The 118,142-nt window shown below is 39.2% G+C and overlaps 4 protein-coding genes and 3 long non-coding RNA genes across 10 annotated transcripts; 4 read left to right on the forward strand and 3 right to left on the reverse strand.

Moving 5' to 3' along the window:
* Positions 1-3,643: 3,643 nt before the first annotated feature.
* LOC138239406 (uncharacterized) lies at positions 3,644-7,079 on the forward strand. Its single transcript, XR_011189879.1, has 3 exons — positions 3,644-3,745; positions 4,725-4,844; positions 7,030-7,079. It is a non-coding gene; the product is annotated as an uncharacterized lncRNA (long non-coding RNA).
* Positions 7,080-24,178: 17,099 nt separating this feature from the next.
* Positions 24,179-37,834, forward strand: LOC138239377 (carnosine synthase 1-like). Its single transcript, XM_069190828.1, has 8 exons — positions 24,179-24,401; positions 24,992-25,081; positions 25,882-26,378; positions 26,877-27,081; positions 30,920-31,005; positions 31,369-31,600; positions 34,213-34,475; positions 35,215-37,834. The coding sequence occupies exons 1-8, from the start codon at positions 24,179-24,181 to the stop codon at positions 36,439-36,441; spliced, it is 2,823 nt and encodes a 940-aa protein (XP_069046929.1). The 3' UTR covers positions 36,442-37,834.
* A 1,117-nt stretch (positions 37,835-38,951) lies between these two features.
* On the reverse strand, positions 38,952-50,742 carry LOC138239378 (neurexin-4-like). Its single transcript, XM_069190829.1, has 7 exons — positions 50,662-50,742; positions 49,961-50,123; positions 46,987-47,136; positions 45,087-45,241; positions 44,486-44,612; positions 41,156-41,341; positions 38,952-39,948 (listed from the first exon to the last, which is right to left on the reverse strand). The coding sequence occupies exons 1-7, from the start codon at positions 50,740-50,742 to the stop codon at positions 39,911-39,913; spliced, it is 900 nt and encodes a 299-aa protein (XP_069046930.1). The 3' UTR covers positions 38,952-39,910.
* Positions 50,743-58,066: 7,324 nt separating this feature from the next.
* On the forward strand, positions 58,067-61,484 carry LOC138239349 (uncharacterized). Its single transcript, XR_011189804.1, has 3 exons — positions 58,067-58,166; positions 59,136-59,255; positions 61,457-61,484. It is a non-coding gene; the product is annotated as an uncharacterized lncRNA (long non-coding RNA).
* Positions 61,485-69,518: 8,034 nt separating this feature from the next.
* LOC138239350 (uncharacterized) lies at positions 69,519-71,578 on the reverse strand. Its single transcript, XR_011189805.1, has 2 exons — positions 70,286-71,578; positions 69,519-69,994 (listed from the first exon to the last, which is right to left on the reverse strand). It is a non-coding gene; the product is annotated as an uncharacterized lncRNA (long non-coding RNA).
* Positions 71,579-74,995: 3,417 nt separating this feature from the next.
* Positions 74,996-91,458, forward strand: LOC138239407 (carnosine synthase 1-like). Its single transcript, XM_069191069.1, has 10 exons — positions 74,996-75,276; positions 75,946-76,038; positions 77,928-78,176; positions 78,767-78,856; positions 79,638-80,134; positions 80,633-80,837; positions 83,822-83,907; positions 84,271-84,502; positions 87,097-87,359; positions 88,099-91,458. The coding sequence occupies exons 3-10, from the start codon at positions 77,954-77,956 to the stop codon at positions 89,323-89,325; spliced, it is 2,823 nt and encodes a 940-aa protein (XP_069047170.1). The 5' UTR covers positions 74,996-75,276; positions 75,946-76,038; positions 77,928-77,953; the 3' UTR covers positions 89,326-91,458.
* A 78-nt stretch (positions 91,459-91,536) lies between these two features.
* LOC107078240 (uncharacterized) lies at positions 91,537-116,120 on the reverse strand. Of its 4 annotated transcripts, XM_069191073.1 has the most exons (16): positions 115,868-116,120; positions 113,594-114,871; positions 112,340-112,543; positions 111,502-111,727; positions 110,146-110,276; positions 108,795-108,963; positions 107,691-107,830; positions 106,589-106,723; positions 105,523-105,680; positions 104,817-104,943; positions 104,168-104,353; positions 100,198-100,347; positions 98,265-98,419; positions 97,664-97,790; positions 93,782-93,972; positions 91,537-92,582 (listed from the first exon to the last, which is right to left on the reverse strand). In XM_069191073.1, exons 1-16 carry the CDS (start codon positions 116,085-116,087, stop codon positions 92,472-92,474), a joined length of 3,708 nt encoding a protein of 1,235 aa, XP_069047174.1. In that variant the 5' UTR covers positions 116,088-116,120; the 3' UTR covers positions 91,537-92,471. The 4 variants fall into 4 exon arrangements, with proteins under 4 accessions (XP_069047174.1, XP_069047171.1, XP_069047172.1 ...); XM_069191070.1 differs by having other exon boundaries at positions 112,340-114,871; XM_069191071.1 differs by having other exon boundaries at positions 92,466-92,582; positions 93,787-93,972; positions 112,340-114,871.
* Positions 116,121-118,142: the final 2,022 nt, after the last annotated feature.

Consider the following 118,142-nt stretch of genomic DNA (forward strand, 5'->3'; position numbering starts at 1 on the left):
GGTGTCAATCTCATTTACGCACTAAAAGATGGAAACTCGTTTCACCTGAAAATGTGAACGACCTTGTTATGACAGCCTTGGAAACCTACTGTACATGGAATTCTGGCTCAGATCTCAGCATTTTTTTTAGCCCTGGAGATCTACATAATTATGTTGTCTGCTTTTTTGTTCAAATAATGAGCCGTGTGATACATGGATCAAAATGGTAGTTCTTTGCATGTTATGAAATGAATGATTATGAAATGATAATTCACTGCTTTGTAAAATATTTAGTAAGCTAGGGCTCTTGCATTGATTTTGTTACTTTATATATCTAATTTATTTTGGAGCTTAAAATAAGCAGATATTCATCCATTAAAATTAACCATCACCCTCAAAACAAACAGCATCAGTATAAGATGTATTTAAGTATAATAACACTTTAAAAATTTAAGAAATGATGAAGAATTGAAGAAGAAAACTAATCACCTAACATATTATCTGTTTTAACTTTATAAATCCTTACCAGTCAGTGATACCTCTGAGTCATTCTTCAATGATCATCACTTATCATCGACTGGCCTGTGCAGTCACAGTAGTACCTGCATCTCTCTCTAAGTCACGTTGCTTAGTTCTCTGTCTTCTGCAACTATCATAGAGTAAACTTAATCATACATTAGATTTTTTTGTCAAAATGAGTATCAGTTTCTCATACGAGCAGGATAAGAACTTTGGTTATAATGAAATCAAACACAAAAGAGGTGCTTTATCTCTTCACTCTGTGGAGCCTTTAACATGTTTAACTATTAAATACTATAATATAGATATCATGTTTTCTAAGTGACACAGTGGTGTGGTATTTATCTCCGCTGCTTCTCAGTTCTTGGTTACTGGATTTGATTCTAGCCTGGGTCTCTGTGTGTGGAGCCTGGACGTCTCCATGTGTTTGTATAAGTCCTCACTTGCTTCTTCAGTTTCCCACCTTCCAAAGGCATAGACTAGATTAATGGGGAACTGCAATGCTATTTTTTTATATTTTGGGGTTAGAAAGAGCATTGATGAGTGCATTTCAAACCACATTAAAAGTAAGATGTACACAGTAACTTATAAAACCTACAAATTACATCATAAATTGACGAGATTTCCAAGTATTTACAGCACCATGTTCTGTGATTCTGAACAAGGCAACAAAAGTCCGGTGACATGATGTGGCCTTATTACATTGTAAAGAAGCACTTACTCTTGTGAGTAAATCTCTTTTAATCCAATAGAAATATTGATCTCAGCTTTGTGATGGTTTTGTGAACAAATACTACTTTCTTGTTAACTCTGCATGCGGATCACGTTGGAAGATTACTGCAGTGAAATATCTGCTACTGTACTTATTTGCTCGTACATCACATTAGTCATTTCGGTGACTAGTGAGCAGGAAGGGTTGCATCACGTCGCAATTTGTAGGAACTCCTATGTGTGTTCGTGACTTTCACAAAGCTCACACTTTTGTACTTAATTCGAATTTTGTTAAATTGTTCTATAACATCAATAAATGTATTGTTTTTAAGGAGATTTAATAACCAGTCTGAGAAAGTGAGATCACAGTTCCCTTTAACTGGTGCGTATAGATTGTACCTCTGTGTATGTGTCTTGTGATGGGCTGGCTTCCTATCTAAGTGTGCCTTGTGCTTAGAAGAGTGTATTTGTATTGCTGCAACCCTTAGCAGCTTTATTAGAATAGGAAGGTGGTTGAATCGTTTTTCTGTATTTTGAAGGTCTTCTGATTGCTTTACATTACTGTAAGTGATTACCCAGACACCACTCATCTCTCATTGCAGGTGAGTTTGTGTTTACTTGTGAGAAGCGGTGCAACAAAAAGCGTTCTTGTGGCCGACACAATTGTAATGAACTTTGCTGTATGGTGAGTGTGAAAGCATGATTGTATCATTGCAATGTCATGTTTTAAATCCCAGATCTTGAACTGCAATGAACATAAAACACAGAGATAATCTCCTCAACGTACGCGCTGTACTCTTACTGGAATGGTTTCAGTTAACTGCCCTGCAGATTTACTGATTACATTGTGTGCCAAGGTACAATGTGTAACCTCTTCTGTTTTTAGCTCAGATAGAGATCTGAGAGTTTGTAATAAATGAGAAACCCGTGTTATTGCCAGTGTTTGATTAAAATGGTTGTGTTGTAGAAACTTGGAAGCACTGGGAAAAGGGAGTGCTAAAATACACAGGCTTCCCCCTCTTCTTTTCAAAGATAGTTAATCATCACCATCTAAGACACCATCGTTACATCTGCCTTTCACAGAAAATCTTGAATAGCCAAACTCTGAACAATGCAGCCAACTATCACTGCTCATTGTCCATCTGTACATCTTTGGTTTTCTTGACAGTAATAGTTCCTTTTTAGTCATAAAAGACATAGACATAAGGTCCTAGTGGTAATAAGCTTTTTGGTTTTGTTGAGACAGCTCTCCTCTACTTGAACTTGAACTTGAACTTTATTGCCATATGTAACCGGTACTGGTACAATGGAATTCTTACTTACAGAAAGTCTCTCGATTGTAAAACAAGTGTAAAAAAACAAAACAAAGTGCAAACAGTGCATCAAGACAATGTACAAACAATAGACAATGTGCAAGTAAACATGCAGGCAGTTTGAATGTAAACAATACAGACGTGTAAACAATGACTGGAGACGTACAATAAATACATTACAATGAGGTAGATGGTGATGGTGTGGGTGTGGTCCGAGGGGGATGGCTAAATGTGTTCGCCAGTCTCACTGCTTGTGGATAGAAGCTATTGAAGAATCTAGTGGTAAGTGTCCATATGCTCTTATATCTCTTGCCTGAGGGCAGTGGGGTGAAGAGCTCATGCCCTGGGTGGTGACTGTCCTCTGTGATGGCCAGAATTCTACCACGGCATCGGTCCTCATAGAGCTGTTTAATCTCGATGAGACCGCAGCCGATGATCTTCTGGGCCATATTGACCATTCTCTGCAGTGCCTTTCTTTCTCGCGAAGAGGTGTTGCCATACCACACGGTGATCCCGTTGGTGAGGACGCTCTCGATAGTGCAGCGGTAGAAGTTCACCAACACATGTATTGGCATCCCCCATCGCTTGAGGCACCTCAAGAAATGAAGGCGCTGCTGTGCCTTCTTCATGATAGAGTCAGTGTTCACAGTCCAGGTTAGATCTTTAGAGATGTGAATTCCCAAAAACCTAAAGCTGGTGACTGTTTCCACTTCCGTTCCATCAATACTGAGTGGGCTGTGAGTGTGTGGCCTGTGTCTCCGAAAGTCCACTATTAGCTCTTTCGTTTTCTTTCTGTTCAAGTCCAGGTTATTGTTTTGACACCACCTAAGCAGCTGTACAACCTTATGAAGTTACTTTTTACCTTATGAAGCTTGTGAAGCTGTGATGACATAAACTACATTGTGTTTACAATTAACTGTAGCTTCATTATTTGATATAAGCACTTGAAAATACAATTGGAATAATTAAGAGACCGTTTTTTCTGTGACGTCTTTTATGGGAATGGAATTAAGGTTGTTTTTATTTTATTTTTTCTTCCTGACATTGACAAGATTGGGGGATCAGTGGTTAAGTTTTGCTAAACACCTCTAACACCATTGTTTTCCCCTGACAGGACAGGGAGCACAAGTGCTCTCTGATCTGTGGGTATAAACTGAACTGTGGTCTGCACCGGTGCCAGGAGCCTTGCCACCGGGGAAACTGCCAGCCCTGCTGGCAAACCAGTAAGTACTCGGCCCTCTTCTCTGCTGTCCAGTTGCCAAGCTTAAACAGTGGCACAGTGCAAAACCGGGACCGCAAAGACACGTATTTCCCGATACAGGTATCAACATTTCTCTACTGCTGTGCCCCGAGATGAATCAAGAGACAGGTGTAGTGATATGATTGGTGGAGGAAGCTTACTGTATTTTCACAATTCGAAATTGTAATGGTAAATAGTGAGCATACACTAAGCTTCCTCTACCAATGCAGTTCCCCCCAGCGAAGTTTTGAATAAAACATAAAAACAATGTGCTGAAAAATTCCTGAAGCACTGACATTTCACTACAACATGGACGATCCCTGAAATATATGAATAAAATCTAGTAGTATTTCTGATATCTATTTTCCCTCGACACTGATCCTGGGGGCATTTTGATGCTTAGTGCATCCCAGTCCATGCATGCACTACTCTTATGTTGTGCTCAAGTTTTTTTTTGTGTGATTTGTTGTGTGTTTTCTCTGTGTTATGTTTAACCATAATGACAGGTTACCACTTTTTGTTTAGCAGAGTAAAATTTCAGGTGAAATTTTACTTTGCTAAACAGTGATGACTTCAATGAAGAAAATTACAGTTTTAGGTTGTATTGAAATATGGCAACTGTTTACCAAAGATACCTTCAATGCACCAATTTCTGTGCACACCATATTGAGGTTAGCCAAAACACAACTCTTATTACCTTAAATAATGCTTTGAAATGAAATGACTTGTGACAGATGCAATCCAAGGAACTTGATCTTGCTAAAACTTCTTGTTTTTATGTGCAGAATGTAAATTAAGCCATCAGATCTGGCAAATCCTTGAGCTTCTTGAATGACATGCTGTCCTACTCATTCAGTTCAGTGCCTCTCTAATGGGTTGGGGGCCTGTGGTGTGCTCAAAATCAACCCCTGCTTCTGTTGCAACAAATGCCATCTCTAAGAAAAATGTTATTTCACTCTCAGGCTTTGATGAACTGACATGCTATTGTGGAGAAACGGTAATCTACCCACCAATCTCCTGTGGTACAAAACCACCTGAATGCAAAAACCTTTGCACCAGAAAGCATGAATGTGATCATCCAGGTAAGACCAATCAATCTTATTCATTATTTCTATATTATATTGTTACTATGTAGGAATGGGAAATAAAGTTGAGGGGTAAGAAAACAATTCGGGCCTGTGAGGTTTTTATACTCTCTACTATAGCTCTGCTGGAAGAGCAATAAATCAAGTCAAAACTGATGTCAAACAAATATGTATAGTAACAATAAGATAACACAACCAGACAACAGAAAACATTATACAACATGCAAAACTATGTGCTTCAGAGGCCTATCCTCCTGGAATCCTCCCCCTGTTACCTGAAACACTGCAACAGGCACCTTAACAGGCCAACAAGAGAAGAACCCTATGCCCTAAATGAAAAATATAACCCTAAAACACCCTTTCTACAACATACAGTAGATGCCTTAAAGTGAATGGGAATCTGTCTGAGGATCCTACAATATGGCAGATTTGCTACATAAAAGGGGGAGTAAGGTCTGAATAATAAGGTTGAGATTACCTAGAAAGAATGCATGCCACAAGCTTAGAGAAAGAGGAGAGTGATAGTGTTCCTCTTCCTCCCTGTGCCCTTAATTTCACTGTCTTCTTTCTGTTTCCTCCTTGCTGTCTCTTTCCTGTCTTTTATGCTACACTCTATAGCTCTTGAAGGGTCAGGTGGTTTGCCAAGAAGTTAATTAACCAGAGTATATTACTAGAAGATCCTTTTTGATCATATTTTTTACTATGCTTATCCACAGCTAGGTAAATACCTCAAACAACATTTATCATTCCAAGACTCAAGTTCAAAAAGGTTTATTGGCATGACCAGTGAATTACAGTTGTTCCAAAGCAGATACAATTAAGAAAACATTAACAAATGTTTATAGTACAAGCATATTATCAGAAATTTACTTACAACATATCCCTCTCCGTTTAGCGCAATACCATCTGAACCAATTTTATACTTTCCCTAATGGTTATATTTATATTGTAATTATTTTATAATAGATTTAAGCGTATCTTTTTTTCCAACCTTAGGTAGAGTTGAGTGTATTGAATGTTTGCAAAGCAAGAATACTAAGATTACTGAGGTATTTTAATGATCTAGCAAATTCAAAGATATACTGATGCTTTTGCATTTGTCACGCCCTCTGCAGCCAGAGGGCGCTCCTTCTCTGTCCTGTCCCTAGTTTCCGGTCTGCTGTCCTTCCTGTCCCTCTCTTCCTTGGGCTATATATTTCTGGGTCTTGCACTCTGTCCTCGCTCAGCATTGACGTTCGGATGTCCTGAGACCCGCCTAGCACCAGGGCGCCCCATGTCCGCTCCCTGAGGGCATAGGTTTCTATACGGCATTCCTGAACTCTTTGCACTAATGAGCCCGGGCCTTTTTCCCATCTCGCCGCTACGCATATGGGTCTTTTTCTGCTCTCCTGCTCCCCACGGTTAGTCCCTTCGGACGTCCGTGACAGCATTGTTTTTTACTTAACTAAAACATGCTTTATGCTTTGTACTATTGAGATTGTATTACGATGGTATCATGGCACTATATCAGAAGTTATTAGTAGTTAAGCTAATGACTTGTTGCAACCCAGAGGAAGTTACGTGATTATGCGAACAGTGAATAAGTACTTGTGCCGTCTTCTCTGGTTTGTGTTTAAATAGGTAACCATACAGTTCAATGTTCCCTAGAACACTTAAGTTGGGATTTAAAAATGTCCCTAAACAGATAGGTGCTAACTTTAAAATATTAGGCATATAATTAATATATATATAGAAATCTGTTCTGCTGGAGCATGCTGATGAATTTCTAGCCTTTCTGTTTGTAACAAAACAAAACGAATTAAAGGTTAATTTCACTTAATTAGGAAGATTGAAACAAACACCATACTTCAGGCATCCTGTTCCTTGACAGCTCATGGCATAGCGATAGTCCATGTTCAGAAGAGTGACTTCAGGCCAGCAGGGCCCAGTCAGATCACCAGATGGGTATTTCTGGTGGTTGATGATTCTGGAGTTTATTCATTTTCTTATGTGAAGACTTGTAATATCCAGCACCTCTTACTTTGTATAAGAGCCTGTAGGTATTTTAAGTTTGAACTGTATTGTGCTGTTACATAATAGAACCTTAACTGTGTCCATGTAACTGTCCTTCATCAGTTGGGTCTAAGATTGTTTCAGATGTACTTTAAAAAGATATGACTGTTCTTTTTTGTTCTTCCATTAGTGTTTCATAACTGTCACAGCGAGGAGACATGCCCTCCTTGTACCTACCTCAACTAGAAATGGTGTATGGGAAACCATGAAGTGAGTAGATGAATGCAGTTTACAGTAGTGCTTTGTTTTTTAGAAACCTGTTTTATCTCAGCACATTTTGGGTAATACAACACAAACTGTAATGACACAAAGCTGACTTCCTTTTAGCAGACTCTTACGAATATAACCCCCTTCTCACCTATAGAAAAATGCACTGATGAATATTTTTGAATTGTGCATATATTTATAGCCAGTGATCCTTATAAAATAGACTTTATCCTTGAAAATAGGATTTATTAATAGACTAATATACAATAAACTAAAACATACCAAAAATGAAACATAATCCCTTGAATAGTGCTTTGATGCAGCAATACCATCAAAGATGATTGATGCAGCAATATCAGTGCTGTGTCCTGAGAGAGCTAGAACTGTTAAGATAAGATAGGATCACTTTATTGGCCATATACATTTTCTTGCATTAGGAATTTGTGTTTTCGCATACCCCAACTTGCTCTCCATGAGACACGCAGAAAGGGAGAGAAGCTTGGGGTCAGAGCACAGGGTCAGCAATTTATACTGCCCTTGAGCAGTTGGGGTGAAGGGCCTTTGCTCAGGAGCCCAACGGAGTAGGAGTCCTCTGCTGGCCACAGCTGGTTACTTTTTTCTTATTGTAGAATAACTTTCTGACCTGCAGCCTGGAGACTCTGTAGAAATTGGACAGCTGGTTACAAAGAAGGAAATGAAAAAAGCCAGGTATTGCATTATATTTCTGCCAGTGAATGTTTCTTGTGAGACTTGTAATCTGAAATAATTGAATTGCCAACACAAAATAAAAATGATGCTGATCCTTATGGTCCTTTAAGTTAGTAGCCAGTTGCTGGCCCTGAGATTTAGGATTGTCCATCCTAAGCAGGGCCTCTGTGTTTTTCAGGTTTAGATTTCCATCCAAGCCCATTAAATGTATTTTGATGTGTGCCTGAAGTTCAACCAATTTACTGAGAGGCGTTTAAGGCATAAGAAATAGAAAAATGCATCAAATGAATACTGGGCATTCGTCATGAATAGCGTGATCCAGTGTTATATTAATGCCTCTTGGTATATGTTATATGTATCGTATCATGCAAAATCTATTATAATTGAAATATTACAGCATCTTCCTAATTTTGCATGTAATTCATCTTTCATTTGTTTTGTTATTGACCTTTTTTAAAGGTCACATAAGAGCACATGCATCTGAAACCTGTAAATGTGTCTCCTGTTCTATGTTGTAGGTTGGAATGTGAAATACCTCTTTGACATACAGGATCTTCGCACTTTTTAGCTGGTTGAATAGGTTGTTAATGGAGATACCTGGCTGTGCAGTTCTGTCATGTTCACATGTCTGGGCTAGATTTCTAAATTTTAAGTCCTCCTAGTACAGAAACATGCTCTCACCAAGGGGCAGAGCTAGAAGTGACCCTATTCTAGCACATGGCAAGCTGTGCTTTAAATGTAAAGTTTTATGTTCAACTGTGGTGTGACTTCCTGACTTTCTCCCTCCGCCTGTAAGGCGCTTTGCTGAGGCTCTGCAGATAGACCAGAGTGCAGATCCTTTCAACATCCGCAACTCTTCCACCAAGTGTAGCAACAGCCTGAAGGATGATGCAAGGTGAGAAGTGACTGTAAATACTGTACCATTATTGTAAAACAATAAAAAATAAACTCCATATTTTTTAACATACCAGTGCTCATGGAAAAAAAATCCACACTTCATGCCAGTAAACACATTGTTATTTTGTTTAGGAACATTTCCTTCTTACTCATGTTTATGAGCTGTCGTACTTTTCCTTGAAGCCAATGAGAAAAGACTCTAAAGTGCAGAAAAGCCAGAACGTCAGACAGCAGATTAAATTAAAATGCATTGTTCGCCAGTGAAATGTATAACGGTTCTGGTGAAGAGCTGCTTTGAATTGTGATCCTGGTGTTGCGACTACCTGCCATTTCTTTATCTCTCTCCCCATGCTAATACAGATATTGATATTATTCCGTTTTATCTGCGCACAGAACCTTAACCCTTAACCTGTTCTTTAACACACAAGGATTTGCTGTTAAATGAGTTCAACCCTGATGTTGAGTTACTTATGTGGGCTAGTGCCAATTTATATTTGGCGCTAGCCTATTTGCTTTGTAGAAAAGTCCTGCTCTTCAGATGGTAGAGACAGGTTAGCAGTTTTTCACAAATCCTGTTTTCATCTGTGACTTCTGCCTACACCTTACTTTGAGAATTGGAATCCCTGTCTGGTCTGCTTTTTGCTGTGATGAGTATGCAGTATATCAAACCACTGTTTTTTAATATAATCTTTAGACTTGCAAAAGTGTTCAAAATAGTCATTTCTAGTCTTCTGCTTTTAAGGAATTTCAACATTTCCGCACTCCAATTTTGTAGCAGTTTTTCTCGTTCTGCTGGATTGTTTTGGTCTCACAGAGCATGTCATCTAATGTATGCTGGGTCTGTATATTATTGCATCAATGGTGGCCTGCAGATCTAACCGTGTCAGATTTCCAGACCGTTCAATCCAAACGTAATTGCCCTTCTCTTCCTTCCAATATTTCCCAATTTCAAATCCCAGTTTACAGATACAGGGTGTGACTTGCTTGCTTGATGCCCATTTCAAAACTGTAGATTTTGGTTGAACAATACAGTAACACCCTAATATTCTTACTTCTGTTCTTCAATTCATTGCTCTCCTTGTTATACCAGCAGCTATGATAAAGCAGTTTCTAATATCATGCATTAACAGGCCTGGAAGCAGCATCAAAATTTAAGTAGGATGGTTCTAACTTCAACAAGCTTAGTTTTCTTTAACATCATAGAGAATGGTCAAGGTAATACTTCAGACCTTTTCTCAACCATGTACAACATGTGATAAATCTACAAACAGATCTTTTCATTTTGATAACTTTGTGCTGAACAAATTAATATACAAAATAATATATTCATTATAATTAATTATATTATTGTGGACTGCTGACCTTATATATTATGTATAACTGTTAATCACGGTCAATCTTGGCAGATGCATACGTAAGACTAATATACATTTTATATGATTTCCACAGTTTATTCACTGAGCTCTCCATATTGTGATATTTTTTTGCTTTGTCAATACAGGAAGGACTTAAAGTTTGTAAGTGAAGTGGAGGAGGAAATGAAAAATGTAGTAGAATTGGCAAGTAAAGTAACAACAAAACTTTTGATACCTTTGCCTAAGTGGTCTAATATATTTATAAAGCTTTCTTTTCTACAGTAGAATTTTTATTGTTACCATCCACAACTTAAATGTGCTGTCAGTAAAAAAATCAATAATTTATTGAATCTGGGTAAATGTTTAAAAGGTAACATACACTTGTGTAGGAATCAGTCACAGTTTTCTATTCGCTTTTCTCAGTCAAAAGAAAACTTACTTTTTCATGTGACTCCCACTTTGCAGTAGAAACATAAAATATGCAGGTGTTGGAATTCCTCATTACAAAGGATAATTGTAGTTCCTTAACCAGAAATGTTAAATTGTGGACTAAAATCTTCAGGTGACAGATAAAGCCAGAAATGTCAGAAGGCATCTTCATTTTTTAGATATTTAAATTAGAGATATGCTTCTGATCAAGTAATCATTTTAACCCTTCTTACAGGTCATCCTGATGGTTTTATAATACCTTTTCAAATTAATTTTTCTATCTGCTCATAAGATTTAATCTCTCAGATTTTAATAACTCCTTTTTGTACTTGAGATTTCTAAGACGTTTGCACGTCTTGACCATTCAGCAATCATTACTTGACTTCAAAGGCTATAATTAAATGAAAATTGTAAGGTTTTAATATTAATGTTATATGTTTAATATTAATGTAATTCATATGTTTTAGGGAAAGCAAACAAAAAGGAGCCATTGCTTCCCTCCAATGAACAGAGAGCATCGCAAGATCATCCATGAATTGGCAGAAGTCTATGGGATTGAGAGTGTGAGCTATGACAGTGAACCAAAGCGCAATGTGGTTATTACAGCATTGAGGTGAGACTTCAGTGCATCAGTCCGTTTAACTTTTTCAAGAAAATAGTGATCCCTTCCTGCTCTAGGGAGTCCAATATTCCTTCGCCATTCTTATTCTCTGAGCGGAGAGGTGGCTCTGTGATTAAGGATCTGCGCCTGTGGCAGGAAGGTTGCCGGTACAAATCCCATGGCCGGCAGAGGAATCCTACTCCGTTGGGCTCCTGAACAAGGTCCTTAATCCCAGCTGCTCCAGGGATGCTGTACAATAGCTGACCCTGCACTCTGACCCCAAGCTTCTCTCCCTGTCTGTGTGTCTCATGGAGAGCAACTTGGGGTATGCTAAAAAGATGAATTCCTAATGCACAAAATTGTATATGACCAATAAAATGATCTTATCCATAGTGTATGGATATCGGCAAAAGAAACCCAAATTTATAGTAGCAGAGCAGTGTTTTTCATAATATCTGTGTTTCATCCTTTATCTGAACTTCAGTATAGTATGTAGGAATGAAATGGTTAAGCACAGTTTGTCCCAAAGAATGCCTTGATGTAATCTTTTATTCAGCGCTCTGTCAGGATAAGACTGAGTAAGTGGGTTGCCCCCAAATTTACATGTCCCATGGGCTTACCTGAAATGACAACTTTCAAGCACAATAATACTCATGTTGAGTCTTCATGCTGCTTGCTTAACAGTTGATTAATTGCATAATGGGAAGAGAGAGATATACCACGGATGCCCTTATCACCAGATAAGGAGTCCAGCTGAATGTCTATGGGAATTGTTGTGACCATATACATCCTCTAGAGCTCAGAAACCAGTGAAAAGGCATATATTTTGTCCAGTCTTATGAGAGAAATAGGGCAGAATCCCAGAAGACAAGCATCAGCAATCTGTTGCAAACATGTCGCAGATGTACAGCTTGTATGGCTTCCAGCAGTGGCCACATTTACTGCTAGCCTGTGACTTTCAGAGGAGATGCTTTTGATAACAAATTTTAATTGGCATAATTGAATCTATTCAATTGTAGTGTACCTGCTAGAAAATAGATTGTCATTTTTCTGACATGAATCTGTTGCAATAATAAGTCAGACTGCCAGCAGCCATGTCACCCTGCAGCTCTCAACTGGCTACCCACTGAAGCTAAGCAGGGTTGAGCCTGCTCCGTACCAGTACCTTCTGGGAAGCTATGGTTGCTGCTGGAAGTGATGTTAGTGGACCAGCAGGGGGCACCCACCCTGCAGTCTGTGTGGGTCCTAATGCCCCGGTATAGTAGCGGGGACACCATACTGTAGTGGGCGCCGTCTTTCGGATGAGACATTAAACCGAGGTCCTGACTCTCAGTGGTCATTAAAGATTCCCGGGCATTTCTTGATAAGAGTTGGGAGTTATCCCGGTGTCCGGGCCAAATTTCCCAACTTGGCCTTTATCGTGGCCTCTAAATTATCCCCATGTTTGATTGCTTGCACTTGCCCTGTGATGGACTGGCACCCCATCCAGGGTGTACCCTGCCTTGTGCTCGTTGCATGCCGGGTAGCCTCTGGATTCCCTCAACACCATTTTGGTAAAGTGGTTTGGCAAATGACACGACGTGGCAATAAGTCAGCCTTTTTAAATGCTCTATATAGACCACTGTGCTTTTGAAAACATTTCACAGGCAAAAAGTAAACACTGATTCCTTTTGGAAGGTCAATAAATGGTTCATTGGGGGCTGTTGTATTGCTTTTATCATAATTTGAGTAAACTTAAAGGTCATATAAGGCGTCTAATACAGTATATTCCGATTAGACAGGATTTATGAAAGGGCGCATTGACTTCTGATAACATAATGCTACTTTTCTATATTGAAGAGCAAACCTCTCACCAGTCAGTTTTTTATGTGGCTTTGCTAAAATTCAGAAGTGGCATTTGATCATTTAGAATGAAGCTGTTTCACTTGTCCTTGAACAATCCGGGTTTGGTGACTCATTTAGTAATTTCGGCCATAATCTAGGCTTTACCTCTGTAGCATGTGTCCAGACTAGGAACGTACAGTAATATCCCTTCAGTTTGTATCTGATTGGGCACTCAACAGGGATGTCCACTTTCACCTGGCTGTCTATTAGAGAGCATAGCAACTTTGTTCCCAGTGATACAGTATACAGGTATTGAAACATTGTGGTGCTCGTGACAGTCCTTTGTTTCCTCATACAGACCATGTCTTGCAGTTGTGTGCCTCATTACAATCAAAACATATATCTGGAAGGACTCGCATGGTTGGATTAATTTGTAGGATTTATACAGAGAACTACAGCTAAATTACATGGTTCAGTTCCACAAACTGTAATCTTGTATAGATGGTTATTAATTTGCAAGCTTTATTTAAATACACCCATTCAGTAGGCTTCATTTTAGTTCTGTTGCGAGTTCCCTCTTTTCCCCGTTTTGATCTCTGTTGTATTGCAATGATATCATTTAATCTAGATTTTTTGTTCTCAAATAATAATTCAGCTTGATTTGTAGCTGTAAAATATCAGTTGTAGGAGAGTTTTCTTCAAACATTTCCTTTTCAGTACTGTAAAACCTCCTATCTGAAGGTGTTGTTCTTCAAGCTAGACGTGACTTTTAACCATCTGATGCGATTGTGTCTTTCCAGGGGAAAGTCAGTCTGTCCTAACACTACGCTAAAGGCACTGATAGAGCGAGAAGCTGCAGTGAGACCTCCACCCCCAATCCCTCACATTATACAGCAGAGTAATAAGTAAATCATTGTATTTGTCTGTATCTAAAATAACAGAAATGACCAGTTATTGCTATTTTGGTTTTGTTTTTTTACAAAATCTTTGGTGGAAGAAATACATTTTCATTTTAGCCATGCAATGGAAACATATTTGCACCCAAAAGTTATATGGCTAACGTTCTAATTTATAGTGCCTATTGATATTGGAGACGTAAATGAGTTTGGCAAGTGCTGTGTTGAGTAGTGCTCACTAATTGTGCAGTGCTTTTCAGACCATACTTCCCCTTTATTTTGTGAAATTACAAAATAGTCCATTCAAATTGTTTTAAACATAATGTTTTACTAAAAACCTGAATGTTCAAGCTGTTGATTTTTATGGGAAGGATCAGTTACTAAATGTCTATAAAGACTAAAACTGAAATATGTCTATTGTATTAGTATAAAGTTTTCAAGTCTCTGGAGATTTTCAGAAATATTCAAGTCAAAATATTGACTGGGCCATTCAAGGACAATTTTCTATTTTCTATTAAAAGTCTCATTTAGATTTGGCCTTGTGCTTTGGGTTGTTGTCTTGCTGAATGGTGAATTTTCATTCCATTTTTAACTGTAGCAGACTGAAACTGTTCTTCCCTGAGTGTTTGCCTGGACTTTGCTTCCCAGTTTTTCCTTCAGTCCTTACAATCTTTCCAGTCTATTAAAGATTGAGTAGACTGTGCTCATGGGTATACTCAGAGACTGATAATATTTTTGTTTCCTTCTCTTGATCTTTGCTTTTCAATGACTTTATTATCCTAAACTTGCTTTGAAAGCTCCTTTTTGTCTTCATGGTTGAATCTGTGGCTTGACATGCTCTACCTGACCAAGGAACCTGACCGAGATAGGTGTTATTTTGAAATAATGCACACAGACACTCAGATAATTCTGTGGCTTGTTAAGGTAATACTGTGCACCTATTCTGTGACTTTTCCATTTTTCTTTAAGGTAGAAATAATATTTGTAAATGCCAATGTGATCCATGAAAATGCCATGACAAGTTTTTAGGCAAAATGTAAAAACTGCATAAGGGTCTGTATACCTTTGCAAGACACAGCAATTTTCATTATTTTGTTCATCACTAGTAATACTGGAAAAGCTTAAATAGGATCATATTAAAACAAAATGTTTTGGATAATTTGGTCATGTCTTCTGATAGTGATGTACACTATCATTGTACAACTTAACAGATCACAATCTTTTTAGTTCTTCAGGCTTAATCCTCCTCATAGAATTGTAACATTTGTCTCTGATTATCTACACCATTTGGTAACCTACAGCTCTTACATATACTGTATAGAAAGATATAAGAAAACGAATATTCAATGCACTCTGGCCTAGTTCATTTTATTGATCTTTTCTCTGTTGGCCTAATATATATTTTAATGTAAATACAACAGTGTGAAAAGTCATAGGTCCTGCATTCTTTAGTCTTTATACAGCTTTTTGGCCTTTAACACTTTGGGCACATAAACATTGATATCAGCTCATTAAATCTCATGAGCACAGACATCCTTATGACTGTCAGTTTGTCTTCAGGCACCTATGGTCTTTTTTGAAATTCCAATATGCTGTACCTTTGATCTTCAAGCAAAATGTGTAAAATATGTTCTGATAGACTCATTTGATCTCTCTGTTAATCTGATAAGGAACATCTTTAAGGCTAAAGGTGTCTTTTTAACAGCAAGCAGTTGCTGTGAATTTTGAGAATTAACATTTTGCATTTGCAATGGACTGGCGTCCCATCCAGGAAGTACTCTTCCTTGCACCCATTGCTTGCCAGGATAGACTCCAGCTCCCCACCACCCTGAATTGGAAGAAGCGGTTAGAAAATGTGTGAATGGATTATTTTGCATGATCAAAATCCCAGATCAGGCATCCCTCATTTTATGCGAGGGCTACGTTCTGCAAAAACCTTGCAAAAAGGGAAATCGCTTAAAGCAGTACCTTAAACCTGCAGGAAAAGGGGGCTGTGTGGAACGGTGTTCCAATTGTGTTTTTAATCCTATAAATTCATGCTAACATACAGTAAGAATTAAAACTAAACTTGATATTTTATTTGGGATTTTATTTTAACTAAAAATAAATCAACAGTCACCAAAATGGGCAGACAGTAAGGCTCAAGGGAACGAGATGTTAGTGCTGATGGTTGATGATTACATAGTAGAGTAAGTTCCGGATTCTTCTGTCAGCATAGGGTCCTGAATGACGCATTGTGACACACAGCAGCCCAGAGCCTATTCTGGATCCACAGTGTGCAAGGTGGGACTATACAGTAGAACAGTCCACTGTAAGGCAAAAACTGGCACACAACCGCTCAGGGACAATTTAGAGACTCCTGTTAGACACCTGGCAGCCTGTTTTTGGAAGGTGGGTAGAAAACTGAGCATTTGGTGAAAGCCTGGTGATGATCTTGGAGAGAATGAGTAAACTTTACACAGAAAGCATCTGTCTGGAAGTCAGGAAATGAGCCCTGTGAAGCAGAAGTCTTAACAAAAAGAGATGTAAAAAATGTATCGTGTTACTTCTTAAGAGGTTTCTGGCTGAGCAAGCAGAAATCTCTTTCCATCACTCTCTGTACCTCATAACATAATATTCTGCCACAAAATACTGTGGGTTCAGTTCCAGGAAGTATTGGGCAGCGCAATTGTTTATTTGTTGATTGAAATCGGAGGTTTGTGTTTTCACTGTTGTCTGTAAATAATGATGCATTTGTTTACAGTCATGACACTTGTTGATGAGGCAACAGTCAAGACCTGCTGAGTAGAAGCAGAGCAGAGTTGTTTTTTTATTTATTTCCTGAAGTGTTTTAACTATAAACACTGGAACCACCCTGGATTCTTAGGATTTCACCTGTGCGAGGAATGTGCAAAGGTCTCCAACTGGCTAGCGTGACCTGCGGATCTTCACACAAGGCTTAGTTCCTGACTGAGCAAATAGCAAATCGGTCACACTCCTAACATTTCTAAACTACAAACTGATTTTTGAATTTTCCGTTGGATACCAACTTTTTAAAAAGGCATTTGACACCTTTCATTCAATATCTTTATTCGTCAGCTCTATTTTTTGTTAGATTTTCCTGTAGTGTAAATGCTTTACTTTTTGTACCCTTTTTGTCAACCTCATCAACCCTTGACAGAACCCGACTTTTTTAATGACCAGCAGTTTATGGATGCTGTTTTCTATAAGACATTCATGCTATTAGTATTTTTGTTGTTGTATTACAGCTGAATTTAAAACATTAATTTAATATTATTCTAGAAGTTAAAATTCACTCTCCCACCCCAAGCACAGAGATCTTATACAAATACAGCTATCCTTCACACAATTACACATATATCTATTCCCATTTATACAGCACAGTGAGATTTGAATTAAATATAAACACCGGGTTTTCACATCGTCAGACTACTCGTTTAAGAAGGAAGTCACCGAAATTACACCAATAATACATCTGAAATGTAAGCTGTAATGTTTTGCATGAAAACCCCCCAAACATAAATAATAAGCTCATCAAAGCAATATATAACAAAATTCACAAGAATGCATAGATATCTAGTGATTAAATGATCTTCGCATTTAACTAATCTATTTTTTGACAACTTGATTTTTTGCACTAGCAAAATAAAAGGCTGAGGTAACTTCTCTGGTCTACTAAATAAAAAAAATATATAAAAATAACATAATGCAACATTGTGCATAATGTTTTTTAAGCAGTGAAGAATATTTTATTGCAGGTATCATGTAAAGAATGATAATTAGGTGGTCTTCACAGTCTGGGACTAGACCAGGAGTTACTGTACAAAGCATTTTGCTGTCAAGTGTCAAAATCATACTCACTGTCGAGTGCTGGTGATGTCTTGTTTTCACTACTGGGACTGCTTCCTTTATCACACGGTTTTAAATGAATCGATGAAAACACAAATTATGCATAACCAAATGAGTTAAGGAGAGCTGCGTCCAGTAGCTTCAGTTGTTTTAATGACATAGGCAGGGCATTCCAAACTTACAGTAATTCCAGCTTGTACATGAAGATTCTAACAGAGTCTCGTGGAATTTTATCAAAGAAGAGCCAGGAGAGGTATTCTCATTCACTCAGTAAGGTCTTTATTCATATTGCAATATGGGAGCCCTGCTGTCACTCTGGATAGTGCGTCAGAGACTCAATTTGTTACAAGCAGTACAGGGTTTTTATAAGACGTTGCGCTGTAAAAAAGCTCAGCGCTTTGCCCTTCTAACAGTTCCCCTTTCCCTAAGACAAAACAAGGTTTGTTTCGTTTTGTTTTTTACACTTGTTTTACAATCGAGAGACTTTCTGTGAGTAAGAATTTCATTGTACCAGTACCGGTTACATATGGCAATAAAGTTCAAGTTCAAGTTCAAGTTCAACAGATTACATCATAAAACAAAAGAAGAAGCACCACTAGATTTGTTTTTCAAAGCTTATCAGTTACTTTCAGCTAACCTAATGACCTAAACAGCATATATTATTTTGGTACACTGTCTTCTAAAGTAACCTAAACAGTGTACTTTGTTGACGCACTGTTTTCTAAAATTCTGCACGTACTGTAGCACAGCAGTTACATCCTTGAAATATATTTTCTAAAAGCACCAATATATTTTTTGCAAAGCTCTCTACATTTTAAGAATCAATTTACTTATTAGATTTCCATTTCAGTACCTAAATATGTTTCATTCACTCAGGGATTACAAAGATCAGAGTTAATATCTTAAAAGTTAAAAAACGCTTTGACTATATTGTGTCACATTCTACGTTCTATCACTCTCATATAGTTAAATCACTTTTATATTCTCAGACACTAGTAAATATGCATTTACTATTGTGAACTAAACATCAAATGCGTTTGGGGTAACAGTTCAGATCTTGAGAATTAGGATGTTAATAATGAAATAATACTCAAAAATCTGTTGGCCAAATGTCCCTTGATGAGTTTAAACTTTGATCTGGTAAATAAAGCTGGCTGGGTTTCCGTATCAGGTTTTCTGTGCTGGGAGGGTCCTGATGCAGACAGAGAAGAGAGAGAAAGTTTTGCCTGGCGTTGTCTAGCAGCTTGCATTGGTTAGGCTGCTACTGTACCTCTGCCAAAGTAGCATCTTGCAGTTTGTCTTCTTGAGATACAAGTTAGTCAAAATGGGAACTCAGCTCACCTTGGATATACAGTAGCTTTGCTAAAAATATTCTAGGATATTCTGGATGTTGACAAAAAGGAGTCCAACTGTCTAATTTCGGTGATCAGGCACAAATAACAGTGGGTTCATAAGCACAAGATTCATTTGTTTCAAGAAGAATATCTTGGACAGAATTCTGCACTTTACTGACTCACTCTCCTGGCATGGCTTCTTGAAGAAAAGTTTAAGTCAGACAGCTTGCAGTTGGAAAATTCAGATTGCCAGTTAGATTGAAAGTTAGATTTAAAGATTATTGTCCACTGCTGTGGAAATTTGTCTTTGGCTTCTCCCTTAGAAATACAAAACACACAAGCAAAACATAAGTGTCACATAAAATCACATTAAATCACAACAGCAATATGTGATACCTAAATAAATAGATAAATAAATAGGTAGTTGTGGGACTACATGTATAGTTAATACATTCATTGAGTAGTTGATCAAGTTGAGTAGTTGAATAGTTGGGGCTGCTATTTCCCAATTATTTTTTCTGCCACAATACTGGACAGTTTGGTTTTGTTTTATAACCCCATGTTTCCATACCAAACTGTCATGTTAAATGCCAGGATGCTCTCAGCAAGGCTTTTATATGCCTTCTATAGGACATTTTGACTAACATTAAAGTTCTTGAGACTTTGAATTAAAAACAGCCTTCGATTTGCTTTCTGTATTATCAGTGTAACTCAGCCTCTGATCAATATGTGTTCCCAGATATTTTAAACTCTCCACAACCTTTACAGACTGACCATTGAGTACTATCGTCTGCAAAGATTGCTCTCCACCGAAGCTCTTGCCAGAATGATTTGGGTTCTAGTTTATGGATGACATCACAAGTTGGTGACTGGCTGAAATGCCATCTGGTTTGGTTCTGATATCCACCCTGTTGATCACTTATTGGTGCATCTTCCTTTAGGTGATGAATAGCAACCTTTGACCTGTGATTTCAAGAAGAAATCAGCCTGGAGACTGGCTGGAGTCCGTCTGTTCTATACAGTATGTCATAACATTGTTCAGTTTAATACAGCTTTATGATCTCTTTTATCAGAGGGGCCTCTTTAGCCACAATCCTGTGCCATCCACAGACAGCAAATGACTGCTTGATCAAGGCATGCCAAGATTATTAGAAATCTTTAATAACACTTAATTCTAAGTGAATTAATAGTTGCTACAGTGCATTTAAATGTATGCCCCAGGTTCATTAAATAAAAAAAGTACATGAAAATGAAAGCTGGGATTGCATGATCTTGAAATGCAACTAAGTTTCAGGAAAAAGTGTCTTGGACAACTGTCCAAGTGGCTTGAAAAGTCTGTTTATCAAAACATACATTATGTGCACTAGCTCTTGAAATGGAAATCTAATAAGTAAATTGATTCTTAAACTGTAGAGAGCTTTGCAAAAAATATATTGGTGCTTTTAGAAAATATATTTCAAAGATGTAACTGCTGTGCTACAGGCAGATTTTTAGAAAACAGTATGTCAACAAAGTACATACTGTTTAGGTTACTTTAGAAGACAATGTACCAAAACAATATATGCTGTCTGGGTCATTAGATTAGCTGATAACTGATAAGTAACTGATAAGCTTTGAAAAACAGATCTCGTGGTGCTTCTTCTTTCATTTTTATGATGTAATCTGTTGAACTTGAACTTTATTGCCATATGTAACCGGTACTGGTAAAATGGAATTCTTACTCACAGAAAGTCTTTTGATTGTAAAACAAGTGTAAAAAACAAAACAAAACAAACCTTGTTTTGTCTTAGGGAAAGGGGAACTGTTAGAAGGGACAAAGCGCTGAGCTTTTTTACAGCGCAACGTCTTATAAAAACCCTGTACTGCTTGTAACAAATTGAGTCTCTGACGCACTATCCAGAGTGACAGCAGGGCTCCCATATTGCAATATGAATAAAGACCTTACTGAGTGAATGAGAATACCTCTCCGGGCTCTTCTTTGATAAAATTCCACGAGACTCTGTTAGAATCTTCATGTACAAGCTGGAATTACTGTAAGTTTGGAATGCCCTGCCTATGTCATTTAAACAACTGAAGCTACAGGACGCAGCCCTCCATAACTCATTTGGTTATGCATAATTTGTGTTTTCATCGATTCATTTAAAACCGTGTGATAAAGGAAGCAGTCCCAGTAGTGAAAACAAGACATCACCAGCACTCGACAGTGAGTATGATTTTGACACTTGACAGCAAAATGCTTTGTACAGTAACTCCTGGTCTAGTCCCAGACTGTGAAGACCACCTAATTATCATTCTTTACATGATACCTGCAATAAAATATTCTTCACTGCTTAAAAAACATTATGCACAATGTTGCATTATGTTATTTTTATATTTTTTTTTTATTTAGTAGACCAGAGAAGTTACCTTAGCCTTTTATTTTGCTAGTGCAAAAAATCAAGTTGTCAAAAAATAGATTCGTTAAATGCGAATATCATTTAATCACTAGATATCTATGCATTCTTGTGAATTTTGTTATATATTGCTGTGATGAGCTTATTATTTATATTTGGGGGTTTTTCATGCAAAACATTGCCCAACTTACAGCTTACATTTCAGATGTATTATTGGTGTAATTTTGGTGACTTCTTTCTTAAACAAGTAGTCTGACGATGTGAAAGCCCAGTGTTTATATTGAATACAAATCTCACTGTGCTGTATAAATGGGAATAGTTATATGTGTAATTGTGTGAAGGGTAGCTGTATCTGTATAACGTCTCTGTGCTGGGGGTGGGAGAGTGAATTTTAACTTCTAGAATAATATTAAATTAATGTTTTAAATTCAGCTGTAATACAACAACAAAAATACTAATACCATGAATGTCTTATAGAAAACAGCATCCATAAACTGCTGGTCATTGAAAAAGCCTTGTTCTGTCAAGGGTTGATGAGGTCGACAAAAAGGGTACAAAAAGTAAAGCATTTACACTACAGGAAAATCTAACAAAAAATTGAGCTGACGAATAAAGATATTGAATGAAAGGTGTCAAATGCCTTTTTAAAAAGTTGGTATCCAACGGAAAATTCAAAAATCAGTTTGTAGTTTAGAAATGTTAGGAGTGTGACCGATTTGCTATTTGCTCAGTCGGGAACTAAGCCTTGTGTGAAGATCTGCAGGTCACGCTGGCCAGCTGGAGACCTTTGCACATTCCTCGTACAGGTGAAATCCTAAGAACCCAGGGTGGTTCCAGGGTTTGTAGTTGAAACACTTCAGGAAATAAATAAAAAAACAACTCTGCTCTGCTTTTACTCAGCAGGTCTTGACCGTTGCCTCATCAACTGTTATGACTGTAAACAAATACATAATTATTTACAGACAACAGTGAAAACACAAACCTCCGATTTCAATCAACAAATAAACAATTGCGCTGCCCAATGCTTCCTGGAACTGAACCCAAAGTATTTTGTGGCAGAATATTATGTTATGAGGTACAGAGAGTGATGGAAAGAGATTTCTGCTTGCTCAGCCAGAAACCTCTTAAGAAGTAACACGATACATTTTTTACATCTCTTTTTGTTAAGACTTCTGCTTCACAGGGCTCATTTCCCGACTTCCAGACAGATGCTTTCTGTGTAAAGTTTACTCATTCTCTCCAAGATCATCACCAGGTTTTTCTGGTGGGTGAAAAGGTGGGTGAAAAATGCTAATTTTTCACCCACCTTCCAAAAACAGGCTGCCAGGTGTCTAACAGGAGTCTCTAAATTGTCCCTGAGTGGTTGTGTGCCAGTTTTTGCCTTACAGTGGACTGTTCTACTGTATAGTCCCACCTTGAGCACTGTGGAGCCAGAATAGGCTCTGGGCTGCTGTGTGTCACGATGCATCATTCAGGACCCTATGCAGACAGCAGAATCTGGAAGGGAGTGAAACAAACACAGGGGGAAGTAGCCTAGGGTCAGGGCTGGTAGAAGAACAGGGGGGTGTGTTGACCTGTGCGCTGGTGCTCGGGGGGGGGGGTCCATGCGACAATCCAGAGGGAGTCTGTAAGGAGATCCAGAGTAAGCAAAAGTCCAAAACCGGGTAATCCAGTACAAGATGTAGAGGACAAAAGTTAAAAACCGGAGCAGAATCTGTTGAAGGGTTGGGGAGATAAAAAAGGGGTAACGGGGCCAGGCATTCCAAGCCCCAGAGTCGGCTGGTTCAGGATGCCGATAGGAGGCCAATGCCCAAAAGACACAGGCGTAGGGCAACTTGGTGGTAGGCGGGCCTCCGGGCGTTCATCTTTCAATGCAGAGCCAGAAATGGTGGGAGCATCTAGCTTTTGTAGGGAAGGGCTGGAACAGGGGGCAGGTGCACAAAATCAACTAAAATGTGAAAGAGCCGGAGCACCCTTAAGGGGGAGGGATTACAATCATGATACTGTGTCCCTTACCAGGAACAAGCATATTTCTGATAATAAATGAGCTGTGTCAGCATGCATTGACTGCAAAGGAACTTAAAGGTTCATTCATGTAGAAAGAACAACCATAAAGTTTCAGCTGTTGAGCTTTCTTCTGATTCGTCATATTCTATTTCTTCTTTCTACTTTTCAGCATGAAGTGTTAAATAAATTGACCTTTGTATTTCTGATAATGAATGCCATTCCTGTAAGAGATTAAGGACTCAGAGATATGGGGATGAATTAAGACAAATGCATTTAAGTTGATGGAAACAGACTGTTAAAAATGGTTTCTTTTGTTCTGTCTTTTAAGACTTAATGGGTAGTTTCTCAAGGAAATAAGACTGACTTCTTGGAAATCTGAACTCTAATTGTGAGCTAGTTGTCCTGCCCGTACATATGCTGACTTCTGTCGCTGCACAGACCTGCCTTTACAAATGTTCCCTGTGATATATTGTATTAAAAGTACATTGGTAAAATACAGCCAAACGTAGCGAACTGGTGGCGAATTTTAGATATGTATCATCAAGCTTCTTCCATTACCCACTGTGGGGAATCTAAGAGAATAGATAGTGCAACCATTAGAAGATCAGGCAATGCAGGAATTTAAGAGCCTTAAATATATATCAATCTTGAGCCATTTAAGAAAAGCATTGCTTCTTAAAAAATAAAGTGAGTAATCTGCAGCTCACAGCACTGGTGATGCTAAAATTGTGTTTTGTACAACTTGTGCTGCAGGCCTCACTTGACAAGGTCCATCAGAGATGCAGAGGAATAAGGACATGCTGAAGGCACCTGTAGCAGTATGTGAGAATGAGGTGGGCTGCCAGAGCTATAATGAAGGAGACGGTCCGCATGGTCACTGGGAGGAGAGTGACCCAGCCCTGCAGGAGGAAGGGCTGTCAGAGTATTACAGCTCTCTACAGCAGATACTACTGGAACTGGGGCTTCCTGAAACCAGAGACCGCACAGCTACACCAAGAGCAGGTGGGTCCGAACCACTGCTCTTTGGCAAAGTGGTTCTGAAGGTGTCTAGAAATAGTCAAACTTTTCTATTTCTAATAGGTACTCCTTGTGATATCAGTGCTCATCCAGGGACTCACTACCCTGTGATTCTGCTTTTAATTTATTAATAATAATTTATTTGGCTGATACTTCCATCCAAGCCGCCTTAATTTGTATACCGGTTATTTTGCTGGAGCAATCTGAGTGAAGTACGGCAAAGAGCAAGCAGTGCTATTACTTAAATTTAATGCGGTATTGCTATGCATTGTTACAGAAGAAGCATTCAAAAAGCATTCAAAAAGTGGACCTTTTGTTTATTTCTCTCTCAACAACAGCAAAGATAAGATTTATGGAAACCTATTAGCAATGCCATTAGATTGGGTCGAAGCACACTCTGGACAACTTTCAAAACTTAAACTTTTTCCTCCAGTGAAGCTTTATGGAAGCAAAGACATTTCAGTGGAGCCAAAGGTTAATTTGATGTTTTTCCACCCCTGTTTCATCTCTAAATAAGGTTATTAAATCATTTATGCTTCTTGGTACATTACTAATAGAACTGTTTCTTTCTGCAGATTTGACTGATCCTAACATGACTATCTGTGTTCTGGCCTCACCTGACAAATATCTTCCTATTCTGTTGGAGGGAGGCAGGCGATGTCCCGGTATGTTTTATTGATGTCTTTGAATTCCTTCAGCATCACTGCCCATTGTTTACTCTGGTGTTTAGAAATAAAGCTTGTCACTGATTCAGCCACAATCCAGCCATCAGTTTCACCAAGACATCTGTTAAAGCTAAGTTTAGCTTTTCATCACAACCTTTTTTAATAAAGGTAACATTTTAATATATGCATGAGTTATTACTAACTTGGGTTGTACATTTATAGTGCACAGAAATGAATGCTTAGGTTGAGAGGCAGGTTTTTCATATGGGAAGAGACAAGAGTAACGAGGAAACGAGAATACAATCTGAGTGTTATCTGCACAGAAGTCGTATGAAAATTGTGAGTGGTCCTGGGAGTAGCACAGAGCCTTGTGGGACACGAGTGGAGAGAAGCAGCAGTACAGGGGATATCCCATGCCATAATAAAATTGTCAAGTTAAGAGAAGAACCAAGTGTATGCAAATGTAATATTAATGGACATTATTGAAGAGACTGTTTTACCTTCTGCAAAAGCAAATTAGTGTCACACATTTGGGGCCAGTTTGAAAAATGCTTCACATCAATCTCTTTTTTATCTGAAAGGATGAATTCTTGGTTAATGGGAATTCTCTGATTGAAAGCGAACCTCATTTCAAGTAGACTTAGTAAAACTTACACGTTAAACATTAGACTTAGACTTGGTTAAGCCCTATAGTGTTCTCATTATGATGAGTAATGTTTCATGGGTTGGTCCTAGGAGTAACGTTGCTGACAAGAATCAATGCTGATAATTTCCGTGTTGCTGCTCTGCTGTCACCCCAGGTCATGTGATGCTCTGCTTGTCCTCCTCTTGGCTCTCCAAGGCTCCTTCCCAAAAGCACCCAGGGCTTTTCTCTCTCCTCATCCACAAAGCCGTCACCTTTGGGTCAGGGGGCTGCACTAACCTGGACACCTTCCAGCCTCCCCGACGTGCCAGCTATTTCCTGAGCTCCCTGGGTGACCACAGCATGCCACACAAGGCTGAAAATGGGCAAGTTCTGGGCACCATAACGGAAGAGGATCTGGACTGTCCAACCTGCGGTTCTCCCGAGCTCACCAGAGTGGTTGAGGATGTACTTCTGACTAGACAGCTGGTGGCTCAGAGAGGCATTAAAGTACCACCAACCCTGGCCTTTGCCTTTCGCCCCAACCTTAAATCCTTGCCCCCGAACACCCAGGTGACCGTGGTTTCTGCTCAGGAGAAAGAAGAGCTGCAGAAGGCCATGCTTGGGGCTGTTGAAGAATTTCTGCACCATCCTGACCTTGGGAGCTGCCACAAAGCAAGTGTCTGAGTAAACAGGGTTTGCAATAAAACTTAGTCTTGGTATAAGATTCAGAGATAAACTGGCAGATTTTCTTTAGTCCGATTAAATACAAGTTTGCATTTCTAATCAGTTTTTAATATGAAGCTGACAGACAACTATGTGTTTTCCAAAAAAGAACAAATATAGAAAAGGTAGTTTATGATGTATGTTACAAAAATGACCAGTTTACTGTAACGTGATTGCATTTCTTTTTAAACAGATTGACTTTTTCCTGAGTTTTACCCTTTACATGACAAACACTTCCTTTTCTGTTTCAGAAAAGAAAAATTCGACATTTAATTTTAGGATTTGCATTTTTACACTTCAGATTCCTATTTTTGTAAAACAATGTCTCTAATAAGCTGTAGAGCTTTATGATGCTAAAAATTGGAAAGAGGAGCTACACTGTAGGATTGAAGAGTAAAGGAAGCCCAGAATTTTGAGAAACCCTAATTCTGTTTCTTGACTCCACAGGTGATGGTCCAACATTCTGGGGCAAAATGGTGTTTCCGTGACAACGTGACAGTTCACCAAAAGAGCGCAGGAGAAGAAATCCTTCAAGCAGCACTAGGTCTCCTGCCCAAAATCCAGCAAGGAGAGTCCATTCTCATCACGGCGTCTTACGACTCAGTCCAGCCGCTGAAGCCCTGGAAGCTGCAGCAAAGTGTCATCTTCAAAGGTAAAAGCTCGGCTCTCCAACATAATTAAGAGAACGATACATATTAGTAGGAGCAGTGCAAATATAAAGAGGAAAGACCAATATACAGGTGAAAAACTGTTAACATAAAGTTCAAGGAAGAGTACAACCATATGGCCAATAAAATAATTTTAACAACTACTTTTGGTAGTGTGGGTCCTGGGTTTATTTATTTAAAGGTTTTGCACAAAACACACAAATAAAATACTCTTGAAGAAATAAAAACTCGTTATTCAGAAATAACAGTCTAACCACAAAATTAAACATCTGCTGTACCACCATCGTTTCCTAGTTCACACCCTGATTTCTTCCAAACGGCAGCTGTTGCAGTTGGACACCCTTCTATACTAAAGTCAACCCCCTAATTACAGACAGATGAGAATGTTCATTCCAACCCATTACTGAATAATATACTGAAAATAGTGACTAATACACACTCATGGAGGCTAAGGATCTGCGCCTGTGGCTGTAAGGTTGCCGGTTCAAATCCTGAAGCCGGCAAAGGAATCCTACTCCATTGGGCCCCTGGGTAAGGCCCTTAACCCCAACTGCTCCAGGGGCGCCATATGGCTGACCCTGCTCTCTGACTCCGAGTTTCTCTCCCTGTCTGTGTGTCTCATGGAGAGCAAGCTGGGATAAGCGAAAAGACAAATTCCTAATACAAGAAATTGTATATGACCAATGAAGTGACCTTATCTCATATGAGGCTACCTTGCAAGTGGTCCTTTGTGATGACCTTTCTAGTGGCAGGTCTGTGGTTTCAAGGGGCAACCTGCCACACTACATTGCAAAAGCATTTTATAATACAAATCCCTTCAGCTGCATAGCTTATATATTATATACAGTATTTTATAAACTGCTATATGATATATGGAGTTTATATAACAAAAGTTTGGGAGGGATGACAACAACCACGTTCAAACGTTCCCAGCCGTCATTAATCAGCAATCACTCCCTTCATCCTTCCTCCACAAAACACTATAAATACCAACGTGATATCCCTCTCCCTCGCGTGCAACTTTTGCATTCGCTGCTACTGCGGCCATCTCCTGGGCCCCAGGTCTGTCTGGTGTCCTACTTCCAGCCCAGCCAGCAGTTGTCCTGTCTCGTGTCCCTGGACCGGTGTTCAATTTAGCCCCGGGTTCCTGTCTCTGGTGCTACGGCGGCCAACTCCTTGGCGCTGGGCCTATCCAGTGTCCTACCTCTGGCCCACTCAGCAGTTGTCCTGCATCTTGCGTCCCTGTCTTATTCGTGTTTCCGTCCAATCCAGCCCTTATGTCTCACGTCCTTGTCTCGTTGTGTCTTGATCCCCTGGTGTTCCGTTTTATAAAAAAAAACACATTCCAGGCTGCCGCGTGACTGCATATCTCCCAGGCTCAGACAGCACTGCTCACAGAGTCGGGTCTTTGTCTTGGAAGCGCGCGTTTTCAAAATTCATGTCTCATTTTCCCTATCCCCGGAGTTCAATTTGGCCCTGGATCTATTCGTTTTGTCTCTACTGCTACTGCGGCCATCTCCCCAGCCCCGGGTCTTTCCAGCGTCCTACTTCCGGTCCAGTCTGTAGCTCTCACGTGTCAGCCCTGCTACTATTGGCTTCACCTCTTTAATGTCCATACAGGTAAGTCCCATGTCTTGCATCTCTGTCCCGACTTTGTTTTTTTTCTATCGCCCTTTCTGCCACTGGTACCACCTCATTAAGGTAAATCCTTTAAGTCCAGCTCATTAAGGTAAGTCCTTCATCCCATGTCCCCATTACATCCCTGTCCTTTATCTCTCCCCCATGTCCACATTGCTCCTGCTTCGTTCGCTTCCCCATCCCCACGTATCCAGTTCATTTCTCTTGCCAACCGCTCTATGTTTCGCATCCCCTTCTCGTCGCCTCTTTATCCCCCTTCCCCAATTCAGCCTCAGTCTCATCCCTTCTGTCCTCTGTAGCTACCAAAGCCACCCCCCTCTACATCCATACAGGTAAGTCCCTCACCTCATTCCCCTGTCCTATGCATGTTTTTATCCCCGGCATCCGATCCGGCCCCGGGCCCATTTTTCTCCCTCTCATCCTCCGCATGCTCCTCCTCCTCTCTTCCTCTTGCTGTCGCCACCTCTCGTTTCTGGGTCCACCCAGCCTCCTACCTCTGCCTACTCAACGATCACCCCTTGACACAAGTCCCTATCCCCAACATCCAATTGAGCACCGTGGTCATTCAACCCACTCTGCACCGCTACTCCAATACTGGATCCAATACTGCTCTCACTTTTCGTAATATAATGTAAATTCCATGAGTTACAGTACTACAGCCAGAGTCTGGAGCTATCCAAAATATGCCTAGCTGCCCTGAGGGGGGGGCATCCATTGGGCCGGGACCCCCAGAGGTTGATTTTCTCCCAACGGGAGTTTTTGTTTTCCTCTCCACAGTGCCCACATGGATCTGTCATTAGCCCATCAGTGTTCACTATCCAGTTCCAGAGTCCACAACAGCTGCAGCAGTTAGTTCCTTACACTTAATTTATCGTCAGATAGCAAAGGTGTTACTTGCCATAAGGTCTACAAGCCTCCGCATTTCCTTCGAGCCGGCTACTCCGTCCGTCAAGGAAACCCTCATCAAACTTATAACAGCTATAAAAGGCCAAGTCGCTACTGTCTACCTCCATCTCTCCTCCTGATCACTGTGCGAATCAAGCGCAGGAGTCTCCAATTTCCATTGCTGCTTTTGGGGGACACAATCGTAAACATGGGCCCGTATCCATCCAGATAACATCACCACCACTAACCCAATCTAATAACAGCAGCAATTTCCTTCCCCATCTACAAAGAGCCTACATGGTTTCTCATCATTTACACCCCGTGTTCATTTGAATTCCCTTCTGTCAACAACTCAACGCGTACCTATAATAAGCAACTCGCCTATGCCAACAGAAGCCGACTCTCTACAGTAAACTTATACAGAACGCAGACAGGCACTCCGACCACCCTACTGCTGCAAAAATCCGTGCGTCACAGACCACACCTTCTTCAGGCTCCTCCAAATTCTGCATTGGTGGCTTGGGGTCCCGCTTGGTTCTTTTTGGGAGTTCTGGCCTCCTCGTCCTATGGCCAGGAGGTCAGCCCTCAGCCAAGCAGGTTAAGCCAAATATCAGCTCCATAATAGTTCATTACGCTTCGATCTTGGGCATTGTCATTCCTATGAAATATTACTTTGTCTTTTACTGCATAATGTTAGTGACACCAGTTTACATATAAAATGCGCGTCAAGAGAATTCTAGTACGACAGTGCATACACAGGGAATACACAGGGTATTGTGTTCACAAGAATGTTTTGTGCCATTGTATGAAAACGATATAATGAGGAAGGACAGACAATGGAATGCTTATTAGCACATTAATAATGCAATAAATAAATAAATGACTGAATGTATTTAAGACTTACACCATTTCCTGCTACTATTTAAAGTTAATGTATGGGGACTAACATGAAACATAGGTATATACACAATTTCACTGAAAATCAAGATATTGTTTCCACTATTTAGAACTGAAACATGTGAACTCACATTTTGTTTGATGACCCACATGGTTAAGGGTCACACGGTTAAGGGAAATAATGATAATTATTTCCTATTCAGTCAAAATTTTCGTTTTAAAAAATGAAGGTTGACATTCTTCTTACACCTCGGGCTTGGTTTTCTGGTGTTGATAATGAAATCAGACATTCTCTGATTAAGTTATGATGAACAGTAAAGCACAGGGTAGTGAAACTACATGGATATGAATTAATGTTTTAAACATTTATTATAGCTGCCTGTATACTGTATATTTATTCAGAGCCAGAGGTTTCAAGAAGAAAGCTTGATCTCCACATCAGAGCCACAGTTTGCCGTTCTGCTGATGATCAGCCTCAGTTGATGCAGGTACAGTGCAAATAAAATATATTGTAGTCAGGTGGTTGTCAGTAGATGTTGAACCCAAGTAGAATAATATTAGATAATTATCAAATTATGGGGTCTGTTTTTTTAACAAATAAGTTCCCCATATGTGTGTAAAGAGAACTGTATATTTTCACCCCATGAAAAACTGTTCAGATGATCTGTATCAAAGTACATCTGGAAAGAAACACCAGCATCCAGTTTCCTACCTTATCTAAAGAGAAGTAATAATGTTTCCATGCCATTATCTTTTGAAGATATTTATCTTAAAATTTAAATCCTGCAGGATCTCTGGGGAAGTATCACTGCTCTGGACATCAGTGCTAATGTTGCTTGTCTGCATTTCAGGTAGTGTGCTGGGTGAACAGGACAGAAGCTCCGATTAGAAGCAGCCCCACAGTGTTGCAGTCTCTGGAAGTGACACTTCCGGACTGGGGCTTCACAAAGCAGGACTACCTCACAGAACTTCAGCAGCTCCTGAAGCAGTGGGCCGAGGCAGCCATGCAAGGCATCATGGACTACCAGTCCCAGCTCTCCAGTGAAGAGAGGGGAGGGGCTACTGCTCAGATTGATTTCATAGGTACTGCTCTTTAGTGACCTTATACGCTAAGGATAGGCAGAACACAGGAACATAAGAAATGATGCATGCCAGATTTACTCATTTAGTAATTTATGAGCTAATGAGACTAAAACGTTTCCAGCCATTTCTTACAAGAGTTCAGATCCTGGGCCTCAAGTATTTGGCTGGAAAGCCTGAGGTTTGCAGATATCTTCAGTTCCTGTAAAGAATTATTTCCTAGTATTCTTCTGAAATAAATCCCCTTTTAGTTTCCAGTTTGACACCAAATCCTTGTTTCTCAACTTGATGCTATCAAAACCTCATACTGTAGGATCTTATATCCTTGAATCAAATCTCCTTTCAATCTCCTTTGTTCTTAATTGAAGAGATTTAGTTCTTTCCCTGACTGAAACATTAACCCCCCTTTATCCTAAACTGTCTGATAATCTCCTGAGACAAAGATATAAAACATACTTTTTATAATGTGATATAGTGAAGAAAACAGAACATGAGTTTTAAGCGAGGTCTTACTAGCGCATTGTAAATCTTAAGCATAACTTCCCCAGCTAATTATTCCATGTTTTTCACTGAGATCAGAAAAAGTAAAGGACCCAATAAAATACTCTAACTATCCCCTGTATCTCTTCTAAACACAGATAAAATTGTATGTAACGTATCTAGTCCGTTTGCTTGATGTGTGTATTCTCTCCTTAATTCACCCTCAGAGAGGGTTGATGAAAGAAAGATAATTTATCAATTTCATCTGTACTCTGTAAAGTGCATCCAGCCTTATGCCAGCTGTGTGGTGGAATACTTCAATTTTACTGATTAACATTTATGGAACAACGCATCACATCTCACTGTATGCTGCCAATATTTTCTACCTTTGGCTGGTCTATCTTGTTACCTCTCTAGTATTTTAGAGTTGGTTGAATTTCTTACTCTTTTTTACAAATACAATATTAAATGGGGTGAATTTGTTTATGCCACTTGGCAGTTCAACTCTTTCTTTTTTAACTTTAACCTTACAGGTGCAAAGCAGTTTTACATTATTTTTTAGCCTAAAAATTCACAAAACATCTCAATCTACCTACAGTACTTTTAAGACCTTAGAATTGTTTTATTGTCCAGTAGATTAACTTCAGTTCTGTAGTTTGTAGGATATTATTGATATATACAGTACTGTAGTCCAGAATCACCAGTTCATCTGTGATTATCTAGCTACCTATCTTTCTGAAAAATTCTCAGTTTTATCTCAGGAGTCTTCTCTTAGCTGGGCAGCTTGGTGATGGTTAACATAGGCTAACTGCAGTAGTCCCAGTACCATCATTTATAATTTTCCAGTATCAGATTCATGCTGACCAACTGGACAAATTGTAAGATTAATTCCTTTAGTGGTACTGGTTCAAAATCGAACCAACAATATTTGGATACATTTTATTATGATGCATATAAATAAATAAAAACATAGGCTATTGTGTCTAGCAAAGTACTGAAAACTTTGTGTTTTCTATCTTTTGGTAAGTACTGGAAGATTACACTTATTTTCTTTAATTGTCATAAAATCAGTTAAGTACTTTAAAAGGCCTAAAATATATCTCTCATTAACTCAATTACATATTGAATACAAAAATATACTTTTGTATTTTTCGGCCAATTAAGTAATTGCTTTTCACAGATTTCACCCAGACCTCAATATCAGAAAATAGTTTAATTTAGGTGGGTACTGTAGCTGCGTCAGCATGCGTAGGCTGCAAAGGAACAAGTAATAGGTTTATTCCATGCTGAAAAAAAGAAGAAAGAGAACACAACGTTTCGGCCGTGGAGCCTTCTTCCAATAGTTTATTTAGTTTAAATGAGATATTGTATGAATATTCCAGTAGTAAATTTAGAAAATACACATTCAGCTAACTTTTAAACATGGTTTAAAAATTCAGTCCATAGATAACATTCCAGCAGGTTCCACAGTTCTGTTGTATATTTAATACATATTCATACAATATCTTATTTAAGCTAAATAAACTATTTTCTGATATTGAGGTCTGGGTAACAGGGGAAATCTGTGAAAAGCAAGTACTTAATTGGCCAAAAAATACAAAAATAGATTTTTTTTATTCAATATGTAATCAATAAGGGGTGTAACACGGGCGACCTGGCCAAATTTCCCATTGGTCCTTACCAATCATGGCCTCCTAATAATCCCCATCTATAAATTGGCTTCATCACCCTGTTCTCCTCCCCACTGATAGCTGATGTGTGGTGAGCGTTCTGGCTGCCATCGCATCATCCAGGTGGATGCTGCACATTGGTGGTGGTGGAGGGGAGTCCCCATTACCTGTAAAGTGCTTTGAGTGGAGTGTCCAGAAAAGCGCTATATAAATGTAAGAAATATTATTATTATTATTATTATTATTATTATTATTATTATTATTATTATTATTATTATTATTATTTCTTTTTATATTTAAGAACCAGAAAGCATTAAAAACTAATCAAACAGTTCAGTTAGAATCAATACTAGTAAATGAGTAAATGACCATCGCAAAACATATCCTTTTTCATGGTCTATAGTTCATTATAAGTTTTTGTGTGAAGATATTTTAACTTTTCTGTGTAAATATGCCTCTCTTCAGGTGTGGAGTTTGCTCTGACACAGCACAATGACAGACTGCACCCTTTCCTCCTGAGCCTGACTTCTCACCACAGAGGAATTCAGAGCACTGCCACTCAGCTCCTGCAGCCCCACCAACGGGGCAGCACTGTCGGGCCTCTCGTACAGGCCATGTGCCACAGAGCCCACTGCTCTTTCATCGCTGACAAGACCATCCTGTACATCGGAGCAGGAAATGTAAATAAGCTGAGAGTGTTTCAGTCAGCCAAGAAATATCACATCAAGGTAAGGTTTCTCGCCTCAGTTAAAAAATCCAAATTCTGATGCATAAAATGTTGACGTCATAAAGATACTTATTGCTGTATCCAGGGCATACATAAGTGATATTTAGGCTGGTGTTTCTTATTTTTAAGAAAATCACATGTGCACTGTTTTGATTAAAAGTCTCAGTTTCTAGTTTCATTCGATGAGATCAGAGGTGCAAATAATAAGCAGACCATGTTAATTTTCCTACCTGAAGACACATAATTTCAAAATGCTAGTGAACAGCCTGAGCTGTTCTTCAATATGAGATAAATCAGTTATGTTAACTTCCATGTTTAAAAAAAATAGAAAATAACAATTCTTTATATGTGAAATGTTCTACAATCTTACTTTACCCCATCAGTATTGACAAAACTGAATTCAAATGGTTTAGTATCCTTCTTCATCTGTTTACCAGTCAATCCCTGCTGGTATTTATTTGAACATTTAATAATAAATATGTCACATTTTGGCATTTTTCCCCTTTAAGGATCTTAAAAGGTTTCAGATATGTCCTAGTTGACGGGTTTCTGCTCCCAAATCCATCCACTGCCACCCCAAAACTATGATTTCAGAGTATGACAGGATTATTCAAATACAGAACAATATCCTACAGCATCTGAATGTAAATAGACATCAACACATGCTGTTCTTCCCAGTTTGAAACCCATGGCCAAACAAGAATGGTAAGATTCCACTGTGTTTATTTCTGTTTTTTTAGATAATCTTGGTGGATTGCAATTCATCCCATCCTGCTTTTGCGCTGGTGTGGAAAACTCTTCATCACGACTTCAGCGATCACACGCAAGATGAGTCTCATGCCCATATCATATCCAAGATGGTCCGGGATTTGAACGTGATTGTCGATGGCTGCACAACTTTTAATTGCGATACAGTTATACTGACGTCCCTCGTGTGCAAAGAACTAGGTCTTCCCAGTGATGGCTTTGAAGCGCTCGTTACTGCCAAAAAGAAGAGTCATTCTCATCGGCACTTGGGGGGAATTCGCCACGGCCTGCAGCATCTCCCCAATCCCTCACTCTACGCAGTGCCCTGCCTACCCGTGGACAGTGAACAGGAGCTCGAAGAGGCCATGGCACAGGTGGGCTTCCCTGCAGCAGTAAAGCTGGAGAAAGGCAGTGGTGGAATGGGTGTCAAAATAGTGGAGAACTCCCTGCAGTGCCAGCAGCACTTCAAGAGCCTAAAGTGGGACTTAAAAGGAACAACTTATCACATGATAAACAAGGGATTCAAAAATGAACCACTTCTGATGGAGTTCATTAGTGGCCCAAGGTATGTCGTAGACCTGATAATCTTTCAGGGGAAGCTCTTGGCAGCATTTGTCTCTGATTGTGGGCCTCCCGGACTCTCTTACTTTTTCAACACATCACACGTCATGCCCACCTGCCTCTGCCCTGAAAAAGAGACCCAGTTAGCCATTGCTGCATACCAGTGTTGCCTCCACTGTGGCCTGAAGAATGGGGTCTACAATCTTGATATGAAATTGACTGAAACAGGCCCCAAGCTCATCGAGATCAACCCACGACCGGGTGGAAGTTATCTGCCTAGCTGGATCAAGACGGTCTATGGCACGGACATTATTCTGTGCACCTTTCTGATAGCCTGTGATGTCCATCCACACATCTGGACCCCTGAACCCAGAGGCTATGTTGTAGGTATATCTAGCCCTGTTTTTCAGCATGTTCAGGCCCTGGAAAACCCTTCTTTTCCTGTAATATTAAAGGCTTTGGAGGAAAATGGGATTATCAATTCTATCAAGGTTGGAGACATGAAAAATAAAATTGACTTTGACTTTTCTTCCTTCAACATTACCAGCTTCAGTCCCAACAAAGACGAGGCCTTTCACAGGCTCATTGCTGCTTCCAAAATTCTTGATTTGGATTCAGAAAAACATCCCGTCAAGTACTTTCTGGACTTCATAAAATAATACAAGCAATTGAAGAGGTTTCACAAAGCAATTTTACTGAATGAAGAATTGGATCTGACACACTTTTTGTCATTGGTAATTTTAGTATTTGGGATATTTTTCGAATTTGAGCATTGTTAAAATAAATTTGTATAAAATGTGCATTTAAAATTTCATATTAATTTCATATTCATGTTTGTTGTAATGTGCATTTTTTCAAATATCTTGAAAAACTCACGAATTCAAATCAGTGTATTATAACCAAAATACCAAACAGGAAATAAGCAAACATTTAGCAGCACATGGTCATTTATTGGATGGCAGACCAAAACCAATTTCCCCTTTCTAACAATGTATCATTAAAATAGGAGAGGACATTTTTAGCCAGAGGATTCCATAATTTAGTGGAGCAGTGGCACTGTGGCTAAGGATCTGTACCTGGGGCTGGAAGGTTGCTGGTTCAAAGCCTGCGGCTGGTAGAGGAATCCTACTCTGTTGGGCCCCTGAGTAAGGCTCTTAACCCCAATGGCTCCAGGGGTGCCATATAAATGACTGACCCTGCACTCTGACCCCAAGCTTCTCTCTCCCTGCCTGTGTGTCTCATGGAGAGCAATTTTAAGAAACATTCCTAATGCAAGGAATTGTATATGGCCAATAAAGTGATCTTATCTTATCTTATATAAGATGTCAACATTTCTTCAAATAGATAAGACATCAAGTTGTTTCATAATAATGCTCATACTGTAGTTCAATATACTATTCAGCTTTCAGACGACCTGTCTGGTAACCCAGCCTGGTTAAAACAGAGCTCTCCCATCATTCAACCACTTGTTTTCTCCCTTCTTTTGTCTTTTCTCTCTTACTCCCTCTCTGTTCCTGTATGCACTGTATGTTGTGATCCATTCCAATGGAGATTGTCTTAATGACCTCCTTAGGAATGGCCCTGGCACTGTTCAATGTTTATTCTTTAAGATGGTGGTCCTAATGATATACACTGGAGTTAATTAACCTGAGTAAATTCCTCACACTGAGTTTATCAGTGTCTTCCTCCATGTTTACTCTCCCCCTTAAGGACTGCTAGGTAAATACCGCCATTTCTACATACTTGTACATCATTTCAGACCTTCTGAGGAAGGTAAGGGGAATTGCAAACACTGCTAACATTGATAAGTGTCAGATTCACCTCACAGTATTATAGTCATTGTTTTATGTTTAGAAGCTGAATTTGGGTAAATTTACAGTTTGTGTGATGCTAATATTTGAATTATTTGGGTCATGTAATCAGTAGTTTGCTACAGTATTGGGTGGTGTTGATAAACGGCTAGCTGAACTGAATAAACTAATGTTGTAATGGAAAGAACTGTTCTTAGTTTTTTAAATTGTTTTCTTTTTAGAAACGTATTTTAATAGCTTTCTGTGCACAATAACTCAAGTTAGTCTCTTATGCTGTAAAAGGAACATGATTTGTGAAGTACTGTAGAGATGGGGGAGGGTCAAAGATCAGGTTTGGTTGTATTCCTGTAAGACTGCAGTGTTAACTCTCTCAGTGGCAACTGCATGAGTCATGTAATCAGTAGTTTGCTACAGTATTGGGTGGTGTTGATAAACGGCTAGCTGAACTGAATAAACTAATGTTGTAATGGAAAGAACTGTTCTTAGTTTTTTAAATTGTTTTCTTTTTAGAAACGTATTTTAATAGCTTTCTGTGCACAATAACTCAAGTTAGTCTCTTATGCTGTAAAAGGAACATGATTTGTGAAGTACTGTAGAGATGGGGGAGGGTCAAAGATCAGGTTTGGTTGTATTCCTGTAAGACTGCAGTGTTAACTCTCTCAGTGGCAACTGCATGAGTCCACTGTCTAAGTTCTTACGTTCTGCTGTTCCTAACTGAAGAAAAATAGCTGGACATTATAAAGAAAAAGAAATATACCTCAATGATAACTTGCGTAACCAAAAAACCCGAAGACAACCATAATGCCAAAGTTACTACATGCTAAAAGTCCTTTCTCATCATATAAGAATTTCTAGTAACAGTGAAGGTTGTTGGATTAGATTCTGAACATTTACCTACTTAATTTTCATTAGCCTCCTAGGATAATAAAATATGAAAACCCTGGGAACATCAGAAATATCAAACTTTTTACAATGAAAAGTAGCTCATAAAGGCAAGGCGATATACTGTATAATGGTCAAACATATGTAGTTGGTGCTGGGTTTTGTTAGGAGATAAATGAACTATGTTGGGATTGTTACAAGCCGATGGAAGTCATGGAGAGATGATGTGTACTGTTTATTTGTGTATTGTATAACAGAGTTAAAGTTATAATGATGTGAACTGTTTTAAAAATGTAAAGGAAAGTGGGTGAAATAGCTCTGCATTAAATACAACAAACAGTACAATCCTCGTTCGGGTATTATTTCATACATATTATTTCCACTGTGCCAGAAATAACAACACACAAGCATTCTTCAGTTTTTTATTCTTAATTTTTCCTTAAGAAATACATAACATTGATAATTTTATTCTGGACAATACCTCTTCTAACCTATCTTATTTCTGCAGCAAGTTCACCTTCAGTGGCACTAACAGCTTCTCATAAGATTACGCATTGTATCTTCTCTGGGTAGGAATGAAACACTACTGAAATGAGCTTGTATAAATGTCACCTCAGCTACTTGTGACTTTTATCTGACATTTCACATTGTGTAAAGGACACAGGACTACCAAGTGTTGAAAGTGACCATAACTACTTTGTGTTTTGGTATAACTCAATGTTACAATACTAATAACTGTATGCATCAATATTTCATATGATGATATCATTTGCCACCTTACATAGAAATGAGTGAAAAATCAGAAATATTTTCAATACATTTTTTACAATTTTTACCAAATTGATTAACCTTTTTATAAAATAATGTATGCATGAGAACACAAAATATTATATATGTGCCCTAACTTTTGACAAACCAAAAGTGCATTGGTTTTTAAACTTTAGGAATTTTGCACACATACTCTCCAATGTGTATTGTGCTGCAGTACCGGTTCAGTAGTTCCCCAATGCTATTCTTAAACATTTCTTGCATCCACAACTCACTGATAATCATTGTCTGTGACTCATCACATTTAAAAAATCCTTCTGTCTTTTCTACCCAGAGCTCCTGAAGGTGGAAGCTGAATAGTTCTTAGTGATGCCTGTTAACTGGTGCAGAGATGCAGCTTGCCAGGTCTAAATACCAGAGCAGCTCCTCCTACTGTATGCCTGTAGTCAGTGCAGCAGTATCCTTATGTGAATCTTTCCTCTCATCTAAAAATTAAAATGGGTCATCTTTGAATTTCTTGTCTCAGGAGTAATCCTTTGCATGTCAGCAGGTCTTGCCTAAAAGCTCTATAACAAACCACAATCAACTGGTTTCTCAGGCAAGTCGGGATACAATTTCCAATAATCTTCGGTATGCCCTCTCTCCAATAACTGTATCTGTTGTCCTTTTATGCCTGGGTTAAGATGCTCGGTGATGTGCTTGAGACTGAAACGAAATCAGAAAAGAAAATCATCAAAGCAACATGATTCAGTCTTAATCTTAGGTTTTGGCTGCCTTTTCTGATCCTCAGTAGAAAAAAGGTACTGTAGGTCAAATAGGATGACTGTGCAACTTATTTTGTTCACATTATCAATATTAGACATTCCTGCATCAGTAAATTAAAACCAATTAACTTGTCATTTCCTTATATTGATGTATTATTATGCATGATCCTAAATGTGCAAATTATCACATTTTCCAGATATTTGCAGATGTTTCGAATACACATACTGTATACAAGCAGAGATTAAGCACCATGATGAAGGATGCCACATTGTATAGAACTCAAGCTCATCCAGCCCAAAGTGGTAGAGGGATATGTTATCCATTCATTTTTTAACGGGTTAATCCGATGTAGAATCGTGGAGAAGCCAGAGCCTATCCCAGCAAGCACTGAAATACACCCCAGATGGGATGCCAGTACACTGCAGTGCAAACACAGACACTCACATACTCACACCAAAGCTAGTTTAACCAAAAGCCAATTAACCTACCAGTACGTCTTTGGACTGTGGGAGAAAACCAGTTCACCCAGAGGCACCCCAGGTCCAAAATTGAACTCCCCCAGTACTAACCAGTGTGCTACCATGGTGACCGAGAGTAGAATTCTACTAATCCACACCTCTAGTTCATATGCAAAAGCAGAACTCAGTAAAGAGAAGCCCTGGCTCTGTTATCGCTGAGATGGATATTGCTGAAAATAATTCAGTATTTAAAGCTGCTGATGTTCCCAAAAAAATTATGTTTAATATGACATGAACATCAATCCATTTTCTTACCGTTTTATCCAATACAGGGTCACAAGAGAGCTGCAGCCTATCCCAGCAAGCAACAGGCGCAAAACAGGGTACACCCTGGACACGATACCAGTCGATCACAGCGCAGACAGACACAGACATGCACACAATCACACCAGGGCCAATTTTCCCAAAAGCCAATTAACTTACCAGTATGTCTTTGGACTGTGAGAGGACACTGGACCCAGAGGAAACCAATGGAGACATAAAAGCTCCTGGTACATAGCACCTCAGGAATTGAACCCAAGCCCCCAGTGCTGTGAAGTTACGATGCTATCCACTGCACCACCGTGCCACTAGCATGACATAAACATAACACTAGAAAAAATATGAAAAAATAGGAAAATAAACCTTACTTTTCCCTTTGCAGGTCAGTTTTCCTACAGTGTGGAAGGCCATTTCTAGAGGGGCATCCTTAGTGTCCCCAAAGTGCACGGCCTTCACAGGCAGCGAGTTTTTGTCTCTGAGAAAACCCTCATCCATCCTCCAGACGTGATCATTGCTGTCACAGTTACACAGGCGCCCCATTCCAAAGCATGTACCTGTGGACAATACCAAGGCAGTTAGATTGCAATTCTTATTAGGACATTATAAAAAATGAAAAACAAAAGATCTACCATGACGTGAAACCGGAGTATGCTATCTTGTTGCAAAATCTACACATTTACATTAGTCTAATTCTTAGGTTTTGCAATGCAAATACGGTAAGACAAATTTGGATGTCAAACAATTTTCAGTAGCTAATAATAAAAGGATTATTAACACTGAACCTGAAAAAAATGCTACAGCATTAAAAGAATGTTATCCTAAGGCACTCTAATTTTGTAGAGGCTCAGAAGCCATATTCCTGTTAAGCTACGTTTGAATATTGAAGGTATTTCCTTTTAAAAGAATCTGATCTCTAATGCCTGCTAAACCTTATGCAGGTATAATGTGCTTTGCAAAAGTATTCAGACTCCTATGGTGGATCACTTTGTGAAATAACACTGATTCATACATCAATCCAGCTATTTTCTAACCACTTTATCTGATACAGGGGTGCAGGGGAGCCAGAGCCTAGTCCCAGCATGCAACAGATACAAGGCCTGGACAGGATGCCGGTCCATCACAGGGCACACACTGACTTAAACATACACACGCTCACACCAGGGCCAAAGTTCCCAGAATCCAATTAACCTACCAGTAAGTCTTTGGAATGTGGGAGGGAATCAGAGCAACAAGAGAAAACCCATGCGAACACGCAGATAACACTGAAACCATGCATACGCATGGTAAAATTAATACTTTACTCAAAACCTGGGAGTTCAAACGGAAAACTTTTAAGGGTTAGATAACATAGTAAAAAAAGACCTGATAAAATGTTGATTGCAGAAGCATTCAGACCTGTCAGCTCTGTATTTGGTGTACATACTTTTGGTAGCAATTACACAAGTCTTAGGTAAGTTTGCCCACCAGTTTTTGCAATTTTTACTCACTCTTCCTTGTAGATTTGCTTACAATGTCCCATTTTATTGAGTATCGCTTATAGACAGGAGTTTACAAGTCCTTCCACAGATTCTCTGACTGGGCCACCCAAGCACAATGCTTTTTTATTTTTAAGTCACTCCTGTGTAGCTTTGGCTTTGTAATTGGGCCCATTGTCCTGCTGAAAAGTGAAGTTTTGTCCTTCTTTTGGTCTTTAGCAAACTGAGGCAGGTTTTCTTTTGAAACTGTATTTGACTCCCCATCCAAGTACTGGCTCTTTCAAGAAACAGTTTGATGAGATCGTTGGATCAATTAGCTACTAATTACCACATGGACTACATAAGCTTGTTTGCTCTTGTTTCTTATGGCATTCATGACTAGATAATACACTGTGCTGAGTTTGTTATAGTTATAACTCTTTGCATTTAGACCAAAAAGGTTCAGTTTTATTCCACCTCACCACATAATCTGTTGACACATCTGCAGTATCAATTAAATGCTTTGTGAAACTCCATGCAGACTTTTAGATGGGTTTTCCACTCTGCAATTTAGGCCAGCTTTGTGGAGTAGACATTATATTCTTGACTCAGGGCTCCCGCCTATACTTTGGGAGCCAATTCACCCTGGCCACAATCTGTTTTCACCCCTGGGTTCTGGTACCAGGTATCGCAGTATCAGAACACTGACAAATAGATTCAAAAGCAGTTTCTTCCCCCAAGCAGTTCGCATCATTAACAGCTCAAATTAGCACCTGCACAAGTTAACACCTGCACTTTAAGGTACTGTCTTGCCTGTATTATAACGTATGTTGTCTAAATTTATTGTGCATGTCTTTTTGTCATTTGTGCCTATTTTTTTCTCTTATGTTACTGGGTACAGCTGAATGAGTAAGCATTTTAATACACTTGTTGTATATGGGAAATAAATCTTGAGTATTGAATCATGGACATTCCAGGTACTTTTAATTTATTGGAAATTTAATCAACTGTATTCACAGGGATATTCAGAGACTTCAATATTTTTTTACTCTTCTCCTGATCTGTGCTTTTCAATGAATTTCCCTGAGTTGCTTTTTGGTCTTCATGGTTGAGTCTTTGCTTTAAATCCACTACCTGACCAGAGAAACTCACACAGACACGTCTTTATTCTGAAATCATTATAAATAAAATGTATGCACACCATTTATGCATATAAACAATGCAACGCAATCTGTATCACTCTTGATTACTAGCTATCATGGCAGTAGGTTTTGCAGAAATTATATTCTGAATTAGCTTTATACATCAGAATAGAAGAGCATAAAATCTGGATTAGAGAAGGAAGCAGGCAGGAAGATGTGTGTTGCTGTTATATAGTACTGTACGTATATACAGGTACTGTATATATAGTTCATAATGACACAACTCCTTTTATCACCTCTTAAAGGAGAAATATGGTACAAAATATCAGTTGTAAGCAGTGTCAAACTGAAGGTCACATATTAGGATGTGCCGAAAATTGTGTGGAAACACTACTGAGCTCTAATCAATATGTAGTTAGAAAATCAGGAGTCAGCTACAGTATATCTGCAATTCAGTCTCAGATATTGAGTCCTCAATGCTGTTTAGCTGCCTTTAAATAGGAAGGCATTTGCATATAAAAGCACATTGTAATGAGTAAATGAGAGAGGTAAAACACTAATTCATTGTTGATATTAGTGAAAACAGTACAAATGGTGCTATATACTGTACAAAAAGCATCTTTATGTGGCTTAGACTGAAAAGACTGCACTGAAAAACTAATTTCTGGGATTAGTAGTGTGGAACTATGAACATTTTTGGATCATATAACTATCATATAATGATCTATTACATTCTGAACTCCAGTTTCTCAGAAAATGTGATTTTTGTTTCACATTGGATTACCCCCCTTTAAATGAAAAAATACTTTTACACGGTAAAATATCTTATTTGGTGTTTTCATTAATTTATTTATTAATGGTAGCTGGATGAGGTTTTTAGATAAGTTCACCACCAACAACAGGCTAGATGGGCCTTATGTTATGTTCTTATGTTCTAATGAGCATTATATAAACTAAAGCAAACACCCGTCTGCCACAAATAGATCCATGGAAAAATGAATCCATATGAATTAACCACACCAAACATGCAGACTCTGCAATAAGTGAGAGCTGTCCGTCAGGCTGACTGAGGACAGAAGCACAAGATGGCGGGCTCAGTCACCTGTCATGCCACAAGCACAGCTCCCACTGTTCCTCTCAGCTCCTCCCCAGTCCAGCATCTTCTGCCCGTCCCATGAGACCCACCAGCCCCAGCCAGACTGAACGAAGCGAGTGTGCCGACAGTCCAGCTGCAGGACGAAAAACAAGGTTCAGGCTCTGCATTTCCTCAGGGGACACTAGTTCAAAGCAGTTTAATCCAGTTTAATCCTGTCCACAGTTCAACGGCTAACACAAATGATTCTGAACACAAATATTTATCAAACATGTCCGTGAAATCTAATGACAGGGGTGTCTGAAGATTTGTGGGTATTTTATACAGGCAAATGAAGAAAGTTTAACAATTGTTTGTCTTGCTACTTTTCAGTCTAGATAAGTCTTGGCATTGCTGTAACTGGGTAGAGTTTGTGCAAATGAGTTCTATGAAATACTTAACTCTTCATAACCTGTCAATTAAAGAAAAATACCAACCTCATCATAACTTCTGATGGAGGCTTCAGGAAAGAGCTATTTTGACTTCTCAACGTTAGTTTGAAAACATTCTACAGCAGACGTTTTAACAGCTGTGCAGCTGTCTTTTCTCCTGCTCTCTGCTCCCAGCTCACCTTGACATACTGCTGGCAGGACCTGGACACTTGTGTTAAGGCGTGGAGCTGAGGGAGATCAGCTTCGTATTGGAGCTCTTTCCTGTAACAGCCTTTCTCTTCGCAAGGAGCCACACGCATGCGGTGCCCACTGTTGTGACTCACCACTGTGATACCTGAGTCAGGAGAACACAGCCCAGCAAGATCACAGATACACCTGCATTAGTGTTCTAGCAGCAAGCACAGGGCCAGCACAAGGTGGCCCAAACTCAGAGAAGTCACACTGTGGTAGAGACAATATACACAAATGGTAAAAGAATCATAGTACTACAATACCCATCAACAAAACAATCTGGAAATTGTATCGTGAAAGTGAGATGGCAAAATCTAATTTTATTTATATTTAAGCAGTAAGAGTGCTCAAAAAGTCTGTAAAAATTTGCTTAACACAGTAAAATCCAGATCCAGAGGATGAGTGCTCACAAAGCACAAAAATGTACTTCAGAAATTGAAATAAAATGTGAGTTAGGAGGTTTAGGTCCTCCCAACACCAACACAAGGTAGAATCCGGATACGAAAAATGCTTCTGATTCAACATAAAAAAGCTGGTTTCTAATTTGCCAAATTCTTATGCGCGTTTTTCGTTCCACCTTAAATGCTGCTGCAGTGATGTTATGTCGCCTTTCGCCTGTAGATGGCTCTCTTCGGTCAGTACTAATCCAGATGGAATACTGTAGACATCCTCAGTGAAAGGGGAAATCCAAATAAATAGCGACTGTCCAAATTGTATTTTTGTATGGAATATATTTCAGAAAATCGCAAACTAATTTTAAAAACTCACAATAACACGAACTTGCACTGGGAAAAGGTGATTGCACTTTCTGCTGTATTGCTATGGCCCTCCCCCCTGATTATAAAAACGTCTCACCATTCTGACACTGTGGTGTGACACACAATGTAACAGACTCTCAAAATACTGAACTATAAGAAAATGTACTGTATCGTTTTTAAAAAAAGGCCCCCTGACCATCATGTGAGGATTTATAGTCAACAAAATAGCGCACCTTCTGCTGATTTCTTGTGATTATAGAAATGTTATATATCAGGTGGGTAGCTGCATCAGCCTATCTTTCTTACACACGAAGAAAGCTCCACAGCTGAAACGTTGTGTTTCCTTTCTTCTCTTTAAGCATGGAATATATCTTTACTTGTTCCTTTGCAGCCTACGCATGCTGACGCAGCTACCCACCTGTTTTTTTAACATTCCTGTAATCGCAACTATGAATGTCCACTGTGGGCATTTGTTCCATGATTATTCATTCTGGCATATTTTATGTCATACCGAAGTGTCAAAAAAGTACAGTTTCACAACATGCTTCAGACAAGTTCCAAACTATGAAAATTTCACTGCAGAAAACAGATTTATGATTTAATTTAATTTCTCATTAAATTAATTTGGCTATACTGATCTATAAATCAATTGCTGATTTATTGAAAAAGTAGTTTTGTTTTTCTGAACCATACTAAAAAATAAATATACAGATTTAAGTTGTATCATCCATATTTATCAGCCCCCAATTTATCTGAATTAAATTATATTCTGCAATAATATTATATCTACAGTACAAAATGTATTTACTTTATAAAGTATGTATATACTGTATATGACCCTGCACTTTCATTCCCTATCATTGGCCTTTACATGCTTTTTAACAAAGCAGGTTAGCAGGCAGATCTAAGAACAATGGTTAGAATTAAAAATATCCTTTAAGGAAATTAAGCAGGGAATGGTTTAAAACTGGGAACTCTTACCTGGGATTGGAGTAACTAGATAAATGCAAGCTAGCAATTAAAAGAACAGGTGAAAAGTCATCCAAGAATGCTAGGTGCGAAGTGTTGCTTCTATTAGCCTTCAGTTTACCTGTCAGTGGGTCAGAAGCCATATCACAGTACACCTCGAACTGGGAGAGCCCCTGTCCTGGCCCATCTGGGTCAATGATGTATCGCCTTGACTCCACAAAGCCAGCCTCCTTCAGAGCTGCACAAGACTCCAGCACTGGATCCATGGTCTCTGCACGATGTCAACACAGATAGTTAAGAGAGTAGAAGTAAAGCTTTTATCTTTTACTCAGCTGGGTGCTAAAGAGTGGCACAGCGGTACAGTGGTGAGTATTGCTGCCTTGCAATACTGGGGCCTTTAATTAAATACATCTATGTGGAGTTGATATGTTCTCTCCATGGCCATGTGGGTTTACTCCAGGTGCTCCTCCCATAGTCCAGTGGTACACTGCTACATTAATTTGTTTCTGGGAAGACTGGCCCTGGTGTGAGTGTGTGCGTGTCTGTGTCTGTGTGTGCCCTGCAATGGACTGGTGTCCTGTCCAGGATGTATCCTGCTTTGTGCCCATTGCTTGCTGGGGTAGGCTCTTGCTCCCTTGTGACTCTGATTTGGAAGAAACAGTTAGAAAATGGATTGATGGACAACAGGGCAATAACTGCATGCTTTTGTGCCCTTACTCTTGTCAATTGACAGTAAAATCCATATGGCATATTTAACAACTGCAGTGTAACCTTTTTTATAGCATGGGCTAGAACCCTGTAAAGACAGGGTAACACACTTCTAACAAATACAGTACAACAGTTATGTTCAGTACATAACTCTCAATGCATCAGACAGAGGTGTGCTCTGAGCACTGCAGAAATAAGTTTCACTGGCAGGCAGTGCTGTAAAAGGAGAGTCAAGGCCTGCATGTGAGAGACTGGAAAGTTTTCAAAATTAATACTATTATCTTTGCAGATAACCCTGTAGGTTGAGCATCACAGTGACACAGTGAAATTAAGGCATCTATTAATATACAGCATCAGACAGAGCAAGGACCAATCCTGGCAAAGTCAGATGTGATGCCTCTGTCACGAACATGGACTGAGATCCGTGTCAGGTCTTGTAGTAGACCCTATGCAATGCAGTAAGAGCTGGAGAAAATAGGAGGCATGAAAAAGGGAACACACAGGGGTTTAATAGTGCATAAAATAATAGTGACAATCCATGAGACAGTGAACGGGGAAGACAAAGAACGGCATCCAAATCCAAACGGGTCCAAAGGCAGGTCAGGGTACAGTCTGAGAGTCCATTAACAAGAAATCCATCCTGGGACATGACAAGGTTAAAGGAGCTCTGGAGGAGCTAGTCTTTAAATAATACACCTAAGAAGGTACACCTGGGGAGGTTAATCACAAGAACAATAACAATAACAGGAGTAGTGGAGCGCCCTCTAGGGAGGGATGTCAGGCGTGACAGCCTCACAAATGAAGGATTTGAGGTTTGATGCTGGCTTTGGCTGAATTTCTAATGCAAATATTGGCAGGTTGGACTGGTCGTTCTAAATTGCAAGTCACATCCTGTCCAGGAGAAGAGCAGTTATGTGTCCCATGGAGGCAGGCTCCGGCTTTCCACAGCCCAGACAAGGATTTCTGATCACACATGGATGGCAAATTGTTAGCAATCAATGTATACGACCCACAAAATACAAATTTAGAAATAAATATACAGTACCGTCAGAGAACTATTTTTAATGTCGTTAATCAAGAATACTGTTGAACTGAAATCTGCTAAATTCAGTGTTTTTCGTCTTTATTTTAGTTATTTCTGTCCTCATAAAAAAACAAGACATTCAAAGGAATCAATGGAATTTCATGGTTTAACACCAAAGGTTGTTCATTACATTTGCTGAAAGACATAATCCATTGTTTTCAGAAATGAACCACATGGAGATGTTATGTTTGATCACAAAGGAAAACACCAAGACATCTCAGTTTCTAGTCATTTCTTTGTTCACACTTAAGAAATCTACAACAGCTGGAAACATGAAATAACATCTCTTAAAAGGGAATCGGATCTCGGAGTGCTTCAGTTTAATTGTGGGAATGCAGTCAGAAAATTCCTCAGCAATTAACTCCTCAACTGCTGGAAACCTAGACTGCATATCCACAAGAAGCTGTGCTTGTAAGATCAGATGTAATATTATGGATCCCCTTTAATTTTAAGTCAATTCGAAATCACACAATTATGACTGGTTTATATTTAAAATCCTCTTTCCTGAGTGCTTGAAATTTTAAATTCATATTGTGCCTGGATACATTCCAATCGGAACATGAAACGACTATGAGAGACTGAGGAATAAAAAATGTTGCCCAGCAAAAACTAGCCCAACTGCCTAAGTGATTGTGAATCCAATTTTTAGCATTGAATGGTGACATTGATTATGTCATATGAAACCATGTGTCTTCTGCTTTGCCGAATTTAACAATGTTGCCTGAACAAAGAGTGAGGCAGTTTGCTGGGTCAGTTTCCAACTTTGTGAAGAGTGGTTGGGTTTGCACAACAATATATCTGCTAATTAATTTCTAATCACTTACAGTACCTGAGACTGGGGCTCTCCTTTTTCATGTACTTACTCTATATATTAATTGACAAGACCAACATACTGTATATCTTGAGAATGTCTTAAAATACAGTATGTTACAAACTTGTTAATGAAGAAGTATGAACGATCCAGTTTTATGATGTGATTCCTCTCTATTGTGCTGAGCTGTGTTATTTATTCAGGACTGATGTACTGTACCAAGCTGTGCATTAGCTGTGGCTTAAGCTCTTCATAATACTAAATCTGCAGTGTCAAAATAGGCAATCAGACAGAGAGAATGTTTTTGGCAAGATATGACAATGTTTCCTTGGTATTCTAAGGTCAATGTGACTTGTGCTGAGTAGGAATTGCAAAAAAGTTAGTGATGGTGTTAGTGTATAAAGAGAAGGAAATGAATTAGTAGGTCTAAATGAATATAAGACATATCAGAAGTTAAGACCTTCCCAGAACATATTTGCTTTATGACCTTACTTTGTCCAGTGCAGAACAGTTTTCCAATTGTGTGGAAGGCCATCTCCATTGGCATGTCTCGGGTGTCTCCTAATCTCACCTCTCTCATGGGCAGGGAGGCCTTGTCAGACAGGTAGCCTTCATCTGAACGCCACACTTCGTCATTAGCATCGCAGTTGCATGTCTCCAAGATCACAGTCAATATGTATGCACACACTCTATGTACAGTTGTTTTTCACATTATGCTTTTAATAGTACCTATTATATAATTATATGGTATATTTCAAATATATAAAATACACACACCATTTTATGCATGCACAGTATATGCTGTTTAGAACGTACTGTACATACTTGCACTAAAACATGCAAAGCTTTTTATCATTTTATCCTTTTTATCATCCTTAAGAAAATACCAAATGCATGGAAAAATCTTTTTCTCTTTTATACATGTGAAGTCACTAAAAATACTTTCATTATTGTCACATTATTAATCGTATCAGCCACATTTGTCAAGTCACACATAATGTTTCTCTGCCCTTTTGGATGAGCCTGGAACACAGTTCAGGGATTCTTAACAGAAATAAGAGGTAAAACGACAATAAGAGTTAAGAATCCCCTGATTTCAGTGGTAGAGAATGACCTAATAACCAGTATTACCTCTCTCTCCACAGGCACATTTCTTACTGTTCGTAGATTTACTGTAGACCGTAGAGTCTTACTGTCCCCAAGAGTTCATCCTGCGTCCATCCCAGGATACCCACCAGCCCCACTCCTCTCCCAGAAACCGGGTGTGGCGACATTCCAGCTACGCAGAGAATTGTGGGAGGTCTGTGAGAATTCTTCAACAATAAAGGATTGTCTGGACTATTGAAGGGACAACTGCTAGGAGGGGGTGTAGTCCCTTCACTCTGTTAGCATATATTAGGGGGGACTGGAGGAGAAGGGAGTACCAAGAGAAAACCCACACCAACGCAGGTAATACAGTACATGCAAACTCCAAACAGGCAAAGGCACTTCTAGCACTCGGAAGGTTTGAGGCAGTACTGGATATGCTTTTGGTAATGGATTCTAATGGCTTTTCTTTCATCCCCACCTGGGCTGCCAATCAGCTTGACTCACTGCTACAGCTCAATCATCATACCAGCAGGGGTATGAAAACATACAGTATGGGCCTTCCTGTGCCCCCGTCTCCCCCAGGCTGTACGGACCTGTCCTTGCGGGCAGACTCCGCTGCTTAAGTTGATGGAGCTGGGCTACTCCAAGTGCAGGAGCTGCACAGACGCAATCCCTTCTTGCGGGAAGACCTGTGGCAGGCCACTGCCCTGCGGCTCTGCAAGTGAGCGCTCTCGCGGCTCGTCCGGATCAGCTCTCTCCCCGCCGGTCCAGTCTTGATATCGGGTTAGTCTTCCCGATTCGCTCTCGTGTGGTGGAAGAGAACTGAAATGGTCTTTAAGCTGAGCAAAACGAAACCGAAAACATTGATTACCTTTAGTTTGACTTTGAAGAAACAGTTTAAATAATTTAAGTTTTCACTTCCTGATGCTGTACTATTCAAACTGAAGTTTTGTCTCGGATGCATAAATTGGTAGTTCGGGCAATACAATATTTGGAATACAGTATTTCTCTTGATAAGAAAATATCTGATCGTTTTTATGTGGAGAATGCAGTCCACCTATTTTCCTTATGTTTTATCTGAGTATGGAAGTACAGTAATGGCCTGTTTAATACTTTATCCTTGCTTCAGCTTTAAACCACAGTCCTTTTCTCTTCATCTGGATTGTATATTCCATTCATTTCTGTGAAAAACTTTGCCATGAAGATAGCTGTGGTCCTTGTTCTCTGACTTCCATCATCAAATGCAGACGTGGCTTTAAAACCAAAGTGAACACATCCAAGACAAGTATAAACTACAAGGCTCTCCCTGAAAATAATGCCCCATATTAAAATAAAAAGATTTCTTACAGATAAATTTCTTTTTGCAAAATGTAAGAATATTCCTTCAGATCCTCTCAACAATTGTAGAATAATAACACTAAAATTTTATGAAACTTAGGATTTGTTTCTATCTTCTTTATCTGAAACAGTTTCCTCAAGTTAGTTTATGTTAGCTTCAGGGCTAAAGATACAGTAGTAAGTTTAGCATTTTTTTGTACATTGAACATCAGAAGAAACCTATTGCTCCCTTTATGCTTGAATACCTTTAGAAGAATAATGTATTCATATTTTACATATTGATTTCATTGTGTGTGTCATGATTAATTGTACATTCATGACTAACCTTCATACTTGAGTGACTTTGACTGTTATATAAGCCCTCATTTACATCTTCAATGAGAGTTGATTGGACAACGGTGACAGTTATTGGACTTCTTGAATGTCAAATCTGGTGAAAGAAAAAGCAAAGCAATGTGTGCCTTGTTTGTCAAGAGAACAGCACCTTTATGCCATTCATATACTGGAGCAACATCTCACGTTTGCTTGCAAGCAGTGGAACCAAGTCCTCTTCAGCATTATATTAAGTTTTTGTTTAGACCGCGCTCATGCACGTCAGCAGAACAACACATAAATTGTACATACCAATTGATGGGCAGGTCAAAGTGTGGTGGTCTGGACAGGACTGTCGGATATCTACAGAACACAACTTGTAATTATTGACGGTAGCTTCACTTTACAGGGCTCCTGTACATTGATATAGTCCTGTGCCCTGGCTTGTTTCACTTCCAGAGTCTTCCCAACATGACAGCATCCTCATCCTGTTTGTATAAGTCAAATGGTCGTTTAGGGGTTCCAAACACAATGGGACAGAATCCCACAAGACAGCATCTGCACCTCAGTGCTTGTGTTACTTCTAAAGGTGCCCACATGTACTATTAACTTTTGTAGATCAGTAGAGCCTCTGTAAATGAACACCGTTGATGACAAAAGTTAAAGGCATTATGTTGATGTGATCTCTGTCTAGTAAACTGTTGCATTGGCTATAAAAGATTATTTTTATTATATGTTATTGTTACAAATGGGGGAGGGGGGGTTACTAAAATGGTGAAAAGAGATTGTCTGAGCGGTTTAGTCAATAAGTGAAAAAATTCTTCATAAACCCCAACTTGTAAGTGATTTCACCAGAATATACCCGGGCGGTTGGTATAGTAGGAGGCACGTGAATTATTTCTCTGCCAGAGCTTTGTTGAGAAGAGCAATAATCCAGGCACACTTAGTTAAACAAATATTTATCAAAGTGAGGAGACAAACTATACTACACACACCAAAACACACAACACACAAGTTACTCTATGTACAATATTTACAAACCAGGCATTTCATAGGCCTAACATTCTGGTCATCCAGAAAACCCCAGACTGCTACTAGTACTAAGCATGAAACCCTTAAAGCCTACTCATGAAATAATAAGAAAATATCTGCCTTCTAACTAAATACAAAGCAACCTACAGTTAAATGTCTCTTTCTCCACCCCGGATTGCCACAAAATAAATGGGAGCCTATATCCCTATCCATAAAAATGTACCCTACGCAGCAATGACATTTCTTACTCCGGTACCTTTTACCCAGGAAGCCCAAGTTCTCTAAAAACACAGAATAGCAAGGTTTCTCTAACAAGGTTCAAATATTTACTGTAGCTCTAGTCAGGTTTTGTTTGGATGATCATGAAGTGGGGGCTCTCGCCTGGTGCCAACAACTGTGGACTCTTGTCTCTCCTCTCCTTCTTCCTTGCTTTCTATCCTTCCCTCCTCTTCTTGTTCATTCATATGGTCTTTTATTGTGTTTCTGTACTCCTCATTGACAGTCATTACACCACAACTTACTTAGGTATACTAAGGTACACTTTAAAATTGTTTCTGCTCAAGGGACCCCCTAGACCTCAGCAAACATCATTTCTGCTTTGAAGTGAGAAGTGTTGAAAAACTTTATCTTTAAGTGTCACAAACTTTATCTGAAATCTGAGAGACACTTCTCAGTCACCTAAAACTGTAACATTATTTTTGCTGATAATAACATAATGAACCTATTGTAGTTATAAGTGGCAAGTTTCTTTTAATATATTTTGGAAGCTCCAAAAAGTAAAAATAGTTTTTATGTATAATTATGTGGGATTAAATGGCTGAAGAATGTTACTAGGATGTATGTCCATGAAGAACTCTGTGCTTGCTTCACCAGCTGTAAAGTACAGATATTCAGTAACACAGTTTCCTTTAATCTCCAGGAAGTTCCATGCTCCACCATCGAAAGTGAAGGTAAGCTTTTGTCCAGTGGATAAAGAAAATATTAGGTGTTTTGATTTACAAGTCTTTATGATGTATAACTGACAATTGATGATTTTTTTTCTGCTTTTTTGAGTATGGGGGACAAAGGGGCACTTTTAATATTATTAAATATATGTGTCAATGTGTACACGTGTTTGTGAGAATCATTTCTTCAGGTTGTGGCTGAAGAAATGCTAAAGAGGTGGAGGTGGTGTCAATCTCATTTACGCACTAAAAGATGGAAACTCGTTTCACCTGAAAATGTGAACGACCTTGTTATGACAGCCTTGGAAACATACTGTACATGGAATTCTGGCTCAGATCTCAGCATTTTTTTTAGCCCTGGAGATCTACATAGTTATGTTGTCTGCTTTTTTGTTCAAATAATGAGCCCTGTGATACATGGATCAAAATGGTAGTTCTTTGCATGTTATGAAATGAATGATTATGAAATGATAATTCACTGCTTTGTAAAATATTTAGTAAGCTAGGGCTCTTGCATTGATTTTGTTACTTTATATATCTAATTTATTTTGGAGCTTAAAATAAGCAGATATTCATCCATTAAAATTAACCATCACCCTCAAAACAAACAGCATCAGTATAAGATGTATTTAAGTATAATAACACTTTAAGAATTTAAGAAATTATGAAGAATTGAAGAAGAAAACTAATCACCTAATATATTATCTGTTTTAACTTTATAAATCCTTACCAGTCAGTGATACCTCTGAGTCATTCTTCAATGAACATCACTTATCATCGACTGGCCTGTGCAGTCACAGTAGTACCTGCATCTCTCTCTAAGTCATGTTGCTTAGTTCTCTGTCTTCTGCAACTATCATAGAGTAGACTTAATCATCCATTAGATTTTTTTGTCAAAATGAGTATCAGTTTCTCATACGAGCAGGATAAGAACTTTGGTTATAATGAAATCAAACACAAAAGAGGTGCTTTATCTCTTCACTCTGTGGAGCCTTTAACATGTTTAACTATTAAATACTATAATATAGATATCATGTTTTCTAAGTGACACAGTGGTGTGGTATTTATCTCCGCTGCTTCTCAGTTCTTGGTTACTGGATTTGATTCTAGCCTGGGTCTCTATGTGTGGAGCCTGGACGTCTCCATGTGTTTGTATAAGTCCTCACTTGCTTCTTCAGTTTCCCACCTTCCAAAGGCATAGCCTAGATTAATGGGGAACTGCAATGCTATTTTTTTATATTTTGGGGTTAGAAAGAGCATTGATGAGTGCATTTCAAACGACATTAAAAGTAAGATGTACACAGTAACTTATAAAACCTACAAATTACATCATAAATTGACGAGATTTCCAAGTATTTACAGCACCATGTTCTGTGATTCTGAACAAGGCAACAAAAGTTCGGTGACATGATGTGGCCTTATTACATTGTAAAGAAGCACTTACTCTTGTGAGTAAATCTCTTTTAATCCAATAGAAATATTGATCTCAGCTTTGTGAAGGTTTTGTGAACAAATACTACTTTCTTGTTAACTCTGCATGCGGATCACGTTGGAAGATTACTGCAGTGAAATATCTGCTACTGTACTTATTTGCTCGTACATCACATTAGTCATTTCGGTGACTAGTGAGCAGGAAGGGTTGCATCACATCGCAATTTGTAGGAACTCCTATGTGTGTTCGTGACTTTCACAAAGCTCACACTTTTGTACTTAATTTGAATTTTGTTAAATTGTTCTATAACATCAATAAATGTATTGTTTTTAAGGAGATTTAATAACCAGTCTGAGAAAGTGAGATCACAGTTCCCTTTAACTGGTGCGTATAGATTGTACCTCTGTGTATGTGTCTTGTGATGGGCTGGCTTCCTATCTAAGTGTGTCTTGTGCTTAGAAGAGTGTATTTGTATTGCTGCAACCCTTAGAAATAAGCAGCTTTATTAGAATAGGAAGGTGGTTGAATCGTTTTTCTGTATTTTGAAGGTCTTCTGATTGCTTTACATTACTGTAAGTGATTACCCAGACACCTCTCATCTCTCATTGCAGGTGAGTTTGTGTTTACTTGTGAGTAGGGGTGCAACAAAAAGCGTTCTTGTGGCCGACACAATTGTAATGAACTTTGCTGTATGGTGAGTGTGAAAGCATGATTGTATCATTGCAATGTCATGTTTTAAATCCCAGATCTTGAACTGCAATGAACATAAAACACAGAGATAATCTCCTCAACGTACGCGCTGTACTCTTATTGGAATGCTTTCAATTAACTGCCCTGCAGATTTACTGATTACATTGTGTGCCAAGGTACAATGTGTAACCTCTTCTGTTTTTAGCTCAGATAGAGATCTGAGAGTTTGTAATAAATGAGAAACCTGTGTTATTGCCAGTGTTTGATTAAAATGGTTGTGTTGTAGAAACTTGGAAGCACTGGGAAAAGGGAGTGCTAAAATACGCAGGCTTCCCCCTCTTCTTTTCAAAGATGCTTAATCATCACCATTTGAGACACCATCATCACATCTGCCTTTCACAGAAAATCTTGTATAGCCAAACTCCGAACAATGCAGCCAACTATCACTGCTCATTGTCCATCTGTACATCTTTGGTTTTCTTGACAGTAATAGTTCCTTTTTAGTCATAAAAGACATAGACATAAGGTCCTAGTGGTAATCAGCTTTTTGGTTTTGTTGAGACAGCTCTCCTCTACTTGAACTTGAACTTGAACTTGAACTTTATTGCCATATGTAACCGGTACTGGTACAATGGAATTCTTACTTACAGAAAGTCTCTCGATTGTAAAACAAGTGTAAAAAAACAAAACAAAGTGCAAACAGTGCATCAAGACAATGTACAAACAATAGACAATGTGCAAGTAAACATGCAGGCAGTTTGAATGTAAACAATACAGACGTGTAAACAATGACTGGAGACGTACAATAAATACATTTCAATGAGGTAGATGGTGATGGTGTGGGTGTGGTCCGAGGGGGATGGATAAATGTGTTCGCCAGTCTCACTGCTTGTGGATAGAAGCTATTGAAGAATCTAGTGGTAAGTGTCCATATGCTCTTATATCTCTTGCCTGAGGGCAGTGGGGTGAAGAGCTCATGCCCTGGGTGGTGACTGTCCTCTGTGATGGCCAGAATTCTACCACGGCATCGGTCCTCATAGAGCTGTTTAATCTCGGTGAGACCGCAGCCGATGATCTTCTGGGCCATATTGACCATTCTCTGCAGTGCCTTTCTTTCTCGCGAAGAGGTGTTGCCATACCACACGGTGATCCCGTTGGTGAGGACGCTCTCGATAGTGCAGCGGTAGAAGTTCACCAACACATGTATTGGCATCCCCCATCGCTTGAGGCACCTCAAGAAATGAAGGCGCTGCTGTGCCTTCTTCATGATAGAGTCAGTGTTCACAGTCCAGGTTAGATCTTTAGAGATGTGAATTCCCAAAAACCTAAAGCTGGTGACTGTTTCCACTTCCGTTCCATCAATACTGAGTGGGCTGTGAGTGTGTGGCCTGTATCTCCAAAAGTCCACTATTAGCTCTTTCGTTTTCTTTCTGTTCAAGTCCAGGTTATTGTTTTGACACCACCTAAGCAGCTGTACAACCTTATGAAGTTACTTTTTACCTTATGAAGCTTGTGAAGCTGTGATGACATAAACTACATTGTGTTTACAATTAACTGTAGCTTCATTATTTGATATAAGCACTTGAAAATACAATTGGAATAATTAAGAGACCGTTTTTTCTGTGACGTCTTTTATGGGAATGGAATTAAGGTTGTTTTTATTTTATTTTTTCTTCCTGACATTGACAAGATTGGGGGATCAGTGGTTAAGTTTTGCTAAACACCTCTAACACCATTGTTTTCCCCTGACAGGACAGGGAGCACAAGTGCTCTCTGATCTGTGGGTATAAACTGAACTGTGGTCTGCACCGGTGCCAGGAGCCTTGCCACCGGGGAAACTGCCAGCCCTGCTGGCAAACCAGTAAGTACTCGGCCCTCTTCTCTGCTGTCCAGTTGCCAAGCTTAAACAGTGGCACAGTGCAAAACCGGGACCGCAAAGACACGTATTTCCCGATACAGGTATCAACATTTCTCTACTGCTGTGCCCCGAGATGAATCAAGAGACAGGTGTAGTGATATGATTGGTGGAGGAAGCTTACTGTATTTTCACAATTCGAAATTGTAACAGTAAATAGTGAGCATACACTAAGCTTCCTCTACCAATGCAGTTCCCCCCAGCGAAGTTTTGAATAAAACATAAAAACAATGTGCTGAAAAATTCCTGAAGCACTGACATTTCACTACAACATGGACGATCCCTGAAATATATGAATAAAATCTAGTAGTATTTCTGATATCTATTTTCCCTCGACACTGATCCTGGGGGCATTTTGATGCTTAGTGCATCCCAGTCCATGCATGCACTACTCTTATGTTGTGCTCAAGTTTTTTTTTGTGTGATTTGTTGTGTGTTTTCTCTGCGTTATGTTTAACCATAATGACAGGTTACCACTTTTTGTTTAGCAGAGTAAAATTTCAGGTGAAATTTTACTTTGCTAAACAGTGATGACTTCAATGAAGAAAATTACAGTTTTAGGTTGTATTGAAATATGGCAACTGTTTACCAAAGATACCTTCAATGCACCAATTTCTGTGCACACCATATTGAGGTTAGCCAAAACACAACTCTTATTACCTTAAATAATGCTTTGAAATGAAATGACTTGTGACAGATGCAATCCAAGGAACTTGATCTTGCTAAAACTTCTTGTTTTTATGTGCAGAATGTAAATTAAGCCATCAGATCTGGCAAATCCTTGAGCTTCTTGAATGACATGCTGTCCTACTCATTCAGTTCAGTGCCTCTCTAATGGGTTGGGGGCCTGTGGTGTGCTCAAAATCAACCCCTGCTTCTGTGCCATCTCTAAGAAAAATGTTATTTCACTCTCAGGCTTTGATGAACTGACATGCTATTGTGGAGAAACGGTAATCTACCCACCAATCTCCTGTGGTACAAAACCACCTGAATGCAAAAACCTTTGCACCAGAAAGCATGAATGTGATCATCCAGGTAAGACCAATCAATCTTATTCATTATTTCTATATTATATTGTTACTATGTAGGAATGGGAAATAAAGTTGAGGGGTAAGAAAACAATTCGGGCCTGTGAGGTTTTTATACTCTCTACTATAGCTCTGCTGGAAGAGCAATAAATCAAGTCAAAACTGATGTCAAACAAATATGTATAGTAACAATAAGATAACACAACCAGACAACAGAAAACATTATACAACATGCAAAACTAGGTGCTTCAGAGGCCTATTCTCCTGGAATCCTCCCCCTGTTACCTGAAACACTGCAACAGGCACCTTAACAGGCCAACAAGAGAAGAACCCTGTGCCCTAAATGAAAAATATAACCCTAAAGCACCCTTTCTACAACATACAGTAGATGCCTTAAAGTGAATGGGAATCTGTCTGAGGATCCTACAATATGGCAGATTTGCTACATAAAAGGGGGAGTAAGGTCTGAATAATAAGGTTGAGATTACCTAGAAAGAAAGAATGCATGCCACAAGCTTAGAGAAAGAGGAGAGTGATAGTGTTCCTCTTCCTCCCTGTGCCCTCAATTTCCCTGTCTTCTTTCTGTTTCCTCCTTGCTGTCTCTTTCCTGTCTTTTATGCTACACTCTATAGCTCTTGAAGGGTCAGGTGGTTTGCCAAGAAGTTAATTAACCAGAGTATATTACTAGAAGATCCTTTTTGATCATATTTTTTACTATGCTTATCCACAGCTAGGTAAATACCTCAAACAACATTTATCATTCCAAGACTCAAGTTCAAAAAGGTTTATTGGCATGACCAGTGAATTACAGTTGTTCCAAAGCAGATACAATTAAGAAAACATTAACAAATGTTTATAGTACAAGCATATTATCAGAAATTTACTTACAACATATCCCTCTCCGTTTAGCCTTTTGAGTAGCGCAATACCATCTGAACCAATTTTATACTTTCCCTAATGGTTATATTTATATTGTAATTATTTTATAATAGATTTAAGCGCATCTTTTTTTCCAACCTTAGGTAGAGTTGAGTGTATTGAATGTTTGCAAAGCAAGAATACTAAGATTACTGAGGTATTTTAATGATCTAGCAAATTCAAAGATATACTGATGCTTTTGCATTTGTCACGCCCTCTGCAGCCAGAGGGCGCTCCTTCTCTGTCCTGTCCCTAGTTTCCGGTCTGCTGTCCTTCCTGTCCCTCTCTTCCTTGGGCTATATATTTCCGGGTCTTGCACTCTGTCCTCGCTCAGCATTGACGTTCAGATGTCCTGAGACCCGCCTAGCACCAGGGCGCCCCATGTCCGCTCCCTGAGGGCATAGGTTTCTATACGGCATTCCTGAACTCTTTGCACTAATGAGCCCGGGCCTTTTTCCCGTCTCGCCGCTACGCATATGGGTCTTTTTCTGCTCTCCTGCTCCCCACGGTTAGTCCCTTCGGACGTCCGTGACAGCATTGTTTTTTACTTAACTAAAACATGCTTTATGCTTTGTACTATTGAGATTGTATTACGATGGTATCATGGCACTATATCAGAAGTTATTAGTAGTTAAGCTAATGACTTGTTGCAACCCAGAGGAAGTTACGTGATTATGCGAACAGTGAATAAGTACTTGTGCCGTCTTCTCTGGTTTGTGTTTAAATAGGTAACCATACAGTTCAATGTTCCCTAGAACACTTAAGTTGGGATTTAAAAATTTCCCTAAACAGATAGGTGCTAACTTTTAAATATTAGGCATATAATTAATATATATATAGAAATCTGTTCTGCTGGAGCATGCTGTTGAATTTCTAGCCTTTCTGTTTGAAACAAAACAAAACGAATTAAAGGTTAATTTAACTTAATTAGGAAGATTGAAACAAACACCATACTTCAGGCATCCTGTTCCTTGACAGCTCATGGCATAGCGATAGTCCATGTTCAGAAGAGTGACTTCAGGCCAGCAGGGCCCAGTCAGATCACCAGATGGGTATTTCTGGTGGTTGATGATTCTGGAGTTTATTCATTTTCTTATGTGAAGACTTGTAATATCCAGCACCTCTTACTTTGTATAAGAGCCTGTAGGTATTTTAAGTTTGAACTGTATTGTGCTGTTACATAATAGAACCTTAACTGTGTCCATGTAACTGTCCTTCATCAGTTGGGTCTAAGATTGTTTCAGATGTACTTTAAAAAGATATGACTGTTCTTTTTTGTTCTTCCATTAGTGTTTCATAACTGTCACAGCGAGGAGACGTGCCCTCCTTGTACCTACCTCACCTAGAAATGGTGTATGGGAAACCATGAAGTGAGTAGATGAATGCAGTTTACAGTAGTGCTTTGTTTTTTAGAAACCTGTTTTATCTCAGCACATTTTGGGTAATACAACACAAACTGTAATGACACAAAGCTGACTTCCTTTTAGCAGACTCTTATGAATATAACCCCCTTCTCACCTATAGAAAAATGAACTGATGAATATTTTTGAATTGTGCATATATGTATAGCCAGTGATCCTTATAAAATAGACTTTATCCTTAAAAATAGGATTTATTAATAGACTAATATACAATAAACTAAAACATACCAAAAATAAAACATAATCCCTTGAATAGTGCTTTGATGCAGCAATACCATCAAAGATGATTGATGCAGCAATATCAGTGCTGTGTCCTGAGAGAGCTAGAACTGTTAAGATAAGATAGGATCACTTTATTGGCCATATACATTTTCTTGCATTAGGAATTTGTGTTTTCGCATACCCCAACTTGCTCTCCATGAGACACGCAGAAAGGGAGAGAAGCTTGGGGTCAGTGCACAGGGTCAGCAATTTATACTGCCCTTGAGCAGTTGGGGTGAAGGGCCTTTGCTCAGGAGCCCAACGGAGTAGGAGTCCTCTGCTGGCCACAGCTGGTTACTTTTTTCTTATTGTAGAATAACTTTCTGACCTGCAGCCTGGAGACTCTGTAGAAATTGGACAGCTGGTTACAAAGAAGGAAATGAAAAAAGCCAGGTATTGCATTATATTTCTGCCAGTGAATGTTTCTTGTGAGACTTGTAATCTGAAATAATTGAATTGCCAACACAAAATAAAAATGATGCTGATCCTTATGGTCCTTTAAGTTAGTAGCCAGTTGCTGGCCCTGAGATTTAGGATTGTCCATCCTAAGCAGGGCCTCTGTGTTTTTCAGGTTTATTTTTCCATCCAAGCCCATTAAATGTATTTTGATGTGTGCCTGAAGTTCAACCAATTTACTGAGAGGCGTTTAGGGCATAAGAAATAATGCATCAAATGAATACTGGGCATTCGTCATGAATAGCGTGATCCAGTGTTATATTAATGCCTCTTGGTATATGTTATATGTATCGTATCATGCAAAATCTATTATAATTGAAATATTACAGCATCTTCTTAATTTTGCATGTAATTCATCTTTCATTTGTTTTGTTATTGACCTTTTTTAAAGGTCACATAAGAGCACATGCATCTGAAACCTGTAAATGTGTCTCATGTTCTATGTTGTAGGTTGGAATGTGAAATACCTCTTTGACATACAGGATCTTCACACTTTCTAGCTGGTTGAATAGGTTGTTAATGGAGATACCTGGCTGTGCAGTTCTGTCATGGTCACATGTCTGGGCTAGATTTCTAAATTTTAAGTCCTCCTAGTATAGAAACAGAGTAAACATGCTCTCACCATGGGTCAGAGCTAGAAGTGACCCTATTCTAGCACATGGCAAGCTGTGCTTTAAATGTGAAGTTTTATGTTCAACTGTGGTGTGACTTCCTGACTTTCTCCCTCCGCCTGTAAGGCGCTTTGCTGAGGCTCTGCAGATAGACCAGAGTGCAGATCCTTTCAACATCCGCAACTCTTCCACCAAGTATAGTGACAGCCTGAAGGATGATGCAAGGTGAGAAGTGACTGTAAATACTGTACCATTTTTGTAAAAAATAAACTCCATATTTTTTAACATACCAATGCTAATGGAAATAAAATCCACACTTCATGCCAGTTAACAAATTGTAATTTTGTTTAGGAACATTTTCTTCTACCTCATATTTATGAGCTGTCTTACTTTTCCTTGAAGCCAATGAGAAAAGACTCTAAAAAGTGCAGAAAAGCCAGAACGTCAGACAGCAGATGAAGTTAAAATGCATTGTTCGCCAGTGAAATGTATAACGGTTCTGGTGAAGAGCTGCTTTGAATTGTGATCCTGGTGTTGCGACTACCTGCCATTTCTTTATCTCTCTCCCCATGCTAATACAGATATTGATATTATTCCGTTTTATCTGCGCACAGAACCTTAACCCTTAACCTGTTCTTTAACACACAAGGCTTTGGTGTTAAATGAGTTCAACCCTGATGAGTTACTTATGTGGGCTAGTGCCAATTTATATTTGGCGCTAGCCTATTTGCTTTGTAGAAAAGTCCTGCTCTTCAGATGGTAGAGACAGGTAAGCAGTTTTTCACAAATCCTGTTTTCATCTGTGACTTCTGCCTACACCTTACTTTGAGAATTGGAATCCCTGTCTGGTCTGCTTTTTGCTGTGATGAGTATGCAGTATATCAAACCACTGTTTTTTAATATAGTCTTTAGACTTTCAAAAGTGTTCAAAATAGTCGTTGTCTAGTCTTCTGCTTTTAAGGAATTTCAACATTTCCGCACTCCAACTTTGTAGCAGTTTTTCTCGTTCTGCTGGATTGTTTTGGTCTCACAGAGCATGTAATCTAATGTATGCCGGGTCTGTATATTATTGCATCAATGGTGGCCTGCAGATCTAACCATCTCAGATTTCCAGACCGTTCAATCCAAACGTAATTGCCCTTCTCTTCCAATATTTCCCAATTTCAAATCCCAGACTCCTGCCAGTTTACAGATACAGGGTGTGACTTGCTTGCTTGATGCCCATTTCAAAACTGTAGATTTTGGTTGAACAATACAGTAACACCCTAATATTCTTACTTCTGTTCTTCTGTTATACCAGCAGCTATGATAAAGCAGTTTTTAATATCATGTATTAACAGGCCTGGAAGCAGCATCAAAATTTAAGTAAGATGGTTCTAACATCAACAAGTTTAGTTTTCTTTAACATCATAGAGAATGGTCAAGGTAATACGTGAGACCTTTTCTCAACCATCTACAGCATGTGATAAATCTACAAACAAATCTATTCATTTTGATAACTTTGTGCTGAACAAATTAATATACAAAATAATATATTAATTATAATTAATGATATTATTGTGGACTGCTGACCTTATATATTATGTATAACTGTTAATCACGGTCAATCTTGGCAGATGCATACGTAAGACTAATATACATTTTTTATGATTTCCACAGTTTATTCACTGAGCTCTCCTCCATATTGTGATATTTTTTTGCTTTGTCAATACAGGAAGGACTTAAAGTTTGTAAGTGAAGTGGAGGAGGAAATGAAAAATGTAGTAGAACTGGCAAGTAAAGTAACAACAAAACTTTTGATACCTTTGCCTAAGTGGTCTAATATATTTATAAAGCTTTCTTTTCTACAGTAGAATTTTTATTGTTCCCATCCACAACTTAAATGTGCTGTCAGTAAAAAAATCAATAATTTATTGAATCTGGGTAAATGTTTAAAAGGTAACATACACTTGTGTAGGAATCAGTCACAGTTTTCTATTCGCTTTTCTCAGTCAAAAGAAAACTTACTTTTTCATGTGGCTCCCACTTTGCAGTAGAAACATAAAATATGCAAGTGTTGGAATTCCTCATTACAAAGGATAATTGTTGTTCCTTAACCAGAAATGTTAAATTGTGGACTAAAATCTTCAGGTGACAGATAAAGCCAGAAATGTCAGAAGGCATCTTCATTTTTTAGATATTTAAATTAGAGACATGCTTCTGATCAAGTAATAATCATTTTAACACTTCTTACAGGTCATCCTGATTGTTTTGTAATACCCTTTTCAAATTAATTTTTCTGTCTGCTCATAAGATTTAATCTCTTTCAAAGGCTATAATTAAATGAAAATTGTAAGGTTTTAATATTAATGTTATATGTTTAATATTAATGTAATTCATATGTTTTAGGGAAAGCAAACAAAAAGGAGCCATTGCTTCCCTTCAATGAACACAGAGCATCGAAAGATCATCCATGAATTGGCGGAAGTCTATGGGATTGAGAGTGTGAGCTATGACAGTGAACCAAAGCGCAATGTAGTTATTACAGCAGTGAGGTGAAACTTCAGTGCATCAGTCCGTTTAACATTTTCATGAAAATAGTGATCTCTTCCTGCTCTAGGGAGTCCAATATTCCTTCGCCATTCTTATTTTCTGAGCGGAGAGGTGGCTCTGTGATTAAGGATCTGCACCTGTGGCAGGAAGGTTGCCGGTACAAATCCTGTGGCCAGCAGAGGAATCCTACTCCGTTGGGGTCCTGAGCAAGGTCCTTAATCCCAGCTGCTCCAGGGACGCTGTACAATGGCTGACCCTGCGCTCTGACCCCAAGCTTCTCTCTCTGTCTGTGTGTCTCATGGAGAGCAACTTGGGTATGCTAAAAATATGAATTCCTAATGCAAGAAATTGTATATGACCAATAAAATTATCTTATCCATAGTGTATGGATATCTGCAAAAGAAACCCAAATTTATAGTAGCAGAGCAGTGTTTTTCATAACATCTCTGTATCATCCTTTATCTGAACTACAGTATAGCATGTAGGAATTAAATGGTTAAGCACAGTTTGTCCCAAAGAATGCCTTGATGTAATCTTTTATCCAGCGCTCTGTCAGGATGAGACTGAGTAAGTGGGTTGCCCCCAAATATACATTTCCCATGGGCTTACCTGAAATGACAACCTTCAAGCACAATAATACTCATGTTGAGTCTTCATGCTGCTTGCTTAACAGTTGATTAATTGCAAAATGGGAAGAGAGAGTTATGCCACGGATGCCCTTATCACCAGATAAGGAGTCCCGCTGAATGTCTATGGGAATTGTTGTGACCATATACATCCTCTAGAGCTCAGAGACCAGTGAAAAGGCATACAGTATATTTGTCCAGTCTTATGAGAGAAATAGGGCAGAATCCCAGAAGACAAGCATCAGCAATCTGTTGCAAACATGTCGCAGATGTACAGCTTGAATGGTTTCCAACAGTGGCCACATTTACTGCTAGCCTGTGACTTTCAGAGGAGATGCTTTTGATGACAAATGTTGATGACAAATGTTAATCGGCATAATCGAATCTATTCAATTGTAGTGTACCTGCTAGAAAATAGATTGTCATTTTTCTGCATGAATGTGTTGCAATAATAAGTCAGACTGCCAGCAGTCATGTCACCCTGCAGCTCTCAACTGGCTACCCACTGAAGCTAAGCAGGGTTGAGCCTGCTCCGTACCAGTACCTATGGTTGCTGCTGGAAGTGGTGTTAGTTGGGACCGGGGGGGGCGCCCACCCTGCAGTCTGTGTGGGTCCTAATGCCCCGGTATAGTAGCGGGGACACCATACTGTAGTGGGCGCCGTCTTTCGGATGAGACATTAAACCGAGATCCTGACTCTCAGTGGTCATTAAAGATCCCCGGGCATTTCTTGATAAGAGTTGGGAGTTATCCCGGTGTCCGGGCCAAATTTCCCCCCTCGGCCTTAACCGTGGCCTCTAAATTATCCCCATGCATGATTGCTTGCACTTGCCCTGTGATGGACTGGGACCCCGTCCAGGGTGTACCCTGCCTTGTGCTCGTTGCGTGCCGGGTAGCCTCCGGCTTCCCTCAACACCATATGGTAAAGTGGTTTGGCAAATGACACGACATGGCGATAAGTCAGCCTTTTTAAATGCTCTATATAGACCACTGTGCTTTTGAAAACATTTCACAGGCAAAAAGTATACACTGATTCCTTTTGGAAGGTCAATAAATGCTTCATTGGGGGCTGTTGTATTGCTTTTATCATAATTTGAGTAAACTAAAAGCTCATATAAGGCGTCTAATACAGTATATTACGATTAGACAGGATTTATGAAAGGGCGCATTGACTTCTAATAACATAATGCTACTTTTCTATATTGAAGAGCAAACCTCTCACCAGTCAGTTTTTTATATGGCTTTACTTAGATTCAGAAGTGGCATTTGATCATTTAAAATGAAGCTGTTTCACTTGTCCTTGAACAATCTGGGTTTGGTGACTCATTTAGTGATTTCGTCCGTAATCTAGACTTTACCTCTGTAACATGTGTTCAGACTAGGAACATACAGTAATATCCCTTCAGTTTGTATCTGATTGGGCACTCAACAGGGATGTCCACTTTCACCTGGCTGTCTATTAGAGAGCATAGCAACTTTGTTCCCAGTGATATACAGGTATTGAAACATTGTGGTGCTCGTGACAGTCCTTTGTTTCCTCATACAGACCATGTCTTGCAGTTGTGTGCCTCATTACAACCAAACATACAGTATATCTGGAAGGACTCGCATGGTTGGATTAATTTGTAGGATTTATACAGAGAACTACAGCTAAATTACATGGTTCAGCTCCACAAACTGTAATCTTGTATAGATGGTTATTAATTTGCAAGCTTTATTTAAATACACCCCTTCAGTAGGCTTCATTTTAGTTCTGTTGCGAGTTCCCTCTTTTCCCCGTTTTGATCTCTGTTGTATTGCAATGATATCATTTAATCTAGATTTTTGTTCTCAAATAATAATTCAGCTTGATTTGTAGCTGTAAAATGCCAGTTGTAGGAGAGTTTTCTTCAAACATTTCCTTTTCAGTACCGGAGAACCTCCTATCGTTCTAGGTGTCGTTCTTCAAGCTAGACGTGACATTTAACCATCTGATGCGATTGTGTGTCTTTCCAGGGGAAAGTCTGTCTGTCCTAACACTACGCTAACGGCACTGATAGAGCAAGAAGCTGCAGTGAGACCTCCACCCCCAATCCCTCACATTAAACAGCAGAGTAATACGTAAGTCATTGTATTTGTCTGTATCTAAAATAACAGAAATGGCCAGTTATTGCTATTTTGGTTTTGTTTTTTTACAAAATCTTTGGTGGAAGAAATACATTTTCATTTTAGCCATGCAATGGAAACATATTTGCACCCAAAAGTTATATGGCTAACGTTCTAATTTATAGTGCCTATTGATATTGGAGACGTAAATGAGTTTGGCAAGTGCTGTGTTGAGTAGTGCTCACTAATTGTGCAGTGCTTTTCAGACCATACTTGTGAATCCCTTTATTTTGTGAAATTACAAAATAGTCCATTCAAATTGTTTTAAACATAATATTTTACTAAAAACCTTAATGTTCAAGCTGTGGATTTTTATGGGAAGGATCAGTTACTAAATGTCTATAAAGACTAAAACTGAAATATGTCTATTGTATTAGTATAAAGTTTTCAAGTCTCTGGAGATTCTCAGAAATATTCAAGTCAAAATATTGACTGGGCCATTCAAGGACAATTACTGTTATTTTCTATTAAAAGTCTCATTTAGATTTGGCCTTGTGCTTTGGGTTGTCGTCTTGCTGAATGTTGAATTTTCATTCCATTTTTAACTGTAGCAGACTGAAACTGTTTTTCCCTGAGTGTTTGCCTGGACTTTGCTTCACCAGTTTTTTCTTCAGTTCTAACAAACTTTCCAGTCTATTGAAGATTGAGTAGACTGTGCTCATGGGTATACTCAGAGACTGATAATATTTTTGTTTCCTTCTCTTGATCTTTGCTTTTCAATGACTTTATTATCCTAAACTTGCTTTGAAAGCTCCTTTTTGTCTTCATGGTTGAATCTGTGGCTTGACATGCTCTACCTGACCAAGGAACCTGACCGAGATAGGTGTTATTTTGAAATAATGCACACAGACACTCAGGTAATTCTGTGGCTTGTTAAGGTAATACTGTGCACCTATTCGGTGACTTTTCCATTTTTCTTTAAGGTAGAAATAATATTTGTAAATGCCAATGTGATCCATGAAAATGCCATGACAAGTTTTTAGGCAAAATGTAAAAACTGCATAAGGGTCTGCATACCTTTGCAAGACACAGCAATTTTCATTATTTTGTTCATCACTAGTAATACTGGAAAAGCTTAAATAGGATCATATTAAAACAAAATGTTTTGGATAATCTGGTCATGTCTTCTGATAGTGATGTACACTATCATTGTGCAACTTAACAGATCACAATCTTTTTAGTTCTTCAGGGTTAATCCTCCTCATAGAATTGTAACATTTGTCTCTGATTATCTACACCATTTGGTAACCTACAGCTCTTAAATATATAGAAAGATATAAGAAAACGAATATACAATGTACTCTGGCATAGTTCATTTTATTGATCTTTTCTCTGTTAGCCTAATATATATTTTAATGTAAATACAACAGTGTGAAAAGTCATAGGTCCTGCATTCTTTAGTCTTTATACAGCTTTTTGGCCTTTAACACTTTGGGCACATAAACATTGATATCAGCTCATTAAATCTCATGAGCACAGACATCCTTATGACTGTCAGTTTGTCTTCAGGCACCTATGGTCTTTTTTGAAATTCCAATATGCTGTACATTTGATCTTCAAGCAAAGTGTGTAAAATATGTTCTGATAGACTAATTTGATCTCTCTGTTAATCTGATAAGGAACATCTTTAAGGCTAAAGGTGTCTTTTTAACAGCAAGAAGTTGCTGTGAATTTTGAGAATTAACGTTTTGCATTTGCAATGGACTGGCGTCCCATCCAGGAAGTACTCTTCCTTGCACCCATTGCTTGCCAGGATAGACTCCAGCTCCCCACCACCCTGAATTGGAAGAAGCGGTTAGGAAATGTGTGAATGGATTATTTTGCATGATCAAAATCCCAGATCAGGCATCCCTCATTTTATGCGAGGGTTACGTTCTGCAAAAACCTTGCAAAAAGGGAAATCGCTTAAAGCAGTACCTTAAACCTGCAGGAAAAGGGGGTTGCGTGGAACGGTGTTCCAATTGTGTTTTTAATCCTATAAATTCATTCTAACATACATTAAGAATTAAAACTAAACTTGATATATTATTTGGGATATTATTTTAACTAAAAATAAATCAACACTCACCAAAATGGGCAGACAGTAAGGCTCAAGGGAACGAGATGTTGGTGCTGATGGTTGATGATTACATAGTAGAGTAAGTTCCGGATTCTGCTGTCAGCATAGGGTCCTGAATGACGCATTGTGACACACAGCAGCTCAGAGCCTATTCTGGATCCACAGTGTGCAAGGTGGGACTATACAGTAGAACAGTCCACTGTAAAAACTGGCACACAACCGCTCAGGGACAATTTAGAGACACCTGTTAGACACCTGGCAGCCTGTTTTTGGAAGGTGGGTAGAAAACTGAGCATTTGGTGAAAGCCTGGTGATGATCTTGGAGAGAATGAGTAAACTTTACACAGAAAGCATCTGTCTGGAAGTTGGGAAATGAGCCCTGTGAAGCAGAAGTCTTAACAAAAAAAGATGTAAAAAATGTATCGTGTTACTCCTTAAGAGGTTTCTGGCTGAGCAAGCAGAAATCTCTTTCCATCACTCTCTGTACCTCATAACATAATATTCTGCCACAAAATACTGTGGGTTCAGTTCCAGGAAGCATTGGGCAGCGCAATTGTTTATTTGTTGATTGAAATCAGAGGTTTGTGTTTTCACTGTTGTCTGTAAATAATGATGCATTTGTTTACAGTCATGACACTTGTTGATGAGGCAACGGTCAAGCCCTGCTGAGTAAAATTAGAGCAGAGTTGTTTTTTTATTTATTTCCTGAAGTGTTTTAACTATAAACACAGGAACCACCCTGGATTCTTAGGATTTCACCTGTGCGAGGAATGTGCAAAGGTCTCCAACTGGCTTGCGTGACCTGCAGATCTTCACACAAGGCTTAGTTCCTGACTGAGCAAATAGCAAATCGGTCACACATTTCTAAACTACAAACTGATTTTTGAATTTTCCGTTGGATACCAACTTTTTAAAAAGGCATTTGACACCTTTCATTCAATATCTTTATTCGTCAGCTCAATTTTGTGTTAGATTTTCCTGTAGTGTAAATGCTTTACTTTTTGTATCCTTTTTGTCAACCTCACCAACCCATGACAGAACCCGGCTTTTTCAATGACCAGCAGTTTATGGATGCTGTTTTCTGTAAGACATTCATGGTATTAGTATTTTTGTTGTTGTATTACAGCTGAATTTAAAACATTAATTTAATATTATTCTAGAAGTTAAAATTCACTCTCCCACCCCCAGCACAGAGACCTTATACAGATACAGCTACCCTTCACACAATTACACATATAACTATTCCCATTTATACAGCACAGTGAGATTTGAATTAAATATAAACACTGGGCTTTCACATCGTCAGACTACTCGTTTAAGAAAGAAGTCACCAAAATTACACCAATAATACATCTGAAATGTAAGCTGTAAGTTGGGCAATGTTTTGCATGAAAACCCCCCAAATATAAATAATAAGCTCATCACAGCAATATATAACAAAATTCACAAGAATGCATAGATATCTAGTGATTAAAAGATCTTCGCATTTAACTAATCTATTTTTTGACAACTTGATTTTTTGCACTAGCAAAATAAAAGGCTAAGGTAACTTCCCTGGTCTACTAAATAAAAAAAAATATATAAAAATAACATTATGCAACATTGTGCATAATGTTTTTTAAGCAGTGAAGAATATTTTATTGCAGGTATCATGTAAAGAATGATAATTAGGTGGTCTTCACAGTCTGGGACTAGACCAGGAGTTACTGTACAAAGCATTTTGCTGTCAAGTGTCAAAATCATACTCACTGTCGAGTGCTGGTGATGTCTTGTTTTCACTACTGGGACTGCTTCCTTTATCACACGGTTTTAAATGAATTGATGAAAACACAAATTATGCATAACCAAATGAGTTAAGGAGGGCTGCGTCCAGTAGCTTCAGTTGTTTAAATGACATAGGCAAGGCATTCCAAACTTCCAACTTGTACATGAAGATTCTAACAAAGTCTCGTGGAATTTTATCAAAGAAGAGCCAGGAGAGGTATTCTCATTCACTCAGTAAGGTCTTTATTCATATTGCAATATGGGAGCCCTGCTGTCACTCTGGATAGTGCGTCAGAGACTCAATTTGTTACAAGCAGTACAGGGTTTTTATAAGACGTTGTGCTGTAAAAAAGCTCAGCGCTTTGTCCCTTTTAACACTTCCCCTTTCCCTAAAACAAAACAGATTACATCATAAAACGAAAGAAGTAGCACCACTAGATTATCAGTTACTTTCAGCTAACCTGATGACCTAAACAGCATATATTGTTTTGGTACATTGTCTTCTAAAGTAACCTAAACAGTGTACTTTGTTGACGCACTGTTTTCTAAAATTCTGCACGTACTGTAGCACAGCAGTTACATCCTTGAAATATATTTTCTAAAAGCACCAATATATTTTTTGCAAAGCTCTCTACATTTTAAGAATCAATTTACTTATTAGATTTCCATTTCAGTACCTTAATATGTTTCATTCACTCAGGGATTACAAAGATCAGAGTTAATAACTTAAAAGTTAAAAAACACTTTGACTATATTGTGTCACATTCTACGTTCTATCAGTCTCATATAGTTAAAACACTTTTATATTCTCAGACACTAGTAAATATGCATTTACTGTTGTGAACTAAACATCAAATGCGTTTGGGGTAACAGTTCAGATCTTGAGAATTAGGATGTTAATAATGAAATAATACTCAACAATCTGTTGGCCAAATGTCCTTGATGAGTTAAAACTTTGATCTGGTAAATAAAGCTGGCTGGGTTTCCGTATCAGGTTCTCTGTGCTGGGAGGGTCCTGATGCAGACAGAGAAGAGAGAGAAAGTTTTGCCTGGCATTGCCTAGCAGCTTGCATTGGTTAGGCTGCTACTGTACCTCTGCCGAAGTAGCATCTTGCAGTTTGTCTTCTTGAGATACAAGTTAGTCAAAATGGGAACTCAGCTCACCTTGGATATACAGTAGCTTTGCTAAAAATATTCTAGGATATTCTGGATGTTGACAAAAAGGAGTCAAACTGTCTAATTTCGGTGATCAGGCACAAATAACAGTGGGTTCATAAGCACAAGATTTATCTGTTTCAAGGAGAATATCTTGGATAGAATTCTGCACTTTACTGACTCACTCTCCTGGCATGGCTTCTTGAACAAAAGTTTAAGTCAGACAGCTTGCAGTTGGAAAATTCAGATTGCCAGTTAGATTGAAAGTTAGATTTAAAGATTATTGTCCACTGCTGTAGAAATTTGTCTTTGGCTTCTCCCTTAGAAATACAAAACACACAAGCAAAACATAAGTGTCACATAAAATCACATTAAATCACAACAACAATATGTGATACCTAAATAAATAGATAAATAAATAGGTAGTGGTGGGACTACATGTATAGCTCATACATTCATTGAGTAGTTGATCAAGTTGAGTAGTTGAGTAGTTGGGGCTGCTATTTTCCAATTATTTTTCTGTCACAATACTGGACAGTTTGGTTTTGTTTTTCAACCCCATGTTTCCATACCAATCTGTCATGTTAAATGCCAGGATGCTCTCAGCTTTTAAATGCCTTCTATAGGACATTTTGACTAACATTAAAGTTCTTGAGACTTTGAATTAAAAACAGCCTCCGATTTGCTTTCTTAAAAATGTTTTCTGTATTATCAGTGTAACTCAGCCTCTGATCAATATGTGTTCCCAGATATTTTAAACTCTCCACAACCTTTACAGACTGACCATTGAGTACTATCGTCTGCAAAGATCTCCACCAAAGCTCTTGCCAGAATGATTTGGGTTCTAGTTTATGGATGACATCACAAGTTGGTGACTGGCTGAAATGCCATCTGGTTTGGTTCTGAAATCCACCCTGTTGATCACTTATTGATGCATCTTCCTTTAGGTAATGAATAGCGACCTTTGACCTGTGATTTCAAGAAGAAATCAGCCTGGAGACTGGCTGGAGTCCGTCTGTTCTATACAGTATGTCATAACATTGTTCAGTTTAATACAGCTTTATGATCTCTTTTATCAGAGGGGCCTCTTTAGCCACAATCCTGTGCCATCCACAGACAGCAAATGACTGCTTGATCAAGGCATGCCAAGATTATTAGAAATCTTTAATAACACTTTATCTAAGTGAATTAATAGTGGCTACAGTGCATTTAAATGTATGGCCCAGGTTCATTAAAAAAAGTACATGAAAATGAAAGCTGGGATTGCATGACCTTGAAATGCAACTAAGTTTCAGGAAAAAGTGTCTTGGACACCTGTCCAAGTGGCTTGAAAAGTCTGTTTATCAAAACATACATTATGTGCACTAGCTCTTGAAATGGAAATCTAATAAGTAAATTGATTCTTAAACTGTAGAGAGCTTTGCAAAAAATATATTGGTGCTTTTAGAAAATATATTTCAAGGATGTAACTGCTGTGCTACAGGCAGATTTTTAGAAAACAGTATGTCAACAAAGTACGTACTGTTTAGGTTACTTTAGAAGACAATGTACCAAAACAATATATGCTGTCTGGGTCATTAGATTAGCTGATAACTGATAAGTAACTGATAAGCTTTTAAAAACAAATCTAGTGGTGCTTCTTCTTTCATTTTTATGATGTAATCTGTTTTGTCTTAGGGAAAGAGGAAGTGTTAGAAGGGACAAAGCGCTGAGCTTTTTTACAGCGCAACGTCTTATAAAAACCCTGTACTGCTTGTAACAAATTGAGTCTCTGACGCACTATCCAGAGTGACAGCAGGGCTCCCATATTGCAATATGAATAAAGACCTTACTGAGTGAATGAGAATACCCCTCCTGGCTCTTCTTTGATAAAATTCCACGGGACTCTGTTAGAATCTTCATGTACAAGCTGGAAGTTTGGAATGCCTTGCCTATGACATTTAAACAATTGAAGCTACTGGACGCAGCCCTCCTTAACTCATTTGGTTATGCATAATTTGTGTTTTCATTGATTCATTTAAAACCGTGTGATAAAGGAAGCAGTCCCAGTAGTGAAAACAAGACATCACCAGCACTCGACAGTGAGTATGATTTTGACACTTGACAGCAAAATGCTTTGTACAGTAACTCCTGGTCTAGTCCCAGACTGTGAAGACCACCTAATTATCATTCTTTACATGATACCTGCAATAAAATATTCTTCACTGCTTAAAAAACATTATGCACAATGTTGCATAATGTTATTTTTATATATTTTTTTTTTATTTAGTAGACCAGGGAAGTTACCTTAGCCTTTTATTTTGCTAGTGCAAAAAATCAAGTTGTCAAAAAATAGATTAGTTAAATGCAAAGATCATTTAATCACTAGATATCTATGCATTCTTGTGAATTTTGTTATATATTGCTGTGATGAGCTTATTATTTATATTTGGGGGTTTTTCATGCAAAACATTACCCAACTTACAGCTTACATTTCAGATGTATTATTGGTGTAATTTTGGTGACTTCTTTTTTAAACAAGTAGTCTGACGATGTGAAAGCCCAGTGTTTATATTTAATACAAATCTCACTGTGCTGTATAAATGGGAATAGTTATATGTGTAATTGTGTGAAGGGTAGCTGTATCTGTATAAGGTCTCTGTGCTGGGGGTGGGAGAGTGAATTTTAACTTCTAGAATAATATTAAATTAATGTTTTAAATTCAGCTGTAATACAACAACAAAAATACTAATACCATGAATGTCTTACAGAAAACAGCATCCATAAACTGCTGGTCATTGAAAAAGCCGGGTTCTGTCATTCCTCGTACAGGTGAAATCCTAAGAATCCAGGGTGGTTCCAAGGTTTGTAGTTAAAATAAAAAAACAACTCTGCCCTGCTTTTACTCAGCAGGTCTTGACCGTTGCCTCATCAACAAGTGTCATGACTGTAAACAAATGCATCATTATTTACAGACAACAGTGAAAACACAAACCTCCGATTTTAATCAACAAATAAACAATTGCGCCGCCCAGTGCTTCCTGGAACTGAACCCACAGTATTTTGTGGCAGAATATTATGTTATGAGGTACAGAGAGTGATGGAAAGAGATTTCTGCTTGCTCAGCCAGAAACCTCTTAAGAAGGAACACGATACATTTTTTACATCTTTTTTTGTTAAGACTTCTGCTTCACAGGGCTCATTTCCTGACTTCCAGACAGATGCTTTCTGTGTAAAGTTTACTCATTCTCTCCAAGATCATCACCAGGTTTTCACCAAATGCTCAGTTTTCTACCCACCTTCCAAAAACAGGCTGCCAGGTGTCTAACAGGTGTCTCTAAATTGTCCCTGAGTGGTTGAGTGCCAGTTTTTGCCTTACAGTGGACTGTTCTACTGTATAGTCCCACCTTGCACACTGTGGATCCAGAATAGGCTCTGGGCTGCTGTGTGTCACGATGCGTCATTCAGAACCCTATGCAGACAGCAGAATCTGGAAGGGAGTGAAACAAACACAAGGGGAAGTAGCCTAGGGTCAGGGCTGGTAGAAGAACAGGGGGGTGTGTTGACCGGTGCGCTGGTGCTCGGGTGGGGGTGGTCCATGCGACAATCCAGAGGGAGTCTGTAAGGAGATCCAGAGTAAGCAAAAGTCCAGAGCCGGGTAATCCAGTACAAGACAGAGAGGACAAAAGTTAAAAACCGGAGAAGAATCTGGTGAAGGGTTGGGGAGATAAAAAAGGGGTAACGGGGCCAGGCGTTCCAAGCCCCAGAGTCGGCTGGTTCAGGATGCCGATAGGAGGCTAATGCCCAAAAGACACAGGCGTAGGGCAACTTGGTGGTAGGCGGGCCTCCGGGTGTTCATCTTTCAATGCAGAGCCAGAAATGGTGGGAGCATCTAGCTTTTGTAGGGAAGTGCTGGAACAGGGGGCAGGTGCACAAAATCAACTAAAATGTGAAAGAGCCGGAGCACCCTTAAGGGGGAGGGATTACAATCATGATACTGTGTCCCTTACCAGGAACAAGCATATTTCTGATAATAAATGGACAGCTGTGTCAGCATGCATCGACTGCAAAGGAACTTAAAGGTTCATTCATGTAGAAAGAACAACCATAAAGTTTCAGCTGTTGAGCTTTCTTCTGATTCGTCATATTGTATTTCTTCTTTCTACTTTTCAGCATGAAGTGTTAAATAAATTGACCTTTGTATTTCTGATAATGAATGCCATTCCTGTAAGAGATTAAGGACTCAGAGATATGGGGATGAATTAAGACAAATACGTTTTAGTTGATTAAAACAGACTGTGATGAAAATGGTTTCTTTTGTTCTTTCTTTTAAGACTTAATGGGTAGTTTCTCAAGGAAATAAGACTGACTTCTTGGAAATCTGAACTGTGAGCTAGTTGTCCTGCCCGTACATATGCTGACTTCTGTCGCTGCACAGACCTGCCTTTACAAATATTCCCTGTGATATATTGTATTAAAAGTACATTGGTAAAATACAGCCAAACGTAGCGAACTGGTGGCGAATTTTGGATATGTGTCATCAAGCTTCTTCTATTACCCACTGTGGGGAATCTAAGAGAATAGATAGTGCAACTAATAGAAGATCAGGCAATGCAGGAATTTAAGAGCCTTAAATATATATCAATCTTGAGCCATTTAAGAAAAGCATTGCTTCTTAAAAAATAAAGTGAGTAATCTGCAGCTCACAGCACTGGTGATGCTAAAATTGTGTTTTGTACAACTTGTGCTGCAGGCCTCACTTGACAAGGTCCATCAGAGATGCAGAGGAATAAGGACATGCTGAAGGCACCTGTAGCAGTATGTGAGAATGAGGTGGGCTGCCAGAGCTATAATGAAGGAGACGGTCCGCATGTTCACTGGGAGGAGAGTGACCCAGCCCTACAGGAGGAGGGGCTGTCAGAGTATTACAGCTCTATACAGCAGATACTACTGGAACTGGGGCTTCCTGAAACCAGAGACCGCACAGCTACACCAAGAGCAGGTGGGTCCGAACCACTGCTCTTTGGCAAAGTGGTTCTGAAGGTGTCTAGAAATAGTCAAACTTTTCTATTTCTAATAGGTACTCCTTGTGATATCAGTGCTCATCCAGGGACTCACTACCCTGTGATTCTGCTTTTAATTTATTAATAATAATTTATTTGGCTGATACTTCCATCCAAGCCGCCTTAATTTGTATACCGGTTATTTTGCTGGAGCAATCTGAGTGAAGTACGGCAAAGAGCAAGCAGTGCAATTACTTAAATTTAATGCGGTATTGCTATGCATTGTTACAGAAGAAGCATTCAAAAAGCATTCAAAAAGTGGACCTTTTGTTTATTTCTCTCTCAACAACAGCAAAGATAAGATTTAGGGAAACCTATTAGCAATGCCATTAGATTGGGTCGAAGCACACTCTGGACAACTTTCAAAACTTAAACTTTTTCCTCCAGTGAAGCTTTATGGAAGCAAAGACATTTCAGTGGGGCCAAAGGTTAATTTGATGTTTTTCCACCCCTGTTTCATCTCTAAATAAGGTTATTAAATCATTTATGCTTCTTGGTACGTTACTAATAGAACTGTTTCTTTCTGCAGATTTGACTGATCCTAACATGACTATCTGTGTTCTGGCTTCACCTGACAAATATCTTCCTATTCTGTTGGAGGGAGGCAGGCGATGTCCCGGTATGTTTTATTGATGTCTTTGAATTCCTTCAGCATCACTGCCCATTGTTTACTCTGGTGTTTAGAAATAAAGCTTGTCACTGATTCAGCCACAATCCAGCCATCAATTTCACCACGACATCTGTTAAAGCTAAATTTAGCTTTTCATCACAACCTTTTTTAATAAAGGTAACATTTTAATATATGCATGAGTTATTACTAACTTGGGTTGTACATTTATAGTGCACAGAAATGAATGCTTAGGCTGAGAGGCAGGTTTTTCATATGGGAAGAGACAAGAGTAACGAGGAAACGAGAATACAATCTGAGTGTTATCTGCACAGAAGTCGTATGAAAATTGTGAGTGGTCCTGGGAGTAGCACAGAGCCTTGTGGGACACGAGTGGAGAGAAGAAAATTGAAAATTGAAAATTGAAGTTAAGAGAAGAACCAAGTGTATGCAAATGTAATATTAATGGACATTATTGAAGAGACTGTTTTACCTTCTGCAAAAGCAAATTAGTGTCACACATTTGGGGCCAGTTTGAAAAATGCTTCACATCAATCTCTTTTTTATCTGAAAGGATGAATTCTTGGTTAATGGGAATTCTCTGATTGAAAGCGAACCTCCTTTCAAGTAGACTTAGTAAAACTTACACGTTAAACATTAGACTTAGACTTGGTTAAGCCCTATAGTGTTCTCATTATGATGAGTAATGTTTCATGGGTTGGTCCTAGGAGTAACGTTGCTGACAAGAATCAATGCTGATAATTTCCTTGTTGCTGCTCTGCTTTCACCCCAGGTCATGTGATGCTCTGCTTGTCCTCCTCTTGGCTCTCCAAGGCTCCTTCCCAAAAGCACCCAGGGCTTTTCTCTCTCCTCATCCACAAAGCCGTCACCTTTGGGTCAGGGGGCTGCACTAACCTTGACACCTTCCAGCCTCCCCGACGCGCCAGCTATTTCCTGAGCTCCCTGGGTGACCACAGCATGCCACACAAGGCTGAAAATGGGCAAGTTCTGGGCACCATAACGGAAGAGGATCTGGACTGTCCAACCTGCGGTTCTCCCGAGCTCACCAGAGTGGTTGAGGATGTACTTCTGACTAGACAGCTGGTGGCTCAGAGAGGCATTAAAGTACCACCAACCCTGGCCTTTGCCTTTCGCCCCAACCTTAAATCCTTGCCCCCGAACACCCAGGTGACCGTGGTTTCTGCTCAGGAGAAAGAAGAGCTGCAGAAGGCCATGCTTGGGGCTGTTGAAGAGTTTCTGCACCATCCTGACCTTGGGAGCTGCCACAAAGCAAGTGTCTGAGTAAACAGGGTTTGCAATAAAACTTAGTCTTGGTATAAGATTCAGAGATAAACTGGCAGATTTTCTTTAGTCCGATTAAATACAAGTTTGCATTTCTAATCAGTTTTTAATATGAAGCTGACAGACAACTATGTGTTTTCCAAAAAAGAACAAATATAGAAAAGGTAGTTTATGATGTATGTTACAAAAATGACCAGTTTACTGCAACGTGATTGCATTTCTTTTTAAACAGATTGACTTTTTCCTGAGTTTTACCCTTTACATGACAAATACTTCCTTTTCTGTTTCAGAAAAGAAAAATTCGACATTTAATTTTAGGATTTGCATTTTTACACTTCAGATTCCTATTTCTGTAAAACAATGTCTCTAATAAGCTGTAGAGCTTTATGATGCTAAAAATTGGAAAGAGGAGCTACACTGTAGGATTGAAGAGTAAAGGAAGCCCAGAATTACGAGAAACCCTAATTCTGTTTCTTGACTCCACAGGTGATGGTCCAACATTCTGGGGCAAAATGGTGTTTCCGTGACAACGTGACAGTTCACCAAAAGAGCGCAGGAGAAGAAATCCTTCAAGCAGCACTAGGTCTCCTGCCCAAAATCCAGCAAGGAGAGTCCATTCTCATCACGGCTTCTTACGACTCAGTCCAGCCGCTGAAGCCCTGGAAGCTGCAGCAAAGTGTCATCTTCAAAGGTAAAAGCTCGGCTCTCCAACATAATTAAGAGAACGATACATATTAGTAGGAGCAGTGCAAATATAAAGAGGAAAGACCAATATACAGGTGAAAAACTGTTAACATAAAGTTCAAGGAAGAGTACAACCATATGGCCAATAAAATAATTTTAACAACTACTTTTGGTAGTGTGGGTCCTGGGTTTATTTATTTAAAGGTTTTGCACAAAACACACAAATAAAATACTCTTAAAGAAATAAAAACTCGTTATTCAGAAATAACAGTCTAACCACAAAATTAAACATCTGCTGTACCACCATCGTTTCCTAGTTCACACCCTGATTTCTTCCAAACGGCAGCTGTTGCAGTTGGACACCCTTCTATACTAAAGTCAACCCCCTAATTACAGACAGATGAGAATGTTCATTCCAACCCATTACTGAATAATATACTGAAAATAGTGACTAATACACACTCATGGAGGCTAAGGATCTGCGCCTGTAGCTGTAAGGTTGCCGGTTCAAATCCTGAAGCCGGCAGAGGAATCCTACTCCATTGGGCCCCTGGGTAAGGCCCTTAACCCCAACTGCTCCAGGGGCGCCATATGGCTGACCCTGCTCTCTGACTCCGAGTTTCTCTCCCTGTCTGTGTGTCTCATGGAGAGCAAGCTGGGATAAGCGAAAAGACAAATTCCTAATACAAGAAATTGTATATGACCAATGAAGTGACCTTATCTCATATGAGGCTACCTTGCAAGTGGTCCTTTGTGATGACCTTTCTAGTGGCAGGTCTGTGGTTTCAAGGGGCAACCTGCCACACTACATTGCAAAAGCATTTTATAATACAAATCCCTTCAGCTGCATAGCTTATATATTATATACAGTATTTTATAATCTGCTATATGATATATGGAGTTTATATAACAAAAGTTTGGGAGGGATGACAACAACCACGTTCAATCGTTCCCAGCCGTCATTAATCAGCAATCACTCCCTTCATCCTTCCTCCACAAAACGCTATAAATACCACCGTGATATCCCTCTCCCTCGCATGCGACTTTTGCATTTGCTGCTACTGCGGCCATCTCCTGGGCCCCAGGTCTGTCTGGTGTCCTACTTCCAGCCCAGCCAGCAGTTGTCCTGTCTCGTGTCCCTGGACCGGTGTTCAATTTAGCCCCGGGTTCCTGTCTCTGGTGCTACGGCGGCCAACTCCTTGGCGCTGGGCCTATCCAGTGTCCTACCTCTGGCCCACTCAGCAGTTGTCCTGCATCTTGGGTCCCTGTCTTATTCGTGTTTCCGTCCAATCCAGCCCTTATGTCTCACGTCCTTGTCTCGTTGTGTCTTGATCCCCTGGTGTTCCGTTTTATAAAAAAAAACACATTCCAGGCTGCCGCGTGACTGCATATCTCCCAGGCTCAGACAGCATTGCTCACAGAGTCGGGTCTTCGTCTTGGAAGCTCGCGTTTTCAAAATTCATGTCTCATTTTCCCTATCCCCGGAGTTCAATTTGGCCCTGGATCTATTCGTTTTGTCTCTACTGCTACTGCGGCCATCTCCCCGGCCCCGGGTCTTTCCAGCGTCCTACTTCCGGTCCAGTCTGTAGCTCTCACGTGTCAGCCCTGCTACTATTGGCTTCACCTCTTTAATGTCCATACAGGTAAGTCCCATGTCTTGCATCTCTGTCCCGACTTTGTTTTTTTTCTATCGCCCTTTCTGCCACTGGTACCACCTCATTAAGGTAAATCCTTTAAGTCCAGCTCATTAAGGTAAGTCCTTCATCCCATGTCCCCATTACATCCCTGTCCTTTATCTCTCCCCCATGTCCACATTGCTCCTGCTTCGTTCGCTTCCCCATCCCCACGTATCCAGTTCATTTCTCTCGCCAACCGCTCTATGTTTCGCATCCCCTTCTCGTCGCCTCTTTATCCCCCTTCCCCAATTCAGCCTCAGTCTCATCCCTTCTGTCCTCTGTAGCTACCAAAGCCACCCCCCTCTACATCCATACAGGTAAGTCCCTCACCTCATTCCCCTGTCCTATGCATGTTTTTATCCCCGGCATCCGATCCGGCCCCGGGCCCATTTTTCTCCCTCTCATCCTCCGCATGCTCCTCCTCCTCTCATCCTCTTGCTGTCGCCACCTCTCGTTTCTGGGTCCACCCAGCCTCCTACCTCTGCCTACTCAACGATCACCCCTTGACACAAGCCCCTATCCCCAACATCCAATTGAGCACCGTGGTCATTCAACCCACTCTGCACCGCTACTCCAATACTGGATCCAATACTGCTCTCACTTCACGTAATATAATGTAAATTCCATGAGTTACAGTACTACAGCCAGAGTCTGGAGCTATCCAAAATATGCCTAGCTGCCCTGAGGGGGGGGCATCCATTGGGCCGGGACCCCCAGAGGTTGATTTTCTCCCAACGGGAGTTTTTGTTTTCCTCTCCACAGTGCCCACATGGATCTGTCATTAGGCCATCAGTGTTCGCTATCCAGTTCCAGAGTCCACAAGAGCTGCAGCAGTTAGTTCCTTACACTTAATTTATCGTCAGATAGCAAAGGTGTTACTTGCCATAAGGTCTACAAGCCTCCGCATTTCCTTCGCATTTCCTTTCCTGCTACTATTTAAAGTTAATGTACGGGGACTAACATGAAACATAGGTATATACACAATTTCACTGAAAATCAAGATATTGTTTCCACTATTTAGAACTGAAACATGTGAACTCACATTTTGTTTGATGACCCACATGGTTAAGGGTCACACGGTTAAGGGAAATAATGATAATTATTTCCTATTCAGTCAAAATTTTCACTTTAAAAAATGAAGGTTGACATTCTTCTTTCACCTCGGGCTTGGTTTTCTGGTGTTGATAATGAAATCAGACATTCTCTGATTAAGTTATGATGAACAGTAAAGCACAGGGTAGTGAAACTACATGGATATGAATTAATATGTTTTAAACATTTATTATAGCTGCCTGTATACTGTATATTTATTCAGAGCCAGAGGTTTCAAGAAGAAAGCTTGATCTCCACATCAGAGCCACAGTTTGCCGTTCTGCTGATGATCAGCCTCAGTTGATGCAGGTACAGTGCAAATAAAATATATTGTAGTCAGGTGGTTGTCAGTAGATGTTGAACCCAAGTAGAATAATATTAGATAATTATCAAATTATGGGGTCTGTTTTTTTAACAAATAAGTTCCCCATATGTGTGTAAAGAGAACTGTATATTTTCACCCCATGAAAAAGTGTTCAGATGATCTGTATCAAAGTACATCTGGAAAGAAACACCAGCATCCAGTTTCCTACCTTATCTAAAGAGAAGTAATAATGTTTCCATGCCATTATCTTTTGAAGATATTTATCTTAAAATTTAAATCCTGCAGGATCTCTGGGGAAGTATCACTGCTCTGGACATCAGTGCTAATGTTGCTTGTCTGCATTTCAGGTAGTGTGCTGGGTGAACAGGACAGAAGCTCCGATTAGAAGCAGCCCCACAGTGTTGCAGTCTCTGGAAGTGACACTTCAGGACTGGGGCTTCACAAAGCAGGACTACCTCACAGAACTTCAGCAGCTCCTGAAGCAGTGGGCCGAGGCAGCCATGCAAGGCATCATGGACTACCAGTCCCAGCTCTCCAGTGAAGAGAGGGGAGGGGCTACTGCTCAGATTGATTTCATAGGTACTGCTCTTTAGTGACCTTATACGCTAAGGATAGGCAGAACACAGGAACATAAGAAATGATGCATGCCAGATTTTCTCATTTAGTAATTTAGGAGCTAATGAGACTAAAACGTTTCCAGCCATTTCTTACAAGAGTTCAGATCCTGGGCCTCAAGTATTTGGCTGGAAAGCCTGAGGTTTGCAGATATCTTCAGTTCCTGTAAAGAATTATTTCCTAGTATTCTTCTGAAATAAATCCCCTTTTAGTTTCCAGTTTGACACCAAATCCTTGTTTCTCAACTTGATGCTATCAAAACCTCATACTGTAGGATCTTATATCCTTGAATCAAATCTCCTTTCAATCTCCTTTGTTCTTAATTGAAGAGATTTAGTTCTTTCCCTGACTGAAACATTAACCCCCCTTTATCCTAAACTGTCTAATAATCTCCTGAGACAAAGATATAAAACATACTTTTTATAATGTGATATAGTGAAGAAAACAGAACATGAGTTTTAAGCGAGGTCTTACTAGCGCATTGTAAATCTTAAGCATAACTTCCCCAGCTAATTATTCCATGTTTTTACAGAAAAAGTAAAGGACCCAATAAAATACTCTATCCCCTGTATCTCTTCTAAACACAGATAAAGTTGTATGTAACGTATCTAGTCCGTTTGCTTGATGCGTGTATTCTCTCCTTAATTCACCCTCAGAGAGGGTTGATGAAAGAAAGATAATTTATCAATTTCATCTGTACTCTGTAAAGTGCATCCAGCCTTATGCCAGCTGTGTGGTGGAATACTTCAATTTTACTGATTAACATTTATGGAACAACGCATCACATCTCACTGTATGCTGCCAATATTTTCTACCTTTGGCTGGTCTATCTTGTTACCTCTCTAGTATTTTAGAGTTGGTTGAATTTCTTACTCTTTTTTACAAATACAATATTAAATGGGGTGAATTTGTTTATGCCACTTGGCAGTTCAACTCTTTCTTTTTTAACTTTAACCTTACAGGTGCAAAGCAGTTTTACATTATTTTTTAGCCTAAAAATTCACAAAACATCTCAATCTACCTACAGTACTGTTAAGACCTTAGAATTGTTTTATTGTCCAGTAGATTAACTTCAGTTCTGTAGTTTGTAGGATATTATTGATATATACAGTACTGTAGTCCAGAATCACCAGTTCATCTGTGATTATCTAGCTACCTATCTTTCTGAAAAATTCTCAGTTTTATCTCAAGAGTCTTCTCTTAGCTGGGCAGCTTGGTGATGGTTAACATAGGCTAACTGCAGTAGTCCCAGTACCATCATTTATAATTTTCCAGTATCAGATTCATGCTGACCAACTGGACAAATTGTAAGATTAATGCCTTTAGTGGTACTGGTTCAAAATCGAACCAACAATATTTGGATACATTTTATTATGATGCATATAAATAAATAAAAACATAGGCTATTGTGTCTAGCAAAGTACTGAAAACTTTGTTTTTTCTATCTTTTGGTAAGTACTGGAAGATTACACTTATTTTCTTTAATTGTCATAAAATCAGTTAAGTACTTTAAAAGGCCTAAAATATATCTCTCATTAACTCAATTACATATTGAATACAAAAATATACTTTTGTATTTTTCGGCCAATTAAGTAATTGCTTTTCACAGATTTCACCCAGACCTCAATATCAGAAAATAGTTTAATTTAGGTGGGTACTGTAGCTGCGTCAGCATGCGTAGGCTGCAAAGGAACAAGTAATAGGTTTATTCCATGCTGAAAAAAAGAAGAAAGAGAACACAACGTTTCGGCCGTGGAGCCTTCTTCCAATAGTTTATTTAGTTTAAATGAGATATTGTATGAATATTCCAGTAGTAAATTTAGAAAATACACATTCAGCTAACTTTTAAACATGGTTTAAAAATTCAGTCCATAGATAACATTCCAGCAGGTTCCACAGTTCTGTTGTATATTTAAAACATATTCATACAATATCTTATTTAAGCTAAATAAACTATTTTCTGATATTGAGGTCTGGGTAACAGGGGAAATCTGTGAAAAGCAAGTACTTAATTGGCCAAAAAATACAAAAATAGATTTTTTTTATTCAATATGTAATCAATAAGGGGTGTAACACGGGCGACCTGGCCAAATTTCCCATTGGTCCTTACCAATCATGGCCTCCTAATAATCCCCATCTATAAATTGGCTTCATCACCCTGTTCTCCTCCCCACTGATAGCTGATGTGTGGTGAGCGTTCTGGCTGCCATCGCATCATCCAGGTGGATGCTGCACATTGGTGGTGGTGGAGGGGAGTCCCCATTACCTGTAAAGTGCTTTGAGTGGAGTGTCCAGAAAAGCGCTATATAAATGTAAGAAATATTATTATTATTATTATTATTATTATTATTATTATTATTATTATTATTATTATTATTTATTTTTATATTTAAGAACCAGAAAGCATTAAAAACTAATCAAACAGTTCAGTTAGAATCAATACTAGTAAATGAGTAAATGACCATCGCAAAACATATCCTTTTTCATGGTCTATAGTTCATTATAAGTTTTTGTGTGAAGATATTTTAACTTTTCTGTGTAAATATGCCTCTCTTCAGGTGTGGAGTTTGCTCTGACACAGCACAAGGACAGACTGCACCCTTTCCTCCTGAGCCTGACTTCTCACCACAGAGGAATTCAGAGCACTGCCACTCAGCTCCTGCAGCCCCACCAACGGGGCAGCACTGTCGGGCCTCTCGTACAGGCCATGTGCCACAGAGCCCACTGCTCTTTCATCGCTGACAAGACCATCCTGTACATCGGAGCAGGAAATGTAAATAAGCTGAGAGTGTTTCAGTCAGCCAAGAAATATCACATCAAGGTAAGGTTTCTCGCCTCAGTTAAAAAATCCAAATTCTGATGCATAAAATGTTGACGTCATAAAGATACTTATTGCTGTATCCAGGGCATACATAAGTGATATTTAGGCTGGTGTTTCTTATTTTTAAGAAAATCACATGTGCACTGTTTTGATTAAAAGTCTCAGTTTCTAGTTTCATTCGATGAGATCAGAGGTGCAAATAATAAGCAGACCATGTTAATTTTCCTACCTGAAGACACATAATTTCAAAATGCTAGTGAACAGCCTGAGCTGTTCTACAATATGAGATAAATCAGTTATGTTAACTTCCATGTTTAAAAAAAATAGAAAATAACAATTCTTTATATGTGAAATGTTCTACAATCTTACTTTACCCCATCAGTATTGACAAAACTGAATTCAAATGGTTTAGTATCCTTCTTCATCTGTTTACCAGTCAATCCCTGCTGGTATTTATTTGAACATTTAATAATAAATATGTCACATTTTGGCATTTTTCCCCTTTAAGGATCTTAAAAGGTTTCAGATATGTCCTAGTTGACGGGTTTCTGCTCCCAAATCCATCCACTGCCACCCCAAAACTATGATTTCAGAGTATGACAGGATTATTCAAATACAGAACAATATCCTACAGCATCTGAATGTAAATAGACATCAACACATGCTGTTCTTCCCAGTTTGAAACCCATGGCCAAACAAGAATGGTAAGATTCCACTGTGTTAATTTCTGTTTTTTTAGATAATCTTGGTGGATTGCAATTCATCCCATCCTGCTTTTGCGCTGGTGTGGAAAACTCTTCATCATGACTTTAGTGATCACACGCAAGATGAGTCTCATGCCCATATCATATCCAAGATGGTCCAGGATTTGAACGTGATTGTCGATGGCTGCACAACTTTTAATTGCGATACAGTTATACTGACGTCCCTCGTGTGCAAAGAACTAGGTCTTCCCAGTGATGGCTTTGAAGCGCTCGTTAATGCCAAAAAGAAGAGTCATTCTCATCGGCACTTGGGGGGAATTCGCCACGGCCTGCAGCATCTCCCCAATCCCTCACTCTACGCAGTGCCCTGCCTACCCGTGGACAGTGAACAGGAGCTCGAAGAGGCCATGGCACAGGTGGGCTTCCCTGCAGCAGTAAAGCTGGAGAAAGGCAGTGGTGGAATGGGTGTCAAAATAGTGGAGAACTCCCTGCAGTGCCAACAGCACTTCAAGAGCCTAAAGTGGGACTTAAAAGGAACAACTTATCACATGATAAACAAGGGATTCAAAAATGAACCACTTCTGATGGAGTTCATTAGTGGCCCAAGGTATGTCGTAGACCTGATAATCTTTCAGGGGAAGCTCTTGGCAGCATTTGTCTCTGATTGTGGGCCTCCAGGACTCTCTTACGTTTTCAACACATCACACATCATGCCCACCTGCCTCTGCCCTGAAAAAGAGACCCAGTTAGCCATTGCTGCATACCAGTGTTGCCTCCACTGTGGCCTGAAGAATGGGGTCTACAATCTCGATATGAAATTGACTGAAACAGGCCCCAAGCTCATCGAGATCAACCCAAGACCGGGTGGAAGTTATCTGCCTAGCTGGATCAAGACGGTCTATGGCACTGACATTATTCTGTGCACCTTTCTGATAGCCTGTGAAGTCCATCCACACATCTGGACCCCTGAACCCAGAGGCTATGTTGTAGGTATATCTAGCCCTGTTTTTCAGCATGTTCAGGCCCTGGAAAACCCTTCTTTTCCTGTAATATTAAAGGCTTTGGAAGAAAATGGGATTATCAATTCTAACAAGGTTGGAGACATGAAAAATAAAATTGACTTTGACTTTTCCTCCTTCAACATTACCAGCTTCAGTCCCAACAAAGACGAGGCCTTTCACAGGCTCATTGCTGCTTCCAAAATTCTTGATTTGGATTCAGAAAAACATCCCGTCAAGTACTTTCTGGACTTCATAAAATAATACAAGCAATTGAAGAGGTTTCACAAAGCAATTTTACTGAATGAAGAATTGGATCTAACACACTTTTTGTCATTGGTAATTTTAATATTTTGGTTATTTTTAGAATTTGAGCATTTTTAAAATAAATTTGTATAAAATGTGCATTTAAAATTTCATATTATTTTCATATTCATGTTTGTTGTAACGTGCATTTTTTCAAATATCTTGAAAAACTCACGAATTCAAAGCAGTGTATTATAACCAAAATACCAAACAGGAAATAAGCAAACATTTAGCAGCACATGGTCATTTATTGGATGGCAGACCAAAACCAATTTCCCCTTTCTAACAATGTATCATTAAAATAGGAGAGGACATTTTTAGCCAGAGGATTCCATAATTTAGTTGAGCAGTGGCACTGTGGCTAAGGATCTGAACCTGTGGCTGGAAGGTTGCTGGTTCAAAGCCTGCGGCTGGCAGAGGAATCCTACTCTGTTGGGCCCCTGAGTAAGGCTCTTAACCCCAATGGCTCCATGGGTGCCATATAATTGACTGACCCTGCACTCTGACCCCAAGCTTCTCTCTCCCTGCCTGTGTGTCTTATAGAGAGCAATTTTAAGACAAATTCTTAATGCATAATTGTATATGCCCAATAAAGTGATCTTATCTTATCTTATATAGGACATCTTATATACATCAACATTTCTTCAAATAGATAAGACATCAAGTTGTTTCATAATAATGCTCATAGTTCAATATACTATTCAGCTTTCAGATGACCTGTCTGGTAACCCAGTCTGGTTAAAACAGAGCTCTCCCATCATTCAGCCACTTGTTTTCTCCCTTTTTTTGTCTTTTCTCTCTTACTCCCTCTCTGTTCCTGTATGCACTGTATGTTGTGATCCATTCCAATGGAGATTGTCTTAATGACCTCCTTAGGAATGGCCCTGGCACTGTTCAATGTTTATTCTTTAATATGGTGGTCCTAATGATATACACTGGAGTTAATTAACCTGAGTAAATTCCTCACACTGAGTTTATCAGTGTCTTCCTCCATGTTTACTCTCCCCCTTGTTTAAGGACTGCTAGGTAAATACCACCATTTCTACATACTTGTACATCATTTCAGACCTTCTGAGGAAGGTAAGGGGAATTGCAAACACTGCTAACATTGATAAGTGTCAGATTCACCTCACAGTATTATAGTCATTGTTTTACGTTTAGAAGCTGAATTTGGGTCAATTTACAGTTTGTGTGATGCTAATATTTGAATTATTTGGGTCATGTAATCAGTAGTTTGCTACAGTATAGGGTGGTGTTGATAAACGGCTAGCTGAACTGAATAAACTAATGTTGTAATGGAAAGAACTGTTCTTAGTTTTTTAAATTGTTTTCTTTTTAGAAACGTATTTTAATAGCCTTCTGTGCTGCTCAAGTTAGTCTCTAATTCTGTAAAAGGAACATGATTTGTGAAGTACTGTAGAGATGGGGGAGGGTCAAAGATCAGGTCTTGTAACAGTGGCCCTTGGTTTGGTTGTATTCCTGTAAGACTGCAGTGTTAACTCTCTCAGTGGCAACTGTATGAGTCCACTGTCTAATTTCTTACGTTCTGCTGTTCCTAACTGAAGAAAAATAGCTGGACATTATATAGAAAAAGAAATATACCTCATTGATAACTTGCGTAACCAAAAAACCTGAAGACAACCACAATGCCAAAGTTACTACATGGTAAAAGTCCTTTCTCATCACATAAGAAGCCTTCAGGGAATTTCTAGTAACAGTGAAGGTTGTTGGATTAGATTCTGAACATTTACCTACTTATTTTTCATTGGCCTCCTAGGATAATAAAATATGAAAACCCAGGGAACATCAGAAATATCAAACTTTTTACAATGAAAAGTAGCTCATAAAGGCAAGGCCATATACTGTATAATGGTCAAACATATGTAGTTGGTGCTGGGTTTTGTTAGGAGATAAATGAACTATGTTGGGATTGTTACAAGGCGATGGAAGTCATGGAGAGATGATGTGTACTGACTTATGTTTATTTGTGTATTGTATAACAGAGTTAAAGTTATAATGATGTGAACTGTTTTAAAAATGTAAAGGAAAGTGGGTGAAATAGCTCTGCATTAAATACAACAAACAGTACAATCCTCGTTCGGGTATTATTTCATACATATTATTTCCACTGTGCCAGAAATAACAACACACAAGCATTCTTCAGTTTTTTATTCTTAATTTTTCCTTAAGAAATACATAACATTGATAATTTTATTCTGGACAATACCTCTTCTAACCTATCTTATTTCTGCGGCAAGTTCACCTTAAGTGGCACTAACAGCTTCTCATAAGATTACACATTGTACCTTCTCTTGGTAGGAATGAAACACTACTGAAATGAGCTTGTATAAATGTCACCTCAGCTACTTGTGACTTTTATCTGACATTTCACATTGTGTAAAGGACACAGGACTACCAAGTGTTGAAAGTGACCATAACTATGTGTTTTGGTATAACTCAGTGTTACTATACTGATAACTGTATGCATCAATATTTCTTATGATGATATCATTTGCCACCTTACATAGAAATGAGTGAAAAATCAGAAATATTTTCAATACATTTTTTTCATTTTTACCAAATTGATTAACCTTTTTATAAAATAATGTATGCATGAGAACACAAAATATTATATATGTGCCCTAACTTTTGACAAACCATAAGTGCATTGGTTTTTAATCTTTAGGAATTTTGCACACATACTCTCCAATGTGTATTGTGCTGCAGTACTGGTTCAGTAGCTCCCCAATGCTATTCTTAAACATTTCTTGCATCCACAACTCACTGATAATCATTGTCTGTGACTCATCACATTTTAAAAATCCTTCTGTCTTTTCTACCCAGAGCTCCTGAAGGTGAAAGCTGAATAGTTCTTAGTGATGCCTGTTAACTGGTGCAGAGATGCAGCTTGCCAGGTCTAAATACCAGAGCAGCTCCTTCTACTGTATGCCTGTAGTCAGTGCAGCAGTATCCTTATATGAATCTTTCCTCTCATCTAAAAATTCAAATGGGTCATCTTTGAATTTCGTGTCTCAGGAGTAATCCTTTGCATGTCAGCAGGTCTTGCCTAAAAGCTCTATAACAAACCACAATCAACTGGTTTCTCAGGCAAGTCGGGATACAATTTCCAATAATCTTCGGTATGCCCTCTCTCCAATAACTGTATCTGCTGTCCTTTTATGCCTGGGTTTAGATGCTCGGTGATGTGCTTGAGACTGAAACGAAATCAGAAAAGAAAATCATCAAAGCAACATGATTCAGTCTTAATCTTAGGTTTTGGCTGCCTTTTCTGATCCTCAGTAGAAAAAAGGTACTGTAGGTCAAATAGGATCACTGTGCAACTTATTTTGTTCACATTATCAATATTAGACATTCCTGCATCAGTAAATTAAAATTAATTAACTTGTCATTTCCTTATATTGATGTATTATTATGCATGATCCTTAAATGTGCAAATTATCACATTTTCCAGATATTTTCAGATGTTTCAAATGCACATACTGTATACAAGCAGAGATTAAGCACCATGATGAAGGATGCCACATTGTATAGAACTCAAACTCATCCAGCCCAAAGTGGTAGAGAGATGTGTTATCCATTCATTTTTTAACGGGTTAATCCGATTTAGGATCGTGGAGAAGCCAGAGCCTATCCCAGCAAGCACTGAAATACACCCCAGATGGGATGCCAGTCCACTGCAGTGCAAACACAGATACGCACATACTCACACCAAAGCTAGTTTAACCAAAAGCCAATTAACCTACCAGTACGTCTTTGGACTGTGGGAGGAAACCAGTTCACCCAGAGGCACCCCAGGTCAAAAATGGAACTCCCCCAGTACTGACCAGTGTGCTACCATGGTGCCCAAGAGTAGAATTCTACTAATCCACACCTCTAGTTCATATACAAAAGCAGAACTCAGTAAAGAGAAGCCCTGGCTCTGTTATCGCTGAGATGGATATTGCTGAAAATAATTCAGTATTTAAAGCTGCTGATCCCAAAAAAGTATATTTAATATGACATGAACATCAATCCATTTTCTTACCGTTTTATCCAATACAGGGTCACAAGAGAGCTGCAGCCTATCCCAGCAAGCAACAGGCGCAAAACAGGGTACACCCTGGACACGATACCAGTCAATCACAGCGCAGACAGACACAGACATGCACACAATCACACCAGGGCCAATTTTCCCAAAAGCCAATTAACTTACCAGTATGTCTTTGGACTGTGAGAGGACATTGGACCCAGAGGAAACCAATGGAGACATAAAAGCTCCTGGTACATAGCGCCTCAGGAATTGAACCCAAGCCCCTAGTGCTGTGAAGTTACGATGCTATCCACTGCACCACCGTGCCACTAGCATGACATAAACATAACACTAGAAAAAATATGAAAAAATAGGAAAACAAACCTTACTTTTCCCTTTGCAGGTCAGTTTTCCTACAGTGTGGAAGGCCATTTCTAGAGGGGCATCCTTAGTGTCCCCAAAGTGCACGGCCTTCACAGGCAGCGAGTTTTTGTCTCTGAGAAAACCCTCATCCATCCTCCAGACGTGATCATTGCTGTCACAGTTACACAGGCGCCCCATTCCAAAGCATGTACCTGTGGGCAATACCAAGGCAGTTGGATTGCAATTCTTATTAGGACATTATAAAAAATGAAAAACAAAAGATCTACCATGACGTGAAACCGGAGTATGCTATCTTGTTGCAAAATCTACACATTTAAATTAGTCTAATTCTTAGGTTCTGCAATGCAAATACGGTAAGACAAATTTAGATGTCAAACAATTTTCAGTAGCTAATAATAAAAGAATTATTATTATAACACTGAACCTGAAAAAAATGCTACAGCATTAAAAGAATGTTATCCTAAGGCACTCTACTTTTGTAGAGGCCCAGAAGCCATATTTCTGTTAAGCTACGTTTGAATATTGAAATTACGAATAAAGGTATTTCCTTTTAAAAGAATCTGATCTCTAATGCCTGCTAAACCTTATGCAGGTATAATGTGCTTTGCAAAAGTATTCAGACTCCTATGGTGTATCACTTTGTGAAATAACACTGATGCATACATCAATCCAGCTATTTTCTAACCACTTTATCTGATACAGGGGTGCAGGGGAGCCAGAGCCTAGTCCCAGCATGCAACAGATACAAGGCCTGGACAGGATGCCGGTCCATCACAGGGCACACACTGACTTAAACATACACACGCTCACACCAGGGCCAAAGTTCCCAGAATCCAATTAACCTACCAGTAAGTCTTTGGAATGTGGGAGGGAATCAGAGCAACAAGAGAAAACCCATGCGAGCACACAGATAACACTGAAACCATGCATACGCATGGTAAAATTAATACTTTACTCAAAACCTGGGAGTTCAAACAGAAAACTTTTAAGGGTTAGATTACATAGTAAAAAAAGACCTGATAAAATGTTGATTGCAGAAGCATTCAGACCTGTCAGCTCTGTATTTGGTGTACATACTTTTGGTAGCAATTACACAAGTCTTAGGTAAGTTTGCGCACCAGTTTTTGCAATTTTTTCTCACTCTTCCTTGTAGATTTGCTTACAATGTCCCATTTTATTGAGTATCGCTTATAGGCAGGAGTTTACAAGTCCTTCCACAGATTCTCTGACTGGGCCACCCAAGCACAATGCTTTTTTTATTTTTAAGTCACTCCTGTGTAGCTTTGGCTTTGTAATTGGGCCCATTCTCCTGCTGAAAAGTGAAGTTTTGTCCTTCTTTTGGTCTTTAGCAAACTGAGGCAGGTTTTCTTTTGAAACTGTATTTGACTCCCCATCCAAGTACTGGCTCTTTCAAGAAATGGCTCGATGAGATCGTTGGATCAATTAGCTACTAATTACCACATGGGCTACATAAGCTTGTTTGCTCTTGTTTCTTATGGCATTCATGACTAGATAATACACTGTGCTGAGTTTGTTATAGTTATAACTCTTTGCATTTAGACCAAAAAGGTTCAGTTTCATTCCACCTCACCACATAATCTGTTGACACATCTGCAGTATCAATTAAATGCTTTGTGAAACTCCATGCAGACTTTTAGATGGGTTTTCCACTCTGCAATTTAGGCCAGCTTTGTGGAGTAGACATTATATTCTTGACTCAGGGCTCCCGCCTATACTTTGGGAGCCAATTCACCCTGGCCACAATCTGTTTTCACCCCTGGGTTCTGGTACCAGGTATCGCAGTATCAGAACACTGACAAATAGATTCAAAAGCAGTTTCTTCCCCCAAGCAGTTCGCATCATTAACAGCTCAAATTAGCACCTGCACAAGTTAACACCTGCACTTTAAGGTACTGTCTTGCCTGTATTATAACGTATGTTGTCTAAATTTATTGTGCATGTCTTTTTGTCATTTGTGCCTATTTTTTTCTCTAATGTTACTGGGTACAGCTGAATGAGTAAGCATTTTAATACACTTGTTGTATATGGGAAATAAATCTTGAGTATTGAATCATGGACATTCCAGGTACTTTTAATTTATTGGAAATGTAATCAACTGTATTCACAGGGATATTCAGAAACTTCAATATTTTTTTACACTTCTCCTGATCTGTGCTTTTCAATGAATTTCCCTGAGTTGCTTTTTTGCTTTAAATCCACTACCTGACCAGAGAAACTCACACAGACACGTCTTTATTCTGAAATCATTATAAATAAAATGTATGCACACCATTTATGCATATAAACAATGCAACGCAATCTGTATCACTCTTGATTACTAGCTATCATGGCAGTAGGTTTTGCAGAAATTATATTCTGAATTAAATTTATACATCAGAATAGAAGAGCATAAAATCTGGATTGGAGAAGGAAGCAGGCAGGAAGATGTGTGTTGCTGTTATATAGTACTGTACGTATATACAGGTACTGTATATGTAGTTCATAATGACACAACTCCTTTTATCACCTCTTAAAGGAGAAATATGGTACAAAATATCAGTTGTAAGCAGTGTCAAACTGAAGGTCACATATTAGGATGTGCCGAAAGTTGTGTGGAAACACTACTGAGCTCTAATCAATATGTAGTTAGAAAATCAGGAGTCAGCTACAGTATATCTGCAATTCAGTCTCAGATATTGAGTCCTTAGTGCTGTTTAGCTGCCTTTAAATAGGAAGGCATTTTCATATAAAAGCACATTGTAATGGGTAAATGAGAAAGGTAAAACACTAATTCATTGTTGACATTAGTGAAAACAGTACAAATGGTGCTATATACTGTACAAAAAGCATCTTTATGTGGCTTAGACTGAAAAGACTGCACTAAAAAACTAATTTCTGGGATTAGTAGTGTGGAACTATGAACATTTTTGGATCATATAACTATCATATAATGATCTATTTTTCTGAACTCCAGTTTCTCAGAAAATGTGATTTTTGTTTCACATTGGATTACCCCCCTTTAAATGAAAAAATAATTTTACACAGTAAAATATCTTATTTGGTGTTTTCATTAATTTATTTATTAATGGTGGCTGGATGAGGTTTTTAGATAAGTTCGCCACCACCAACAGGCTAGATGGGTCTTATGTTATGTTCTTATGTTCTAATGAGCATTATATTGTAACGCAACGGGGGCTCAGGCGGGCGCCCTTGCCGCAGTAGGTCGGCCCCCCACCGTCGGGGGCTCGAACCCGGGACTTGCGCGTCTCTCTGCAGCGACCCAGCCCCGTAAGCTAAAGAGAGATCTCTCTTTAGCTCACGGGGCTAGGTCGCCGCAGAGAGACGCGGGAGCCCCGGGTTCGAGCCTCAGTCGGGATGGGGCCGACCTAATGCGACAAGGGCGCCCGCCTGAGCCCCCGTAGCGTTACATTGGTGTCAGAAGCGGAGTGGGATAGCCCTTCGCTGGGGACGGCGATTTAAGCGGGGGAGAGTGTAACGCTTACGGCCGACAGGCACTGTGTAAGAGCAGGCGTACCAGAGCAGGTGATGTCACCGCCCTACCCTGTGATAGCAGGACCACAGCTACTGGGCTGTGGGGAGATCTCTCTTCAGCTCACGGGGCTAGGTCGCTGCAGAGAGACGCAGGAGCCCCGGGTTCGAGCCTCAGTCGGGATGGGGCCGACCTAATGCGGCAAGGGCGCCCGCCTGAGCCCCCGTTGCGTTACAATACAAACTAAAGCAAACACCTGTTTGCCACAAATAGATCCATGGAAAAATGAATCCATATGAATTAACCACACCAAACATGCAGACTCTGCAATAAGTGCGAGCTGTCCGTCAGGCTGACTGAGGACAGAAGCACAAGATGGCGGGCCCAGTCACCTGTCATGCCACACGCACAGCTCCCACTGTTCCTCTCAGCTCCTCCCCAGTCCAGCATCTTCTGCCCGTCCCATGACACCCACCAGCCCCAGCCAGACTGAACAAAGCGAGTGTGCCGACAGTCCAGCTGCAGGACGAAAAACAAGGTTCAGGCTCTGCATTTCCTCAGGGGACACTAGTTCAAAGCAGTTTAATCCAGTTTAATCCTGTCCACAGTTCAACGGCTAACACAAATGATTCTGAACACAAATATTTATCACACATGTCCGTGAAATCTAATGACAGGGGTGTCTGAAGATTTGTGGGTATTTTATACAGGCAAATGAAGAAAGTTTAACAATTGTTTGTCTTTCTACTTTTCAGTCTAGATAAGTCTTGGCATTGCTGTAACTGGGTAGAGTTTGTGCAAATGAGTTCTATGAAATACTTAACTCTTCATAACCTGTCAATTAAAGAAAAATACCAACCTCATCATAACTTCTGATGGAGGCTTCAGGAAAGAGCTATTTTGACTTCTCAACGTTAGTTTGAAAACATTCTACAGCAGACGTTTTAACAGCTGTGCAGCTGTCTTCTCTCCTGCTCTCTGCTCCCAGCTCACCTTGACATACTGCTGGCAGGACCTGGACACTTGTGTTAAGGCGTGGAGCTGAGGGAGATCTGCTTCGTATTGGAGCTCTTTCCTGTAACAGCCTTTCTCTTCGCAAGGAGCCACACGCATGCGGTGCCCACTGTTGTGACTCACCACTGTGATACCTGAGTCAGGAGAACACAGCCCAGCAAGATCACAGATACACCTGCATTAGTGTTCTAGCAGCAAGCACAGGGCCAGCACAAGGTGGCCCAAACTCAGAGAAGTCACACTGTGGTAGAGACAATATACACAAATGGTAAAAAGAATCATAGTACTATGACACCCATCAACAAAACAAAGGATCTGGAAATTGTATCGTGAAAGTGAGATGGCAAAATCTAATTTTATTTATATTTAAGCAGTAAGAGTGCTCAAAAAATCTGTAAAAATTTGCTTAACACAGTAAAATCCAGATCCAGAGGATGAGTGCTCACAAAGCACAAAAATGTACTTCAGAAATTGAAATAAAATGTGAGTTAGGAGGTTTAGGTCCTCCCAACACCAACACAAGGTAGAATCCGGATACTAAATGGAGTGCAGTTCCTAATATTGCTAAGAAAAATGCTTCTGATTCAACATAAAAAAGCTTGTTTCTAATTTGCCAAATTCTTATGCGCGTTTTTCGTTCCACCTTAAATGCTGCTGCAGTGATGTTATGTCGCCTTTCGCCTGTAGATGGCTCTCTTCGGTCAGTACTAATCCAGATGGAATACTGTAGACATCCTCAGTGAAAGGGGAAATCCAAATAAATAGCGACTGTCCAAATTGTATTTTTGTATGGAATATATTTGAGAAAATCGCAAACCAATTTTAAAAACTCACAATAACACGAACTTGCACTGGGAAAAGGTGATTGCACTTTCTGCTGTATTGCTATGGCCCTCCCCCCTGATTATAAAAACGTCTCACCATTCTGACACTGTGGTGTGACACACAATGTAACAGACTCTCAAAATACTATAAGAACTATAAGAAAATGTACTGTATCGTTTTTAAAAAAAGGCCCCCTGACCATCATGTGAGGATTTATAGTCAACAAAATAGCGCACCTTCTGCTGATTCCTTGTGATTATAGAAATGTTATGTATCAGGTGGGTAGCTGCATCAGCCTATCTTTCTTACACACAAAGAAAGCTCCACAGCTGAAACTTTGTGTTTCCTTTCTTCTCTTTAGGCATGGAATATATCTTTACTTGTTCCTTTGCAGCCTACTCATGCTGACGCAGCTACCCACCTGTTTTTTAACATTCCTGTAATCGCAACTATGAATGTCCACTGCGGGCATTTGTTCCATGATTATTCATTCTGGCATATTTTATGTCATACCGAAGTGTCAAAAAAGTACAGTTTCACAAGATGCTTCAGACAAGTTCCAAACTATGAAAATTTCACTGCAGAAAACAGATTTATGATTTAATTTAATTTCTCATTAAATTAATTTGGCTATACTGATCTATAGATCAATTGCTGATTTATTGAAAAAGTAGTTTTGTTTTTCTGAACCATACTAAAAAATAAATATACAGATTTAAGTTGTATCATCCATATTTATCAGCCCCCAATTTATCTGAATTAAATTATATTTTGCAATAATATTATATCTACAGTACAAAATGTATTTACTTTATAAAGTATGTATATATATGACCCTGCACTTTCATTCCCCATCATTGGCCTTTACATGCTTTTTAACAAAGCAGGTTAGCAGGCAGATCTAAGAACAATGGTTAGAATTAAAAATATCCTTTAAGGAAATTAAGCAGGGAATGGTTTAAAACTGGGAACTCTTACCTGGAATTCGAGTAACTAGATAAATGCGAGCTAGCAATTAAAAGAACGGGTGAAAGGTCATCCAAGAATGCTAGGTGCAAAGTGTTGCTTCTATTAGCCTTCAGTTTACCTGTCAGTGGGTCAGAAGCCATATCACAGTACACCTCGAACTGGGAGAGCCCCTGTCCTGGCCCATCTGGGTCAATGATGTATCGCCTTGACTCCACAAAGCCAGCCTCCTTCAGAGCTGCACAAGACTCCAGCACTGGATCCAAGGTCTCTGCACAATGTCAACACAGATAGTTAAGAGAGTAGAAGTAAAGCTTTTATCTTTTACTCAGCTGGGTGCTAAAGAGTGGCACAGCGGTACAGTGGTGAGTATTGCTGCCTTGCAATACTGGGGCCTTTAATTAAATACATCTGTGTGGAGTTGATATGTTCTCTCCATGGCCATGTGGGTTTACTCCAGGTGCTCCTCCCATAGTCCAGTGATACACTGCTACATTAATTTGTTTCTGGGAAGACTGGCCCTGGTGTGAGTGTGTGCGTGTCTGTGTCTGTGTGTGCCCTGCAATGGACTGGTGTCCTGTCCAGGATGTATCCTGCTTTGTGCCCATTGCTTGCTGGGGTAGGCTCTTGCTCCCTTGTGACTCTGATTTGGAAGAAACAGTTAGAAAATGGATTGATGGACAACAGGGCAATAACGGCATGCTTTTGTGCCCTTACTCTTGTCAATTGACAGTAAAATCCATATGGCATATTTAATAACTGCAGTGTAACCTTTTTTATAGCATGGGCTAGTACCCTGTAAAGACAGGGTAACACCCTTCTAACAAATACAGTACAACAGTTATGTTCAGTACATAACTCTCAATGCATCAGACAGAGGTGTGCTCTGAGCACTGCAGAAATAAGTTTCACTGGCAGGCAGTGCTGTAAAAGGAGAGTCAAGGCCTGCATGTGAGAGACTGGAAAGCTATCAAAATTAATACTATTATCTTTGCAGATAACCCTGTAGGTTGAGCATCACAGTGACACAGTGAAATTAAGGCATCTATTAATATACAGCATCAGACAGAGCAAGGACCAATCCTGGCAAAGTCAGATGTGATGCCTCTGTCACGAACATGGACTGAGATCTGTGTCAGGTCTTGTAGTAGACCCTATGCAATGCAGTAAGAGCTGGAGAACATAGGAGGCATGAAAAAGGGAACACACAGGGGTTTAATAGTGCATAAAATAATAGTGACAGTCCGTGAGACAGTGAACGTGGGAAACAAAGAACGGCATCCAAATCCAAACGGGTCCAAAGGCAGGTCAGGGCACAGTCTGAGGGACGCGACAAGGTTAAAGTCCCCGGGAGGGGGGAACACACAGACATACAAAACATGGAGGTCCAAGGGTGACGGGGCGAGATTCTCCAGACCCCGGGCTCAGGAAGCAGGAGGTGTCGGGGATGAGGCCTATGCCCTCAGGAGGCAGACGTAGGTTTTCCTGGTGCCAGGCGGGCCTCGCGACATCCTTACCCTAATGATGAGCCCCGAGGTCTGGAGGAGCTAGTCTTTAAATAATACACCTAAGAAGGTACACCTGGGGAGGTTAATCACAAGAACAATAACAATAACAGGAGTAGTGGAGCGCCCTCTAGGGAGGGATGTCAGGCGTGACAGCCTCACAAATGAAGGATTTGAGGTTTGATGCTGGCTTTGGCTGAATTTCTAATGCAAATATTGGCAGGTTGGACTGGTCGCTCTAAATTGCAAGTCACATCCTGTCCAGGAGAAGAGCAGTTATGTGTCCCATGGAGGCAGGCTCCGGCTTTCCACAGCCCAGACAAGGATTTCTGATCACACATGGATGGCAAATTGTTAGCAATCAATGTATACGACCCACAAAATACAAATTTAGAAATAAATATACAGTACCGTAAGAGAACTATTTTTAATGTCGTTAATCAAGAATACCGTTGAACTGAAATCTCCTAAATTCAGTGTTTTTTGTCTTTATTTTAGTTATTTCTGTCCTCATAAAAAAACAAGACATTCAAAGGAATCAATGGAATTTCATTTTTGGTTTTAACACCAAAGGTTGTTCATTACATTTGCTGAAAGACATAATCCATTGTTTTTAGAAATGAACCACATGGAGATGTTATGTTTGATCACAAAGGAAAACACCAAGACATCTCAGTTTCTAGTCCTTTCTTTGTTCACACTTAAGAAATGCACAACAGCTGGAAACATGAAATAACATCTCTTAAAAGGGAATCAGATCTCGGAGTGCTTCAGTTTAATTGTGGGAATGCAGTCAGAGAATTCCTCAGCAATTAACTCCTCAACTGTTGGAAACCTAGACTGCATATCCACAAGAAGCTGTGCTTGTAAGATCAGATGTAATATTATGGATCCCCTTTAATTTTAAGTCAATTTGAAATCACACAATTATGACTGGTTTATATTTAAAATCCTCTTTCCTGAGTGCTTGAAATTTAAATTCATATTGTGCCTGGATACATTCCAATCGGAACATGAAACGACTATGAGAGACTTCTTCTTCTTCTTCTTCTTTTTCACAGTCTTAGGCCCAGACTGTCCTGGGGTCAGCTGCTTTGGTTGCTCTTTTCCACTTGTTTCTGTCGAGCACATCTTCCTCACTCACTTCACATACCTCCATATCTTTTCTCACACAATCTATCCATCTCTTTCTAGGCCTGCCTCTTCCTCTGTTACCTTCCACCTCAAATTCCATTACCCTCTTTGTTACTTCCTCAATGTCCCCCCTCATGATATGTCCATACCACCGTAACCTCGCCTCTCGCATCTTCTCAGCCACATCCACCACCCTACATCATCTACGGATTTCTTCATTTCTGATCTTATCCTTCATTGAAATCTGCAGAATCCATCTCAACATCCTCATTTCAGTTCTTCTCATCAAGTTCTCTTCCCTCTTTCCAACTGCCAAGCATTCAGCTCCATATAGTAGTACAGGTCTAATCACAGTCTTGTACATTTTGCACTTTAACTTTCTAGGAATTTTCCTAACAGATTATTCCAGTTATTTCTCTCCACTTGTTCCATCCAGCTTTCACTCTTTGTTTTACTGCCTCCAGTGTTTCTCCTCCCTTTACTAGTTTTGATCCAAGGTATTTAAAGCCATCATCTTGTTTCAGTTTTTCTCCATTTGTCTCCCAACATTGGTCATAGTATCTCCTCTTCACTCCATTACCATTATTTCAGATTTTTCTGCATTCATTTTCAGTCCACCCTTTTCCAGACTCCTCTGCCATTTGAACACTTTCTCCTGTAGTTCTACGTCTGAATCTGCCATCAGTGCCACATCATCAGCAAAGATGAGTTCCGACTATGAGAGACTGAGGAATAAAAAATGTTGCCCAGCAAAACCTAGCCCAACTGCCTGAGTGATTGTGAATCCAATTGTTAGCATTGAATGGTGACATTGATTATCATGTCATATGAAACCATGTGTCTTCTGCTTTCTTTGCCGAATTTAACAATGTTGCTTTAACAAAGAGTGAGGCAGTCTGCTTGGTCAGTTTCCAGCTTTGTGAAGAGTGGTTGGGTTTGCACAACAATACATCTGCTAATTAATTTCTAATCACCTACAGTACCTGAGACTGGGGCTCTCCTTTTTCATGTACTTACTCTATATATTAATTGACAAGACCGACATATATCTTGAGAATGTCTTAAAATACAGTATGTTACACACTTGTTAATGAAGAAGTATGAACGATCCAGTTTTATGATGTGATTCCCCTCTATTGTGCTGAGCTGTGTTATTTATTCAGGACTGATGTACTGTACCAAGCTGTGCCTTAGCTGTGGCTTAAGCTCTTCATAATACTAACTCTGCAGTGTCAAAATAGGCAATCAGACAGAGAGAATGTTTTTGGCAAGATATGACAATGTTTCTTTGGTATTCTAAGGTCAATGTGACTTGTGCTGAGTAGGAATTGCAAAAACGTTAGTGATAGTGTTACTGTATAAAGAGAAGGAAATGAATTAGTAGTTCTAAATGAATATAAGACATATCAGAAGTTAAGACCTTCACAGAACATATTTGCTTTATGGCCTTACTTTGTCCAGTGCAGAACAGTTTTCCAATCGTGTGGAAGGCCATCTCCATTGGCATGTCTTGGGTGTCTCCTAATCTCACCTCTCTCATGGGGAGGGAGGCCTTGTCAGACAGGTAGCCTTCATCTGAACGCCACACTTCGTCATTAGCATCGCAGTTGCATGTCAGCAATCCAAGATCACAGTCACCTACAGATACAATATGTATGCACACACTCTACGTACAGTTGTTTTTCACATTATGCATTTAACAGTACCTATTATATAATTATAAGGAATATTTCAAATATATAAAATGCATTTTATGCATGCACACTATATGCTGTTTAGAATGTACTGTACGTACGTGCACTGAAACATGCAAAGCTTTTTATCATTTTATCCTTTTTATCATCCTTACAAAAATACCAATTGCATGGAAAAATCTTTTTCTCTTTTATACTTGTGAAGTCACTAAAAATACTTTCATTATTGTCACATTATTAATCGTATCAGCCACATTTGTCAAGTAACACATAGTGTTTCTCTGCCCTTTTGGATGAGCTTGGAACACAGTTCAGGGATTCTTAACAGAAATAAGAGGTAAAACGACAATAAGAGTTAAGAATCCCCTGATTTCAGTGGTAGAGAATGACCTTTTAACCAGTATTACCTCTCTCTCCACAGGCACATTTCTTACTGTCCGTAGATGTGCCGCCCCAAGAGTTCATCCTACGTCCATCCCAGGATACCCACCAGCCCCACTCCTCTCCCAGAAACCGAGTGTGGCGACATTCCAGCTATGCAGAGAATTGTGGGAGGTCTGTGAGAATTCTTCAGCAATAAAGGATTGTCTGGACTATTGAAGGGACAACTGCTAGGAGGGGGTGTAGTCCCTTCACTCTGTTAGCATATATTAGGGGGGACTGGAGGAGAAGGGAGTACCAAGAGAAAACCCACACCAACGCAGGTAATACAGTACGTGCAAACTCCAAACAGGCAAAGGCACTTCTAGCACTCGGAAGGTTTGAGGCAGTACTGGATATGCTTTTGGTAATGGGTTCTAATGGCTTTTCTTTCATCCCCACCAGGGCTGCCAATCAGCTTGACTCACTGCTACAGCTCAATCATCATACCAGCAGGGGAGAACTGAAAACATACAGTATGGGCCTTCCTGTGAAGCCCTCTTAATAAAAAATGCTGACTCCACTGTTTGCAAAATTCTCTTACAAAGTCCACATGCAAGCTATAAAGAATCAACAAGGATGTCTAGATACACCTCCTGAAAAGTTTGCACCTTTTGTACGTTGTGATCTAGGGAACTGACAGGCGTAGTTATAGCATGTCGCTCAGTGTAGCATGAGGAAGGCTGAACTTACTTTGACGAGTTGAGTGCAGGATTCAGAGGCCTGAATCAGAGACCTCAGCTGCAGCAGCGATGCCTGCCTGTACGTTATGTGCCTGGAGTAGCAGCCAGCCTTCTCACAGGGAGAGACTCGTGTACGGCTCTCTGAGTCATGGCCCACCACGGTCACACCTGAGAAGCAAGCCTTGGTGAAGAGATCGTTTGTTTCCTGGCTTTTCTTTGTCTCTCAGATTATCTCTCTTTTTGAATTCAAGCAGATGGAGATCTTGCTTTGATTTCCAGTCAGCTGCTACATTCCCACAAAAAAACAACAACTTTATTCTAACCACTTCTTCTAATTCAGGATCGCAAAGCAGCTAGAGCCTATCCCAGCAAGCAACGGACTCAAGAGGGTATATCTTTCCGAGAAGCCAATTCATCTATGGAGCAAACCTACGTGAGCATGGGGAGAACATATAAACGCCACACATATAGCACCCCATGAACCCAGGGCCCCAGCGCTGCAAGGCAGCAGTTCAAACCACTGTGCCACAATAACACCCACAATATATTGATTTGCAGCATAAACAGGGGACTGTATCCAAGCCTTGTTATAATGTAAAGCACCGTCTGGCATTTGAATATCCCTGCTTTTAGATGGATTTGCCACAATAATTAATGAAACACTTCAGGAACCTGAACCAAATTACTAACATCTTGGTGTTAAGTAAAAGGGCTGGTGAACATCTGGAGGCGAGTTCTGGCCTTGACTCCCTGGCCACCAAGGACCTACTACAAGGATGGTGACAGGAGAGGAGAGAAGCAGGGATGACGCTCTGTCTTCAAAGTTTATTTCACAACTCCAGAGAAACTGCAATATTTCAACTGGTAAGACTGCACAATTCCAAATGGTAAAACTACAGATTCTACCATGATTTATGCATAGTTTGTAGTTCATTCTCATTAAGACAGTGTAAAGCACTAAAATAATTCTTATGTATGCTGTAAGCCTACAGAAGCTAAACAGACACACTTGCTAATCCTCTCTTATCCAAACAAAATTAACCCTGTTAAGTCAGTCACTTAAGAGGGGATCGCACCATCAGCTCGTAGAGAGTTCATGTCACAGAAGACAGGGAAGGGCTCGACTCCCTGGTCCTCCCCATCTGGGTCAATGACATAGGTTCCAGATTCCAGGACACCGGCACTCCTCAGGATTGAGCAGGTCTCCATAACTACAACAAACAAACATGCTCACACAGCTCTCATGTCCAGGAGAGCACCTGTAGTCTGATGCAGCTTTTTTCTGAAACAAGCTAATTGAACAGCCTGAGGTCACAAATGTTCAAATACATATAGGTGCCACTGTAAAGTAATGATATAGAAACCAAAATAATGCATATAATCATAATGACAAAATGGTAAATGACAAAACTGGTGTTAAATATATTGTACTGAAAACAATGCCTTCAGACTCAATGCTTGCAATTAATACATTATTTCTAAGATGATATTTTAAAATAACTAGTAGGAATATCCAATAATGTTTTAAATTCCAACTTCATATGGGTAAAACTACTCAAGACCAGAGGCCCATAAAAACAAGTATAAGAAAAAGAGTTTGATCCATCATGATGTCAATTTTTTTTATCTTTTTGACCACTTCTCTGCAAGATCCCTACAACAAAGCAACCATTCTGTCCTACCTATAAAATGTCTATAACGTCAACCCTGAAGGCTATCCACTGCTATTTTCTTTGGCCCAGGTCTGTGTGCTGACCCCGGACACAACCATCTTGATATTAATTCTCAACACAAATTTGAAACTGCGGTCAAATTCAATTAAAGCTTTCCTGTTTCTACGTTATGCCAAAAGATGGATTTGCTCAGCCTTCACATGTAATAAGTTATATGCCTTGGATTTACCTGGTTGGTAAGTCCAACTTTTTTGGAGCAGCAACCTCCTTTTGTAATATGTCCCAGTGAAGTATGGGGCTGGAAAATGAACTTTATTTCTCAGCAACACACTCGCACAATTGAACATTGTTGCACAAGTGTTAGATAGACGTAAGAGTCTCTGTACTTAAACGTATAATAACATTAGTGGTGGATATGGACACATCAGTATGCCATGCCATGCAAAATGACCTAATAATAAACTTTCACAGAACAATCCTGAGTCTCATGTCGTTCAGTTCCTACCTTGACAGTGGACGGCAGCTCTTTCTGTTGTACTACATTCCCGGCCCCACTTAACTTCACACTCATCCAGGGAGCTTTCATCCCCTGAGCATTCCACATAGGACACAGTCACAGGAGGGTCACGTGCTTGTGACTGGACCCTACAAATTGGAGAAAGATTCATGTCGAAACACCAAGGCTTTCTGTCCATGCATGCTCAACACCACCAAAGGCTCAGGTTGGAATGAGCTCACTTCTGTTGGAGGACATTGCGATATCATAGATTCTTAAAAATAGCTTCTGTTGCAACAGAGGAGAATGTGAGCCCCTTTGTAGCCTAAAACACACCAAATCTCACTCCTTTGCTCAACCAGCGAGGTATTGTTTGGGTCCTGCTAATCGAAGCCTTTACAAACAACAGGGGACAATTACAGCATTAGGAGGCAAGATAAATGTATTTCTGCACATTATAAAAGTGTTGCAACTGTTGGGTGTATCCAAATCTATAATTGTTTGATACCTTTATCTTGTGATTTCATTCAGAAATCACACCAAATATATGCTATTGTGCTGATTCTTATGTATTTAATGTATTCTATAGTAGTGTAGACTCATTGTTATCACAGACAGAGTGATACATCCCTGTACATCATTCAATTGAAGATGGCAAGCTGGTGAGGCTTCCTGTGGTATATCTACATAGTTTTTAATTGACTCTTTTGCTTTTCTTGCTTAAGGGCATCATGTTGGTCAGTACTGACTTTTTATTTAGTCAAATCTTTTCAGCTGGAGTGTAGCACTTATACATAAACAGAATCAAAACCCAGAGTATTTTCTTAGTTACCGCTAAGCAGTCCATTCTAAGAAGAAAATTCTGGTTTAAAAATAAGAACAAGTCCTTCTTTTTTCCACCTAGTTCCTGTCATGTTTTTGTAAAACGTAGGGCTATAAAAAGATTTGTAATTAATTTTGCCTCCAACTAAAAGCATTTTTTTGTCATTTCCTGTGTTAACAGACAACACTGATGCTTCACAATTCTGACTTTGGAGATCGTGAGTCAGCACATTGAAATGTGTTTCTTCTGAACAATACAGCCGCCAAATGGTCACCATTGTAGTCAAATACCTGTACGCGATGGCGGCTCCAGGGAATCCCAGCTGTCGGCACACCACTGTCGCTTCCCTTTTTTCCCACTGCTCGGCACACACCCTCCCTAGCGCTCCACCGAAAGCCATTTCCACGAGCCCTTCAAACCGATTCCTGCCCCCTCGCAATCTAACACGGCCTGGAAGACCTCAAAATTTAAAAAAAGACCACGCACTCAGAACCTCGGAAAGAGCTTGACAAAATATTGTGCTCAAAATATTGAGCTAGACAAAAAATAGGATTGTGTTCATCCTATTTTAACTCCATGAAACAGAGTTTTAAACAGAAGTTCAGAAGGAGGTCAAACCCTAACCTCCTCCACTTCTTCCTACCTACATCTACTATAGCACTCTTCTTGCCTCCTTGCTTGTGCACGCCTCATCCTCACCCTCCTTAAAGCAGGGGACGGAGGGAAGAGAGGGGAGCAGTAGCCCTATTCTTGCAGATGAGTTGTCATCTTCCTCCTCCCAGTGTGAGTTACCTCAATAAAACTCACTATTCAAATCATGCCTCTTCTCTAACTCTACTAGACTTTGACTGAACTACTGATTGGAAGAAAGAACTGGGCAGGTACACATAAACTCACTGTAACAAAAAGGAGAATACAAGTTTGTAAATTGGCTCCAAAAAACGTGAGTACATTAAACCAAAGTCCATAATAACCAGGTTCAGTATGAGAAATGGGAATATCATGCATTTTCTTTTTACAGATTTTTTACAGATCTATTTAGAACACCGGCATTGATTTAAGTCTTCAGTTTATCTAATAACATAATAAATATATCAAATTGTTCATGACAAGCGTAATTGTAAGCATTTTATTCACAATCGGACATTACAATAGAATTTCTATTTTGTGTTTTGTAATGTTGACTACTCCATCACCCTTTCAATCTTTTGAATAATTATAACTATAGATCCTGCAATTAAATATTATCTAAAGAAGAAATTGTTTTAGAAAAGATGATGTAAAGCCACAAATTGAATTTACAAGGCAGTACCCAAAGCCTGAGTAATTCACATGTGTTTTCAATACAGTGTCATGAAAGCCTATCCCATGTTACAAATTAGAAAAAAAATGTTCTTTTTCCTATTAAACTGATGGATTATTCACTTTTTCACCATTGCTTGGCACCTGGAATAAGCTCAAGCTTTTGGGCCATTTTCTTCCCTTTGTAACACAATATATTTCCTACCCTTTTAGCTTTTCACTGAAAGGAACAAACACACTAATATGCTCTAAGTACGTTACAGTGCATTAACTGTAGTGTTCACTTCACCATCTTGAGTCGACATTTGAACTTTTTTTTAAGTTAATGAGCGGATTTACTTGATGGAGGCTTCACTGAATGAAAGCGGACTGAAAACCCATCAAGCTCCACAGAGGCGTCCGATCTCAACTGCACCGTCATGGTGTTGGATGACGATCTGAGTGGAGGAGGCAACTGCGACCCACAAAACCTGACAGACAAAACAGTAAAAAAAAATTACATCAACAGAAGCGATTACAATGAACTGTCAAATCACTGCCTGGTGGAGCCCAGTCATTACTGTAAGTAATGGCTGGTTCCCAGTATTTTTTCTTTTAATTTAGGTCTGAGAACTGTTTCTCATCTTGTTAAAACAATCTATTTTAATGCAAAATTTAGATGGGGGAAGAAGTTCATCCCACAAAGTGAAACTGATATGCTGTTCTGGGGTTACCTACCATTGGTTTTGCCCGTTCTTGTAAAAGTGAAAACCTGAGACCCCCTTTACAAGTTCCTATCAATGATTAGGAACTATAGGGGTTTTCACTGTGTAGCAGATCAAACTTTATCACAGACTCTTGTGCTGAAAAGATGTCACTCAATCAATCACCTCATAAGTCATAAACCATCCCAAATGTCAATTTCATTCCTTCAAGTTTTGCAAGAGCTGAAAATGACAATTTGGCCTTAAGAAGTCTTTTGTTGAAACTGTATCTGCTCTTATGAAGAAAATCAAGTCAGGAGGAAGAGAATAAGGAAAAATTGGTCAAAAGTAAATGATTTTTTTGTGGGGTTCATAACGTTTTATGTCAGTATTTCCATGTTTTGTAATTTGAGTATTTTTCTGTATACTGTATTATATTTGCACTCATTTTTAATACCACTGTAGGTAAAATCCATGTTTCTCTCCTCTTTTTTTGTTGTTTAGCTGAGATGGCTGACTTTCGTCTTCTTTTATTTTTTCCAGCAAAGCAGTTTTCTGAAAGCGAAAGAGAGGACATGATACTGCGTAGTGTGTCAGCATTGCACTGGTCTTAATGCACAGTGCTTTAGCCACAGGCTCCCAGGCATAGTGCACTGCAGATTGAACTGCCTTTTGCACAATCCTGACAGTTATCTTTAAAACATCTTTTCTACATCTTTTCCTTGAATTGGCTGTCAAAATGAGAGGTAGCAAAAAATACATGGAAAGAAAAACAGAGAATCACACTGAATAAACTTGATGCCAAAGTAAGGAAACAACAGGGGAAAGCAAGTAGTATATGAACATGTCCCTGAAGCCCACTTGAAAATGGAATTTAACCAATTAAAAGAGTATACATTCCAGTATCCCAGTATGTATCCCAGTATCCCAGTATACTGTATGTCAGTGAAATTCGTCATTAGATTTTTTATGTTCTGGCTGACTTTAGAATCTCAGTTGTCATCACTGTTACCTGCCTAGCTCCACTCCCTCCTCTCGTTTGCCATCAAAGACGGTGATGAAGTCATACTGGCAGCCCTTGTGCTCCTCCAGCGCCATTGAGTGAAATGCCAAGAGAATGAGGTGCCCAGGAGGAGCTGTGACCTCCCAGGTGCAGTCCATATTACTCGGGTATGACTGAGGAAAACCAGGGCTCTGGAACTCCCCCTTATCTCCCTGTAGCACACCTCCACAGGACACTAACATGCATAAAGCAGAAAATTAATACAAGATGAACTATCTGCGCTTCAGAATTCTGTGGAATAACACAGCAGTGCAGTGTTGTGATTTGGTCTCTACTCCCACTGCACAGGAAGTCAAAATCAATAAAAAGAGTTTTTTTCCTCAAACAGGTTAGATCATAGTCCTCATGGGAACTGTGCCCACCTTTATGAGAAAAATGGCATCAGTTCAGCACTAAAGAAAACTCACTTTCAAATAAAATATCCATGGAAGAATAAAAAACAGAATTTAAAGACATTAATAAAATGGCACATCAAAAAAGCTGTACTGTAAATCCTTTGCTAATGGGGTTGTTTCCTGATTTCCAAGACAAGGTCCAAATATAACATAAAGTGAAATTTCTCAGACAATGGGCTTTACACAGCCAAAACATCTGACACATGCTTGAATGAGAACTCTCTCACTCCGATAAACCTGTAGCAAGCCTTATTCTTTTCCCAGTGGGCAAAGTGTCAACTCCATAGAATACAGCCCAGCAAATTCTCTATTTGGAAAATTAGACTCATTATGTACAATTGAATGTGCTGTTTTAGGACTCCAGACCACTCTCTAAACTGGTCTAAACCTACCTGGTGGCACCTCAGAGCTGCCTATAACCGTGGTGGCTTCACGCTGCCTACCAGTATCAGTGAGAACTGTTACAGGTGTTTTCTCTGGATGGTCAGGTTGATCAGTGGCAGAATTTAAATCTTGGACAGGATCGTGGCTTCTTGGATAAGAAGGAGAGGTGGCTGTGACGTGAAGCTCTTTCATCTGGAGTTCTTCCGCGGATGCTGTGGACATTAAGTGAGCACTGGCTTTAGAGGGGTTAGTCAGTATCTGGCTTACTACTGCTGCCTTCATCAGTGCAGGAGATGAAATGTAAGATCCTTCAGTCTGTGCCACAGGAGAAAAAGAAGTAGTTTGAATTTCACCACCTTGTTGAGCCATGTGTATGGTTGTGGATGTGTCCAAAAACATGGTTGTCCCTATAGATGAGGGTGTAGCACTGGTGGTTGCCATCCATGTACTATGCTGAGATGAAGAATACACAGGGGTCACTGGGTGTTCATGTTCTTTAAATGTCTGTGCTGTGGACACTGAGGGTATGTACCCAACCTTGTCTGCAACAACAACAGATTTATGCAAAAACTGCTCGGCTGCTGAGCCTAAGCCATTGTCTTGGCCAGTTCCAGTGGAAAAAACATTTTCTTTTTTGCGATCGATCTGTTTTGTAGCAGCCCTAACATCATGCATGCTGCTGTTCAAAAATAGTCTGTCAACATGGTCAGACCTCTTTTGGCTGAACTCAGGGTTTTCTTTATTAATTGGAATGGATTTAACTGTTATCATTGGATCTTCAGTCCACACTTCGTCATACTTTCTAGCAGCATGTGATGAATGTTCCTGATGTACAAGAGCAGTCATTTTATTAACTCCCTCTTTTACACTTGTTCCATTAACTCCCTCTTTGTGATGAACATTAGCTTCACTCACTGTAGTTATATTCTCATAGTGATATTTTTTCTCCTCTTCTGGGGAACCAAAAGTAAGATTTACTTGTGGTTCATCTGGACTTAGGGCTAATGTGGCTCTGGAACTCTCTGTATTTTCATCAGCAGTTGCCATGGATGTTAAGTTAGTAATTGGTTTCTCTAAATCCTTAGTGATTATGAGAATACCATTTACAATAGGTTTGTTCTGATTGATGTTCTTTTCTGTGGTGAAGCCAATAGCGTATTGCTTTCTAGTGAGACTGTTGAAATTAAACAACTTTGACTTTTCTCCGTGTGAGACATTTGATTTGTGCTTTTCTTTATTAACATTTGTTCCATTGACAATACCTTCATTTCCATGAGCATTTCCTGTTTTTTGTGTGTGCTCTGATTCCAGGTTTTGTGAAATGGTACGGCTACCAGCCATTCTGTCCTTGAGATGTCCAGCGGTAGTCAACTTAAACACTGGAGTCTTTGTTGGTTTCACAAACTCAAATAAACTTCTTTCAGAAAATGCTTCTTGTCGGTTAGTATATGTTTCTGTTGTCTGCCTTTCATTAGATACAGCAGCAGATGTTACCTCGCGCAATTCTGGTGAGGTATTAGGCTGATATGATGACATTGAGAACATCGTGGTTGTTGTGTAAGTGCTTTGATTGATATCTTTCCTCGATGAGGGATGTATAATATCAATATTGTCACCCTGTGTTTGTTCCGCGTTATCTTGCTTGTACAGTCCCTGTGTAGGCAGTGGAAGAGCATGTGACATTAGAGAATCAGAAACAAAGGACGCACTCACAGTTCTGAAGGGACCCACCAGTTTGACATCTGTTATTTTGGATTCAGGCACTGCATTATGGGGGGTGGTTTTTAACTGTACAGAAAACAGAGGGGACCCGGGCATTTTACTGCTCAGGATTTCAAATCCCTCAGTTGCCTGCTCTACTTCTGCAGCCCCTGTGATTGCGTCCTGAAGCAGAGGTTCCATTGTTTGCCTCTCCTTGATGCTTGATGCCATTTCCTGATTTCCATCATCGGGAATGTTAAATGGTCCATCTCTTGCTCTGGTTAATCCATTAGAACTTTCAGATGAACCAGATCTCATGCCATTCAAAGTTGTTGTAACAGGGCTGTTGTTATTAAAGCCTTTTGGATCCCTTCTGGTCCAGGAGTTTCCAGTGTCTGCAGTTTTAGTTCCCGTTTTTCTCCTCCTCAATGTACTTGGAATTGTAAAGTAGCCACCACTAACATTTTGAATTTCAGCGTTTTCGCTTGCTGCTGAGCTCTGTGCTGTTGGGAAAAACGTCGGGTAAACAGAGCAGTTGTTGTCCTCTTTGTAGCAAAACACATCCCATCTCTCTAGCAGGTTTTCCCTAATTCCGTATGTGATGATGCCTGTGTGATTCTGGCCACAATTCCAGTTCTTGTGAACTCGAGGGTAGGCCACCTCAGCCGATGAAATCCACCCAGCCCTGCACTCTTCCAGCCCCTGTTGATAAGCGGTAAACAGCTGCATTCTGTCAGCTAGTGAGGCTGCAAAGTCCTTTTCGCAGGCTTCTTTAGCTTCCTGGAACGTCAGGTTGTAGCGAATATTACGATCATAGTGAAACACACCAGCCACGCGTCCTGCAAAAATAAAACCGGCAACTAAGATTCACACAATCAAAGAACTTTTAACTACACTCTGAATGAAGAGGAAGCCCTCTTTAACAAAAAAAAAACCAACCACTTCACCAATTAAATTAAAACCATTAAACCCGTTTCTCCAAATGTTAATCTGTTTTAATACACAGGCGTTTTTTGACACACTGTATTATTTTTCATTATATTGGAAACCATTTTTATTGTTCAATTATAAAGAAAAAATGTATTTATGTGACAATACACTGGAAAAACTTTGAGCCCTGCCCTGTAATGACAGCAAAAATAATGGTCAATTGCACTGGAACGTTTGCTCATCCGAGAAATACTGACCAAATCAATTCCTTCCTTATTCCTTAACAAATTGCTTTAGAAGCGCATGTAATGCAACAAAGTAGTCTGTTCAAATCTTACGTGACTCTTTGATTTTACTCTTACTCCATGGTTTGCACTCAGTGTAGCTTTTATTCTAAATCTGAAGATATACAGTAGTGCTGTGCGTAGTTTCTAATTAAGCACTTAGCAATATGACTTGAAGTGAACTTTTAATGATTCAAGGATTTGCAAAACCAGACTAGTAAATCAGTTATTTATAGAGTGGAAAACAAAAATCTGCATTCTGCTAATACATTTCTAGCATTTATCTTCTGTAGCATGCAAGTTGTCAGGAAAATGTGTTTCAAACAAACATACAGAATGTAGCAAGTTCACAAATAACAAAATTCTGTGGCACAAATAAAGCTGTTGCATAATTCGTATCATCCATCACATTAACCGAAGGGGAACAGCACTATTTTATCTAAATAAATTTCACTAAAGTAAGAATACCTACTGTAATAAATACCCCTATAGTACCCCTAATTTTTCGGAGACTTTATTTTACATAATTTTCTAAGAGTGTTTAATATTTCAATCTTAAAATCCTTCACAAATTTTCAGAACGAGTGCGTGTCATAAACAGAACAGCGACAGAATACTTACGGCTGAGGTAATGTTCGCAGCTCAGAGTTTCACAAAAAGCAGTGCGGATCGCGCACTGAAGGATCAGAAGAATCAGCAACATCTCTTGTCCACGTAAAACAAAGCATTTAAAATAAAAACCAACTTTTAAGTTGCAAAAATCACCTTTCTTTGCAACCTCTTGAATATACAAACAGAAATGCAATGCAAAGTAACAACGCCGTATGTAACTATCTTGCATATGGTAGAATAGAGCAGAGCTCCCAGATGTTAAAAGACGATTTTGCGGAGTAAAGGAAAGGTTCAATGTCCGGTTAATTCCCTTTGGTGTTTTACACTCTACAGCAGGAAATCGGATTCCCCTGACAAATGGAAAAGTTCATTCTTGAAGCTACTTTGTTACAATGATTCTCTGTCACGAATGCATTGTGAAAATAACAATAACAGTGTGAGGGAAAAAATTAAACATAATTAAGCCCTGAAGAAAAATTAAGAATGGTTGTAACGCCGAAAGGGCTTAGTTCTGCTCGTAAAATGCCACTTAAAAATGTGCGCATTGTGTGCGTACGACAAATCAGTTATTAAATTAAGTTAATTCACTCAGTTATTAAATTAAGGGAAATTCCAGTAAAACATTCAGTTTTTTAAATTTGTGTGAGATAAATTGTATACTGTTATAGAATCTGAAACTGTCTCGATTACCCGTTGGCAATAACGACTACAGAAGACACAAGTTATTCAGGTGAGAGTAAGTAGGTCATTATCATTATCATAAATAATATTATTGTTAGCAATTATATTGTAATTATTATAGACTGATTTATACAACTCGTGTATTTTTATTATTTGTACAGTGCATTGTATTTTTGTACTTTGGATAAACAAACTATTCACGTTGTTGCAAAAGACAAATGAGAAAGGGTCTGCCATTTAGCTAAAGTTATATTAAATGTTCCCAGCCATAACGTCTGTTACTTTTCAATACAATCTGCCATTAATGTAAAGCTTTGGAAACACTTCTTCAAAAAAGAAGTAACTCCCTAGACTTCAATGGACACCTCCTGTCTTTCGTTGTCTGTAATATTATCTGCATTAAAACAAGGTGTACATTTTTGTGCAATGATTGAACTAAACTCCCTAAATGTGATGCTTTATGGGATTCAGCACCTGTTAAATATACAGTATCAGATTAGGGGAATCGTGCCTCATACATAACCAATCACCCTAACACGTGAAATTATATGTTTATACAGTAATATATAGAAATGCCTAATAGATTGCACAGATTTGATAGACATTTAACCAGTAAAACAATTTAATTACTTTCTTCATATTAAAAAAAAACATTAACCAAGTAAGGAAAAGGCAGGATTTTTGGTTTGATAGTTACTAAGAAAGACATAAACCCTTAAAACCAGAGAAAACTATGTTCTTTGCTTTAGGAATAGCCACTAAAAAGGCTGGTGAGCTCTAAAAAAGAGATAATGAACTGCAGCATCCAGAGTCCTTATGCCTCAATACTAAAAAAGGAGTTACATTTCATATGTAAATGCAATATTTAAGTCCAAAGACATGAACCAGAATTTGTGTCAGCTTTTGCCAAAATTAAGCAAATGAACATATAGAATACTCTGAAAAAAAATCAGAAAACAAGGCTGTTTTTACCTGTTTTTTACAAATTATTTTATGAAACACTACACATACTAAAACTAAATGATTGATTCAACAAAAAAGCCCTCTCAGCTATCAGGTTTCTAATCAATCTGAAAAAATAAATAAATTGTACAGCTCAGTTTGGAAACATAGTAGGAAGCTTTATTTGATGTATAAGTAAATGTTCTTGTTTAGTTTTTCAAATTTTAAAGTATTTATGTTCAGATAAGCATCTCCTATCAAATACTGTACACTCCAGGCATGCTTTCAGCACTGCCCACAGTACATCGCTAATGTACTGTCATGAGCTCTAACATGATACAAATCCCCTCTTCCTTGAATAATAACAATGGAGATGATAAGTAATGACTACTTACAGTAGGTACTGTTTTGAAATTATGACATTTTGTGTGATTATAATTACACATAAATAAAGATATGTATAGTTTTCTTTGGGATTGTATGCTCCTGACAAGCCTTTCCTACCCAATGCTATCCAGCAAATTAAGTAAATAACACTAATAAAAATAATAAAAAATGTCTGTAAATATACAGTATATTCTCATGCAAAAAAAATCGGAACAGGAGAAAGGCATACCTTATTATATACAGTACATACTGCAATTACATTAAGATAAGTAAA

The sequence above is a fragment of the Lepisosteus oculatus genome, chromosome 6 (assembly GCF_040954835.1).
Source record: "Lepisosteus oculatus isolate fLepOcu1 chromosome 6, fLepOcu1.hap2, whole genome shotgun sequence".
NCBI classification, from domain to species: Eukaryota; Metazoa; Chordata; class Actinopteri; order Semionotiformes; family Lepisosteidae; genus Lepisosteus; species Lepisosteus oculatus.

Bases quoted from the DNA above. Each gene is read 5' to 3' on its own strand.
- LOC138239377 (XM_069190828.1), top strand. From the start codon at position 24,179: ATGCAGAGGAATAAGGACATGCTGAAGGCACCTGTAGCAGTATGTGAG. The intron at 24,402-24,991 runs GTGGGTCCGAAC...TTCTTTCTGCAG, and splicing joins CACAGCTACACCAAGAGCAG to ATTTGACTGATCCTAACATG. The intron at 27,082-30,919 runs GTAAAAGCTCGG...ATATTTATTCAG, and splicing joins GCAAAGTGTCATCTTCAAAG to AGCCAGAGGTTTCAAGAAGA.
- LOC138239378 (XM_069190829.1), bottom strand. From the start codon at position 50,742: ATGTCGCCACACCCGGTTTCTGGGAGAGGAGTGGGGCTGGTGGGTATC. The intron at 47,137-49,960 runs GTAAGGTCATAA...GACATCGTGCAG, and splicing joins ACTGTTCTGCACTGGACAAA to AGACCATGGATCCAGTGCTG. The intron at 44,613-45,086 runs GTGAGCTGGGAG...TTCGTCCTGCAG, and splicing joins CCTGCCAGCAGTATGTCAAG to CTGGACTGTCGGCACACTCG.
- LOC138239407 (XM_069191069.1), top strand. From the start codon at position 77,954: ATGCAGAGGAATAAGGACATGCTGAAGGCACCTGTAGCAGTATGTGAG. The intron at 80,135-80,632 runs GCAAGTGTCTGA...TTGACTCCACAG, and splicing joins ACCTTGGGAGCTGCCACAAA to GTGATGGTCCAACATTCTGG. The intron at 80,838-83,821 runs GTAAAAGCTCGG...ATATTTATTCAG, and splicing joins GCAAAGTGTCATCTTCAAAG to AGCCAGAGGTTTCAAGAAGA.
- LOC107078240 (XM_069191070.1), bottom strand. From the start codon at position 116,087: ATGCAAGATAGTTACATACGGCGTTGTTACTTTGCATTGCATTTCTGT. The intron at 110,277-111,501 runs GTAACAGTGATG...TTTGTCTGTCAG, and splicing joins GAGGGAGTGGAGCTAGGCAG to GTTTTGTGGGTCGCAGTTGC. The intron at 100,348-104,167 runs GTAAGGCCATAA...GACATTGTGCAG, and splicing joins ACTGTTCTGCACTGGACAAA to AGACCTTGGATCCAGTGCTG.